At 36.2% G+C, this 114,783-nt stretch overlaps 2 protein-coding genes, 1 long non-coding RNA gene and 1 other non-coding gene across 5 annotated transcripts; 3 read left to right on the forward strand and 1 right to left on the reverse strand.

Annotated features, from left to right (window-relative positions):
* Window positions 1–37,699: 37,699 nt before the first annotated feature.
* Window positions 37,700–60,926, reverse strand: LOC123533914 (spermidine synthase-like). The gene is made up of 8 exons (XM_045315894.2): window positions 60,716–60,926; window positions 51,762–51,882; window positions 50,898–50,990; window positions 49,513–49,666; window positions 47,968–48,051; window positions 42,690–42,835; window positions 42,187–42,309; window positions 37,700–40,726 (listed from the first exon to the last, which is right to left on the reverse strand). Exons 1-8 carry the CDS (start codon window positions 60,844–60,846, stop codon window positions 40,667–40,669), a joined length of 912 nt encoding a protein of 303 aa, XP_045171829.2. The 5' UTR covers window positions 60,847–60,926; the 3' UTR covers window positions 37,700–40,666.
* A 215-nt stretch (window positions 60,927–61,141) lies between these two features.
* On the forward strand, window positions 61,142–61,213 carry Trnat-agu (transfer RNA threonine (anticodon AGU)). Its single transcript has one exon. It is a non-coding gene; the product is annotated as a tRNA-Thr (tRNA).
* An 11,809-nt stretch (window positions 61,214–73,022) lies between these two features.
* Window positions 73,023–90,094, forward strand: LOC123533850 (uncharacterized). The gene is made up of 5 exons (XM_053519387.1): window positions 73,023–73,184; window positions 73,395–74,046; window positions 78,998–79,156; window positions 79,846–80,158; window positions 89,907–90,094. Exons 2-5 carry the CDS (start codon window positions 73,498–73,500, stop codon window positions 90,092–90,094), a joined length of 1,209 nt encoding a protein of 402 aa, XP_053375362.1. The 5' UTR covers window positions 73,023–73,184; window positions 73,395–73,497.
* Window positions 80,610–86,254, forward strand: LOC128547263 (uncharacterized). Of its 2 annotated transcripts, none has more exons than XR_008366410.1 (3): window positions 80,610–80,660; window positions 83,222–83,412; window positions 84,024–86,254. It is a non-coding gene; the product is annotated as an uncharacterized LOC128547263 (long non-coding RNA). The 2 variants fall into 2 exon arrangements; XR_008366409.1 differs by lacking the exon at window positions 80,610–80,660 and adding an exon at window positions 80,746–80,865.
* Window positions 90,095–114,783: the final 24,689 nt, after the last annotated feature.

A 114,783-nucleotide genomic window follows, 5' to 3' on the forward strand; every position in this document is an offset into this window, starting at 1 on the left:
TAGAGGTTTCTTATTCAGATAAATATTTATTTTACTGTCAAATCACCGAATAGTGGAGCGCGCTGTCTTACGGACGGCTCTTGTTAGCTCCACTGTTCGGAGAATAGGAGTGCTAGTCTACTCGCCCTGGCGTCGGCGTGAGCTTTCATGGTTAAAGTTTTTCGGCAACCTTTGTTTTTCTTTGTTACTATTGCTTATATCTTACTGTAACATTGTGCAGCATGTACACTAAGCATTGCAGGGCCTGGGCCCATTATGCCCAAGGTCAAGGTCACCAAACTGTTATACTTAGGTTATTTTTAAGTTTAAATTTTTTCTACAACCTTTGTTTTTCTGTCATATCTTTGTCACAATTGCTTATATTTTACTGTATCTTCATATAAACATTGTCCCGCATAAAGACAAAGTATGTGCAAGGGCTGGGCCCATTATACCCAAGGTCAAAGTCACCAAGGTGTTATACTTATGTTATTCTTAATGTAAAAGTTTTTCGGCAACTTTTATTTTCTGTCATATCTTTGTTACTATTGCTTATATCTTACTGTATCTTCACATAAACATTGTCCAGCATACAAACAAAGTATGTACAGGGACTGTGCCCATTATACTTAAGGTCAAGGTCCCAAAGGTGTTATACAGATCTTGTTTAATGCTACAGTGACACGTGTGCCAAAGACTCGATGTGAACACATGTTTGTAAAGACCATCTGCCAATAAAAACAATTTTATCCACTTGTCTTCATAGAAGCAGTGAGCGGGGTGGGGTCAGGGGTTATAGATTACAGGTTGTCTGTATTTGCATAGGGAGGTAAAGTATTTTTAAGAAGACCTGTATAAGGCGTGTATATTTTGTAACGGATTAAACATTTTAGACTTCACTGAATAATTTAGTCATTGGCTCTTATTAACCTTTCTAAATTTCTAAAATGGACTGGTCTGTCATTCCATTTGGGCAATACTGTTTATTATTCAAAGGGGTATTCACTGAAAATTTACTGACTGAATAGCGAACAGTGCAGCCCATGATCAGGCTGATATTGGTCTTCATTGGTTGCAGATGCAGAATCACATCACGTGCCGCCAACAGGCTAAAGGTTAAGGTAGTAGACAATCGGCACTTTCCGTTTGTTCACGTATTATCCGTATGTGATTTGGAATTCTCAGGATGTTATGACAAATAATTTTTTGTTTTGACCGAAAGATGCCGAAATCGCACACGGAAGATTACGAAATTGAACGGAAATTTTCGATCGTCATTACAGATTTATTGTCGTTATGATCAGATCTGTTTTGTTTTTCTTAAATTAACAGCAACATCTACGAACAATGACCATCAAAATTAAGAGTGAGGAAGCCATTCAACTGGCTAACGGAAGGTCAGTGGTTCTATCCAGGTGCCCACGTGTGCCCGAAATAGTACCCGGAGGAGGGGTGTCCTCGGGTCCTCGGGTCTTCCTCCACCAGCAAAAACTGTCATATTTTTATAATTGTGTCGGTGTGACGTTAACTCCCTTCCTTCGAAAAGTATGAATATTGATCAAACTAAATTACTGGTTACAAAAATTAGATTCATGGTATATTTTGATAGTTTTTGGCATGCAACTTTTCATGAATTGCATCTTAATTAAAGTGATAGAATTACATTAAAATTGATTTAATTCTTTAATTTTATTCTTAGGGACCTCTGTACCCGGATGGTGAAAGTCGATGCTCTCGAATCACTTGTCCTTTACCTCGCTGCGCTCGATAAAGAGGCTAGACACGTGATGTGGATATCCTACTAGAAGCGCACCCGTGCATTTGCCTACTAAGAAGACATTGCATTACGATCTTAAGGTAACATTCTTTGTTGAAGATGTACATACATATAGTTCATATAACATATAACATTGATCTTCGTCTGTTCTGTGGATCATGGGTCCTTCGCTTAATGGGACAATCCACCCTCAGACCGCTCTGATCGCTCTGAACATTTTAGCCAATGACACTTACATTAAGTGCAATGATATACTATATTTGTATTACATGAATATATTGCATGTTTTTATTCGTTTGTTAATCTTGTTTGTAGTTATCATGAGTAATCCGTATGGGCGCCCCCTTCAGAAGTTAGTAATTCTCCAGGTTTCGTAGTCAAACAGCGTTACCACTCCTCCCATATTTTGTTACAGCATCATGAACAGAGAGGCTTTTTAACTCACCTGAGCACAAAGTGTTCATTGTGAACTATTGTGATCACTCACCGTGCGTTCTCCGTCTATCCTTTTCTACAAACGACGTCTCCAACGAATGTGGTGGAAGTTGATGAAATTTGACCATTGTGTTCCTTTAGTGGTATTCTTCCAAATTGTACAAATGGTTTCGCTTGGTTGCACACAGGGCCACAAGAGTTAAACATAAAATAATCTGCAAACGACATCTCCTCCTAAACAAATGCTTAACCGCCTGAAAGATTTCGAATTGGTTTCGAACAAATTACCTTTTTTGACCCTTACTAAGATTGTTCAAATTATTACATAGTCACTTTTACCTACATGTATATAGTAGAAATTTCAAAAATTTTCTTGTGTGAAACTGCTGGCCTAATTTTGAAATAATTTCACACAGATTGTTCTTTTGTGACCTTCTACCAAGACTTCAAATTATTCTGATTCGTGAAAAATACGGCCACCAAAGGGCGTGGTTGCCTTAACCTTGATGTATATAGTGTAAACTTAACAAAAAAAAAATATATATATAACTTAATGTCAGTATCAGCAGGCCCAATTTTGAAATATTTTTACACAGATGTTTCTTTGTAGACCCTTATTGAAGATTGTTCAGAATTTTCTGATTCGACAAAAATATGGCCACCTGGGGGCGCTGTCACTTTTTAATCCCCCGCCACAAATGGTGGTGGGTTAAAGGAATGGTCTCCGTCCGTCCGTCCGTCCTTCTGTCCTTCCGTCCTTCCGTAACATTTTGTGTCCGCTCTGTATCTCCTAAACCCCTTGTAGGATTTTCATGAAACTTGGGTCAAATGATCACCACATCAAGACAATGTGCAGAACCCATGAGTCAGCCATGTCGGTTCAAGGTCAAGGTCACAACTCAAGGTCAAACGTTTGAGCCTTCCATTTCGTGTCCGTTCTGTATCTCCTAAACCCCTTCAAGGATAATCATGAAACTTGAATCAAATGATCACCTCATCAAGAAGATGTGCAGAACTCATGAGTCAGCCATGTCGGCTCAAGGTCAAGGTCACAACTCAAGGTCAAAGGTTTGAGGCTAACATTTTATTTCCGCTCAGTATCTCTTTAACCTCTTAAAGGATAATTATGAAAATTAGCTTAAATGATCAGCTTATCAAGGCGATGTGCAGAACTTAAAAGTCAGGCAGGTCGGCTCAAGGTCAAGGTCACAACTCAAGGTCAAAGGTTTGGGCCTTCCATTCCGTGTCCGCTCTGTATCTCCTAAACCCATTTAACGATTTTCATCAAACTTGAGTCAAATGATCACCTCATCAAGATGATGTGCAAAATTGATGAGTCAGCCATGCCGGCACAAGGTCAAGGTCACAGCTTAGAGTCAAATGTTTGAGCCTTCCATTTTGTGTTCATTCTGTATCGCCTAGACCCCTTGAAGACTTTACATTAAACTTGGGTCAAATGATCACCTCATCAAGAACTCATGAGTCAGCTGTGTCAAGTCAAGGTCAAGGTCACAACTCAAGGTCAAAGGTTGGAGCTCTGTATCTCCTAAACCCCTTTTAGGATTTTTATGAAATTTGGGTCAAATGATCACCTCATCTAGACGATGTGCAGAATTCATGGGTCAGCCATGTAAGTTCAAGGTCAAGGTCACAGCTCAAGGTCAAAGGTTTACCCTTTCACTATCCATACCAGTGGCGGGGGGTTTAGCTGTCTTTCAGACTGTCTTGTTCCGATATGTATATAGTGGAAACTTGTCAAAAACTGCTGACCTGATTTTAAAGTAATTTTACACAAACGTTTCTTGGGTTACCCTTACCCAATTTCGTGTCCGGTCCATAACTCTGCCATCCATGAAGGGATTTTAATATTACTTGGCACAAATGTTCCCCATGATGACACGACGTGTCATGCGCAAAACCCGGACCTCTAGCTCAAAGGTCAAGGTCACAATTGGAGGTCAAAGGTCAACAGGGCTTTTTTCCTGTCCGGTCCACAACTCTCCCATCCTTGAAGGGATTTTAGTATTACTTGGCACAAATGTTCCCCATGATGAGATGATGTGTCATGCGCAAATCCCGGACCCCTAGCTCAAAGGTCAAGGTCACAATTGGAGGTCAAAGGTCAACAGGGCTTTTTTCCTGTCCGGTCCATAACTCTCCCATCCATGAAGAGATTTTAATATTACTTGGCACAAATGTTCCCCATGAGGAGACGACGTGTCGTGCGCAAAACCTGGACCCCTAGCTTAAAGGTCAAGGTCACAATTGGAGGTCAAAGGTCAACAAGGCTTTTTTCCTGTCCGGTCCATAACTTTCCCATCTATGAAGGGATTTTAATATTACTTGGCACAAATGTACCTCATAATAAGACGATGTGTCATGCACAACTTTCAGACCCCTAGCTCAAAGGTCAAGGTCACACTTAGCAGTCAAATGTTAACATAGCATGAACAGAGTCTGTTTCGTGTCCGGTCCATAACTCTGACATTCATTAAGGAATTTTAATATCACTTAGCACAAGTGTTCCCCATGATAAGACGACGTGTCATGCGCAAATCCCAGACCCCTAGCTCAAAGGTCAAGGTCACAATTGGGGGTCAAAGGTCAACAGAGTTTTTTTCCTGCCCCGTCCATAACTCTGCCATCCATGAAGGGATTTTAATATTACTTGGCACAAATGTTCACCATGATCAGACAACATGTCAAGCGCAAAGCCCAGACCCTTAGCTCAAAGGTCAAGGTCACAATTGGAGGTCAAAGGTCAATAAGGTTTTTGCCCTGTCCGATCCAGAACTCTGTCATCCATCAAGGGATTACAATATTACTTGGCATAAATGTTTCCCATGATGAGACGACGTGTCATGCGCAACACCCAATACCCTAGCTTAAATGTCAAGGTCACACTTTGAGATCAAAGGTCAAGAGGATTTTTTTCCTGTCCGGTCTATAACTTTGTCATGCAAAGCAGGATTTAGATATCAGTTGGCACAAATATTCCCCTGGATGAGACAACATGTCATGCGCAAGAACCAGGTCCCTAGGTCTAAGGTCAAGGTCATATTTAGAGGTCAAAGGTCAAATTCAAGAATGACTTTGTACGGGACATTTCTTCTTCATGCATGGAGGGATTTTGATGTAACTTGGACCAAATGTTCACCACCATGAGGCACCCTTGTTTTTAGAATTACGTCCCTTTGTTGTTACTATAAATAGATTTTATTGTAACTTTTTTATTACTGGCGGTAGAGAAAAATCGAGACCACTTTTCTGTGGTACAGCATGCATGTTACATCCAATTTTTAGGTGTATTTTGACCTATCTCTACCTGGTAAAGAGTTTCTTGTGGACTTGTATTATATAGATTTTTTTTTTTTTTTTTTTTTTTAAAGATTAATTTCCCTTTGTTGTTACTATAAATAACTTACATGATAACATTTTTATAATCAGCCCAAAAAATTCAATATGAAAACAACTGTAGGTTTATATATATATAAATTTTAATCCAAGTGTTTTGTTATAACATATTGTATATACAGTACAATATTGTTTATACATCATTGACAGATATCAGTTCATTATGTTATACTGCAGTAGAGAAAATTAGGTGCCTTCCAGTAGGGGACTTTGTATTGCATGGCAATACTTCATTCACTTGTTTAGATAATTTCACAGACATTTTCCTTGTATAGCCATCTACCAAAACTCGGTGTTACTCAGTTGAGTGATCTAAGTCCATCATGATCCTCTTGTCCGATTAATTTTAGCGGTTACGTTTAGCTTGGATAAATATCATCTTACTGTCGGAAATTCATTGATTCGTTACTTTTCCTAGAACCTCTTTGTAGTAAATAAAGAAGGAAACCAAAGTGGTGCGGATTGGTCAGTAAAAACTCTCACAGAACTCTTTCTGTGCAGCCAGAAGACATTAAGGTAAGATTTTCAAGCTTTGAATCATTTTGCTCCTTGGGGTCTCCGTGGCTGAGTGGTTAAGGTCGCTGATTTTCATTCGTTTGTCCGTCACCGATAAAGGTGCGCCTCATTCGGGGCGTTGAATTCGTCATGTGAGGTTGCCATACAGCTGGCTTACGGAAGGTCGGTGCACGCTCATGATGTAATGATGCACGGTCTTTCTCCACCATTAAAGCTGGAAGGTTGCCGGAAACACAACAAAAACAAAACAATTTGCTCTAGGTGGTAATGGTAAAACTGTATGCATATTCCGTGTACTTATTAACTGTCGTCTGCGTTACGGTTACCATTTCAGTCAGAAGTTGTAAAATATTTTAAAGCATGCGGAATCGTTCTTTTAAATAAAACAAATAAATCACAAATGCCTAAATTTTCAGACGGGTTTCTAAACTGTTTCGTAACTATGGTATAAAATAAGTTTCTAAACCAGAGTTCGAAGACCAGATTCATTCAGAGATGACGATTACAAGGTTGTACTCCGAAACTGATAATAGTTTTATAAAGTTCGAACAAGAGCTATTTTACAGGACTCTTTATTAGCTCGACTTTTCAAAGAAAATGTAGAGCTTTTGCACTCGCCCCAGCGTCGGTGTCGGCGTCGGCTCGCCGTTGAATAAAGTTTTTGATAAAGTCATATATCTCTGTTACTATCAGAGATATTGACTTGAAACTTAAAATAGTGATTTGCCATCACAATCTACAGCAGGAAAAAGAATCCCCATAACTTTGGTTTGAATTTTGAAAGATTTATGGCCCTTTTTAACTTAGAATTTTTTTATTAAAGTTTTTGATAAAGTCAGATATCTCTGGTACTATCAAAGCTTTTGACTTGAAACTTAAAATAGTTATTTACTATCACAGTTTTTACCAGAAAAAACAATCCCCATAACTCTGATTTTAATTATGACAGAGTTATGCCCCTTCTTAACGTAGAATTTTTTGGTTAACGTTTTATATAACGTCCAATATCTCTGTTACTATTAAAGCTATTGACTTGAAACTTACAATAATATTTATTTACTCTCACAGTCTTTACCAGAAGAAACAATCCCCATAACTCTGATTTGAATTTTGACAGAGTGATGCCCCTTTTTAACATAGAATTTTTTGGTTAAAGTTTTATATAACGTCCAATATCTGTTACTATCAAAGCTATTGACTTGAAACTTAAAATAGTTATTTACTATCAAAGGCTACACCATAAGAAACAATTCTCATAACCTGATTAAAATTTTGACAGATTTATGCCCCTTTTACTGGCAAAGCTCTAATTCAGAGTCAAGCACTGAAAAAAGTCGAGCGTGCAGTCTTACGGACAGCTCTTGTATAAATCGCTGGTCAACTGTGTATGTTGTATGACCGACTTATATTCGACACATATTAACTGGGCTAATTAGTCAAACATTTAAGTATAAAACTGAGAATTTTTTTTTGATGTCATGTAATAAAAATTTAAATGACATGCCGGTGAACAGTCAAAACTGTTTTCCCTCGGTCCTTCGAACTTGGGGCAATAGATTTTATTCTTGACCGGGAAGACATTCAGTATCTGTACCCCCCCCCCCGAACAATGAAGTTGTAAGGGGGGCAGGTATACTGGTTTCAGGTTGTCTGCCTGTCCGTCTGTCCGTAGACACAATCTTGTGCGCACCAACTCTCCTCATTCACTTGACACAATTTAAAGTAATCAGTACTAACCCTAGTTGTACATGGTGCATGTTGGGTTCTTCCAGAAAGAAGCAGAGTTATGGGACTTTGTTTTTTGTCAATATACTGTTTACATAGAGTCTGCATACGCAATCTTGTGTGCGCCTAACAATGCACACAATTTAGTGAAACTTAATACAAGTGATTAGTAGTAACCCTAGTTGTGCATGGTGCATGTTAGGTTCTTTCAGAAAAAAATCTGCACAGTTATGGGACTTTGTTTTTAGTTGATATACTTTATACATACAGTCTGCATATGCAATCTTGTGCGCGCCTAATCTCCCGAACGCTTGCACACAATTGAAACTTCACATAACCCTAGTTGCGTATGGTGCATGTTTCGTTCTTTTAAATAAATATTCTGTAGAGATATGGGACTTTGTTTTTTGTTTCCGCGTATCCGTTTATTTTTAGCTCGACTATTCAAAGAATAGATAGAGCTATTGACTCGCCCTTGCGTCGGCGTCCACATCGGCGTCCGCGTCGGTGTCCTGATTTGGTTAATTTTTAGATGTAAGCTGGTATCTCAGTAACCACTTGTGGGAATGGGTTGAAACTAAACACACTTATTTACTGTGATAAACTGACTTACAATGCACAGGTTCCGTAACACTATTTGACTTTTTTAGCTCGACTATTCGAAGAGTAAGTAGAGCTATCCTACTCACCACGGCGTCGGCGTCGGCGTCACACCTTGGTTAAGTTTTTCGTACCAGTCCACATTTTGACAAAGTCTTTTGAGATAAAGCTTTGAAACTTTCAACACTTGATTACCATCATCATGGCCAGTTATAGGCAAGAGCACATAACTCCGTTGAGGATTTTGGCTGAATTATGGCCCCTTTAGACTTAGAAATCATGGTTAAGTTTTTCGTACCAGTTCATATTTTGACAAAGTCTTTTAAGATAAAGCTTTGAAACTTTCAACACTTGTGGCCAGTTATAGGCAAGAGTACATAACTCCATCAGGGATTTTGGCTGAATTATGGCCCCTTTCGACTTAGAAATCTTGGTTAAGTTTTTCGTACCAGTTCATATTTAGACAAAGTCTTTTGAGATAAAGCTTTGAAACTTTCAACACTTGTTTACCATCACCATGTCCAGTTAAAGGCAAGAGCACATAACTCATCAAGGATTTTGGCTGAATTATGGCCCTTTTTGACTTAGAAATCTGGGTTAATATTTCGTACCAGTTCATATTTTGACAAAGTCTTTTGAGATAAAGCTTTGAAACTTTCAACACCTGCTTACCATCACCATGTCCAGTTATAGGCAAGAGTACATAACCCCATCAAGGGTTTTGGCTGAATTATGGCCCCTTTTGACTTAGAAATCTTGGTTAAGTTTTTCGTACCAGTTCATATTTTTTGTAAAGTGTTTGACATATGGCTTTGAAACTTTTATCACTTGTTTAGTATAATAGTCTCTATCTGTAGGAAAGAGAACATATTAACTCTGTCATCTATTTTGGCTGAATTATGGCCCTTTTTGGACTTTGAAATTGGTTCTGTTTTCATACAAGTCCATGTTTTGTCAAAACTATTTGACATATGGCTTTTAAACTTTGAACACTTGCTTATCATTATGATTTACATCTGTAGGCAAGAGTACATAACTATTTGACTGAATTATGGCCCTTTTTGGACTTTGAAATTGGCTCATATATTGCCATTTAGTGCAAGACTTATCGAAATCAAAGTAATACAGGAACATTGTTTGTCTAATCTATTTATTTCTTGTGTCTGAATATCCGTGGAAATATTTTGACCCCATTCTTCAATCAATTCTTCGAATAGTCGAGCGCGCTGTCATCAGACAGCTCTTGTTAAAAATTATGCCCCCTTTACGACTTAGAAATTTTTGGTTAAGGTTTTGTACGCAAGCTGGTATCTCAGTATCCACTAATTGGAATGGGTCAAAACTTCACACACTCGATCATTGTCATGATATGACATGCAGTGTATAGGTTCAATAACTCTACTTAGCATTGTTATTAAATAATGCCCCTTTTTCAACTTAGCAGTTTTTAGTTAAGTTTTCTTATGTAAGCTGGTATCTCAGTATCCACGAAAGGGAATAGATTGAAACTTCACACACTTGTCCACTGTCATGAGCTGATAAGCACTGTGTAAGATCTATAACCCTGTTTTGCATTTTTACGAAATCATACCCCTTTTTCGACTATTGTATTCATTCAATTTACAAGGCTGTTGAATAGTCGAGCGTTGATGTCCTCCTACAGCTTCCGGACAAGCTATAGTGATGGCTCTTTGTCAGCAAACAAATGTTATAAATGACATCTGCTCTTAAACCGCAAAGCCAAGACTCCTTCACAAAAATGATTATCATGTACATGTAGTTATATCCTCTAATTATTCTGTCGAAAAACACGACAGCTATTTATTATACCGATCCAATGCGAGGCTATGAAGTCAACTTATATAAGAATAGTTTCCTCCAGTTGTCAGTCTGTCTGTTCGTCTGTCTGCCACCCGGACTGTTGGTCAGTCGTAAAGGCTATATACCAATAAAAGAAATTGTTCTTTGTTTCATATAAAATTCAGCTACTTCAGAACATCTTTTTACAGTTTCTAGATTTTCACTTCGTCGTAGACCTATTTTCCACAAGTTATCCATACATTTGCTTCAAGAAAACGAAAAGAAAAAAGGGTGTTGAACAGTATGCAGTGAAATGCAAGTCAACTGAAGTCAGGTGCCCTCATATTTGCCGCATTTCAGACAGCGGTCCGCAGAATAAACACCCTACTTTCGTTTTCAAGTAAACAACTCGAAAACTTGCAAATATTAGCATGAAAAATATCCTATTTTATGTAAAATTCATTCCACGAGTGAAATAATGCCCATCCGGCCCCCGATTTACGCGCAAATGCGCGAAGAATGGAAAAATTAGGATCTATTTATAAGAGACTTCTTTCGATTACACCACGGAAGCACATTTTTGACCGAATTACTGTATTATAACCTATAAGGGGAACTGCTTCATTTAATTTTCAGCACTTTTTGCATTTATTTGTCAGAGAAACTTCATTAAAGCGACCTACGCAGTTCCACTTACACCCCATGTGCGAAATATTGGTCAAAAATAGAAAAAAATCCAAAAATAAGTCTCTGTTTTGTGCCCAAATGTCGTTATACGTGATTAGAAATAGAATTATGAAATTCCGCTCTGTCTACTGGCACTTTGAGAAAAATACCTGATTTGCCACTTATAAGGGGAAAAGTGTTATTTAATTTTCAGCAATTTTTGCATTTATTTGTCAGAGAAACTTCATTAAAGACAGCCTGCGCAGTTCCACTTACAAGTCATAAGTTAATGTCGAGAAATTCGCGTTTTTCTATGGCCACCCCATGTCCGATTTTTGGCCAAAAATATCACCTCATGTGCGAGTTTTCGCATTTTTCGAGTGTTTAACATTAGTTCAGCAAATGTTTTGATGCACAGAAGGTAAATGAGCACTATTTCATCTAAAATGCCAAGGATTTAACAAATCCATCGTGATTTCATGTCTAAATCATACAAATACGGGATTTGATCTGCACCAGATTTCGTGAATTTATCACCCCACGTGCGAAAATTTGGTCAAAAATAGAAAAAAATCCAAAAATAAGTCTCTGTTTTGTGCCCAAATGTCGTTATACGTGATTAGAAATAGAATTATGAAATTCCGCTCTGTCTACTGGCACTTTGAGAAAAATACCTGATTTCCCACTAATAAGGGGAACAGTGTTATTTAATTTTCAGCAATTTTTGCATTTATTTGTCAGAGAAACTTCATTAAAGACAGCATGCGCAGTTCCACTTACAAGTCATATGTTAAAGTCGAGAAATTCGCGTTTTCTATGGCCATCCCATGTCCGATGTTTGGCCAAAAATATCACCTCTTGTGTGAGTTTTCGCATTTTTCGAGTGTATAACAATAGTTCGGCAAATGTTTTAGCCAAAAATATCAACTCATGTGCGAGTTTTCGCATTTTTCGAGTGTTTAAAATTGGATCATCAAATGTTTTGATGCACAGAAGGTAAATGAGCACTATTTCATCTAAAATGCCAAGAATTTAACAAATCCATCGTGATTTCATGTCTAAATCATACAAATACGGGATTTGATCTGCACCTGATTTCGCGAATTGCTCACCCCACGTGCGAAAATTTGGTCAAAAATTGAGAAAAAAAAATCCAACAATAAGTCTCTGTTTTGTGCCCAAATGTCGTTATACGTGATTAGAAATAGAGTTATGAAATTCCGCTCTGTCTACTGGCACTTTGAGAAAAATACCTGATTTGCCACTTGTACGCTATATATCAATAAAAGAAATTCTTCTTTGTTTCATATAAAATTCAGCTACTTCAAAACATTTTTTACAGCTTCTAGATTTTCACTCCGTCGTAGACCTATTTTCCACAAGATATCCGTACATTTGCTTCAAGAAAACGAAAAGAAAAAGGGGTGTTGAACAGTATGCAGTGAAATGCAAGTCAACTGAAGTCAGGTACCCTCATATTTGGCGCATTTTAGAAAGCGGTCCGCAGAATAAACACCCTACTTTCGTTTTCAAGTAAACAACTCGAAAACTTGCGAATATTAGCATGAAAAGTGTCCTATTCTATGTAAAATTCATTCCACGAGTGAAATAATGCCCATCCGGCCCCCGATTTACGCGCAAATGCGCGAAGAATGGAAAAATTAGGATCTATTTATAAGAGACTTCTTCGATTACACCACGGAAGCACATTTTTGACCGAATTACTGTATAATAACCTATAAGGGTAACTGTTTTATTTAGTTTTCCGCATTTTTTGCATTTATTTGTCAGAGAAACTTCATTAAAGACAGCCTGCGCAGTTCCAATTACACCCTACGTGCGAAAATTTGGTCAAAAATAGAAAAAGAAATTCAAAAATAAGTCTCTGTTTTGTGCCCAAATGTCGTTATACGTGATTAGAAATAGAATTATGAAATTCCGCTCTGTCTACTGGCACTTTGAGAAAAATACTTGATTTGCTACTTATAAGGGGAACAGTGTTATTCAATTTTCAGCAATTTTTGCATTTATTTGTCAGAGAAACTTCTTTAAAGACAGCCTGCGCAGTTTCACTTACAAGTCATCAATTAAAGTCGCCAAAAATATCACCTCATGTGCGAGTTTTCGCATTTTTCGAATATTTAACATTAGTTCAGCAAATGTTTTGATGCACAGAAGGTAAATGAGCTCTATTTCATCTAAAATGCCAAGGTTTTAACAAATCCATCGTGATTTCATGTCTAAATCATACAAATACGGGATTTGATCTGCACCTGATTTCGCGAATTTATCACACAACGTGCGAAACTTTTGTCAAAAATGGAAAAAAATCCAGAAATAAGTCTCTGTTTTGTGCCCAAATGTCGTTATACGTGATTAGAAATAGAGTTATGAAATTCCGCTCTGTCTACTGGCACTTTGAGGAAAATACCTGATTTGCCACTTATATGCTATATACCAATAAAAGAAATTCTTCTTTGTTTCATATAAAATTCAACTACTTCAGAACATTTTTTTACAGTTTCTACATTTTCACTCCGTCGTAGACCTATTTTCCACAAGATATCCATACATTTGCTTAAAAAAACGAAAAGAAAAAGGCGTGTTGAATAGTATGCAGTGAAATGCAAGTCAACTGAAGTCAGGTACCCTCATATTTGCCGCATTTCAGAAAGCGGTCCGCAGAATAAACACCCTACTTTCGTTTTCGAGGAAAACATGCGAATATCAGCATGAAAAGTGTCCTATTTTATGTAAAATTCATTCCACGAGTGAAATAATGCCCATCCGGCCCCCGATTTACGCGCAAATGCGCGAAAAATGGAAAAATTAGGATCTATTTATAAGAGACTTCTTTCAACTACACCGCGGAAGCACTTTTTTGACCAAATTACTGCATTATAACCTAAAATAATTATTCCAGTATCTAGTAATTCAAGCGATTTGATTGGTTTAGCAGAAACGTTCACACATTGATGAATCTTCTGTTTATCTTTTTAAGTCGACTATTCGAAGAATATGGAGAGCTAATGCACTCGCCCTCGCGCCGGCGTCGGCGTTAGTTATTTTGTTTTATGAATCTTTCTATTGAATTTATGTGTATTTGTATAACGCTACCTGCAGACTTCCATAATTATGTCCCTTTTTAACTTCAATTTTAATGGGGTCCAATATCTTCCTTATTACTGAAGATTCAATTTAAACTTGCTTAAAAGTCAAATATCTTCTTCATTTCTAGAGCTATTTAATTCAGTCTTACTGTGCTTGCTCATAGTGACAGTGTCCGTTAACGTGGTAATAATTTCAATAACACAAGATTACCGCATCAAGTCCCATTACTCATGAATTGTAATAACCCCCTCCCCGCCCTCCCATCCTTCTTTTGACTTCGAAAATTTAGTTCAAAATTTTGCGTACAAATAGTTCTCTCCAAAGTCAAGAAGATGTTGAATTGAAAGTTAATACAAGTTAATGAGGAGGACAAAACATGATGAAACGTGCAATTTCATAACATTTGATTGTATTTTGACAAAGTGTTGACTCTTTTTTCATGGTGACTTATTTCTGCAATATCGTGTTGGCGAGGCGAAAACACAACAACACGAAAAAACGCAAACATCTTATTTGTTGAGTTTTCATGTCTTTGTGTTTTCTCTCCGAAAACAGAGAAAACTCGACGTTTAGACAGCACCGACATAACATATCTGTACGTCGAGTTTCCATGTTGACCGGTATGAATATGTCGTGTCGGCGCTCGTTGTCTGTCATGCTGTCGTGACATCGCCCCGCCGACACAAAAACACGATTATACGACACATAAGGTGGGCTTTTGTGTTATCGCCTCGCCGACAATTACTTCTTTTGTCGTGTTTTCGCAATTTCGTGTTTTCGCCTAGCCGAAATGAAAACACGGCAAATACTTTTCTTTGTCTCATTTTCATGTTTTCATTTTGGCGTCTTCCGTTAGACATGCGCATAACACAAATATATCTAAGATATTTATCACTGATACATTTCGAAGACCAACTTCTAACCTTAAAAAGAAATATGACATAAAATCTATAACGCGCTTGAAAGTTGAAATAAACTGTCTTTTAAATGCTTAAAATTATTTCCTGAATTCGAGGTAATTCGATATAAATCTATATGTTTCATACTGTACGAATAATTTAACGGATGTCTTACACAGTATTTGTAACATTTCATAAACCATTTCCATAGGAAAGTGACACCAGAATCGAAACATGGTTGCAAGGGTTATGGATAAACTTAATAATCAATTTTATGTCAGTGCCACCATAATCAAATAGCGAGCTTCAAACAAAATTCAATGCCAAACAAATTAGTAAAAACAGTTTTAGCTTTACCACATTTACGTATCATACAATCTTTTTACATTATCACATAGTCATCCTTAACAATCTTTACAAAGGGTAACTACGACATGCGAATCCACGCGAATCATAACTCATCTAACTTTCTTGAGTACTTTTGAGTACCTCAACAGTTTCATGTAGACATATGTCTGTCGTGATTTTTTGAATTTCATGTATAAAAGGAGGAAGCTAATTTCAAGATTATTAGCTATTCCTTCGTAAAAATGGAAGATATACAACGCCTGATGCTGCAGTAGGTGGCTGCTATGGCCCAACAAGAAGTATTCCAGCAACAACTTAACATTCACCAGTTTATCAGAGGCCGATTTGGGTGGAGAGGAGGAGCCAGAGCACGTCGCATCTGGAGAAGACCATGGCTGCATCCCGAGAGACGGCACCAATTTGGCATCTATGATCAGCTCATGGTTGAGCTCAGAAGAGAAGATTATAGAACCTTAAAGAAATTCCTCTGCATGCCAATTGAAATGTATGATGAAATATTCGAGAGGGTCCGTCATTGCCTCTGGAAAGAACACACCTAATAGAGGTAGCCCTTGTATCCAGGCCTCAAGTTAGCCGCCATTCTACTGGTGCTAAGTACTCAGACATGCAGTACTCCTGGAGGGTCGCTGAGAATACCCTCTTTGTAGTGGTTAGAGAAGTCTGTCATGCTATGTGTGTGTGACTAATATGTTGATGAGGGTATGACAGCTCTCTCCATATCTGAAAAATGGAAGCAACTGGCTGATGGTTTCCTAAAGAAGTGGAACTTTCCTAATTGTGTTGCTGCTATTGATGGCAAACACATAGCCATCAGAAAATATGCCAGCTCTGGTTCCTTATATTATAATTATAAGGTTTTTCTTCAGCATCATCTTACTCGCCATTGTTTAGCGTCTGGTAACGGTCGGATGCGGAAATACTCTTTCGGATAGCTTATGGCGGCTTCAGATGCATGCGCAAACATGCGCAAAGTTGCGCTTAGGTTCGCATGTTTGCGCTCCTAATCGCTTACGGAAAGAACAAAGATTGGTTGTGCGACCCAACGCATTCTAGCGAATAACAGTAGCCAAACGTCACACTTCGTAAATCATTCGCAACAAAGAGTTCCCCTACGTTTATCTTTTGTTATATTTCAATGTAACACATTTTCAAACAGTTTCGGTCGAAATTCGTTAGAATTTACAAATTTACCCAATTCGCCAGGCTGCGTTTTATGGATGTGTGATGAGGCTTTTAGGGGCGATGAATTCAACGAATTTTAGGTTGTTACGACCTCCTCGTCGCAATGGGAATATTATATCTGAAGACTAGCTGAAGAATTATGTTGAATGTCCTTTTCGGGCTACCTCGATTATCTATCATTATACGGTTGATTTATATAAAAGCTTTGACAATTGTAGGAATTAGACAAATAACACAATGTTTCAAACAAAGCGGATAAAACAAAGATACTCAGTTGAACCTACTGCAGGCTAGAGCCGCTCAACTTGAATTGCCTTTTGATTAGGGTTCCTTTAGAAAACATTTTGAACTCCAGGGCGTGAGGGAAGTTTGTTACTATTTATGTGGAAAGTATGTTAGCATCCCAAATAAAGAAAAATAAGGCATGTGTGAAGAATATGAGTCAGACAGCGCAGGTTAACTTGGTCGGTAGAGCACTCTACCTGTAAGCGAGAGCTCGCTGTTTTGAGCCATGAATGACTGCACATATCATTATTGTGCGTTTTAATTAACCTTGCGCGGCGGAGTTAATCTCTGACTTATGCAAATAATGGTAATGTCAAAAAACGAACAAAATAGGTAGAGCAATATAACTGTTTAATTCCGTCATCTTTCGGTAACCAACGACTAAAATTCAACGCTACATTGGTTACAATGTAAGAAATTAGGTTACCGAATATATCTACATAACCTGCACAATAATGCAATGGACCGCCGCGAAACCCCGCCTGGCCAGTTCGATTAAAACGCACAATAACACAGTGGCATTTTGCGCCCAACGAGTGACCGTGGCATACTTGCATGATCAGTCTTACCACATTTGCAAATTGTGTACCTCTTGAATTCGGAGAAGAATTTCCAATCTGTAGGGGTGTATGTCGCGGTACGAACTTAGTCACATTAAGGAAGAATTTATGCAAAGCATCTGGTTAGCTCAATTATTCAATTATCAAGTTGCATTTATTAATACCGTAAAAGTGCGTATAGAAAGTGAACATTTCTAACAAATTGACTTCTTGACCTTTAAATACACCGTGACATTGCAGTGAATGTAGGATGCGACAGCCCAAATTGATTATTCTAGAGTTGATCAATATTATAATAATTAAAAAATTATAATAGTACGAGGGCCAATAAGATCTGCCATGCACCCCCACCCCCCTACCACACTAGACTTTTTTCATAGGTACCAAATTGTTCGTTAGGACCAACTCTTTCAAAACAAAAAATGTTCCCATGAAAAAACTCTTTTGAACTGTATACGATTTTACTGTTTCCATGGCAACCGTTCATTTTTGAAAAGGACAACCATATGGATGTGGATGATAATGGTGTCAAAATGGAGCTAAGACATTAGCCTTTAAATAGCAGTAATTTTATGTTAATAAGCTAATTTGTATATTCAAGAATATTAATGTGAATGTTACAAAATGACAAAATTTTGTTAAAAAGATAACATTTTCTAAGTTTCAAATCAATTTAAATGTACCAAACAGCTTTGATCTGGTCTTAAAGTCTCTCGGTGTCTTTTAATATATTATTTTGTTACTCTTATGGTATTTCTTTTTACTCAAAACTGGATGTGCTCAGCTAATTTGTATAAAATGAACCAGTGTCACAAACAACGAATAAAATTCTGAGACCACTAAAACTGAATAAAATGATATAATTAATTGTTATCAATGAAATAACAATTTTTATGTGGTCAGACATCGTGTTAATACTTTATTGAAGGAAGAATAAAACTGTAACATACATAACACATGTTACATTACCATTTCAGCAACCTTGTTGATTTGCATCAATTATTTAAAAAATATTCCAGAAATAAAATTAATATTACTTATTTTGTACACTGTACTATAATAATACAATATGCTTCTTTATTTATCAGACAGTGTGCTTTTTTTTTCTATATCACACTTTAAAATACATTACCACTACCATTGCTTTTTAAAATGATATTTAAGAAGAAATTGAAGCCAAAATTGTCATATACTGATTTATTTAAACTGTTAGCAGTAAGTTTTGAGAAATTTTTCTTCTGTTATTTCAGAAATTGCCTAAAATATATATTGCAACATTCATGAAACTATAATTTTAGATGGAATTTCAATAAAACACAATAATTTCCATCTGTACGTTCATAATATTATGATCATACAGCTGATAAGTGCAGTTGTCCTGTGAGTAAAAATCAAGTTTTATAAAACGTATTTTTTTAATTTTAGAAATAGTAGCATTTTAAGAACATATACAAATCAATCCTAGCTCGATAGGACGAATCATAGGGTCTTGAGTCAGATATCTGGATGCGGCCTTTGCTCTCCATAACGATTCAATAAAGATATTGTGTTTGAAGTCAATAGACTTACACCTGTATAATACGGAGAACTTAGCACTTGCCTGTAGAGAACTGAGTAGTTCCGGTACAGAATCCAGGGACACTTGTTAGGTTAACTGCTCAACATTACATGACTGGATTTCTGTTGCAAAGCGATGCTAAACAAAAACTAACAAACAAAAGAAAATAGGCAGGTATTTAAAGTAAAAACTTTAGATTTAAAACTTTTACCAGGTTGACAGGTTTTATCATATCAAGATATAAGAAATATATAAAACTTTATAGATATCAAATAAAGAAAACTGTTGTAGTCATTGAAACATTTACAAGAATGACAGAATGTACAAAATATTTTTTTAATATTTTAAACTGAACAGACAAGGACTAAATTGTACTATGTGGTGGAATATTCCTGAAAATACCGGAATATTAAGAGAAACACCAGTAAGAGAAGATATGCATCAATCAAAACAAATAAAGTTTGATTATCAATTAAGTTAGGTACCAAAGGTTATGATAAAGGCATGACCTGTCTTTGTCAAAAGTTCAAACTTTGGCAAGAAACTCGAGAGCATGTTACAAATTGCTTCAGAATCAAAGTGTAATCAAATGTCATTCATAAAAATAAAGTGATTTTTGAGAGCCTATGACCTTTTTGTCAGTTGCTTTCAGTTGTATAAATAATATGTTATAAAGCAACATATTATTCGTAACAGCTAACCGACATGAGAGCAAATATGCTATATAAGGTAACATTGAAGTGAAAATAGGTAAGCAAATCATTCTACAGTATAAGCTCTGTAGAATTTTCTGCGGTACAAACCAAACTCTTCAGAGTAGATCTGTGTAGCTAATACAGTCATAATGCAGTACATAATGGAACGAGACAGAATTTTGAGTTGCAAACAATCAACTTCTGTTTTAAATCTTTTGACCATTGGGCTTCTACACAACCCTGTGAATATTTGTTTTTGTTTAAAATCACACACTTCATCAGGTCCTGCATGCTACTGCAAGTTCCACTGGCTCGAAGCTGATATCTACTCGTATTTATATAATCAGTGGAAGTAACTGACTTATGTTCCCTGTTTGAAGAGCCCTGTAAAATACCGTTTGTTTCCCATATTTCAGAAAATTGATTTTATTCAGTTTCGAGAATTTCTTCTATAGCATGCATATACCAGATCAGTCTTTTACAGTTGTTTGTCAAACAGTTTGACTGAATGTTCACAAGAAATACAGCAAAAGTTATGTTAACAAATTTGTGAAACATGTTATAAGGCCATTGATTTTTATATGTTTTTCATATTGAAAATTGAATATATAATTTTATAATTTGTAGTACATTTTCACTCCTGTTTTCATATTGAAAACAAGACATTTATGTTTTATTTCAATTGATTATTTTGTTATTTTATCATGTCCCAAAAGCCCGCCTTCTTAGCTGTTTCCTTGTATTTTATCCCAAATGTGCAGATGCATAATACTGAATGTGCGGATGCATAATATCAGATGTGTGGATACATAATATCAGATATGTAGATGCTTTATATTGAATGTTCAGCATAATGTCAAATGTTTAGATGAATACTATCAAATGTTTGGATGCATTTTTAGGTAGACAAACTTTGGGACAGATATATGTTAACAAGGTTGTGGGTTAGGTGTAAGTATCTGTTTAATTGATTTCTTGTTTTTGCCTATATATTTGATTTAGAAATCCCGGTATTCATGATTATTAGTGATTATGTAAACAAATAGAATAGTAATTATTATCCTTTTCAAATAACCATAACAATAAATGGTCCATTTGATTAATACGAGTCTGTTGTGATTTCATTATAAATAAGATGAACACTTACAAGTTATAATGTAAGTACTCCTAGATCCAGTTAGATCCAGTGTTTTATGAATTTCCACGTAATATTTTGCAGTTCTATTTCAACTATATGGTCTAAAATACAATTTTCCTTTGGTGACTCTCTCAGATTCTGGCCCTTGTAAAAAAATTTCAAAAATGTTTTTAAAAGTTTTTTTTTAATCCAAAGAAATATTGCTGTTGTGCTATCTTAGAAGTACTGAAATAATAATCCATAAACAAATGACGTAAAAATACTGAAATTTATCTACTGTTTGCTTACAAGTTACCCAGATTTTATACAGCTTTAGCATGTGGTAAGCAGCTTTATGTTCCCAGAAGTGGAAGCAAATAGTCGGTTCGTTCTTGTGTCAGTCCAACAAGTATTTTCTGGAGTAATTCTCAACAAGCACTTGTTCAAATCTAACATTTGATTATTCGACAGAGAATACTATAGTTCCATTTTTTACTGAGTAAACCTCAGCAACCGCTGTTTAGAATTCGATAAAGCTTCCTAGGAAACTTCACTCTCAGAAGGAGATGCGGTATTGTTGTTATATTCTTGCCGTAGATAGTTATTTTTTCAAGTAGGTCACTAATTGGGCTTCTAGGACTGCCCTGTCACGAACTGAAGGCAAAGTAACCGACTTATGCAGAAATGATGATTTTTAAGGGTACCGTTTCCAGGCCTTTTAAGCTCGACTATTCGAAGACTATTCTAGCTATTCTAATCATCCTGGCGTCTGCATCTGCGTAAGCGTCACCTGGTTAATGTTTTGCAAGTACATACTTATGGCTATCATTTAAAGGCATACAGCTTTGAAACTTATTATTTCTTTTTCTAGGTCAATTACCAACCTCACTAGGTCAAGTGCCATAACCCTTACATGTATTTTAGCAAATTATGCCCCCTTTTGGACTTAGAAAACCCTGGTTAAAGTTTTACATGCAAGTTACTATCTCCAAAACTAATGCAGATGTTGAATTGAAACTTCAGATGTGTCTCTGGGGTTATAAAACTAGTTGATAGCATCAAGCCCCATAACTCTGACCTGCATTTTGGCCAAATTATGCTCCCTTTTGGGCTTAGAAAAATAATTTCTGCGTGCAAGTACACATAGCTATCAATAAAAGGCATGTAGATTTGAAACTTTTTCTTCTAAATCAGTTACCAACCTCACTGACATGCATTTCGGGCAAATTATGCCTCTTTTCGGACTTAGAAAATCCTGGTTAAGGTTTAAACTTTAGGGTTCCAAAACTAATGGAGGATTGAATTAAAACTTCACATGCGTCTTCGGGGTTATAAAAATAGTTGATAGCATCACATCCCATAACTCTTGCCTCCATTTTGGCCAAGGTATGCCTCCTTTTGTTAAAGTTTTGCGTGAGAGTACATAGTGCTATTACTTAATGGCATATATATTTGAAACTTAATTTTTATTATTATTTTTACTCAATTACCAACCTCTGAGCCCGCTCGCTTAGCTCAGTAGGTAAGAGCGTTGGTCTACGGATCTCGGGGTAGTGAGTTCGATCCTCGGGCGGGGCGTATGTTCTCCGTGACTTTTTGATAAACGACATTGTGTCTGAAATCATTAGTCCTCCACCTCTGATTCATGTGGGGAAGTTGGCAGTTACTTGCGGAGAACAGGTTTGTACTGGTACAGAATCCAGGAATACTGGTTAGGTTAACTGCCCGCCGTTACATGACTGAAATACTGTTGAAAAACGGCGTTAAACCAAAAACAAACAAACAATTACCAACCTCACTGAGTCAAGTACCACAGCTCTGACATGTATTTTGGGCAAATTATGCCCGCTTTTGGACTTAGAAAATTCTGCTTAAACTTTTGCGTGCAAATTACTATCAGCAGAAGAAATGCAGTTATTAAATTTAAACTTAACATGTGATTTTGGGGTTATAAAACTAGTTGATTGCATCAAGTCCCATAACTCTGACGTGCATTTTGGTCAAATTATGTCCCTTTTCGAACTTACAACTTCTAGTTTATGTTTTGCATGCAAGTTACTATTTCCAAAACTAATTCAGATTCTGGATTGAAAGTCTATCGCTCCGGGAGAACTACGTTCCAACGCGTCATGTCTCAACGATATCATGTGACATATCTCAACGATTTTGTTGCGGTGTCGCTCCGTATGACCTTGTTGATTCATTTAATATTATGTGCAATAAAGCATTGATTGTACGTTTTCGTAACTGAAAAGATGAATTTGATGTGTGGAAGCTATATTATCTTTTTTTTTTTTTTTTTTTTGAGCATTTTGGAAAATACAACGAACTAGTTACAAATAAACTTATGTAAGCTACATAAATGTTGCAAGGCCGCAACGATAACAGACAGTGTGTGACAACGTCTCACATACAGTGTTGCGAAGTTTAAACAATATACTTACCGGTTTAACTTTTAGAAAATTCTTATGTACATTTTATCTTTACGTTGAGAACATTTCTTGACACTTCCATAAATGACTGGATGACGTCTGAGCAAGGTACAACAATTTAATCAGTATGACAAATGTATTTGTCGTTATCATTTTACACATTAATTATAGTCATATGCAGGCTGGAGTAAATTTCTTTAAAATGGATGCATAAATTCCTATAAAGTTTCAGCATGAAAGTTAAAACGTAAAGTTATTGTTGTACAATAGAAACAATTATGTTCAGGTGTCCGCTATAGAAATACTCAAAGTCCATGGAATGTTGTAAGCATTGTCGGTGGCTCCTTCACAATAGTGGTGTTCTGCTGAACCATTACTCATACATTCAGTTTTGAAAAAAAGTGCATACATGTTATGCATTTCAATGTTTACATTCTACGTTAAAAGCGGATAGAGAACCTGTCAGGTTTTAATACTTGGGAAAACGTTACAATTTAATTATTTATACTTTACTGCATGTCTTTCTTCCTCGTCCTTTTTAAACAAGCATATTTCCAGAAAATTTCATTATTTCGATTTGTTTTCATCTCCCATTTTCCTTTTTAGATTCACAAAACTTGTGCATTTACTAAGATATGCAGCTTATTGCATCACCTTTTAACTCTATCAAACTCAATTCAAGTCGTTCGGTAACTCGAATATCTTTTACTTTGTCGTTTTAGTGAATCGCCCTTTTCCTTTCTTAAATTAAAAGTCATGCATAAATAAGCATTTATTTTAATCTCAGATAGATTTGAAAAAAAAAAAACAGTTAAAATGGCATTATATATTCTGTGCACCCATAATAAGTTAAAACGTGAAAGGCCTCCGCGGCCAGTGGTCGCTGACTTCAAACCACTTGCCATCGCAGCTGTGTGCTTGAACTTAAGCTTTAAGTGTGGGATTTTCATGTAAGATGCTCAATGCTCTACAAAGATGCCCGTCCGTGTATGAAATAATGATCAGAAGGGCCCTAGGGCTTTCCATCACCATGAACCTAAATATATTTAATTGACTCAGAGAGACGTAGAACGCTTCGTTTATGTTACTAAATGGGCTCAGAATAGCTTATACATTCGAACTTATTAAATAGTACGTACATGCGTACACCGGTAATCAAAAGTGTATAGATAATCAGGATCGTGAAGCATTACTTCCAGAACTTTGCACATAAATTAGCTATTTCACAACAAATGTTTTGTCACTTTGCGCAGGCGTATTGCTCATTTTGTCCGCAAATACTATTTAATATTACGTGCGAATGTATTAGGAAGCTGAGATGTCATAACTCGTAACCGCCTACGGCGCAGGTGCCCTCAGGACAGATATTTCTATCCAATTCGTAAACACATGAATGAAGTTTTCCTGGCATATCGTATACAAATAAGCGCTTCATTCTGACAGATAATTTTGTTGCATACCGCATTTTACAAATAATAATAGAAATTCAAAGCAAATAGAAATATTTTTTTTTGTAGCACACCTTCTTATGGTAGAGTACAAGTATTAACGCACAGCACATGAAATTAACGTCCGAAAGCTGAAGTGATCCCATGACGTTTCAGTGAAACTTTAGTTTGATTGTTTGTAGCGTAACGCTGTGTTCTTTCCGTAAAATAACGTATTTATGACCGAAAAAATATACTATATGTAAAAAGGACGGAGAGAAGGTCTCAAGGTACCTGATATTGTCTTAGTTTGCATATACAATACCATATATAATCAATGCATGAAGCGCTAGTTGTCATTACCAGCACGAGAGCCATCTGGCATGGGGGTGCCAGATGGGTTTTACATGCATGGGTAAAATCAGCGGAAACGCCAGTCCTGTGTGCAAGAAATTTTTCCCCTTATTACATACCACACATTATTTTCTATTGAGTTTCAATGGACCGGGATCGTGCAATATTTTCCTTATTATATACGTTACTATAAATAGTAGCAAAAAAGCCACTTAAAATGGTCATTAGGGCTTCTGTTTATGCAACAATAATGGCGCAGTGCGCCTCACGCGCCATAATCAGAATGGCTCCGGGTAACCGGATGTCAGTACATTCTAATGTTGATGTCATGTAGCAACATTATTATGGCGATTGAAAGGACGCTGAATCATTTTCAGATCGATTATCAAATATTTATGGCACTATTGATAAAAAGCAATACAAATAATGCTTTTAAGTTTTTGAAAGTATGTGAAATGAAAATACCAAGATATATATGAAGCGAAGGTATATAATAAACAGGTCAATAAACGGCTGATTGTGCCTTAGGCCTATAGCGATACTGGCACACATAGTTTCATAATCGCGCTCGGGCTAAAGCCATATTGGTGTGCCATTATGGCAAGAAAGCACAGCCCAGTCATATATTATCGTGAAATGTTTTTTTCCAACCCTAAACTATGCTTTATGTAGGAAAGGAAAACTATCAAGGCATTTGATTTTATACAATGTATAGCCTCTTATACAAACTATGTAGTAACTGAAAAGCTGCAGTAAATGCTAGTACCAATAAAAATTGCACTTAAAACTTTTCTTACAATATTATAGATACACATGACGTTATATACAGGTAATTACATTGACTAACCGATACATATTGACATGGAACGCTTTCATATCGGACGTGGATGTTTTCTAAACGTTTCAATGGAAAGAATCGCGTGACGTCCATGGTGTCCACGCGCACGTTGCGACAACAAGTTGACGTCAATTTCGCGGAAAATATTAATGCACGTCAGTTTGAATTATTTGTTACATTTTCGAAGAAATTCTGGTATTTTCCCTGTTTTTCGTAACAAAACGATAATTTAGACATAAAGTAATCATTTGGAAGTGGGTATATAATAAAAAGGTTATCAACTTTATATGTAAGTATATGCACTTGTTCTTTCGGGGATAATTTTGCCTTCCTAAAGTTCCGCTGCAGAACAAGGCAAAAATATTCACATACAAAGTTAATAACCTATACATATTGATGTTCCAGTTTCATATCGGGTGTGTGTCGTCAATTGTGACGTCAGTTTCATGGATTTCGTCACGTTTTTAAGTTCTTTAACTAGGACATTTTCAGTTCCACTCGGGCTAAAGAACAAAATTTATATCATTGATATAATGAACGGTACACGTGTAGTAATTATAAAAGTTTTTTAGATTTGCATAGAGATGTATGCATTCATTCATCATTAAGTCGCGCAATACTTTTATATTTCTGCTGCAGAACACGTTCATATTTCAATATACAAATCTAATAACCTACAATTACTTACTCACGTCGTGTTGCTTAGTTACCTCCTGTGCTTCAAAAGAATCGTTTTACAGACTTTATAATTACTAAGGTGTGCGCATTCGATAGTATAAGTCAGCTCCGCGCCACCTCGTACATATTGCTTTCAACTGGACAAATATATCTTGGTTTCTGGTATATTTTACTCGAAAAGCAGTTTTTAAGCCGCAAGACTTCGATGAGTGTCACTAACGCTTACTTGTGTCACGTTTAGAGTTAGTAACATCATCGGTTAGAGTGAGGAACATGATATTAAATAAATATTGTGTGTTTATGATTAAGTAGTTGCAGTAATACATTTCTAAGATTAAAACTGGCATTGCCTTTAATCGATTCATTGACTGTCTGTAATTATTGCTTTTGTAAGAAGTGTAATATATATTTTTATTCTGTAAAATAGCAAAATGCTTCTTTTTTCTCAATAACAGACGATTGTTTTTAAAATCTAAATGTTTTATTCAATTTATGCCATTACTTTTAGAATCTGAAAACATGTTCATGTCAAGACACAGGTAAATATAATCAAAGTAACTTATTATATATGAAAATTATGTAAGCCGTGTCATAATGAGCGATACCGTAACCAAACGTCGTTGAGATATGTCACGTGATATCGTTGAGACATGACTTACGTTGGAACGTAGTTCTCCCGGAGTGGTCTATAGATATTTTAACATTTAGGGCGATATTTTCCTGTTTTTGGGACAATAATTCGAATAGTCGAGCATTGGCTGTCATACGGACATCTCTTGTTGGTAGTTATTTTTCAAAGTAGGTTATTGATTGGGCCTCTAGGACTACCGTGGCATGAATTGAAGTCAAAATATCCGGGTCTCTAAAATCATCCCAAAACTCGTATTCCACACAGGTACCGACCTATGCAGAAATGACGTGCAGTCTGGTCAGGATCCATGCTGTTCGTTAACGGTTTCTCTAATTGCAACAGAGTTTGAAAGCGAACAGCATGGATCCTGACCAGACTGCGTGAATGCGCAGGCTGGTCTGGATCCATGCTGGTCGCAAAGCCACTATGTTGGTTTTCTCATGGTACGGCTCATATTCCTCAATAACTACTTGGCCAAACATTTTCACCCTACACGCCTATATTCATACACTCGGGTAAAACTAACTTGATTCTGGCAACATTTTTGGTTTTTGATTTTACTACTTGTCAGATTTTAATCAGGAAAAAAAGCGTTGAAGGCATGAAAACGAGCGATGTCCAGAATCTGAATTAGTTTTGGAAATAGTAACTTGCATGCAAAACGTAAACCAGAACTTGTAAGTTCAAAAAGGGACATAATTTGACCAAAATGCATGTCAGAGTTATGGGACTTGATGCAATCAACTAGATTTATAACCCCAAATTCGCATGTGAAGTTTAAATTTAATATCTGCATTTCTTCTGCTGATAGTAATTTGCACGCAAAAGTTTCTGCAGAATTTTCTAAGTCCAAAAGCGGGCATAATTTGCCCAAAATACATGTCTGGGCTATGATACTTTACTCAGTGAGGTTGGTAATTGAGCAAAAATATAATAAAAATTAAGTTTCAAATATATATGCCACTAAGTAATGTTTGTTTGTTTTGGGTTTAACGCCGTTTTACAACAGTATTTCAGTCATGTAACGGCGGGCAGTTAACCTAACCAGTGTTCCTGGATTCTGCACCAGTACAAACCTGTTCTCCGCAAGTAACTGCCAACTTCCCAACATGAATTAGAGGTGGAGGACTAATTATTTCAGACACAATGTCGTTTATCAAATAGTCACGGAGAACATACGCCCAGCCCGAGGATCGAACTCACGACCCTGCAGTCCGTGAACCGACGCTCTACGTACTGAGCTAAGCGGGCGGGTCTACCATTAAATAATAGCAGCATGTACTCTCACGCCATTAAGTAATAGCAGCATGTACTCTCACGCCATTAAGTAATAGCAGCATGTACTCTCACGTAAAACTTTAACAAAAGGGGCCATACTTTGGCCAAAATGGAGGCCAGAGTGATGGGATTTTATGCTATCAGCTATTTTTATAACCCCGAAGAAGCATGTGAAGTTTCAATCCAACCCTCCATTAGTTTTGGAACCCTAAAGTTTAAACCTTAACCATGGTTTTCTAAGTCCGAAAAGAGGCATAATTTGCTCAAAGTACATGTCAGAGTTATGGGACTTGACTCAGTAAGGTTGGTAACTGATTTAGAACAAAAATAAGTTTCAAATCTATATGCCTTTTATTGATAGCTTGCACGCAGAAAGTCCAAAAGGGAGCATAATTTGGCCAAAATGCAGGTCAGAGTTATGGGGCTTGATGCTATCAACTAGTTTTATAACCCCAAAGACACATCTGAAGTTTCAATTCAATATCTGCATTAGTTTTGGAGATAGTAATTTGCATGTAAAACTTTGACCAGGATTTTCTAAGTCCAGAAGGGGGCATAATTTGCTCAAAATACATGTAAGGGTTATGGCACTTGACCTAGTGAGGTTGGTAATTGACCTAGAAAAAGAATAAGTTTCAAAGCTATATGCCTTAAAATGATAGCGATATGTACTTGCAAAACATTAACCAGGTGACGCTGACGCAGACGCAGACGCCAGAATGATTAGAACAGCTAGACTATTCTTCGAATAGTCGAGCTTAAAAGGCCTGGAAACGGTACCCGTAAAAAATTCATCATTTCTGCATAAGTAGGATACTTATCCTTCAATTCGTGACAGGGCAGTCCTAGAAGCTCAATCAGTGATCTGATCTGAAAAATAACTACCAAAACGACCTGAAATCGCACCCTAAAAAATCGTCATTTCTGCATAGGTCTTACCTATACGAAATTCGAGTTAAGGGATGATTTTGGTGACCCGGGTAATTTGCCTTCCAATTCACAACAGGGCAGTCCTAGAAGCCCAATCAGTGACCTACTTGGAAAAATAACTATCTACGGCAAGAATATAACAACAATATCGCATCTCCTTCTGGGAGTGAAGTTTCCTAGGAAGCTTTATCGAATTCTAAATAGCGGTTGCTGAGGTATACTCAGTAAAAAATGGAACTATAGTATACTCTGTCAAATAATCAAATGTTAGATTTGAACAAGTGCTTGTTGAGAATTACTCCAGAAAATACTTGTTGGACTGACACAAGAACGAACCGACAATTTGCTTCCACTTCTGAGCTTACAACACGCTGAAGCTGTATAAAATCTGGGTAACTTGTAAAGCATACAGCAGGTGCTCCTGACGTAAGTATCTACCCTCATGTTCGCTGCCTACATACCACCTAGCTTCAGAAGCTCATCTCTGACTTTACTTGTAAAGTGGATTTCGTTTTACTGGTTTTTGGTAATATCTTACATTATGCGGTTGCATTTATCTATTTTTCGGCGTGCCGTATTAAGCACGATTTTATGACCTCGTATGACCTTATGCCGCCTTAATAATGTACCAATCGGATTGCTTGGTAAGGTATTCTCGGTATTTTCAGCCATAATGATAGATTTTGTAAGAGTGGCGCTGATTGGGAGAAAGGCTGAAAATGCTTCACGCTGGGTCATGTGTGTCACTGAGTGAAATGACAACGCGTTCGTCATCTATAACCTCTGTAAGTACAGCACCATCGGGTTGTCTGCGTACCACTTGAACAGGTGTGTGTAACCAAATATTCATCATATATCTATTTTGTTAAGTTTTCTTGTAAAGCTGTTTCTGTTTTGTTCTTTCCTTAAGTTTTGTTTTTACAAAAAGGTTATTTGTTTTATACATTCATTAACTCTAACCCTGCATAATTCACAGCAAAAATTTCTAACCAGTGCAAATCATTACTAACTTGCAACAACATGTCCGATAAATTTTAGACACTAAATTTTAAATTAATCTTTCCGGTGAAAACAGTACTTGTACATATTCTGAATGATAGACAAATTTGATAATAAGCTGAAGTAGGGTAAGGGTTCATGTTGCTTCCAACAATTCCAGAAATAAAGTATAGAACGTATTTCAATATTGTTTGCTTACTGTTACCATCTTTTATGCTGTGAGGTTTTGTGATTGTTCGGTGTCCGTCGTGTGTGCCTCCACAATTTCTAAACACAGTCTTCTTCAGAACTACTGTCGTCATTTATACAAAACTTCACAGAGGCCCATATATAACTTGTGCTTCAGTTACATCACACCGACCATCTTTTTTAAACATAGTACTTGTTTGTAACAGTGACCTTGACCTAGACCCTAGGAACCGTAATGGAACCATTCCCCAAGTAAGGTCTCTATGGATGCTTAAATGCTATACAAAGCAGATAATTACAAACCAAGTTTTTTTTGCATGAACTTTCTCTTCAGATATTAGACAAAGTCACCAAAACTGAATATATACTCCAAGAATGCTTAGAGGAACTTTTTGAATTTTCAAAATTTACCATTTTGTTTCGAATTTATTGTCTAAAAGTCCATTCTGAATGGAAGATTCATCTGTCATGCTTGTGAAGTTTAGCAAATTGTTACTTCGTTTGAGCTGCACCATGAGAAAACCAACATAGTGAGTTTGCAACCAGCATGAATCCAGACCAGCCAGCACATCTGCGCAGTCTGGTCAGGATCCATGCTGTTCGTTAACAGTTTCTGCAATTCCAATAGGCTTTAAAAGCGAACAGCATGGATTCTGACCAGCTGGTCGCAAACCCATAATGTTGGTTTTCTCATGGCACGGCTCATTTGTTAATGGATTATTATTTCAGGACTTCTTAGATAGCACATCAGCTATATTTCTTGGATATTTTTTTTAAACTTAAAAAAATATTTTTGAATTTTTTTACAAGGGCCAGAATGTAACAGACTCACCGAAGGAAAATTGTACTTTAGACCATATAGTTGAAACAGAACTGCAAAATATTACGTGGAAATTCATAAAACACTGGATCTAACTGGATCTAGGAGTACTTACATTATAACTTGTAAGTGTTCATCTTATTTATAATGAAATTACAACAAACTCGTATTAATCTTATGGACCATTTATTGTTATGGTTATTTGAAAGAATAATAATTACTATTCTATTTGTTTACATAATCACTAACAATCATGAATACCGGGAATTCTGGGTCAAAATATATATATAGGCAAAAACAAGAAATCAATTTAACAGATACTTACACCTAACCTACAACTATGTTAACATATATTTGTCAAACAGTCTGTCTACCTAAACAATGCCTAAAACAATCAGAATTATTCGTCTGGTTTTTGGACATTATGCTAAACATTCAGTATAAAGCATCCACATGTCTTATATTATGTATCCACACATCCGATATTATGCATCCACATAATTATTTAGTATTATGCATCCGCACATTTGAGATAAAATACAAGGAAAACAACACCTAAATAATCCAAGATCTAATATCTGATTCTGGACATCTGTCTCAACAAAGATTAGTCATTCTTATTTACATTTATTCCAATTTTAGACTTGACACGCCGAACCGTGTTTTGAAATCTTGACGCATGGATTATAGATGTAAAGTTTGATCACTGATAAATGCTTTGAACATCAGAACAAAAGATTGTAACAAACAGATATACATTTAAAAAGATCTCCCATGACGTCTCTAGGAAACAATAGAATAAAATATGCTTTCAAGCAATTGACCACAATTTTTCACTTCTTTCAATCATGCTGATTTATCTATCTGTTTTAACATGAAATATTTTAATCCTGACCCCATAGCTGCCATGTGTATACCAGGTTCTTCATTGTTTAATAAACTGGAGTAAAATCCAACATTCAAGAAAAACACAAACAACCATAATATTCATCCCTCACAAATATAACAAGAGGACCATGATGGTCCTGAATCGCTCACCTATCCCCACATGACCCAGTGTTGAACTGAGTATGACGTCGTTATTTCTATTATTTGACATAGTGACCTAGTTTCTGAGCACATGTGACCTAGATATCATCAAGATAAAACATTCTGACCAATTTTCATGAAGATCCATTGAAAAATATGGCCTCTAGAGAGGTCACAAGGTTTTTCTATTTTTTGACCTAATGACCTAGTTTTTGAAGGCACGTGACCCACTTTTAAACTTGACCTAGATATCATCAAGGTGAACATTCTCACCAATTTTCATGAAGATCTCGTGAAAAATATGGCCTCTAGAGAGGTCACAAGGTTTTTCTATTTTTAGACCTACTGACCTAGTTTCGACCCCACATGACCCAGTTTCGAACTTGACCTAGATATCATCAAGGTGAACATTCTGACCAATATTCATGAAGATCCATTGAGAAATACGGCCTCTAGAGAGGTCACAAGGTTTTTCTATTTTTAGACCTAATGACCTAGTTTTTGACCCCACATGACCCAGTTTCAAACTTGACCTAGATATCATCAAGGTGAACATTCTGACCAATATTCATGAAGGTCCATTGAGAAATATGGCCTCTAGAGAGGTCACAAGGTTTTTCTATTTTTAGACCTAATGACCTAGTTTTTGACCCCACGTGACCCAGTTTCGAACTTGACCTAGATATCATCAAGGTGAACATTCTGACCAATATTCATGAAGATCATGAAAAATATGGCCTCTAGAGAAGTCACAAGGTTTTTCTATTTTTAGATCTACTGACCTAGTTTTTAACCCCACGTGACCCAGTTTCGAACTTGACCTAGATATCATCAAGGTGAACATTCTGACCAATTTTCATGAAGATTTTATGAAATGTATCGCCTCTAGAGAGGTCACAAGGTTTTTCTATTTTTAGACCTACTGACCTAATTTTTGATGGCACGTGACCCAGTTTCGAACTTGACCTAGATATCATCAAGATGAACATTCTGACCAACTTTCATAAAGATCCCATGAAAAATGTGACCTCTAGAGATGTCACAAGGAAAAGTTTACGCACGGACGGACGGACGCACGCACGGACGACGGACGCTGCATGATCACAAAAGCTCACCTTGTCACTATGTGACAGGTGAGCTAAAAATTGTTATGTTATCATAGATACCAATTTGTAGTCATAAAATATCTTTTTTTAACCAATAAAGGGGCAATATCTTAAACGTACGATGAGAAAATATTTGCTGTTGACAAAAAAAGAAATACTTACACAAAACTTCAACTAAATTTGTTACTGAAAGGACACTAACTGTAGTTTCTAATTAATCAAAGGGCAATAACTCTGGTGTGTGTGTACATTCTGACTAGAACTGCTGATAAAACATCCTCCAGTCTATACAAACATCAACATAAATCAATCAAAACCAAAAATGATCACAACTCTAAACAAAAAATGTTTATTTTCTCATTTGTTGAAAAACAACCGTGAGTGAATACAAACACACACCAAATATCAACTTGTATGACCAAAAATTGTAAAGATATGGCTGCACAAAATGGATGGACAGACGGATGGACAAACATGGACAGAAACATAAATGAACAACACTAAAACTGTATCCCTCTGCTTTTGGCAGATGATTTTCTCTTGTTTTTTTGTTTGTTTTGTGTTTAATGCCTTTTTTCAACAATATTTCAATAATTTAACGGTGGGCAATGAACCTAACTGCAGTGTTCCTAGATTCTGTACCAGTATTAACCTGTTCTCTGCAAGTAACTGCCAACTTCCCCACATGAATCAGAGGTGGAGGACGATTGATATAAGACACAATGTCGTTTATCAAACTGTCACGGAGAACAAACACCCCGCCCAGGGATCGAAGTCATAACCCCATGTTCTGTACCTCTGCGCTCTCCCTACTGAGCTAAGAAAGCGGGCTTCTGGGAAATGATAAAAACAAAATAATGAACTGAAATAAAACATAAATGCCTTGTTTTCAATATGAAAACAGGAGTAAAAAACAAAGACAAATATCAAACAGAAACTTACTACAAATTATAAAATTTTAAATTCAATTTTCAATATGTAATATCTAGACAGAGCTCAAACAATAATTGGAGAATGTAACCAGGCAGAGCATGATATTTCTTCACAAATACAAGCATGTAAAACCAATGTGTACAATTAAAATGGATTTAATGCTGACGGCAATAAAAAGAAACTAGATTATTTACTGGGAAATTAACCTTTAGCCCGCTGTCGGCATGTGATTCTGCCTTTGTGACCAATGCAGACCAAGATCAGCCTGATCTTGGTCTGCACTGTCTGCTATTCAGTCAGCATATTTTCAGCGAACACACCTTTGAACAATAAATGGTACTGCCCAAACTGAATGATAGACCAGTCCATTTTAGAAATTTAGAAGGGTAAAGGTTAAAATACCTTAAAGCACTTAGAATATATTATAAAGCACCTACATAAACGTTTACCACAAGGTATGTTATTTAACTCAGAAAACACAAAACTTAAACTATAAATTTCTTAACCCTTATCAGGCTGGACACATTGGTTCTGCCTTTGCAACCTGTGTAGATCATGATATGCCTGCACATCCATGCAGTCTGATCAAGATCTGCACTGTTCGCCATTCAGTCTGTATCTTTTTGGTTAGCACCCCTTTTAACTGTTAATTGTAGTGTCCAAACTGAAAGACGGACAATTTCATTATAGAAATTTAGCAGGGCAAGGGCTAACAAGTCTAACTGATCACTAAAAATAATATATAAATGATCCTGAAATAATGCCTCTTTTCCGTAATTAAACAGTTAATACATCTGACTAAATAAACCTTCTTTAAGAACACATTATTTCGTTTAATGCCATTTTAAGTCTTTACAATAAACAAAAAATGTTAAATCATTAACATTTGTGGGCAAGAAATTTTCGTGGCAGTAAAAATTTGCAAATTCAAGCTTTGCAGATAAAATAAATGAAAACTGTATTTGTTCATTGGGATTCAATTTTGTGGATCTATGCAATCATGACATCCAGCAAAATCAGTCCCCAACTTTTGTTAATAAATTCAAAGTACTATTTTGTACATACAAATTCAATAATTACTTATGACAGTGGTGCTGCAAACAAGGAAGTGTATTGTTCTAGTGAAAACATCATTTTGCATCTCTTTAACAATATAGTCATTAATTTTATTTTAAAAAGAACACAGTTTTTAACGCCAATTTCATCACAAATATAATAATTTATGGTTACTGTAATAAAACTTGAGACAAACAAAACCTGTGAACAGGTATTCTGTTAAAATAGAATTGTGAACAGGTATTTTGTATAAACTAACATTGTGAACAGGTGTTTTAAAATATTGTGAACAAGTTATATGTATATCAAAAATTGTGAACACAGCAGTTGTGAAAATGCAATATGTATTACAAATCTATATTGTGATCAACAGTAGAGAAAAACAAAAAAAGTATTGTGAACACTGACAAATTGTGAACAGGAGTTCTGTATTAAACGGAAATAAGAAAACTATTTTGTAAAAATTGAGAACAAAACTGTGAACCGGTATTCTGTAAAACAAAAATTGAGAATTTAACAAAAACAAGTGAACAGGCTGTATGAAAATTGAGACAACTGTTGATATTTTCTTGACTGTTTAAGTTCCTATCAAACATTTAAAACCAATAATTTCACAACAATCAGAAACGGAACATTTCATAAAGCAAGTTATTTTTAAAACTGATATATTCTTAACTGCGTATATCTGCTCAACTGTCAGCTTAAAATAAAACAACTAAAATCACTTTTTGAAATGGTACCAGTCCTTGCTAAAAACAAGATGGCCATGATGGCCTTAGATCGCTCACCTGAGTTTCACAAATTGCATGACGAACTTGGTAGAGAGTTTTGCAAGGCAAATACTTTGAAACTGAGTGAATGTTTCCTGATAAAAAGGTCTTATCCATGGTACACATATAGGAAACACTATATACATATAGATCAGTGATTTTTTTGCCCTTTTGGGAAAAGGTCCGGTTCCGGATAAATTGGGGAAAATACTGGGTTTTTTACTCAGATTGGGAATTTTTATAGTTAATTAATAACATCATTTAGAATGATTCTTCCTTAAATTCCATGTAAATATCATCAAACAAACTGCTTAAATGGTTAAATCATCGTGAATGTCAATGTAATTAAGTTTTCCTTCTGCAATCATCAAAATGCAAACTTAATTTGGTCATTTGGGGGAATTTTTGGATGATAATTGGGAAAAAAGACTGCATTTTTCAATTGGGAAAAGGTCCTTTTAGAGGTACTTTAAAAAGAAGGAAAAAAATACCTGTAGATAGGAAAGTGATTAACTACGCACTCTGGTGGGGAAAATGAAATAATTTGTATAAACATGGTAAAGGGTCGCCCAAGGGTCTGTGAAATTTAATTATATCAAAACTGAACCAGCAGTGTTTGAAGAGCTTCTTCTATATGAGCCATGCCATGAGAAAACCAACATAGTGGGTTTGCGACCAGCATGGATCCAGACCAGCCTGCGCATCCGCGCAGTCTGGTCAGGATCCATGCTGTTCGCAAACAGTTTCTCCTATTCCAATAGGCTTTAAAAGCGAACAGCATGGATCCTGACCAGACTGCGCGGATGCGCAGGCTGGTCTGGATCCATGCTGGTCGCAAACCCACTATGTTGGTTTTCCCGTGGCACGGCTCATTATTATACATATAGGTAGCAGACATTTTTTTACGATTCAGATTCATCTGAACACTCCTGGTACAGGGTGACCATTAAGAATATTCCAGTAAAATTGTACTGAAATCATGTCAGCAATTCCAGAAAAGAAGTCTAAACGGTCACACTATACATATACAGAGAAATCCTAACCCATCTGTTGTGGCAATTTCTGTGATATTATTTAAATAGGCCAGCAGTTTCAGAGAAAAAAAAATTGTCCCATTTAGAAAACTAGCGCTATCACTAAAGGTGATGAATGTACCCCCCGCATGCACTGACACAGTACATAGCAATTTGACGCACACAAGATTGCATAATTATGTTGACTGTATACTATATAGACTGTATGTATACAGTTTAGTAACAAAAAACAAAGTCCCATAACTATGCAGAATATTTATCTAAAAGAACCTAACATTCATCATGCACAACTTAGGTAGTTGGTAACTCGTAGATCGCTTGTGTGAAGTCTCATGTGAAATTGTGTGCATTGGTTTGAAATATTAGCCTCACAAGACATGGAGTTGCAGTACTGAAGAACATGTAGGTTAACCAGAACATAAAAGGCCCTATAATCTGAATTTTGAATCGTTAAAAAACAAACAATCATGCACAACTAGGTTGTACGATCACTTGTGTGAAGTTTCATTAAATTGTGTCAAGGGATGAGGAGAGATGGTGCGCACAAGATTGTGTCTACGTATATAGTTTAGTAACAAAAAACAAAGTCCCATTACTCTGCAATTTTTTTTCTGAAAGAACCTAACATGCCCCATGCACAACTACTGTTGTTACTGATCACTTGTGTGAAGTTTCATAAAATTGTGTCAAGTGGATGAGGAGAGATGGTGTGCACAAGATTGTGTCTATGTATATAGTATAGTAACAAAAAACAAACTCCCATAACTCTGCAAGTTTTTTTTTCTGAAAGAACCTAACATGCCCCATGCACAACTACTGTTGTTACTGATCACTTGTGGGAAGTTTCATTAAATTGTGTCAAGGGGATGAGGAGAGATGGTGCGCACATGATTGTGTCTACGTATATAGTATAGTAACAAAAAACAAAGTCCAATAACTCTGCAAGTATTTTTTCTGAAAGAACCTAACATGCCCCACGCACAACTACTGTTGTTACTGATCACTTGTGAAGTTTCATTAAATTGTGTCAAGGGGATGCGGAGAGATGGTGCGCACACGATTGTGTCTACGGACAGACAGACGGACAGACAGACAACCTGTAACCAGTATACCCCCCCCCTTACAACTTTGTTGTCGGGGGGGGGGGGGGTACAAAAATGAGAAAACTAACCCTAGCCCCTGGCAGTCATGTTCTTTTTAAACAAATCAATATGGTTTGAAAGAGGGTCACCAAAGGAATATTTCTGAGTAATTAGTTTGAGACCATGCCAGTGGTTACCAAGAAGAAAATTTTAGAACGTTTTTTGTTTTGGCTGCCATGGCAACCAGGATTATACATGGATGACCTAGATTTCAACAAATCTGAAAGGGGCCAACAAAAGAAACATTCCTACGATGGTTTGTTTAAATATGTGATTTGGTTGGAGACATTCTTTCAAGAAAATCACTGGATGACAGACATCCAATGATCCTTACGGCTCACCAGGATCACTTCATGCTCAGGTGAGCTAAAAAATCTAGAGCTGCTTTTGACTAAAGTACATGTCTCCCACAACTGCCTAACCATCTAGATTGGCATTTCTTCTCCATTATATATCTGAGTCAACCATGCACCAAGACTTGTATATGGTAATTCAAGGGCCATAATTCCGAAGTGCCTGGGCCGATTTGGCTAGTTATCGAACTTGGCCGAAGACTTATTGGCAAACACATTTGTTTCAAGTTTGGTGAAAATCGGATGAGAAATATTCGACTTAGAGTGTGGGCAAGATTTGGGACAGACGGACACACATACAGACACGAGTAAATCAATATGTCTCCCACCAAAGTGGTGTGGGAGACATAATTATACAAACAGTGAAACATATTTACAAGGAGAAATTAAAGAAATTTAAAGAAGAAAACATGTAAAATCTTATAAAATACATGTAAAAAATGGCAAGACAAAACAATTACTCTACAACATCTCTAGCATGCCTTTATCTTTAAACAATATCTGCAACAAGTTTTAGTTTAATTGGGCAAATCAGCATAACAATAATTGTCAAACCATCGGTTCAACAGAGTATTCTACTGTTTAGAATTAAACAAATAAAACATGTCTCTGAGTTTTTTTTCTAAAACAATTAGCACAGAAAGATGATAAATGTTTAAAGGGCCACAATGTCCTTGTTTATAATGTAAAAATTCAACTTGTCTGACACTAGAAGAAGTTCTTTATGCTTTGACGTAGTTCAAACACTATGAAACTGCACTCTGCATGTAAAATGTATGAATTTGGGACTGTTTGGAAATACTGCTATTTCTAAAATCTCCAGGACAGTTGTCAAAAAATTAAATCCTTTCAAAATCTAAATAAAGATAATTTCTAAAGTTAACAGAAGAAGTTATGTCAGTAACATTTAGTCAGAAACAGTACTCATTATAAAATCAAATTTACCAATCTAGTGAAAACTTAACTCTATTATTCCAAATTTCATCTAAAATTTTAAAACAAAATCGTGAATGTACTCCATACAGAGTGAGGTAAGGTTACTTAAGATGACGATCATGATGCGAGAAGGCAGTGGATACTGTAAAAGCAGAAATTTTCGCGAGGGTTTAATTTTCACTATATTAGCAAGGCCCTACATCTCGTGAAAATTTATCCTCGCATAAACATTGACCATCAGTATAATTCAAATTCAAGTAGGATACCATTTTTACAATTTTGCGAATATTAATTAAACCTTGCGAACTTACTCAAAATTTCAAATTCGCAAAGTTTTGACCCAGCGAAAATATGTGCTTTTACAGTAGTCCGGAAACAACATAGCAGGACTGGATTTCAAGCATATTCAGAAAACAAGTACATCAGAAGTCAACAAATAAATGAGCTGCGCCATGAGAAAACCAACATAGTGGCTTTGCGACCAGCATGGATCCAGACCAGCCTGCACATCCGCTTTCAAAGCCTATTGCTATTAGAGAAACTGTTAGCGAACAGCATGGATCCTGACCAGACTGTGCGGATATGCAGGCTCATATCGTACAGTCGTAAGGTGATGGAATGACGAAAATGTTAAGAACTGGCCTTTGTCTGATGAGCTTCTTGATGGGTGATAGATGTAAATGACAAATGGCAATTGATGGCATCGTAAATACAGCTTGTGGTATATTATGCTAGTAGATGTCACTGAATTAAGTTAGTAGCCATAAAAATGCATAATAAAAACAGAAAACTTTCTAATAAGGTAACAAACACTAACAGGCTGAGGGGCAAAGATCATTTGTCAGACATTAAGGTAAGGTAAAATTATGCACAATTCTAAAGCACTTATATGATACTAAGCACTTGTTACATAACCGGTAAATACAAGAAATGAAGTGAAATGATCTGGAATGTTAAGACAGGTGTATCAATATTGAAGTTGATATGGGGTAGAAGTGTAGACCTCCACTGTACCAGCTCTATCAAGGGGAGGTTACTCTAACCTATGTGCCTCTATCATGAACAACTCCATTCTTCTGAGTACCAGACTTCGGAAACAAAACCTGCACAGTAAGAAAGAGTATAGGTTATAAATTTAGAAATACTTTAAAAAAATTGCTAGTGTGAAGAAAAAATAATGTGGTGCTTTCAATAATACCTTTTTATTGATGCAAAACCAAGAATCATTTCTATGGCCTAAAGAATGATTTCACCAACATGTATAGTAAATTGTTACCACCTTAATATGTTCTGATTGTTCGTTTTGCAATTTTTTTCCTGTTAAAACAGTAAGGTAAAATGTGACAAGATTAAATAAAGCTGAAAATTAAACTAAATCTAACAACAAGAGGGTCACTGGCCCTAAAGCGCTCACCTGTGTACAAGGCTTTAAGTATGTTTTTTATAAGGACAGAGTAAGGTTTCTTCTATGTTAGCCTATATTATATACATGTCACATACACTTTTGAACCTAAGGCAATAATTTGAACAATTCTGGTAGACATTACAAATCTGATATCACACACCAAATATAAAGGCACTCGCTATTATTGATTCAGAGAAGAAAAGTGACCATGCCTCCTGGCAGCCATGTTTTTTTATGAATAATTTGAACAATCTCGGTACAGGGTCACACAAGAACCATTTGTGTAAAATTATTTTAAGATCGGTCTTGCAGTTTTAAACAAGAAGATTTTTTTAAAGTTTCCACTAAATACATATAGGGAAAAGTGACCACACCCTCTGGAGGCCATGTTTTTTAACGAATCAAAATAATTTGAGCAATCTTGGTAGAGGGTCACGCAAGGACAATTTCTGTAAAATAATTCTCAAATCAGGCTAGCAGTTTCACACAAGAAGATTTTTAAAGTTTCCACTATATACTAATAGGGAAAAGTGACCACGCCCTCTAACGGCCATGTTTTTTGATGAATCAAAATAATTTGAACAATCTTGGTAGAGGGTCACACAAGGACCATTTGTGTAAAATTATTTTAAAATCATGCCAGCAGTTCCACACAAGATTTTTAAAGTTTCCACTACATACATATAGGGAAAAGTGACCATGCTCTCTAACTGCCATGTTTTTTGACCAATCGGTTTAATTTGAAAAATCTTGATAGAGAATGACAAAAGGACCATTTATGTGAAATTATTTCAAAATTGGACCATCGGTTTAGGAGATGTTGTTTGAAGTTTTTTTTCTATTTTTAGCTCTGGCAGCCCCATGTGCAACCAAGCAGAACCATTTGAAAAACTTTGGTAGAGGACCATCCAAGGAACATCATGGCTAAGTTTCATCAAAATCCATTCATTGGTTTTGGAGGAGATGTCATTTAAACACAAATGCTGACGATGGACGGACAACTTGATGGACGCACGCATGACGGATGCCGGACACAGTGTGATCACAATAGCTCACCTTGGGCACTTTGTGCTCAGGTGAGCTAAAAAATCTTCAGATTGCAAGATAAAATTTTACATACACGATCATCTTTATTTAAATGGTATTTTAGAACCTTACCTTCTTAGCAAATGTTGGCAATACAAAGGCTGCCTTATGTATTTCAGAACTGTAAAATTTCAAATCCAGTTTGTTTACCATCTCATCCGTGAATGTCCTTGCTGGATTATTAAAACTTAAATCCTGTAAAAATATAAAGATATACATTGCCAGTGTTCAAACCATTCACATTAGACAACAGACAGACCCATGGCTCTGAGGTCAGAAAAATCGAAGCAGGACACACAGGCAGAAAAGAGAATATAACCGTGGTTCGTCCAATATACCAGTTTAGTGACAGCACTCATTTCAATCCTTGTAAGTACTAAACTATGCAACCTTCCATTGTTTTTAACAGTTTCAAAATGGTATATAAGATATAAAAAGTGAATTTTGAAGACTGTTTACTATTCAACCATTATATATGTTTAATATCTTTAAAAAAATTCAAACTAGCCTTATGGTAAAAAATCAAAACCAATTTATAAAGATTATGTGACCCTGAAAACTTAGAATGGACTTACTGAGTTTGTACTGGCCATAACAAATCCAATCTGCCCGCTAGCATATGTTGGCATGCCCGCAAATGCATATCCTGTGCTAGGAAATAAACTGCGGCACCCTGTCAGCAACTTCTCAACAATTGGAAGATCAAGCCAGAGGTTTTCACCTATAAATACAAACAGGTTATTTGTTTGTTTCTGTGTAAGATTCAGAATGTCTTTCACTAAATCAACATCTGGCTCAATATTTTGCATGTATTATGAGTTACCTCAATAGACATACAAAAATTACAAGGTGAGGATAGATTTCTTGGAAGCACAGAGCACAGCAAACACAGAGCCATATACTGTAAGAAATATATGGAAATTATAGTTGACAGGTTCCTTAAACAGGTTCCAGCAACAGGTGTAGTTTAGTTATATGTAAAATATAACAAGAGCTGTCTGTTGACAACGTCCTCGACTATTCGAAGAATTGATGGAAGTATGGGTTCAAAATATTTCCAGAGATTTTCAGACAAAAGAAGAAAAATAGATAAGACAAACAATGTACTTGGATAATTATTGTGCTATATGGCAATGTGTGACCATGATTGCAAGCAAGTGTTCAAAGTTTCAAAGCCATATATCAAACAGTTTAGACAAAATATGGAATGGTATGCCAAACTCAACTAATTTCTATGTCAAAAAAGGGCCATAACTGAGTTGAAGTCCTTGTCCTAGTTACGTAGTCACGCCTACATAATATTATGTAAACTATGATGGTAAACAAGTGGTCAAAGTTTCAAAGCCATATGACAAACAGGTTAAGCAAAGTATAGACTGGTATGAAAAATTTAACTGATTTCAAAGTCCAAAAAGGGCCATAATACAGCCAAAATAGTTGACAGATTTATGTATTCTTGCCCACAGATGGAGATCATGATGATAAACAAATGTTCAAAGTTTCAAAGCCACATGTCAAATAGCTTTTACAGAACATGGACTTGAATAAAATCTGAAACATTTTCCAAGTCCAAAAAGGGTCATAATTCAGCCAAATTACTTGACAGAGTTATGTACTCTTGCCTACAGGTAGACACTATTACAATAAGTAAGTGTTACAAGTTTGAAGTTAATATCTTTGCTGGTATACAAGACTAACAATTTCATAAAAACTTAAACCAATGCCGACACCGGGGCGAGTAATATAGCTCTCCATATTCTTTGAATAATCAAGCTAAAAATGGGGGCGTGTAGAACCTAAATGGAAGTATTTCTGTTTAAACTGATTTCTTTTTTCAGCTTTGCTCATATCCTTATAAAACATTCATTATCAAAACTAACATCAAAAGACAAAAGGACCTTGGACATTTTCCTATTCAGATTGCCTAACCAATTAAGTAAACACTGACCGAGGGGTAGACTTCTGAAATTGCATAGTAAAGATAGATAAAGACTGTTTCTTGATATACCGCGAACTTTTGAGTACATATATTCAGTAACGAGTTAAAAACCGGCGTATTTTTGAGTACCGAAATACTGAAGATACGGATGTCATATTTTTGTTTTTTTTAGTTAAAATATCGAGGCCGGTAAATACTTATACTTCTGACATATCTGTTTTATAACAATTTGTTACAATTTCTAACTGAAAATAATCTGATACTAACAGATAATTACCCATTAAAAGTTTTGTCTAGCCTAACAAACAAAATACACCTATTATTTAATCGCAAAACAAATATGAATAACAAAATGTGATAAACAATGTATTGTGTTACAAAGACCGGTTATTTTAATTAATAGAACTGAAGTGACAAGAAGTGTTTGAGACATTTATTTTATTGCTTTTAAAGTTTCAATTTGTCCAGGGTTTTAAAAATCAGCACAACTTGCATTGTTTTAAGTGTTTTTATTCCAAAGTATGTTTTATTGCTATTACATTTGGAAATAAATCTGCTATGTATACGTTAGTAACTTTTGCCATCTTATATGGTGTCCTAACAAAGTCATTGATACTATTACTGAAATATTGGACGTCTTATTTTTGAGTGCGGCTAATTTATGAGCCCTTTTTGACTGTAGTGAAATGGTGGCTTATTTTCGAGACCGGCTTATTTTCAAAACAAGCTTATTTTCGAGATTTCAGGGTATTCAACTAAAGTTTACAAGTTTGTGAACAAAAAGAAGACTTTGTAGACATTTCTCATTCTCATTTCAATTAAAATATGAACATCAATTATTTTTACGTTTTAAATATCTTTCCCCCAGGTGACGAAACAAAATATTTCACATGCCTTTGTAAGAAATTATTTTATACGTATGCTTCAAATACGGTACTTGGTCTCAGGCGGGAAAGAGTCAAAAATTGAAAGTATGTACATGGTGTCAGCAAATAAATTTTACATTAAATATTTTGACACTTATTGCATGCGTTTCTTAAACTACAAATGTATACATATCTACAAAAGCTATATTCCGTTTTGAAAACATTTCAACCATAGAAAACACTATAATAAATGAATAGCAGACATAGAATGTCAAGCTTGAAACTACCAAAAACTCAGCCTCCCTAAAACGAAACCCACAGCACGCAGATGTGCACACCACAAACACAAACACACACGCGCGCGCAATTATCTACACAAGTCTTGATACTAGCTAATGAAGTTTCGTTTGATTGATATACTGGACCAGTCGGTATAATGTTACTACATGTATTGATATGTTGTTTTATTCTTTTTTGTATTGGAGTAACAAAAAGCACATTTAAATGTTTGCTAGGTATTAAAGAGATATAGGTTAAATGTGCATGATTCTGTGGCGTAGATGCTATTACATAAGCACCGCAGGACTGTGCCTACAGATAATTTAGGAAACTGAAAAACTAAACACATCAAAAAAGCAATATTTAGGGGCCTTGAAAAGAGCAAACGATGTATCTAGAATGTGCCCAAATGTGTCATAAAATGCTAAAATCAAGGCATCCCTGAACCATATGCAGTCTCCTACACCCCTATGGTACAACTGATAAAAGGCCAGCTACACCACTACATGTGTTCAATATATATATAGTAGTCGCAACTTGACCGCGATGGTGACCTTAAGCCGATTATTCATATCGATTATTTCATTGTAGATATAAGGGGTACTTAGGATACCCGTCAATTTTAAATTCATGAAAGCAAAGAGATGAAGCGTTTTACGTACACTGCTTTTCAATATTAGGTTGTATCTAATTGTCTTAAAATACAAAGGTCAACCATTGGGGTCATCCGGTCAGTATTGTACATGGGTATTAATGGATCGCAATAACTTGATTTCAACGGTACTTGGTAAAATCCAGAAAGAGGTAAAGCAAGTGTATTATCCGTAAAGTGGTGTTAAATATGTACATTGTAATATTACCAACTCTAAATATGTCTCACTACTTCATAAAAGATTTGTAGTCTAGTGGACAGTGCGTTGGATCTCTATTCTTTTTATGTTTGTATGGTGTAGGTTACAGGCCATCTTTTTTATTATTTTTACTTCTTCATAATGTTCTAACGATCGCAACATTGGTTTCATTTTCCTTACAAGAGCTTTTTTTATTCATTTTACAATCTTAATAGATTCAATGTCAATTCTAATATGAGATCCTGTGAAAAATGACAATCAGTTCTTAGAATAAGTGCAAGAGAAAATCATGATACAAATAGTTTTACCTCATAATATTCCTTCTCAAGGTAAACATGCTGGAAAAATAAAAAAATGTAACTCATCCTGTATTCGAAACAGCACCGTTAGCTTATAAATCATACGTGTTAACCACTGGACCACGCAGCTACTATATATGATATTTGTCATATAATGTGTATACTTGATCCCCTATTTCATTGTAATGGGTTGATCGAGTATTAGTAAATAAAGGCCACAGTTATCGCGTTTATACAGTATATCAATAGATGTATAGAAAACAAACAATAGACTATGATAAATGCATCTGGTATATTGTGGCTGAGTGTGAGCCATGGAGGACATGCTCTCTTGTTGGTTAGATATCTTCCCTGACTGGTTTCGTTCAGCAGTTGTGAACCTCTTCAGAGGACTTGACCGTAATGACTAGGCAAGTTTGGTTTGCATTATGTGCAGTGTGACGCTGCATTCTGCTTATATACTCTCTGGTGCCGGTTGGTGCCGGTGCCAGAGCCGGTATGAGGCCGGTCTGGCTTGTACATGGGATACTCCTGGTGCCGGCTTGGTGCCGGTTTCTATTTTTAGTGATGCTGTGGTGCCGGTAGTGATCTATTTTTAGGTGGTGCCGGTATGGTGCCGGTTTTAATCTATTTTTAAATTTTCAGATCGGTGCCGCTGGTGCAGTGATCTATTTTTAGTGGTGCCGGCATGGTGCCGGTTTTAATTTATTTTTAGATCGGTGCCGGTGGTGCCAGTAATGATCTGTTATTGGTGGAGCCGGTATGGCGCAGTTTATATAAGATCGGGGGCAAATTTGATCAAGAGTATTGGGAAAACGTAGAGTATTTTATGCAAACAGGACACTTATCTTGGATTTAGCTTAATTTTTATTCGGGCATTCAAGTGGAAAAAACTGAAGTACAGTTGTGTATCAAAAGTTTTGTTCCACTTTTATTTTTTGTTTTTCTTTTACTTTCAAAAATGTTAATAAAACTGATAATTTGCATGGAAGAAGTTTATTTATTCTTTTAAAACATTTATGAAAGACATACCTTAAATGCTAATGCTTATTTCACTAAAAACAGACCTTTGAAATTTTTCAAAAAATATGACCCTTAGTCACAAACTGTTCAAAATTCAAAAATAAACAAATATGAAATAAAATTATTTTTGTGACAGTGTGATAGGAATATAACTTATTTATGAGCATTTAAAGCCATTATGTAAAAATATCAGCTATAGAAGTCAAGAAAAATGGCATTGAAATTTAGGCAAAATCCCTAGCATAATGTCCGATGTCCTTTCTTTCAATGCATAACAAACAACAAATAATGGCATTAACATTACTCTAAACACACAACTATTCTTAAATATATGTCATATCAGGTAGAAAAGACATCATTTCCGGTATTATACAACATTTTGAAATTATTATGTTTACATTCTTAAAAAGTTTTGATCAACTCAATTCAAAGAAATACATACTTACATATTGTCTTTACTTCCTTTTTAACTATCTGTTGTGTGGTGTTAAATCTAATGTAAGATTGCCTAAAGAAATATTGACACACATCAAAGAACAGTATTTTCACTAATTCAGATAATAAAAAGTTACCAACAGATAATAAAGGGAACCAACCTTGGCTGCATATGATACCATTAGGTTTAAGTGCTGCCTTTAAACACCTGTAGTAGTCCAACTCATATAGTCCTTTAGCTGCCCCTGAAATGTAGTCTTACATGGTTATTATCTTATTAAAATTATCTCATCAAAATGAACACTTGGGCAGTCATTGGCACAGTGGTTTGCAGGTTGGACTACAATGCCAATGATCTGGGTTCGATTCACGGCTGATATTCCCTTGAGTGCTTTGTGATTTACTTAAATTGGTACTTTTTTGGGCAGTATTGGCCTAGAATAGATGCTGGGGAGTTCAAAATCACTCCTCAGTGACCTGCTGTAGGCTCAGCTGGATATATGTTGTTACATTCATTCCAGATGAGGACTTTCATGGACCTCCGATGCTAAACAAGAAACCTTTACCTTCTAACATATTCTTTTGGTTTTATGTATCATGTAAAACATTTTAAAACAGTTGAAGGCTCATAAATGAAGAGAAATTATCATTTTCCATCAAATATGAATCTCTATGTACCTTACATCTTACAACCGTACATCACAGTCACAAGCCGACTGTATTGTAAGTAATTCACAAAATAATGAGTTTTATTTTTTTATGGTGTATGTTTGTGTTAACTGCATGCATATCTACATATATAATAAATAAAACAGGACTTGCAAAAAATCACATAACTAGGAGTTTAAGTCTCTGAATATCCATCCAAACAAAAACAAGAGCTGGTAGAACACGAAATGCCCCCCTTGGTGCATTGAGTAATTGCACAAGAAACATAGATTATTTGGTTACTGTATACAAACTACTGTTCTGGGTCAATGTGACCTTGACCTTTGACCTACTGACCTCAAAATCAATAGAGGTCCTCTGCTGGTCATGATCAACCTCCCTATAAAATTTCATGATCCTAGGCCAAAAACGTTCTTGAGTTATCATCCGGAAACAGTTTAACTGTTCTGGGTCACTGTGACATTAACCTTTGACCTACTGACCTCAAAATCAATAGGGGTCATCTGCTGGTTATGATTAACTACTTATCAACTTTCATGACCTTAGACCAAAGCAATCTTCAGTTATCATCCGGAAACTGTTCAACTGTTCTGGGGCACTGTGACCTTGACCTTTGACCTACTGACCTCAAAAAGGGTCATCTGCTGGTCTTAACCAACCTCCCTATCAACTCTCATGATCCTAGGCCAAAGCCTCCTTGAGTTATCATCCAGAAACTCTTTAACTGTTCTGGGTCATTGTGGCCTTGACCTTTGACCTACTGGTCTCCATATCTATAGGGGTCATCTACAAGTCATACCCAACCTCCCTATCAATTTTCATGATCCTAGGCCCAAGCTTTCTTGAGTAACCATCTGGAAACGGATTGGTCTACATACCGACCAACAGACGGAAGGACGGACCGACATCTGCAAAACAATATACCCCTCCTTCTTCGAAGCGGGGCATGATAAAAATCAGCTAAAATCTTTTGACATGATGAAACTGATAAATTTCAGTATTTCACTCAAGAGCATAAAATAAAAGTGTTTACCTACCAATGGGATCTGGAGCATCAGTGATAATTACATCAAAACAGTTCTTGTTTTCCTTCATATACTGTACTCCGTCACCAATATGTACATGGCATCGTGAATCTGACAGAGAATTTGCCATATCTGGTAAAAACTCCTTACATACCTCTATCACTTTCTGTCAAAAGCAAATCATTATTATATCATTTACTCCTCATTGTGTCTACTAATCTGGTATAATGTAAACATAAATAGAGACAAACTGCATTTGCTCCAAATCGACAAGACCAGCAGAATTTGTTCAATTTTGATCAGTTGTTTCAGCCATCAAACAATATACCGTAAAAGCAGAAATTTTTAGTGAGGGTTTAATTTTAGCTATATTTGCGAGGCCCTACATCTTGCGAAAATAAATCCTCCCATAAATACTCACCTTTAGTTTAATTCAAATTCAGCTAGTGACCATTTTTACAATTTCCGGAATACTAAACCTCGCGAACATACGCAAAAATTCAGCAGAAATATGTGCTTTTACAGTATATTTTATACAGAAATTTTGCCTAGAACTGACGATCAGTTCAAGCCAAGATGCTCCAATTATCTGAGTTTGAGGGAACAAAGACTAACAGAAAACATATCATTATTTCAAAGGAACAAGACAGGATAAACTACAACAACCTCATTTTAGAACCGAAAATAAATCTCTCAAATATAACAAATGAGACTAGGCTATGTGGCAACAGTTACAATCATGATAGTTTCACAGAGACAATTTTGTTTCGTCTCGTCACGTAAAAGCACATAAATGACATAATATATTATTATGCAAATAATGGGTACACTGTTATGGAGTACTGAACACACACAGGCGTACATACATACGAATGCTTGTGTAGCACTCTTCTGCAGCATACACATTTTATGAATGTATAAATCACCCTTACTTTAAATATTCAGCCATGTTAAAAACACTCAAATGTATATCTAATTTACATATATAAGTGTTACAGAGTATCAACAAATACAGAAGACAACCAGTATGATAAGTAAACTCATTAATTCCATTTTAGTGCCTCAAATTCATGTATTATTACTTATTTGTTTCGTGGGTTTAAGGTCGCATCAACACATTAATTATAGGTCATATGAAGACTTTCCAGCTTGGATGGTGGAGGAAGAGGTACCCTTCTGTGCATTATTTCAACACAAGCAGGCACATGGGCAGAACCACCAATCTTCCGTAAGCCAGCTGGATGGCTTTCTCACATGAAGAATTCAATGCCCCAAGTGAGGCTTAAATTCACATTGATGAGGAGCAAGTGATTTGAAGTCAGCGACCTTTAAACCACTTGGCCACAGAGCCTCCTCTAATTGTATTATGCCTAAGGTTGACTTATATGTAATTTTACCTCATCAATTTCACAGAGTGTAACTTTCTCTACAGAGTCATGTTTGAGAACCTCCCTGACCACACCTCCATCTCCTCCTCCAACAACAAGCACCTGCAAAAAAACAAGAACACAATGTACGTAACAAATTGTATGCTTGAATGAAAGTGGGTAAAACAATTTTTCCAGAGTATAAGTTATACTCACAAGAATGCTCAGTAAATAGATCTGTGTTGCTGATAACTTCATAATCAATTAACAGAATCCTCCTCAAATAAAACAAAGATGGAGGATAAATTGTTTGGCTGTCTCAGGACCAAACTGCCATATTGCATACAGTTGTTACAGAGATACATTTGATAGCTAGTTACATGCAGAACTTTAACGGAATTTTCTAAGTTGGAAAAGGGCCATAACTTGAATTAAATTGAACCAAGAGTTATCTTACTTGGTTACTTCAGTAAGTTTGATACCTAAGAAGCCTTGTGTAGTTTCACTCCAAAACATGCAGTGATAAATGAGGTATGAGCTTGTATGCAAAACTTTAACCAATTTGTGATACCTCTAGGTCAACACCAATGCCCGTGTGTGTGGAATGGCTCTCATTATTCTTCGAACAGTCAAGCTAAAAACACAGTGTTAGACATTACCACAATACTGTGAAATCAGTAAATTTCGTGGGCATGAAATTTCATGGTTTTGGTCAAAACGGCAATTTAGTGGGGATATGAATTCGTGGATTTCAACTTTTGATCATAAAATGAAAGGGAATTTTACTTCACTTTTACTTGAGGTTGGGAATAAATTTCGTGGACTGACTCAACCACGAAATCCACAAAAATTAGTCTACCACGAATATAAATGATTTCACAGTATGTTACTAACATTTTTGGGGTTGGCATGGCAACAGAGTGGTAGATGAGCAATCATTTCCTGGTAGCAGCATTCATCTCTCTCAGTACACTGAATACATCCATCTAACACTAGCACATTGCCAAATGAGGAACTGAAAAGAAAAAATATAGCCATAAAAATCAACACACTACCAAACAATGATATCAACTGAAAAAAAGAGAAACTAGAAAATGCTTTTGTAAAAAAGCGCATGTCTCCCCCAATGCAAAGTCCTATAGGCACGAAGTCAATAGGGGTCAGGAGCGAAAGTCAAAGAGACACTGATGGTTGGCTGCAATAGGGATCATCTACTTAATTGGCATGTCCAGTCATCCCACTAAATTTCAACACTAGTGGCCTAGAGGTTCTCAAGTCACTGTTCAGGCTCCTGTGACCTTGACCTTTGATCAAGTGACCTCAAAATAAATAGGGGTCATCTACTCTGCATGTCCAATCATCCTATTAAGTTTCAACATTGTAGGTCAAGTGGTTCTCAAGTTATTTCCAAAAAATGATTTTACATGAACAGGCCACTGTGTCCTTGACCTTTATTAGACTGACCCCAAAATCAATAGGGGTCATCTACTCTGCATGTTCAATCATCCTATGAAGTTTCAACATTCTGGGTCAAGTGGTTCTCAAGTTATTGATCGGAACTGGTTATCAATGTTCAGGCCCCTGTGACCTTGACCTTTAACGGAGTGACCCCAAAAACAATAATGGTCATTTACTCTGCATGAACAATCATCCTATGAAGTTTCAACATTCTGGGTCGAGAGGTTCTCAAGTTATTGATTGGAAATGGTTTTCCATGTTCAGGCCCCTGTGGCCTTGACCTTTAACAGAGTGACCCTAAAATCGTTAGGGTTCATCTACTCTGCATGACCAATCATCCTATGAAGTTTCATCATTCTGGGTCAAGTGGTTCTCAAGTTACTGACCGGAAATGGTTTTCAATGTTCTGGCCCATGACCTTGACCTTTTACAGAGTGACCCCGAAATCGTTAGGGGTCATTTACTCTTTATGACCAATTATCCTATTAAGTTTCAACATTCTGGGTCAAGTGGTTCTCAAGTTACTGACCGGAAATGTTCAGGCCCCTGTGACCTTGACCTTTAATGGAGTGACCCCAAAATTGATAGGGGTCATCTACTTTGCATGTACAATCATCCTATGAAGTTTCAACATTCTGGGTCAAGTGGTTCTCTAGTTGTTGATCAGAAATGGTTTTCAATGGTCAGGCCCCTGTGACCTTGACCTTTGACGGAGTGACCCCAAAAACAATAGAGGTCGTCTACTCTTTCTGACCAATCATCCTATGAAGTTTCAACATTCTGGGTCAAGTGGTTCTCTAGTTATTGATCGGAAATGGTTTTCAATGTTCAGGCCCCTGTGACCTTGACCTTTGACGGAGTGACCCCAAAAACAATAGGGGTCATCTACTCTTCATGACCAATCATCCTATGAAATTTCAACATTCTGGGTCAACATTCTGGGTCAAGTGGTTCTCTAGTTATTGATCAGAAATGGTTTTCAATGTTCAGGCCCCTGTGACCTTGACCTTTGACGGAGTGACCCCAAAAACAATAGGGGTCGTCTACTCTTTCTGACCAATCATCCTATGAAGTTTCAACATTCTGGGTCAAGTGGTTCTCTAGTTATTGATCAGAAATGGTTTTCAATGTTCAGGCCCCTGTGACCTTGACCTTTGACGAGTGACCCCAAAAACAATAAGGGTTATCTACTCTTCATGACCAATCATCCTATGAAGTTTCAACATTCTGGGTCAAGTGGTTCTCTTGTTATTGATCGGAAATGGTTTTCAATGTTCAGGCCCCTGTGACCTTGACCTTTGCTGGAGTGACCCCAAAAACAATAGGGGTCGTCTACTCCAGCAGCCCTACAACCCTATGAAGTTTGAAGGTTCTAGGTCAAATGGTTCTCCAGTTATTGCTCGGAAATGAAGTGTGACGTACGGACGGACGGAAGGATGGACGGACAGGGCAAAAACAATATGTCTCCTGGGGGAGACATAATAAACTAACTAACACCAGCACACTGCCAAACCAGAAACCAGGAAAATTTGTATCAAGCAAGTTCGTATTAAGTGGACTCGACTGTAGATGGCTTAAAAGAATGCATAATAGATCACTTAATGGATTGCCTAATAAATTAACTAATGAACCACATAATAGATCATTTAATGGAACACATAATAGACTGCTTAAGGTAGTTCTGCATGCTCGGATCGAAATTTTTTCTACAGTGTGCGACATTAACTTTTTAACACCGTAGCCAATGGGGCTACACACTTCAAATTTTTTGTAGCCTGAAAGAATTTTTTGTAGCCCCACCAATTTTCGGTCAAGAATGAACAAGACTTTCATTCTAGTAATTTTTTATTTAATTTCTTTCAATATACTGCTGTAGGTTGGTGAATATTGATATATTTCAGAAATTTGTATGAGTTTTTCAGAATTGATTTCCAAATCTGAAACAGAGTTCACAAAATTGTGCAGAAAGTCAAAGACACATGGTCATGAAACGAGATCTAAACAGCTTTGTAGACAAGAAATAGCTTGGCAGTAGAGTGACAAGGGGTCTCGCTAGGCCCATTATTTTTTTTGGGAGAAGTCAATTCTCCCTCAAACTGATTTAGGGAGATGTGGGGAGACTTTAGGGAGAAGTTGGAAGACTCCAATAATTTTTATATTTCTACCTCGACGCTGTGAATTGATTCGATGAACATTCATTTTCTTAGTTACATCATTTTTCCTAACACAGTGATTTTTGTTTCAATACAAAATTCTGAAAAAAAAAAGTTTTCTGTTCAAGACGGTGCTGAATTTAACACTCCGATTTTTTTGGTGCTATATCGTGTAATATATGAATGCAGGTTGAAAAGGGGTTTATTATTAATACCGAGTCACCACTCTCATTCGAATAAAACTGAAAGTTAACTGTGTCAAACCTAGAAATATATATTCAAATCAATTCATCCATCAAAGACAGCTTTACGAAGTTAGTCCTTTACATGTTGTTCTTTTACCATGGATACCAAATAATTGTGTCTATCATTTCAATTAATCCATATGTAATCGACAATTTCTTTAGAAAACGACTCGCACATGTTGACAATTAAATTCTAAGTGTCAAAAACGTAACAACGGCGCTGATTGCCCTATTACAATTGCCTTTGGTGAAACCGATAATTTGATTCGCTTTCAAACTTCTCGCGAAAATCTCACAAGTACCTGAAGTAGGCGGAGCTTAAATTATGCTATCGGCGTGTGTGTATGTGTATTCAACGCACATTATGACGGTGCAAATTGTCAAAAGATAAGCAAGTGCGCATTCAAAACAAACAAGAGCTCGTCGAACACGAAATGCCCCCCTTGATGCATTTAGTAATTGCACAAGGAACAGAAATTATATGCTCACTGTAAACAAAAGTTCTACCATTCTGGTTTAATCTGACCTTGACATTTAACCTATTGACACTAGGCCAAAGCGTTCTTGAGTTATCATCCGGAAACCATTTTTCTGTTCCTGGTCACTGTGACCTTGACCTTTGACATACTGACCTCAAAATCAATAGGGGTCATCTGCTGGTCATTACCAACCTGCATATCAACTTTCATGATCCTAGGCCCAAGTGTTCTTGAGTTATCATCCGGAAACCATTTTACTATTCAGGGTCACTGTGACCTTGACCTTTGACATACAGACCTCAAAATCAATAGGGGTCATCTGCTGGTCATTACCAACCTGCCTATCAATTTTCATGATCCTAGGCCCAAGTGTTCTTGAGTTATCATCCGGAAACCGTTTTACTGTTCAGGGTCACTGTGACCTTGAACTTTCACATACTGACCTCAAAATCAATAGGGGTCATCTGCTGGTCATGGTCAACCTAACTATCAATTTTCCTGACACTAGGCCAAAGCGTTCTCGAGTTATTGCCTGGAAACCATTTTACTGTTCCTGGTCACTGTGACCTTGACCTTTGACATACTGACCTCAAAATCAATAGGGGTCACCTGCTGGTCATGACCAACCTCCCTATCAACTTTCGTGACCCTAGGCCTAAGAGTTCTTGAGTTATCATCCGGAAACTGTTTTACTGTTCAGGGTCACTGTGACTTTGACCTTTAACATACTGATCTCAAAATCAATAGGGGTCATCTGCTGGTCATTACCAACCTCCCTATCAATTTTCATGATCCTAGGCCCAAGTGTTCTTGAGTTATCATCCGGAAACCGTTTTACTGTTCAGGGTCACTGTGACCTTGACCTTTAACATACTGACCTCAAAATCAATAGGGGTCATCTGGTGGTCATTACCAACCTGCCTATCAACTTTCATGATCCTAGGCCCAAGTGTTCTTGAGTTATCATCCAGAAACTGTTTTACTGTTCAGGGTCACTGTGACCTTGACCTTTGACATACAGACCTCAAAATTAATAGGGGTCATCTGCTGGTAATTACCAACCTCCCTATCAACTTTCATGATCCTAGGCCCAAGTGTTCTTGAGTTATCATCCGGAAACCGTTTTACTGTTCAGGGGCACTGTGACCTTGACCTTTCACATACTGACCTCAAAATCAATAGGGGTCATCTACTGGTGGTGACCAACCTCCCTATCAACTTTCATGATCCTAGGCCCAAGCGTTCTTGAGTTATCATCCGGAAACGGATAGGTCTACATTCCGACCGACCGACAGACCGACCGACCGACCGAACGACCCACCGACCGACATCTTTAAAACAATATACCCCTCCTTTTTCAAAGGGGGGCATAAAAATCGGTAGACTTGAATTCGTTTTGAGATTAGATTTGAGCGAAGTTTGAAGCTTCAAAGCAACTATTTTGCTCCCACGTTTGCAATGATCTTTTTTTTGTAAATTTATTCCTCAGAATTTTTCGTAGCGGTCTTCCGATTTTCTGTCACCCGAGCCTATTTTTCGTAACCATTGGCGATCGGGCTACCGTTAATGTCGCACACTGTTTCTACAATGTAGAATTTGATTAAAGCCTGATTTTTCAAAACTTCAGATTCTTAAGTTCAGAATATACTTAGATAAATAAAAATAAAAAAAGATAGGGCCGTGTGCTTGATTTTTTGCTAGACTGATTTTAAAAATTTCAACCTCACGCAATTTTTCATAATGGGAGTCTATTGGAAAATCATAACTTTCATAACATTTTTGCGAATAGAAATTTTTCTACAATGTAGATTTTAATCTATCTTTGTATACTGCTTAATTATAACTCCCCTTTCAGGTACTAGTAGCAGATGAAACTACTCAAAGTTGTAAATAAACATATGGCCAATAATGTGGTGTAATAAAATGTAAAAGTCTGTGTACTTTTTTTTTGAGATATTTGACCATGATTAAAGTGAACTGCACATTCCATGCTAATTTAACACATTATTTTGAGTTATTTAACATGTCAGATGTTTTTACTATCATATTTAAACTTTAGAAAGTTAGTAACAGTGCATTGTAATGAATTTACTCACTAGTTGACATTAATTCATAAAATGATTTTTATTTCCAAACGCCGAATCCAGGCTTTATTCTATGTTTTCCAGATAAATGATGTTACGCCATCACTTCTAGTTTATCAAACATGCAGAACTACCTTAATAGATCACTCAATGGAATGCTTTTCACCAAACATATACATTCCTAACAACAGGCTACATATTCAACTAAAACCATTCAGTTTTGGCAAACTGTTTATGTGACTCAGGCGTAGCCTGGATTTGCAGCGATGTACAGTAGCTCTTGAAAAGGTCTCTATATGTTAAAAGAATTCAAGCATTGCTATATAATCATAATAATGATACAAATTTAGTGATCATTCCTTATTTTCATGATCATTGAGAATAAGTTTAACACAAAGCCCGGCCTCTGATAAATTAGTTAACAGAAATTCAATCTTTGTAAAACACGGATAGGTTTATAAAGAGGAACAAATATTAATTACTTTAAATTCCAAAAACTATAATGTTATGTTAAATACAATCTTGGAATTCTATCATACACTTTGCTAGCTCAGCGCAAAATAGGTCAACTCACGCATTGTTTCACACAAAAAGATTTTCTGCATATTTTGCTACAGCGAGATCACTGATGAAATACAGATTCTGTTAAAATCGGGATCCAGACATTTGCCCCCCAGGACATTTGCCCCCCAATAAAAAAGTGGACTGCTGGACATTTGCCCCCCAGTTGACATGGTAGATAGGACATTTGCCCAGGGCTTATTTCTGAAATGGACATTTGCCCACAATATTTTTGTCCCCCAGTGATATTTTAAGAACTTGGTACAAAAAAGATATTCATAATATTTTAGGGGACAATAGCTTTGTTTTATACAATTTTGTAGTAGATAATTGACAATTAATAAGTTTATGTGTTAAAAACATTGCACTAATTAAGAAATTATAACGCTGTTATGAGCACTTTTATTACTCAATATAAATATGCTATTATTTACCTTAACACCTGAAAGTAAGTAACATATTTATCAAATTATTATCAATAAAACAGTTTTTTTTCTTGAAAATTGCCTTTTAGAGTAATTTTGATAATAAAACAACAACAAGAGCTGTCACTAATGGTGACAATGCCCCCCAGCACCTTGACCTTTGACCTGGTGACCTTGACCTTTGACCTGGTAACCCCAAAGTCAGTAGGGGTGGTGTACTTAATAAGTACTATCAGCATGTGAAGTTTGAAGGTCCTGGGTGAAGTGGTTCGCGAGTAAAGTACCTTCATGCAAAAAGTTAACCAGGGGTGTAAAATTTCATTCGCCAGCTCGCATTGGCGAGTTAAAGTCTGGCCAGGACGAGTGGACTTCGCTGTTTTCTCGACCTATAGGGTGAGTGGTTTTTACGTGGCACCTTTACCAAATTCAGAAATAACATCACGAATAAATACCTGGATTGACAGGAATTGACCCGCGAATCGTAAAGATATCAAAACGTCATGCCGGTAATTTTCCATTCCACAAGCACGTGCGGCTTACATCGCCGTTACTTTTGTTTATCGACATGTACACAGAAAACACGCGTAGCGCATTCATTTTTCAATATAATCGCTTCAAACTTTCAACATCGCTTAAGAAGCAATATGTACTCAATGCAGTTATTGTAGGGAGCAACTGGGTGGTGGAGACAACAAAAACAGAATGAAAGAAAAATAAGAATGTCTGCTGTAAAAAGGAAATTTAAGAAGAACAAATATGCTTCTTTAAAAAGGAAATGTAGTGTACAAGAGAATATTATTTTCTACATTTGAAATTTACATATTGAACATGTATAATACTCCTTTCATAAAAATGACAATATTTTATGTCAATTGTTAGGGCGAGTGGCTGTTCACTAAGGGCGTGTAGATTTTACTGGCTACTAGTCATGCAGGGCGAGTGGTGCGAAAATTTTTTTTACACCCCTGTTAACGTTGGCCCCTGTGACCTTGACCTTTGACCTGGTGACCCCAAAGTCAGTAGGGTTGGTGTACTCATAAAGTACTATCAGCATGTAAAGTTTAAAGGTCCTGGGTGAAGTGGTTCGCGAGTAAAGTGCCTTCATGGAAAAAGTTAACGTTGGCCCCTGTGACCTTGACCTTCGACCTGGTGACCCCAAAGTCAGTAGGGTTGGTGTCCTCATAAAGTACTATCAGCATGTGAAGTTTGAAGGTCCTGGGTGAAGTGGTTCGCGAGTAAAGTGCCTTCATGCAAAAAGTTATCGTTGGCCCCTGTGACCTTGACCTTTGACCTGGTGACCCCAAAGTCAGTAGGGGTGGTGTACTTAATAAGTACTATCAGCATGTGAAGTTTGAAGGTCCTGGGTGCAGTGGTTCGCGAGTAAAGTGCCTTCATGCAAAAAGTTAACGTTTTGACGAACTAACTAACGAACGGGCGGACAGTTGAAAACTGGGGGCATAAAAAGTACAGTTATATATACTGCCAGATAGGACAAAAATATTGGGGGGGGAAATGTCCATTCCAATCCAAAAATAAGCTATGGGGGGCAAATGTCCTATCTGCCATTTCAACTGGGGGGCAAATGTCCAGCAGTTCATTTTTTCATTGGTGGGCAAGTGTCCTGGGGGGCAAATGTCCTACAACCGTTAAAATCATGAAATTCAGATGTTGATTATTACTTAATTACTAATTAACAAAAAGGGCTATCTTGTACTGGCTTATTCATTTATTGCAAAACAAGTCCATCTTGAAGTGTTTTTCTTTTGCAGAGGATTTAGGTCTGCCTTGATCAATTCATTGTCCAGTTACTTTACAATGTCATATTACTGATAAAACTTTACGGAAGTGACTATCGGCACAACCCTCGTGCAGATTATTTTTCTTATAAATAGAGTAGTAAAATCTAAAGGACATGTTCATGGTCTGTATTCTACCTAGCAGTTTTGTAACACAGAGTGCGTTCGATTCGGTCAAGCGAGAGTACACTAGTGTTACACTTGCGCATGCGCAGTTTACTGTCGAATCGAACAGGCTCGAGTCAGGTCGAGTTGAGCATAAATATAACCAGTCAAAAGGATTTTAATCAAAAGGACGCATCTACATTAATTCGATAAATTTGCATTGTTTATCAACATTAGCTTTGATGCAAAGGTTAAACGTTATTTACAATCGGTACAACTTGTGCTCAGTGCTAACTTTTCCCTTTCCGTTGCTATGCCGCCATTTTGTAGTAAGGCAATATGCACATTTGCACGACTTCATTCCCCATTGCGGGAGGAGCTTGTTCTTGACCTGTGACCTCGACACTAGCGTTGCACTACTCGCGTTCGATTGGTGGTAGTGTGAAAAATCCACTCGACTCTACACGAATCGAAAACACTCACGGTGTCTTATAGGACGAATATTTAACACTTGACTGAATGGCTTATGTGTGCACCGGTACCTTTTGAAAACGAGAATGTCTTGATAGTCGGACCTTCCTTCATATAACACTTTGTCTATCTTCAGTCCTACACTGTACCCTTCCCATTGATCATTCATCTCACGAAACCACCCACTCTCAATCAGTGACATTTTCTTGATAACTTAAAAACCCCGAATTTGCCTAGAAAATATTTTCTTATCGATAATCGTAAACTCTGTCCTGTTGACGCTTGTAAATAGACTTTAAAGCGCTCCATGATGTGGACTGTACTTATTAGTATTTTTAGAACTAATTTAGCCGAGTATTGGCTTTTGAGAATATGGCATAATTACTTTATTAATATATACGTATGATATATAAAAAGCTTTAACTTTTGCTTTTGTTGGAATAAAATGAAGAAATTAATAATAACTTATAAAATATTTTGCATCGCTGTTATCATATGGCTCCATAGCTCAGTGGCAGAGCGCCTGTCTAGTAAACAGGAGGTCGTGGGTTCGATCCCCACTGGAGCCTTTTTGTTTTTTTTCTTCATTTTGTATAGTTGTAAGTTTGATTACTTAAAGTAGCCAACTATATATATATATATATATATATATATATATTTTAAACAGCTGCACATGTCCTGGTCAATATTAGGTACATTGTGTATCCATCGGGTAGCCCTATGTAGGGCCTACCAGGGTCATATGATTAAGATGACCGGACATCGTTTGCAAATGCTCATAAAAATATTACTATTTAAACCATTTGTAAGTCTGGAAGGTTTTCGACCTAGTTTGAGCCCATATGTCAAGGAAATATAGCTCAAAGTAATCATCTGATATATTTTCTTCGTATGCAACGTATAGAAAACATTTGCTCTGTAAATATATGATTTTACTCCGGATTGATACCGTCACCCTGCCCTAACCAATGCACCGAATCGGCAATGTAAACCCCCAAATTGTAGATCACAGTATTAACTTCAAGGATATACCTTCAATGACAGGGAGGAACAAACACATATTAAAGTCACTGTAGCCCGGCATTAAAACAGGCTTGTAATGCGATTTTCGTTCCTGCGTTGAATCGTATACGGATGCGTTTTGTTAAAGCTGAAAAATATTAACTAGTGATATATATCTTAGATCACAGTAGCATGCCTTTCTAAGGCTTTTAATATCGTGTGAGGTCCTCATTTATGTTGAGTCCTATATTGATAAGTTTTGTGAAAGCTCAAAGTAATCACCCGGTACCATATATTGTTATCATATGCAACGTATAGAAAACATTTGCTCTGTAAATATATGATTTTACTCCGAATTGATACGGTCACCCTGCCCTAACCAATGCACTGAATCGGCAATGTAACCCCTCAAATTGTAGATCTCAGTATTAACTTCAAGGATATACCTTCAATGACAGGGAGGGATAAACACATAAGTCACTGTAGCTCGGCATTTAAACAGGCTTGTAATGCGATTTTCGTTCCTGCGTTGAGTCGTATACGGATGCGTTTTGTGAAAGCTGAAAAAAATTAACTAGTGACATATATCTTAGTTCACAGTAGCATGACTTACTAAGGATTTTAATATCGTATGTGTTCTCATTTACGTTCAGCCTTATACTGATATGTTTTGTGAAAGCTGAAAGTAATCACCCGGTACCATATATTGTGTTCATATGCAACGTAAAGAAAACATTTGCTCTGTAAATATATGACTTACTCCGAATTGATACCGTCACCCTGCCCTAACCAATGCACCGAATCGGCAATGTAACCCCTCAAATTGTTGATCACAGTATTAACTTCAAGGATATACCTTCAATGACAGGGAGGGACAAACCGTCACATTAGTCACTGTAGCCCGGCATTAAAACAGGAACGAAAATCGCGTTGCAAGCCTGTTTTAATCCCGGGCTACAGTGACTTATGTGTTTGTCCCTCCCTGTCATTGAAGGTATATCCTTGAAGTTAATATTGTGATCTGAATCTACCCTAGCTGGTGAACAACTTCCTCCGAGTGTCGATATTTACTACGATTACCTCCCATGAGTGCTTGTTACGAAAATGAAAGTAGGAACTCTCGTGCTTTACAAAATGGTAAGAGATGGTTTCGTATTGTGACCCGGGCACATTTTCTAAATAAAATGAGTACATGTCATTTATATGCATTTATATTGAATGAGATATTTGTAATGGTTATCGAAGTAAGGATACACGACGTTGCTGTTTGCTTGATTCGAATTTCCTAGCTCCCTAGAGACGATTGGGACTAAAACTAAACTGCGATGAGATGCGGAAAATCAGACAAAACAAGAACTCTCTCCCATCCATACATTTCTCCCTCCCTCTATCCATCCATAAATGTAGACCTAGGGCACGATTGCAAAATAAGTGAGAAGTTTGTGGTCCCCGCCCCAGACCGTAATTTCGGATTGGACCAGGTGACCGTTGTACAGAGGGTTGTCCCTCATCCGGCAGGGGTTGATGTCATTTTGGGAAGACTCTTGTTTGGGAGGAGCGGTGCTGGTGTAGAGCGGCCTAAAATTCTTACAGCAGTAGATAGGAAGACCCCTACGGTACCGTGACTTTGGGATGGGACCTAGTGGTCGTTGTAGAGGATGACCGTCTATATTAGGGGCGGGGCGGGGAAGGGGTTTTCGTGGTGGCTACCCCGGGAAAACTCTTGTTTAATCGTTAGCAGATGTCAAAACTGGTCTCGGGCTGTTTTTATATGTTTTAATTGCTCAAACATCTTGCCAAATGTATTCCATTGATACAGAACATAAAACATTTATGTTTTAGCAAAACCATCAGTCTTTCTGTAAGTGCAGACCTGTTTAATGTTTAAGAATTAAGGCTTATTTCTCGGATACATCTGTTATTACCAAAAGATAGAAAGAACAAACAAGAGGGCCATGATGGCCCTGTGTCGCTCACCTGAGTACCATTGCTCAAAATGATATGATCGTTTCAAACCAAATAAAGGAGGTAATTTGTCATAAATTCAGTCAATATGTATCTTCACTGATTGTTTAAGTCCATCTGTTGACATAAATGAAATTTCACATCAGTATCTTCATTAGTTACGGAGATATACCCATTTTAATTTGAAATAAAGGGATGTAATTTGACATAAAATCAGTCCATAGTTATCTACCCTGATTGTCTCAGTCCAACTAATGACAATAATGAAATTTCAAATAAGTCCTATAAGTACTTACTGATATAAATCCATTTTGATTACAATCAGGGGAGGTAATCAGATATAAAATAACTCTGGAACCTACGATTGGATCTGACAGGTTCATCATGGAATCCAAGATTTATTGTTATTGAAGATATTTTGGAAGTTTGTATCAAATCAAACCATAAATGAAGTCTCTATATGGCTGCAAAAGCCAAAATAGCCAATTTTGGACCTTTAAGGGGCTATAACTCTGGAACCCATGATGGAATCTGGCCAGTTCAAGAAAGGAACAAAGATCTTGTGGTGATACAAGTTTTAATGCAAGTCTTGTTAAAATAAAATCATAAATGAAGCTGCTATTGTGCAGACAAGGTCAAAATAGCTAATTTTGGTCCTTTCAAGGGCCATAACTCTGGAACCCATTATGGGATCTGGCCAGTCCAAGAAAGGAACCGAGATCTTATGGTGAGACAAGTTTTGTGCAAGTTTGATTAAATTTAAATCATAAACGAAGCTGCTATTATTCAGACAAGGTCAAAATAGCTAATTTTGGCCCTTTCAGGGGCCATAACTCTAGAACCCATAATGGAATCTGACCAGTTCAAGAAAGGAACCAAGATCTTATGATGATACAAGTTGTGTGCAAGTTTGGTTAAAATAAAATCATAAATGAAGCTGCTATTGTGCAGACAAGGTCAAAATAGCTAATTCTGGCCCTTTCAGGGGCCATAACTCTGGAACACATAACGGGTTCTAGCCAGTTCAAGAAATGAACCGAGATCTTATGGTGATACAAGTTGTGTGCAAGTTTGGTTAAAATAAAATCATAAATGAAACCACTATCGTGCAGACAAGAAATTGTTGACGCACGCACGCACAGACGACGGACGACAGACGAAGGGTGATCACAAAAGCTCACCTTGTCACTATGTTTGCAACGACCTGAGATATAATGAGGCATTGCTTTCAATGAATTTCATGACGATTATATATCAATATATTCGTAAGATTTTTGAATGAGTTAAAATTAGAAAAATATGTATACTATTTTTAGACACAGTATGAAAATGGGAGCTAATTCAGTATGCAAAAAATACCGGTCACCACGGGAAAGTCTTTAATCGTAGGTCTATAAGTAAATGGTACAATTGGGCGTAGGGGATGTGTACGCAGGAACTTGCAAATAAGGACACAGTGTTGGAACCTCTACCATGGCTATCGTCCAGAGACGAGCTTTGTCATTACAGTTTTATGACACAAGTATTGTTGATCGAACCATAAAGTTATCGTTCAAAGGAGCATCTCAGTTCAACCTTCTTAGAAAGTACGAGGCCCTACCAGAGATGATTGAAGCGGTGACGTATTCACACCCTGGAGACGAATCTTACTCAGTGTTGCTAAAGAAGAAGGCAATTATTGAAGATTTTCGGGTTAAGGGTCCCCTAACTTATCGTGATAAACAATTCCACTGTATTTCCTTGGGAAACAGTCTGTTATTCTTAGATTGCACTGGCTTCCGCCGATATCACGGACACTGCAGTTAAAAGCTTATTTAAAAGTGACTTTGGAACTGTTTCATAACATTAAGGAAGTTACTTTTATGCAAAATGACAAATTAGTCCAGAATGGACTAAGCGAGGTAGTTCACGGTGTTTCCGAGATAGAGAAGAGGACCATTCCACACCTGATTAAGTTCGAAGATGGCATGGCCGTCCTGATTACTATTGCTGGCAGGCCACAATTGTGTCCGCGTTGTTTGCAATGAGGTCATGTGAGAAAAGAATGCATGTATGGTCCCGGTCCATCTTACATACATGCTCTTAGAAGTTCTTTGCAGAAAAGACGTATGGAAGAACCTCCTAGGCAAGAAACGCCGAGAGAGAAAACCGAGGAAAAATACGAAAAACAAGAGGAGGAACAAGACAAAACGAACGAAGAACATAACATCAGCGCAGAGTTTCAGATGGACTCAGATGACGAAGAGTCAGAAAAGTCAGACATGGATGAGGATGAGACTCAGGAGAGAGGGGACAAGAGAGCAGCGGATGAGAGGTCAGACTCCTTAGAATTTGAAGACTACTTTAGCGAGCACTTCCCAGGTCAGAAATAAAGGAAATGGACTCTACCTAATCACCAGGTAGTGACGGTTTGTCTTCCTTGTTTTATATTCGATTTTTTTCATTTGTTTGATAATCTTTTAGTTACATTGTTTCAGTTATGATATGATAGTGGTGAAATGTCCGAATCTTAAAACTTTCATACATTATAGATCTATTGTTATGTGAGGATAAAAGTAAATCGTCAGTAATGAAAAATTATAGACAATTTCATTATTAAACGTAAACAGAAAAATTGTGTCAAAAGTTATTTCGAATAGTTTATCAAAAGTTTTACTAGATATTGTTGGTATCTCTTAAACTTGTTCTATTCGTGGAAGGTCAATTTTTGATAATGTACATTTACTACGTAACATAGTTGATTATGTTGAACAAAACCAATTATCAGCTTGCTTTATTAATTTAGATCAGGAAAAGGCTTTTGACAGTTTCCTGGTCATATATGTTCGGCACTTGAAACGCTTTTGGTTTTAGTTCTAATTTTATCAAATGGATAAAAGTTCTATACAATGATATTTAGCCTTCTGTCATTGTTAATAACTTTATTTTAGAACCCTTTATTCTGTCAAGGTCAGTACGTAAAGGTTGTTCTCTTTCTCCTTTACTCTATATTCTATGTTTACAACCGTTTGCGAAGAAAATTCAAGACAATCCGAACATAAAAGGTATTGTTGTACCAAGTGGTCAATCGAATGCAAAATGTCAATATATGCTGATGATAACACTTCTGTTTTAACGTATGATGATTCTAATAAAGTTTTCTTTACAGAAGTTGATCTTTTTCAGAAAATGCTGGTTCTAAAATTAATTACAGTAAATCCAACGGTATATATTTAGGTACCCAGATAGCAGACATGCGTTGGCCCAACGTTGGGCCAACGGCAGACTCCTCGTTGGCCCAACGAAGATTTCCGACGTTGGCCCAACGCCATTTTGCTAATTGGCGCAACGTTGGCCCAACGGTTGGTACACCGTTGGCCCAACGACTGGTATCCTACACTCATCGTTGGCCCTCCATTGGGCCAACAACTGATATCCTACACTTATCGTTGGCCCTCCGTTGGGCCAACAACTGATATCCTACACTCATCGTTGGCCCTCCATTGGGCCAACAACTGATATCCAACACTCATCGTTGGCCCTCCATTGGGCTAACAGCATTTTTTCGTCTATCACGGTTGGTCCAACGTTGGGCCAACTCTGTTTCTTTGTTTGCCAAAGATGGATGCCAACGCTGTCCCAACGATTACGAAATTGAAAAAAGACTAAAACTAGCATTGTTTTATACATGTTTTATTTTCAAATAGTTGTGATTTTGTTAACATTTAACAAAAAGAAATCTAACATTTATTTAAAGTTTGTTTGCAATTTTCCTGAAGAAATATAACAGAATATTTCATCACTACAACATGTAAAATATTGATTCCAGTCTTTTATAAATCTAAATATTTTTTCTTATTTCAGTCACTAATTAAATCCTACTAAAATGAATTACTGTCTGTATATTAATTCATTATATATCCAAGTTCTGTTTGTTTGTTTTCTTTTCTCGCTGAAGTTGCAGCTTTTTATATTTTTATTTTTTCCTGTGCACCACAGTGCTAGGCACTCCATTATTACTCCCTTGAACAGCACCCTGTAAAAAAAACCATAATGTTGATTAAACCATCTACGTCAAATTGATAACAATAACTAATATATGAAATTTATTTTTGTCTGTATTTAACCGAGAAAAATATGTTAGAATTAACAAGAAAATGTGTTATTTTATTTACAGAATTTAATACTTAACACAAGTGCCATCCGCCAGCTTTAGATATTAGTATTTAACATATGTTCAAGTAATATGGATATAACATACATACAGGACATAAAAAGAAATTCTGTATAAGATTCCATAACTTTATCAAAAAATATTTTAAAAAAACCTTCTACTTACAGTTTATAGTTGGAAGACCGGGTTTTTGTTAAATCTAGGCCTATCACATGTATAATAGTTTCCTTTACTTCACATGTCTATAAAGCTAGAAATCTGGCCTAGAGAGTAAAATTAACCACATTTTCTGGGATTTCTTACATAACTCGGGTTAACGAGAGTTCATGTTCTGGAATATTCAACAGATTTATTGTAAACATTTTATGATTGTATAAAATTAGATATTTGTTATAGAGTTAGTAAGGTTTTTTTTTTCAATATTTTTCACAATTTTTTCAAGGTATTAGATTTGAAATAGTTCAAAATATCATTACGGCTGTAGATAAGTTTTTAGTTTAATTAGCCCAAATTTAACTGATTACGAATTGGTGCAGAAAAGTGTTTAATAATTAATTAAATATTGCATGTTACAGCTACACAACCTGCTTGTGATAAAACAGTGAACTGTAAAATATACAATTATTATATTATTACTTCTAATGGACCAATGTTGGCCCAACGTTGGACCAACGATGTTTTCTCTGTATAAGTCTTTCCCTGAAAATCAATATCGGGCCAATGCAGAGATATCTGTGACTGAAATTTAAAGTTGGTTCAACGTTGGCCCAACAGCTGTATTTACAATAGTTATTAATCATTGTTGGGCCAACAGTGGCCCAACAACGATTATCCTTTGACGGTTTTCCGTCGTTGGCCCAATGACTTCATGTTTACAGGGTAATTGGAAAAATAGGTCAGATCACCAATTTGGAAATTCTTGGGTTAGAAACTGCAAATTATTAGGTTATCATTTCGGTTATGGTCTAAATCTTGCTGATATTTGGTCAAAATTATATCTGAAATTCACCAGAACGTAAAATCTCAATTCCTCGAGAATTATTTTATTTAATTTGAAAGGTTAAAGTGCTGTTTTGAATTCCCTAGTTTTTTCAAAATTTCTATACCATATAACGGCTAACATTGTACCTTTTCATTACATTAATATGTTTCAGAAAGCTGCTTTTAGATTTATTTGTGGCTCAACTTTTGAACCGATTTCACGGAAAACATCTTTACATTTTAAAACGGGGGTCTTAATGTCCCTAACATTGAATTAAAATGGCAAGCATTATTGTTGTATCATTTGCAAAAATTAATTACATGCAGCCAAACAACATGGACTTATTTTGCCGAATTTTGGATTGGAATAAATTTGATGAAATATTCTCGCTTATAATATTTTCCCACGTAGTATAGAATTCATCTCCCGTTCTACAGGTTATGTTTAAATGTGTTTCAGAAATTAACATCCTCATATCCTGATATTTCTTTTGTTGGAACTCCTTCCCATATATTTTATAATGCAATTCTAAATGAAATGTAGAAGGCTTTTTCCTCATGTATGTAAATTATTATTTATATTTAAAGAAAATAAGTATATTTACTAAATGTTACTTTTGTAATAAGATTGAAACGGTGTCTCATCTATTTTTAGAATGTTCACAGTTTTTGCCTCTAAACAAAATTGTCCTTAACCCACTACAAATAATAAGCGAAAAAAAGGTGACATTTTCGGAAAAGGATTTTCGTTTTTTCGATCTACCTAAATTAGACAAATGTTTGACATACTCATGTTTAGTCATTCTCTTTCAAGATTTATAATTTGGCACTACAGAAACTAAACACAATAATAAATTAAGCTCAAAATTTGAATTATTCAAATTTTCTACCGAATATTCTGTTACAATAGCAATAGATTACAAAATGTTTCATTTCTAGATTCTTGGGCACAGGTTTTGCACTTTAACGGAAAAAAACTGTGAATTTAATAAAAAGATGTTCCCAGAATATTATAAGTCTAAGTTCAAACTATGATTTTTTAATATACTTGTACATAATTCCAATTTGTCGCATGATTTCTGTCTGTTGCTTTGTTTTCTATTTTCAGGATAATGACCTGTGGTTTCCATAGGACTGTTTTTTTTCTGGAAATAGAAAGGCTATCGACACGTATAAAAACTGTCTATACATGTATATGCTTTTCCTTTCTGATCTTACCTATTTTCGCACATACCAAATCTTCTTGATATTTTGTAATGTACAACTTTCCAAGTTATACAGAATAATATTAGTTTGCAACGAATTTCATGACGATTGTATGCCAATATTCGTAAGGTATTTGAATGAGTTAAAATTAGAAGAATGTATGCTATTTTTAGACACAGAATGAAAAAAGAGAGCTAATTCAATATGCAAAAATACCGGTCACCACGGGAAAGATTTTAATCGTAGGTATATATAAGTACATGCGGCGTAGGGGGTATGTTCACAGGAACTTGCAAACAAAGTCACAATGCTGGAACCTCTACCATATGCTATTGTAGTGAAAACGCACTTTCCGGTAATAAGGTATACTTGCGCTAGATAATCATCTTTGGGTTAAATACTGTAGTTGTCTGCAGAAATTCTGAAACGGCAATTATCTAAAAGGAAAGTAAAAGCAAGTTATAATTTTGTTCTGTAAACTTCATAAACTATTTCTAGTTAAGAAATCAATTGCATTTTTAGGTCTAAAAGAGTCTAGTATAGGAAAACGAGTGTTTAAAATATGTACGACATTAGGACCAACGGAAAAGTCCGTGGGATCCGCATGAGATCTGGCACATAAATAGAAGCCAGCAGATGCGCTTTGGCAGAACGTCGTTGGCTTTTGAAGAGAGCAGATCGAAGAGAAAAATAATAATTAAATAAATTATTTACGATATTTGGAAATTTCTAGGACTTTGGACCAACTACTAGTAGCTTATAAGGATACCTCAGAGTAGCGGCGTATGCCCTGAGTTGCAGGTTCCTTTAATACCCCAGAGTAGCAGCGTATGCTCTGAGTTGCGGGTTAAGACAAATTGAGTCCGGGTCGTAGGTTCCATACATGCGTATATTCGAGTTAGAGACAAGTTTGAGACTTAAAGGTACATATAGTACAGAAGTGAAGGTCTGAGGCAGGGTTGAGACCTATGTCGTAGCATATACTGCATACTGGATAGACAGAAGCTAAATAGTCTCAGAACAAGTTGAAACCTTATTAACAAAGTTCCGAACATAAATATTTGAGTGATTAATAAGGGACAAGAAAGTTTGTTTGAAACCAGTTGAAACATTGAAATCAGTTACAAGCTCGATTAACAACATAATTGTATTTTTAATTTGTTCCAACATTTTCCAGTCATTTTTACAATCATTTGTGAAGAATCATTAAGCAAGGTAGCTTGAGAAAAATTATAGATATACACATTTTTATACCCTAAATAAGCTAGATAGCTGGAAAATTTATATTGATACTTTGTTATTATATCTAGTCTGTTTGAGACGATAATTCAGTACCAGGCTCGGATGAAAACGTTACACTATCGTTCAGAGACGTGCGCTTTCGTCGCAGTTTTACGACATCGTAAGAGGAGCATCTCAACTGGATATCTTCAATCTTCTAAGGACGTACGAGATCCCACCTGACATGATTGAAATAGTTATGTCTTCCCAACCAGGTGACGTATCTTACTTAGTAGACATTTAGGTAAGGGACATCTTACTTATCGTGATAAGCAGTTCCATAGTATTTCTTTAGGGAAACAGTCAGTTATCCTTAGACTGCACTGGCTTCCCCTAAACATAAAGACACTACAATCAAAAGTTTTAAGTGACTTTGGAAGTATTATTAATAACAAAAAAGTAACTTTTATGCAGAATGGCAAGTCAGTTCAAAATGGACTTCGGGAGGTGGTTCTTGAAGTCTCTGAGATACAGAGGAAGGCTATCCCTCACTTGATTAAGTTTGAGGATGGATGGCAAGGCTGTCCTAATCAGTATTGCTGGCAGGCCACCATTGTGTCTGCGTTGTTCACAAGTAGACCATGGTAGAAAAGTATGTATGTATGGTCCTGCACCATCATATTCACAAGCTGTTAGGAGTTCATTGCAGCAAGGACGGGAAAGAACCCCAGGAGAGGAAACTCAAGTGGAGAAGGTCGAAGAACAAGAGGAGAAGGAAGACAAAACACAGGGAGATCTCAACATCAGTGCAAATTTTAACTTAAACTCAGATGATGAAGAGGAGCAAGAGTCAGATATAGATGAGGATGAGACTCAGGCGAGAGGGGACAAGATAGCAGCGGATGAGAGGTCAGATTTTTTAGAGTGGGAGGACTCCTTTAGGGAAAACTTTCCGGGTCAGAAACGAAACTGAGCTTGGGGGCCGGACGGGACGAAACTAGATCAGGTCCCTTCCTAGCTCGTACCCACCAAGAACCCTTCTGATGTACTGTCCACTGTTTCACATGTCGAAACCTCTAACGATAGCTCGGAAAGGTTCATTACTACATACTAAACACTGCCTTTAAACCGAGTCTGCTATTATTCTTGGTTGCATTCTTTGCTTCCAAGGGATCTTTTTAACAGATTTTATTTATGTCCATATACAATCATCCTTAAAAATAGAATATACAATTATATAGGTTGTGATGGTGGTGAAAAACTCTCCCGTCGCTCCCAAATGCGCTCCCGGCTCTCCCTGTGCGCGTATCTAACACCACCATCACCTTACAGTGAAGCGTATCCATCACCAATAAAATGTCAAAATCTCTAACGTGAACGTTCATATCTTTTCCTTTTTCAAATACATTTTAATTAGTAAGTTTGAACTTTTTTCAACGACAAATATTACAAAGTAATTCATTTAAATAGTTATGCGCCATTTATTTTACAAAATTAAACGCGATACAAACACAACAACAAACAAAGTTTCAAAAAATCGACAAAAAGTTTAACCTAAAGCAAGGTAGATTGTTTCGTCTGCTTTAATAAAATCATACCTTGGCGAGTCCATCATCTATGCCATTGACTAGGGTGCGTTGACCTACCCTCTGTTGTTCTCACTGCCGTCCAGGGTGCGCAGACCTTGACCTACCCTCTATTTGTTCTCATTGAAATATCATCTTCGTGTCGTCTGCTAATAGAATGTTTTTAAATCATACTGTATAAATGCGTCGTCTTCACGCGGGTTTATAGAAAAAATATATAAACAAATATAAACACTTTAGATAACATCAGACATCAGATTAACGTGCGATTTCTCATGAACGCTAGTATCAGTGTGTTTCAGTTTAAACGGCTGCAGGATGGATTGGCTGTGTTTTCGTAAGTTTTCAGTACAATATCCCGGGAAGTACTGAATAACAAGTGAAATCTACAGAAAAGTTTGATTCAGAGGAAGAACTAAACAAAAGGTAAACTACCAATTTTATTCGTCTCGAAACTATATGTGGCAATGACTCTTTAATCGATAATGCAATGGTAACAATTGATCGTGATGATCTGTCGTAAAATTTGCCATGACACAGTTTCATTTTCTGCTAAGACGCAGATACAATTTAAAGATATGCTACCATTTCACCATGCTTATCTTTATGTGATAACTTTTTGTTTTCGCTATTTAGGGGCGTCAAGAAAAAAGTATTGTTAACAGTAAAGATATGACTGAAACTGTTGGGTAAATGACAACCCGTTAAAACTAGACGAACTTCTACAATTCTCTACACTATGGCGACAGCAAGTACAACTCAGTTATGTGATTCAAAATTTCATTACTGGATTAAAACTGGGATGGCAATAGTATACACTAAAGAAGGATTACAAGATATTGTTACTAATGAAATGTCACAGTTTCAACAAAAAGTGTACAACGACGTTTTCAAAAACAAAGGAATAGCACATAACACGTCGTGTAATTCTTGCAATACTGGAAGTATAATGAAATGCACGCCCAAAAACAATATATGCGTTTGGCAGAAACGAAAGTGCAATGTCACCCATAGACCATGTCCATTAGGTATATGCGAAGGCGTCAGAGATGAAATCTTCAATGCCCACAGGTTTTTGGGTCCCTCTTGGAAGAATACGGACGCCAAACAGTGGGCAAACTCATCCTGGGAGATTGCCAAATGCTTCATGCCACCTGAAGGTTATAGCTCTGTGCCCACTGCAGCTGAAACAGATTTCAATGGCATCATTAGTGTATTTCTAAATTACGAACATTTTCAGAACAAAGTCAACGAAAACCTTTATAATCCTGCCAACATTTTCTGCAAGGTAAGTTAGAGATATCCATTAAACCTTGTATAAATACATCAAATATTAATCTATAAAAAGTTGAATGTGAGTGATCAACTTTGTGTCTGCCTGTATAATTGCTGAGCTTGTGACTTCAGTTGGAAAGCTTATTGCTAAACAATTTTGTTTTTGCTTTTTGCTTTAAGGTCATTATGACATATTAAAGACTGATAACAAAATCCAAGGCCACGTATTAGATTATTTCAAAATTTTACAAGTCTTAGTAAACAAAGTGATGCGGAGCTCCACTTGAGATCTAACTTTTTAGAAATTTTAGAGGTTATTTTAATATTGCAGAAGTCCGGTTTATAATGTCCGTTAAATCTTTACTCATTTTTAATCTCAACTTATGTGTTTGAGTAGATTGATTATATTGTTTAAAATATAGCTTGAAGATGATGCACATCTACATTTTAAGCTCGCTGCATCGCTAATTCAAATTCCTGTCCGATTACAAATTTATCTAGCTTACCTGCCTTCCTCAGTAGGAAGAGTGCAGATCTATGGATCGCCGGAACGTAAGTTCGATCCGCGGTCATGACATAGGTTTTCTGTGGCGATTAGGTAAGAGACATAATGTCTGAAATCATTGACCCACATTTATTATCTAGAGGCTGCGTTCTTTAGACGTGACTATTCCTCGATATTTGTCATTGGTGTGTGTATTGTTTTGTTGTGTTTTTTTCAGGCCCCATTTAGGGTTAAACCCCGTTTATTTCAAATTGTATACATATACAGATACATGCAAACACATGATGGATACGTACAATCACATGAATAAATAATGGAAATATCAAGACATATTATTTAACATTTAAATTAAGTGACCTATGATGTACTTCACATACTGGGTAAAGTCATATATTGTCATTGACATTTGTTATCTGACAATTTTCAAATTGGGGTAATATTTACAAAAATGTTTAAGAAGTGTGTATGAAAAAAAGTAAAAAAAATATAGACAGGAGAAAAAAAGAGCACATATGTATGAGACATATGTGCAAATTATTTATTTTTTTTAAAAAAGAAGAAGTATGTGGAAAATGGGGGAAACTGATTAAAACAACAACAAATAAAGTTTCCTTTTAAAAAGGAAAGGCTTGGCTGGTTTCGGCATAGTCTACATAACTGAACAAGTGGGTGTAGGGGTCATTACATAAGATTCTATGCAAAACCTGATTGCGATTTTCTACTTCTGTTCCCATGGGAACGCCAGTCTTAACTTTAGAGGCAAGGGTATTGAACAATTCTTGGCGTTTTTGATTTTGAACTACTGGTGTCCAGCCTCAATATAAAATTTTAAGACCATGCCATGAATTCCCAGTCCAATATTACCACTTTATATTTTCGCAGTAGCGAACAGTGGCAAGTCTTTATCTGCATGTAGTTCTCGTGTGGCTATCGGTGTGTAATATTATCGCATTCGCATTAACCGTTACTTATAGGCTATAGCATTCATTTTTATCCATCATTATTAGAAGTGTTAAAGACCCACCACGACCTAGTTGTATACTTTTTCCTCCAACTTTTACTTGGTGGAAATAATTCTTGTAATACTGGTATGATACAGCTATTCTACAAGATGACAGGTGGGCAATCTTCAGCCTGCAAACTTATTCAGTCATTCTCTTCTCAGTATAGTTTTATAAACATAGAACAATAACTATCTTACACTGTAGAAACAAAGTGTGGTCTAAACTCACCTTAATATATGAAGTACCGTGAATACTACTACAATAATTGAATAATATATTTAGACATTGAATACATTGTCTTAGCCTTATATGTGTTACTGTCAAAGTGTAACTAGATACTTGTTATTTCACATTCCTCTATATAAAAAATGTATAATTACCATCATGAAAATCCAAAAAAATATAGTTATTTTGTGGTGTGTCTTTAAGGTAACTTGACAAAAGCCACTACTGACCTTGACATTTTATAGGGAAAAATACAAGTATATATAACTTTCAAAATGTACTTAGTATTTAGAATTGAAGCTCAAACAAGAGCTGGCACTATTAGTGACAAACGCCCCCGAAGCGTGCACAAGAATGCTACAGCTGTCTGCGCAAAATATGCCAGAAATGTTTAGGTATGAATCATTTTGCGACCAGATAAAAAAAAGTTTTCCGAAGGTAACCTTGACCTTGAAGCTATGGTCTGGGTCTTTAGCGTAACACACCAACTCATCATAGAGAAGAATTGTGACAAGTAATTTTTGATGAATGGCAGAGTTATTGAACGGACAAGAAACATACAATGTTAACTTCTAAGTGTGACATTGACCTTGAAGCTAGGGGGTCTTGGGCTTGTGTCTGACACGTCATCTCAATATTAGGAACGTTTATGCCATGTTAGTTTAAAATCTCTTAATCGATGGAACTTCCCGAAGAGTTATGGAACGGACAAGAAACAGACCATGTAAACCGTTAACCTCTAAATGTGACCTTGACCATAGAGCTAGTGGTCAGGTTATGCATGACACGTTTTCTCGTTATGGGGAATATTTATGCCAAGTATTTTCGAAATTCCTTGATGAATGACAGAGTTACGAACCGGACATAAAACAGACCCTATAAACCTTTGACTTGACTTCTAAATGTAAACTTGATCTTGGAGCTAGGGGTCTGATTCTTGCGCGTAACATATTGCCTCATTATGGTAAACATTTATACCAAGTTGTTTCAAAATCCCTTCATGGATAACAGAGTTATTTACAAAACACGAAAAAGATCCTATTAGCCTTTGACTTCTAATTATGACCTTGACCTTGGAGCAAGGAATCTGGGTCTTGAGCATGACACACTGTCTGATTATGGTTTCCATATATGCCAAGATATTTCAAACTCCCTTCATGGATAGCAGAAATATGGATCGGACACAAAAACAGGCCCTGTTAACATTTGAACTCTAAGTTTGACCTTGACCTTGAAGCTAGAGTTATGGGCCTTGCCCGTGACACGTCATCTCTTTGTGATAAACATGTATGCTGAGTAATTTCAAAACCTCTTGATGAATGGCAAAGTTACGAACCGGACACGAAACAGACCCTATTAACGTTTGACTTCCAAGTGTGACCTTGACCTTGTAGCTAGGGGTCTGAGTATTACACATGAGACGTCCTCGCATTAAGGTTAATATGTATGCTAAACTATTTCAAAATTCCTTCATGGATGGCAGTTACAGCCCGGACAAGAATTTACAAAGTAACGGTCGGACGGGCGGACAATGCGATTTTAATATGCCCACCTTCGGGGCATAAAAATCAAAGAACATACTGCACTGCTGAAACATCATTAAAAGATGTAGGGAAGTTATTAATAAATACATAAAAACTTAAAATTATCAAATGCTTTTGTAAAATTCTTGAAATAGATTTATTAACAGAGCCTGAAAAGTAGATCCCTCGGAAGCACCGAGGACAAGGCAAAAAGTAAATATTGCAGACTCGATTTGATTGAGTCAGCATCAGCTCTAGTTGGTTTAAAGACCCACCACGACCTAGTGACCTACTTTTTTCACTCACAAAAACTTCATGAAAATCATTCTTGAAATACAGGTAATATACAGTTATACTACAAGTTTTCAGGTGGACAATTTAGGCCATTCCTGAATAAATGTGTTTTACAACTTCATCTGCAAACTTATTCAGTCAATCTCTTTTCAGCATAGTTTCAAAAACATAGATGAATAACTATCTTACACTGTAGAAACAAAATGTACTTCAAAATTCACTAAAAACACTGATTTCTGTACATATTGCTACAGTTATTCAATAAAATGTTAAGACATTACACATATTGTCTTGGCCTAATATATGTCACTGTCAATTTGTAACTATATACTTGTTATTTCTCATTTTCTTCATGCAAAGCATGTATAATTACCATCATGGAAACACAAAAGAATACAGTTATTTTGTGGTGCCTCTTTATTTGTACACCAGTCAGCAGTGTACGTGTATTTACAACTATGCTTTCCATGAAATTCACGGATCAGAGGGATAGACTGGCTATATTCATCACTACAACCCGGCAAACTGTAGGCAATCTAAAGTGGTAGTATATTCATGGCATGCTCTAGCGCAAAGCGTTCTAGTTATTAGGAGGAAGCCAATTTCCTTTACTAGGTCCCGAACACAGAAATATAAACACTGATATACAGAATACGGTGGTAATGTGAAAAAAAATGGTTTAATATACCTTGCAGAGCTACTTCCTTAGCTTGTTTTAATAACACCCCTACAACAATAATCGAACCAACCATAATAGTCCTGTCAAAAATTGGCGGCAAAATGTCTTTTGAGACACCTTTTGGCAGGTTACATCCTTTCAGGGTGTGTTCTCTAACAAATTTCACAACTGCCCGTTAAATCATTTTAACAATTACTACAATGGATAAATGTGAACTCAATCATGAATAATGTAAACGTCAAAATTGAGAAGTTGTCAGTTTATCGTACAGACACGTTTTATAGTTATATTCATATTGCTGTACACCCCCATTTTAATAATAGACAAACAAAAGCGCAACTGCAATCGGAAAACTTCCAATATTTCCGCATTGCGCAGCTTACATCACAGGTCACTTGTTCCTGCAACCAATCACTGAATTCGTAACGTATTGATCTCGGTCTGAGGCAGCTTCCCGGCTTTTCGTATCATACTAACACACATTTGGGTACCAAAAAAAAAAAACAATACATAGGCTTGGAGCCGTAGCTGCAAACCAAAAATAATGAAAAATTCCTTTGATTCAATAACTCTTAGTAATCAGTTATGGTTAGCTCTATTAATAAAAGATCGGAAATAACCTGTGTTTTATATCTGATATTAGCGTTGCTGAGAAACACTATTTTCTATATCTGTTTGCGATTTAAGATACAACAATATATAGTATGTTATTATCATGAATTTATTTTACATAGGCACGAGACGTTGGCAAGAATTACAGACACTGTCCTGGTTTTGAAATATCAAAGAAAAAGTTCGAGGATAGTATCACTATATTGACTGCTGTACTCAGTGATCCTAAGCATATTGCTGGTGATAGGAATGCACAAATTGCTTTGCAGAGACTAACACAGGTGCGTAAATGTTACATATCCGGTAAAGTCTAAGAAAATATTAACTATTGAGTTTGTTAGTGACCCTCCACAGAAACATGTGGGGTTAGTACGATTAATAGGAGTAGGGACGCGAATTGTTTTATCGGCCCAATATTTTAGCCTAGAACGACATGAAAATCTACTGACCCCTCCACAGAAATATAGGGGCTCACCACGTGACCACCTTTTATTCAGTAAAAATGCTAGAATCTTATGGAAGGTTTTGAGGCATAGAAAATAACCAAGCGAAAGGTTTGATCGAGTTTGTTCGTGATAAATAATGGAATGTGCAGTACCCCTTTCGACCCCTAGCACCAGCTAAAACTTAATTGTTTTACACTGGAATATTGAATGAACTTCATGTTCCCAAAAGCATAGAAATAAAAGCAACACTTAACTAAATACTGTTGTTCCAAGTTTGCAGTGAACTTGCACATCTAATTCTTAAATTATCAACTGAAGGACTGAACTGTTTCCATGTGCTTTCTACTAATTTCTCTTCAACAGAGATCTGAAAAGGCTGTTTGAATTAAGCTTCCCATAAATATGATAAATATTTCATACATTTGCTCTTTTGTCGACGTAGTTAATTATTCCTTCGACATTCCTTTGTACACCTCAGTAAAACGAACATACAATTTGTTCTTTTATATTTTGTTTGTGTGTAGCTTGGTTCCGGAAAATGGACAATAACAGACAAAGATATATCCAAGCATTTGCAAGATGCTATCAACGAGGCTAAAGGGGATATAGACAAAACAAAATCTGAGCTGCTGAAAGAGGCTCAACATTTTATCAGTACTAGCAAGAAGGAAAATGTGGCTAACACTTTAAGCAGTATCCAAAATATTTTCTCAAGATACAAGGAGAAGATAAAGAAAACAGTTCAACATGGAATAAAGCGGATACGACGGGAATCAGACACTGCCAGCAAAAAACTAAAAGCAGAAATGTCAGAGGACTATGATTTTCAAACAAAAGGTAAACAGGCATTGAAATGTACCACCATTAGTAAAAAAGAATATAGTCACATTATATCAAGATATGCAAGTGACAAATACGTTTAATTTTTTTTTTAAATCATGTCATTGTTCATATTAGGGTTGATACGTGATACATTAATAGCGAGCTCGAAGAGCAGGCCCCGCTTTCACTAACGTTCTCAAAGTGAGAAAATTCTCAGCTCAAGATTGTCTCAGAATTGTCTGAGAATTGTCTCAGCTGAGAAATTTCTCAAGTTGGCTTTCTCTAAACTTTTTCTCAAGTCTTGAGATTTTTCTCAGCTGAGCCGTAATTTTTTAAGACATAAGCGGCCAAACATCCAAGGAGCCGCGTGAACTTTCCCACGAACACGAGTGCATAGTTGGGGGCAGTGGATTTATTCATTTATTGAGACGAAATGGAGCGTTGAGAAATGTTCATAAACAACATGTACAGTTTCGGGATATATCCAGATTGTATGTTTGTACACTGTTGTACAAAGGTATGGCAGTGTATTTTCAATATTATAATTAATCAGCTTCAAACCTGTCACTTTTGAACCAATCAAACACACAGTCGAGGGTACTACGTCATATTGCATGTGTTTACCAAATATGGGATTACGTAAACACAAACATATGTTGTTACACTACGTGTGACAATTTTATGTTATCTGGCATATATTTATTGGAATCAGATATGCAGCCGTAAGTATATATTGTTTTTTGATTCACATATTAATTACTGCAATTAGTGTATTCATATCAATGATTGCAAGGACATAAATAGCTACTGGTTGGGAACCATTTTCCGGACACATTTTCTTATTTCGGCTCCATTAATTCTTAAAAAAAATATTTGACATAAATGAAGTCCACACTGCACAAACTTCAGCCCCTTCTGCATCCGATGTTGTAATCAGCATCGCGTTGTGACGTAAAATATGGGTTCCGTGGGGCCTCAAATGGGGTCACTAAAATGAGGTATTTTTCCCGTCAGGTAAACCAGTTTCCGGACAAATATTTTGACGGTGTTTTGTTGTTAATTTCATATCAAAATAAGTAATTAAACTATTTCTACACATTTTTTAATCATTCATCTCTTCAAAATTGCACTTGAAACATAACCCGACGTTCAATAGCAGCTACGAAAGCAAACCGAGGTTGACTATAAAAAACTCGAATTTCGTCTAATACGAATCCTTGATAATTCCAATAGAAATAGAATAAAATTAGTGCAAAAATCGACAGCCCTGCATTTTACGTAACATTTAGCGTGAAATTAAAAGTAGAACAAGTTATCAGCAGACAGTCATTATGTAGTTTGATTATTTCTTCCACACTTGATATCTCAGCATGTGTGAACTACCGCGCATGCGCATTGCTATCTTCATGCCCCGTTAAGACAGAAAGTTGTTTCGTAAACGCAGGTGAGTTATCATCAAAAACCCAAACATTATACAGCCTTATAAAATAATGGTTTTTTGTAGACATGAAGAACAAACATCTAAATGTTCTAGATAAAACAATAACATGAATAACAACGAAATAAAGCGGATATTGCATGTGTCCGGAAACTGGTCCTGTCCGGAAAATGGTTCCTAACCAGTATGCATTCTCTACTGCAGGCATTTCAAACTTTGAACAACACAGTTTGTTCAAAATACTCACATTCTATTTTGTATAAGATATCAAGCTTCTTTTTCCATAGTATTTTGTCATTGCTGTCATGATTATAAATTAATTCTGTGTCTAACGTATTTCGCAAGGTACCCTGTGAGTTGAAAGTGCTGCAAACCATGTATATTTTTTTGAAAATGCAAAATAAAGTGAAAGTAGGTAGAGCTGTCAAAATGAAAAAAAAATGCAATATTTCAAAAAATATAAAAGTTAATTATTTTTCATTAACCAGAGTACCTAGATAAGTATGTTAGACACAAAACAAAAACAAATTTAGAGAAAAAAATGTGTTGAAAAAAAAAGATTGACATTTCTACAAGATAAAATGTGGACAGTTAGAGGTACATGTGTTTAAGACAAAATACAAAGTATAACCAAACAAGGTGACCTTTATAGAAAGTATCTGCTACTTGTGTATATGTACTATGAATATTATTGGTCTGGCAGGTATAATTTCCATTTATGAAAAATTACATGAGGGGGTCTCAAAGGCTTTACATGATCCTAGTTCTACTTTTCATTTCTACTTTCACTTTCAGTTTGAAATGTGTTCCATTTTTTTAATTACATTTTTGCAGCACTTTCACCCCCAGACATCCTAAATAACCGATATGTTATGTTAGACAATAGTGTAAACATTAGTCTCACTTGAGATGCAAACTACAGGTGTCATATATAGGCCTAGCTTATTCTTGTTTTTAAATGTAGCAGGTTTGTAATATATCATAACTTGAGACAGGACTATATAAAAACAATTTTTGACACAAGCATGGTAACAAAATATATTTTTGAAACAGAAGTTTGAAAATCTGTATGACAGTTTAATAGCATTTTATGATGGGAAATTTCCAATCAGTAGAATATATATTTGTATATTAAAGGTTTTCCTTCTTTTTCTGTACACTTCTGTACATTGTAGATCTAAATAGAGACAGAATATGAAATTCCTCAATAAAATGCTAAAACATGTTGGTTTTTTTTTTTAATCATTATGAAAGAAAAAGCTATTTCAATTGTAAGGCATCACTGAAATGTCACAGATTTTGATAATGGTTTTAAATGTTCATTGTCAATGCATATGTTTCAAAGTATGCTATTTAATATTATATGTTTATATATTTTATATGTGGTTTATATAATACACACCCACACACAGTTTTATTAAGATTCTTGTAGATATCAAAATTATGTAGCTAATAATTATAAGCTTATGTACATGCACCCAATAAACATTGATCTTGTATACCTAAGTCTCAGACTTAGTGCTTAAGATTTTCTATATTATCAAAATCTTTGTGTAATTTAAAGATTGATATTCCTTCTTATAAATGGAATAAGGTATATTTAAACCTGGTTACAGAGCAATTTTATTAATTTATATCAGGTCACAGCCAGCTGATGAAGATCCTCAGCTTATACAGAGGTCAGGCTTGAGCTATGTGCTGATTCAAAAGATGCTAATGACAGTGGATAATCCATTCTGAGCTGTTCTAGGACCATTCACCAAGGTTCCAAAACACTGATGGATCTGAAGGCAGTACCTGTATTGGTGTCTGGTCTGTGATTTCAAGTATAGTATGTATTGACTGAGTTAGTCTCAATGTTTCCTAAATTTGCAAACTCTATTATAATTCAAACCATGCTAGATTTTAATTTTAGTCAAAAGGAAATAAAGGAGAACAATAAGTAAAAGCATGCTTGCAAAATATACAGAAACCAAATTGATACCCTGAATGGAGGCACTTCATTTACAAACATCTGAAATGGATCAGGCTGATTTTGACCAGTATTGGTTTTGGTTTGAAACTTTCACTTATGATAATTTGCATGCCTAGCTCAGAATATAAAGCACTAGACTATAAATCAAGAAAAGTTGTAAGTTTGATCCTTTGGTTATGCATGTAATATCTTTAACAGTTTGAGAGAAGAACATGTCTGAAGTCATTTGTCCAACATTTCTTACTCATTTACAATGGGAAGTTGTCTGTGAGCACAAGTCATTTCTAGTAAAGAATGCAGGAACACTTGATAGGTTAACTGAACACCATTACATGACTGAAATACTATGGCAAAATTGAATCATACTGAAACAAAAAAAAAGGAAATTTCGCTCCATAAATGCATAACAAAAATAAAATTTGTGATAGTGTACTGTATATAACATAGAAAAAACAATTCCTTTTCAGATTGATGTACCTCCTCCTGATGTATCTCCTCGAATACAATATATCTGCCATGTGAAAGGAACAAGCTGCAAGATATACTGTGGAAGTGGGGGCCTATGTAAAAAACATTTTATTTAAAGAATATAAAAAATCTGACACTAAACTACTGAAAAGGTGCACAGGGGACATTTTTGTGTGTATAGACTTTCATCAAGATTCTGAGAAAGTTGATTTATCAAACAAAAATAGTCAGATTGTGTCTTCAAGCTGAAAAGATTAAGATCTTAGGGAAACATTAGGACTCAAGAAAAGTAATGGGGTTATGAAACTGTAGTGTTCAACATTTAAATTGTTTTTTGGTTTTTTTTCACTACATTTTGTGAAGAGGGTTCCATCACAAGATGCGACATATTGCCTGATATTGGTAAGAATGAGATGTAGTTTATGAAAAAAAAGTATTTTGCTTTAAATGTACAGACTTTAAGTTACATAAAAAATCAAAGCTCTAACAATAAAGCTTGATTAAAAAGACACACTGTTGAAAACTAGCCTTCATGTAAATGTCACACTTTTTTGGGTGCACAGGGGACACAATTAGCTATATAGTTTAATATAACTTTAACCCTTAGGCCCTTGCTAAATTTCTATAATGAACTTGTACGTTTTACAATTTGGACAGTATTATTAAGTGTTAAAAGGGGTGCTAACCAAAAGATACTGACTGAATGGCGAACAGTGCAGATAAAGATCAGACTGCACAGATGTGCAGGCTTATGATGATCTACACTTGTTGCAAAGGTAGGACCAACCATGTACAGCATGATAAGGGTTAAAATTGCTTGAGCCATTCAGCTGAAATTGCAAACATTTGTTGACTACATTGATTGGATACATTTGTGCTGTGTATATGTAATTTGCCCCAAAACACTTTATAAAACTGAACTGAATTAAAATAAGGTGAGAGAGAAGAAAAAGCTTAATTATTTAAAAAAAAACTATAGCCGATAGATATATATTGTTGAAGGCATTATCTTTGTTTACATTAAATTTAAATGTGGCTGCCACGTTGTTTGTTAGGAACATGAGACACATTAATTTCTTGTTTTCGAATTTTAATTATCGCATTTATGTGTCAAAGATTGGCATGGGTGAAAATGTTACTGAAAATATTAAATCAGTTTTTATTGATTAACTCCCGTTTTGGCTTGTGCAGTATAAAGTCATGTGCAACATTGAAAGTATATGTAGTACTTTTCTAACCAACTGATAAACATTCTATTTTTGGAAAGTTTGCTGCATAAAGTTAAAGGAGTTTTTTTTTGTATGAAATTTACATGGTGTAGGCCTTAAAGCTGTTTACTTTAAAAACCTCCTTGTATCATTTCTAATGTTTTCTCTTTTAATTGACACTGAGTGGCAGTTCTTGTTAACTACAAAACCATCTACTATTATTGGTTAACTAATTATTGGAATAGTGATCATTTTAACATTGTTTCATCACATTGCACTCCTTTATGGGAATAGGTAGGCAATAGCACATTTAACTATTAAACTAATTATTAAACTATGTCATTTGAATGAAAAAAGCCTTAGACACTCCTGAAAATCAGATAAATTTGAAAATACATGCAAATTTTTAAAAATGTTTTTGGATTTAAGTTATAACATTTTCTTATTTTTATCTTCAGTTGGTTATTAATGCAAATGATTGTTTTTATCAACATCTGTTGTCAGGTGTGTGTTTCGTCCCAATTTAATTTTGTGACCCATACAGTGTTTCCAGGACTCATCAGTAAGAGAAACACCATCAACTTGAGTCAACAACATAACTTTTAACATGTGAACAGAAGTTAATTATAAACATTTTCATAGGAAGAATAGTGAACTGGAACAGTAAGTGAAAATTTAAAAGAAATGAAAATGATAACCTGTACACTTTGGCATTTCATAGTTCTTTTTAAAAAATCAAATTTATCTGAGAAGACAATGACAGTGAAATATAAAATTTTACTTAAAATTATTGTTGTAAATCATACTGAAATCTAACAACTTACTGGTAATATAAATTTTATCAATAGCATAGAGTAAAGATTTTCTGATATTTTTGGAAAGATTTGAAAAACATTGTACTTTAAATGTTCAACCAATATTTTAGATCAAATTATGAAATGCCATATTTATTTATAAATGAATAAAACTGTTGTCAACTTATAAAAATTTCTGTTAACTTTAATAAATTATTAGAACTTAAATATTTTTCATTGTCTTTATGTCCATCAGTTTTTCTGCTTATTCAATTACATCATGCTATTTGCCACTTGCTAAATGTGAACTATCTAAAGTATAGATGTTAATAGTTAACAGCACTGCAAAATGCAGAACAAAATATTTCCAAATGCTTATTAATGAGTGATTACCTATAAACAAGCTGGTGTATAGAGCCGTATGTAATATCATGCCATTATGTAATAACTTTTATCACATGACATGGCTAGAGACTGAACCTACAATATCCCACTGAAGTGGTGGGCCATCTACCACTTTACTACCGAGGCCTATAAGGCAACAGGACTTGACTACTACAAAGTGGAGGTTTTGTTTAAGCAGTAGGTTAGCTTAGTTGGTAGAGTACTAGTCCTGTATGAGAGGGTCCCCAAGATTGAGCCCTACAGTAGACTGACTGCACATTTTACCCAATCTGTTCAATTAACTAGATGCACACATTGGACTGCGACTGTTTTATAAACTAGAGGCATTATCCAGGAATAGTCCCCTCTATGTACACGATTTCTATATAGCAGGGGAGTTTCTTATGGTATAGGACTTGATTACCACAAAGGGGAAATTGTTTCAGCAGCTGGTTAGTTCAGTTGATAGTGCGCACACCCTGTAAACAAGGGGTCCCGGCTTTGAGCCAACCACTAACTGCTCATTTTTATCACCCCTTGATAATAACCCCCAAGTTGTAAAACGAAATTTCACAAGAACAAGGACTTCTAGGGACGTTACTGCACAAGTCAATATATCTCGGTACGAGCGTTTTTGGTACGAAACATAGGCACAGTAAAACGTCTACTGTACTTAATAAATATTGTCTTCAAAGTTGTGTAGCATTCAAGACGATAAAGAAACATTTTAGAAACAGTAAAATTGTTTGAAAATGTTGTCCTTGTGGTAAATTAATTGCTGCATGTGTTTTAAAAGCGTAAACAGTGTCCCTAGCAACAATCGGCCATTTAAGTTTTACTTGGATTACTTCCCTTGAAATTAAGAAATTACCGTCTCTGACGAAGTTTGTTGTCATCCATGTCATGCTGGTGAACTCAACGTGAAACTGGCACCGACTACGGCGGCGGCGTATATTGTATCGTCGAAAAGTCGCCATCTTGTTTCTTTGAGAAAAGCACTGAGACAGCCAAACCCTTGACTCAAGAAATCTGAGAAAAATCTCAGCGCGGAAGTTGAGATTTTACTGAGAGATTTTTAGTGAAAGCCAATCTGAGAAAAATCTCAAGCTGAGAATCAAAGTTGAGATTTTTCTCAGACTTGAGCTGAGATTTTGACTTGAGAACGTTAGTGAAAGCGGGGCCAGGCCCGAAGGGCCTGCTCGAGAATCGAGCTTTACGGTAACGCAAGTATACTTTCACACTTGGTGATGGATTTGAAAAGTTTCGTCGGAAGTTTTTAAAAAGCGCACCCTAGCGGATAGGTGCTCACAGGAAGTACTTCTTTCCGGAGTGAATACAGAACTTCATTCAATTGCTAAAAATTATTCATCACTCAACAATATTGCAAGCAAGATTTCCAGTTGTTTGAAAAAAAAAATTATTTTCATTTAAAAGATCAAGCATCGGCCAGAAAATGGAAAAAATGTCATTAATAAGCAGAAAGAAACGGGAACGCTGTAAATGACGTCACCGTGACACCGGCTTCCAATAAATTTTGCAACGTATGATATTCACTGTTACAGGTATGGTGACACTAAATGTAGACTTTTTCAAGTGAATAGGTTCTCCTGAATTCTTGTGATTAGTGAAAAGTTTCTTTGTGACAAATAAATGATGCATAATATTTTCATTCTCATTCATCAGATGTTCGACATGGTACCCGAGACGAACCGGGGTACCATGGTAGACATCTGGTTTGCGAGAATGAATATTTATAGCTAAATCCGATTTCTTTGAGCTCGCTTTGAGGCTTTGCCTTATTTCATATTACAATATTGTTTTGAAGACTTAACATTTATTCAAATAATTCATGCCTAATTGAAAACGAAAAGTAGACTGGAATTCGTTGGAATATATAAACAGGACGCTGTAACTACATTTAAGCCACACTTACAGCTCTTGAAATAATTGGTACACTCAATTAAATAATAACTTTTCTTCGGTGCTAGGCGGCGTGGGCAGTGTTGCATTTTCCATTACTGCTCATGAACAGGCTAAATCAAACCGAGGGGACCTCCGTGGCCGAATGGTTAAGGTCGCTTACTTCAAATCACTTGCCCCTCATCGATGTGGGTTCGAGCCTCACTCGGGGCGTTAAATTCGCCATGTGAGGAAGCCATCCAGCTGGCTTACGGAAGGTCGGTGGTTCTACCCAGGTGCCCACTCATGATGAAATAATGTACGAAGGGGCACCTGGTGTCTTTCTCCACCACCAAAGCTGGAAAGTCGCCATATGACCTTTAATTGTGTCGGTGCGACGTTAAGCCCCCTACCCCCGCCAAAAAAAACCCAATCCAACCGAGTCTGTAATTTTCACTATTTGCATTGTTCTCGGTGCTTCCGTGGAATCTACATTCCATGGCCAGATTTTATGCAAGATATATTCGTGTATGGTTATTCCTGAGGAAATGACAATGTAAGAACTTATACATGTATTACTCATTGGCCACACTTTCTTAATTAATGTGATCATCAAGTTTGTGATCTGAATGAATGCCTTTGACTGCTTATAAAAAGTAATTCGCGTGCTTCTAAAATTAACATTAGAATTTAGTGTAAATAAGACATTTCACCATTTCACCTTTAGAAAAGAGGAATAGAAAGAACAACCGCTTAGTTCTATACAGTTTTCTAGCCTAGTTTCTGAAGATTAAAGCTCTAGTAAACCACAGTTGTTTTTGCGTTTAACTTGCTCCCCCCCCCCCCCCCCCCCCCCCCCCCCCCCCCCCCCCCCCCCCCCCAACACACACACACACACACACACACACAACTACATTTAAAAAAATCTCATATTTCCGATGTGGTGTATCTTAAAGACCATGGGAAAATGACAAGCAGTATCAGTATTTAAAATATTACTGGTAAAAGCGGAAGTAGTACATATTCGTTGAAGTTCAATTAACACGGGTTGAATATGTAGTGCACACTTGTATGTCTAAGAATACGCATCTGAACCATCAACAGTTATTTAATTCGAAGAAAAATCACCGTTTGAAATATATTATTTCGAATATAACACTAGGGCCCTACGTCGGTGGTTCTACCTGGGTCTTCCTCCACCATCAAAGCTGGAGAGTCGCTATACGACCTAAAATTATGTCTGTGCAACGTTACTCTCGACAAAACAAAAAATACAACACGAAATCAATGCTTATTATGTACATCTTGACGTTGTCCTTTAACCAAGTAATTGCCTGTTTTGTGTGTGTTTCTTTTCAAGCGACCCGCTGTTACTTTCGACGCTATGACATAATATATGTAATTGTGACGTATAGTGATTTGCTGCAAAATGATAGTTTGCAGTCTTTTTGTTTAAAAGAAAAATGGGTTATGTTAGATTTTTCAATAAATTTTGTATCTCTACTGTAACACTATGATATAAATAATTGTACGTATTTACTTGAATTGATAGTTACAGACATAATTAACAAAAGCATTTTTATCATCTACTATACAGAGCTTCGACGGCGGCTAGTTCAGACGTATAAAAGAAACTGTGCCACTCTTCCTATTTCTCCGCTACTTGAAGAGGAAGAACTTCCTTTATTGACGTTCTATGTGAAGCCTTACATGCGACGACTAGAACATCATAAGATACAGAAAGACGAAATTTCCATTGATTTGTATAGGCACATTTTTTTATAAAGGGGGACAACAATGCAGGAATATTTATATAACTGGAGATGCTGGCATAGGGAAAACGGCGTTGTGTCAAAGAATGGCTTTGCTATGGTGCCTCGCAAAAGCTCAGTCTGCGTTAGACACAGATGACGAATCCGTTCAAGAAGACGCTTCTGTGATGGATCAGTTTGATTTTCTGTTTTACATATCTCTGCGCGACACAACATTTTGTCGTATAGACGATATCATTATGCATCAACTGTTGGGCATGCCAGATAACAAGGAAGTTCTGTTGAAGATTTTAAACAAAGAGAAATGCTTGATTATTTTAGATGGTCTCGATGAGTGGACACATCCGACAGAAACTAAGCAGTGTCCGAGTAATCTAAAGATACCACACAGGCAAGATTTAGAAAACTGTGTGTATTTGACAACGAGCAGACCATACAAACTTGAGTATTTGAGGTTAGGGACACATGAAATTGACCAGCAAATCGAAATTTTAGGGATGGAAGAAGGAGTTGGTTTTACATTTGTTGAACTGTTAATAGAGCGTTTGAATAATAAATGTAATGGCTCAAAACATCCAGTCACATTCCTGGAAAGTGTTGCTGAAAACAAGTTGGACGATCTTTTGAATATACCTCTTATTACTACACATCTGATTTGCCTTTGGTTTGATGGTAAATTACGAATGATGTCTCTTTCAGAGGTATATGGAAACACTTTGGAAATGATGTTTCAGCGTGCATTTGAGAGAAAATCCAGAAGCAAAACAATGGAAGCTCCAGTTAGGATAGAACAATATGAAATTAAAACGCCAAAATGTTTATCAAATCTAAAACATGTCCAAAGTCACATTTCAGTATTGTACAAATTGTGTTACCTAGCTTTTGAAGCACTTTTCACAGACCAAGAATCGAGTTTAGTTTTTTCAAACTCGGATTTAGACGAATATGGCTTACCAGAAGATGCAATAATCTATTTGTGTTCAGTTGGAATACTATCAAAAAACAAAGCTATTGGATACCTGACCGAGCGAAAACACACATTGTCATTTCCTCATAAACTCTACCAAGAGTTTATGGCCGCGTTATATATTGCAATGACCGACAAGAAAGACGACATACGCAGTACAATAGCAAAAGCATGCAAAACGTTAGCCGAAGTTAAGAAGTTCTCTGACGTTTTCATCTTTTTGGCGAGTCTGGCTTCGTACGCTGTAGAGGCGTTATTTCAAGAAGTGAATGCTGCTTTATCAACAGATAAGGCTGTATCTGATTTCAGAGAGTTTTCCTGTTCAGCAATGTTCAATTTTATTTCTCAGCGCCGTAAACAAGTTGAGAATAAGGTAAAATCCGTGCAAGATCTCGCCGTCAAATGTTTTGACGAATGTAAGCGATCAGGTGGAGAAGATATTGCCGTAAAATTAGAGGATGTTTTCATATACAAAAACAATGCATCGCAAATACAAAATATGCTTAGATCAAGTAAAAACGCTATAAAATCAATTTTTACAACAGGTAGTTATTTAGAAGAAGAAATGTGTTCTATTGCCGGGTTGGTAAGACTGGAAATAAGATACATTAAGTCAGATGAAGATTTCCAAAAGTACAGTAAATTGATGAGTGCATCATCATTAACATTGAAAAATTTGTCAGTAAGTTACTGTAGTGAGATTTCAGAGTTGCCCTTGGAGAGGCTCAATCACTTGACGTCAATTTACTTTCACAACGTGGAAATTAAACATGATCACCTTAAAGAGCTGATAGAATTTATCTCTAAAAAGCATGGCCTGTCGCAAATTGGAATGGATGCAGTAAAATGCGAAGACCATGGTTATCACTGTACACATGGCAGATTTGATATTCAGCATCACGATAAATTATACTTGCTTGGAATTGGTGGTATAAACTTCGAAGCCGTTTCTGTGAATAGATCCGAGTTATTCAGACTAAAACTAGACTACAAGAAAACAGTTGAGGCAGCGTGTTGGGCAAAACCGCTTTTGAAAGACTTGATGTTTGCGCCAGTCTTAAAAAAGTTAGTGGTTAGCAATATCAAAGACAATGACGTTGTTGAAGCCTTAGTCAAACTGATTCCTTCCCTTCAAAATCTGAAGTACCTGTATCTATTGAATGTAGATTTTTTTGAGAATTTACTCTGGTTGGATCCAGAGGGTAAGGAAATAGATATTGAAATGTCCCATGTGACTTTAACCGATGAGTCCTTCCGTTGCTTTATTGATAGTGTAAAAAAAACCAAGAACATTGTTTATGTCAATTTGCTGTTTTACTCAATAATCAACAGCCAAAGAGATGCACTCAGCTATATCAAATCATCTCCCAGTCTTCAGGTTTTACGGTACACAGATTTCAGTTTGAAATTTAAGACAAGTTCAAATGAAACTACCATGCATCAGTGAGGTATACCTTCTCGGCAGGACCGACTGCTACTGAAAAATCAAAGTTCAACAGTACCATTTAAATCCTACGGAAATAGCTGGCAAGAACATATTGTAAAAAGTGCGCTGATTGAATTCCACGTCCTTCATATTGTTACAAAATATCTTATTAACTTGTAACTTGTGAAATGTTTGGGGCATCAGTGCCCGAGTGTTTAATACTTCATGCTCGAAATCTCACTTGGGGTGTGAGAAATTAAAAATAATAGAAATACTAGAACAATTTTCTTACTTCAAAAGAACAAGAATCTTCTAGAACATTTTGGAATCCGACACTGTGGTTCTAGTCCGAGTTGCTCATTTTATAGCCTGCACTATGGCCATTGGGCAGTTTTCTACACAGAAATTGTTGACTGTTTAGAAATAGAGCTTGGGAACTGGTATAAGTTTCAGATTTCGGCTCGTCCATCGTTATTTGGATGTGACCCTTGGTTCATTTTTAGTATGGGAATATTTTGCACTATGTTTGCTCTTACGCTGCTTAGTTATGAATAACGATTCTGTATAAGTTAATTGTACTTATTAAAGCATGTTAACGCTATTGTATATTATCAGTAATTCTTTCTGATAAAAAGAGGTGTAAAAATAGATAAATACATATTTTCTAAGAGTTATGAACATAATGTTATTCTAGAAGCTCAACGAGATGCCGACACGGTCAAACGGTTTGTGGCAACAAGTGGGATAAAAGATTTTGTATCAGCAGAGCGGTTGTCTAGTGGTTAACATGCCGGTCACTCTTTCCGGGGGTCGAGGGTTCAAGTCATGCTAGGGTTACAACCAAGTCTTATCATATTACACCAGTAGTGGATTTCAAGGAAGCAGACTCGTGATTGATTCAGTTTCAAGTTTTCTTCACATCTGAGTGTAAAGTAAAAGGCTTTGGTTATTTACAGGCGGCATATATATATAAAAAATAATCAAAGCCTTCGAGTGGTTTGTCGTCTGATTAATCACGGTTCAGAGTTCAGATACGCAGAAATTGAACAAGAGAGCGTTATGCCGTTAAATATTTAAGCATCTAAAAGATGAACCATGGTAAATTAGACATATTTCCACAAGAAGACCTTGATTATTTTCATTCTTACATGTTCATTGAAATATTTTAATAAAAATTATGCTGGGTTTCATTTATAAGAAAGTAATGAACTGGACGTCAAGTGGCAATTTGACGTAATAATTGACGTCATGATGCTCTCTTACCGGTCCGTGCGTCAACCGTTGTTTGTTGCAGCATAACCAGAGCTTGACTGTCTTCTTTTTTAACTGGCAATCAAACAAAGACACGTAAAAATGTAGTGTAACGTTAATTTCACTGTTGTAATAGTAAATCTGCCGAACGAAATCATTTAAGGACTACTGTGGACTACTCAACGTGACTGGACCCCTGTAGATTGTACACCAATATTGTGTTTCTCTTCAACGTGACTGGACATCTATAGACTGCCCAGCGTGACTGGAGTTCTGTAGACTGCACAACGTGACTGGTTCTCTGTAAACTACTCAACGCGACCGGACCTATTTAGACTGCTCAACGTGACTTTATCTCTGTAGACTGCTCAATGTAACTGGATCTGTTTTGACTGCTCAGCGTGACTTAACCTCTGAATACTGGACTGGATCTCTGAAGACTGCTGGACGTGCCTGTACAGCTTACATTGCAAGCTTTTACATGTGTTTCCTGGTTTCCTGGGCAACTCTGAAGTTTTGGGAAAATTAACTAAATCTTAATATATTAGAAATACCACAGACAACTGCATTTATTTAATAAACGCTTACTTGCTTCTTATAAAGTAATCATAAAACGCCGCTTAAAATCTAAACAAGGAAATGAAATGCTTTTAAAATTTGTCACTGCTTTCAGAAAGCTTTAAACTGATAAAAATTGTGCACACCTTTATAATTTTGATTTCAAGCCAACCGCAAATTTCACAGAATGACCAAATACGGTGTGCTAAGATAATTTTGTAGTTGGAGACCTCCACTGCCTTGAAGGTGACCTGGCTATTTATACTAAACAGAAGTCCACAAAGAATTGTAGTAAACTCCACATAAAAACTGCGGAACTCCACATAAAAAGCTAAAACAGCAGTCAGCTTAGTCATTCACGGGAGACAACTCCTGAGGCTATTCCTTGAAACTTTGTATCATTATAATTATGTCTCTTTTCTTTTCAGTAAGTGAACCGTGTAGAACCGGCGTAAATTTTCGAGAGCAAATAGCAAACATTAACATATTGCTCCGTGTACTCCGAGTGTTGGAATTGTTACAAAACATGAAATCTTTGACAGATGTACTCTTCAATTTTACAATTTTTGTAATTTTTTAAAATGTGCGTAAAATTGAAGAGTACATCTGTCAAAATGACAAAATACTGCTATGTTTCAAAAATATATGTTAACCGCTTTTGGTTACTGGGAGTACCTCATGTCGCACATACAATTAAAACATGTAAAAGGAAGGAAGATTGATATATTCTACAAAATAGAACGTGGTCAGTCGAAGGACATGTGATATAAATTCAAAACAAGCTTGCTGTTGCATAAAGTACTTCATACGTCTTCTAAAAATTCAGTATACATGTTATAAATAGTAATGGCCTATTATACAATTTAAAACAAATGGAACTGATTTATAAAAGACAATAATCTCGGTCTTCCTACATGAATATAGCCTACCATTGTCGTCACTTACAGCCATGTAATGCACGGGAAAGTGTTTGTACAGTGGCATTGCTTTAAAATGGAGCAAATATAATCAATATATCGGCTTAAACTATTTGAGAATATTTACATTCGCATTGAAAATTATGACGTTCATTTTGTATGAACAGCAAAAGGTAGTCGGATGGAGAACGTTCTTTAGATGACGTCGCAGTTGTTCCGTCTGGTGAACAGAATGGCCGGAAAGCTGATTTTAATGTTAAATACAACAAAATGTGTGCAATTTATAATCTTGTTTACAAATGGAAAGGAAATATAATGTGAATATAAAACAAATGAAACTTTTTTTTTTCGGTGTTCATGCGAAATGAACGACAGAATAGACCGGCAAATTAAACATGATAGAGCGATTCATGGATTTGCCGATCCTATTCTGTTGTTCATTTCGCATGAACAGCGATTCATGGAATTGCCGATCCTATTCTGTCGTTCATTTCGCATGAACACCGAAAAAAATATTTCATTTCTTAATTGAATCTCACATAATTTCCCATATAAAACTCAAATGCCAATCATTTGTTTGCGCAATTAGATCTACTTTATTGTGTGTTTTTTTTTTTCGTCATCTTACATTCATACAGAAATATCATTTGCACAGATATTTGTTCTATGTATTTGTCTCATTGTTGTGCGGCATATTTTACATAGATCTACATCATGAAATATCATAAACTGCATAATAAGAAACTCAAAAATATTACTGTTACACATACATTGTCACGTTTCTAAGCACTACTATAATGAAACAACGTCGCAGCTACTAGCCTGACGAGGACATGAAACAGTGAATGAGAAAATCAGCTATTTATGGTTGTACAAGACGTAGATTATCTTTTCGGTCAGATGGTAATGTACTAAATAGAAACTGCTCCTTAGAAAATATACACAAAAAAATCATTTACATGAAAGAACCTTAATTAGCTTAAAAATACTTAAAATATTGCGCAGCTCTTGACTAATGTTGAATAAGTGTGCGTCTAAACTACAATAATATTACCAATACAAAAATTTTGGAAAGAATTTTCGATATCCTTTCGGGTTCAAATGTACGTCTGAACCAGTGAAAATCATAAGAAAATAAATACCACCTTTGGTGGAGAGAGAACTTGGCAGCCGGTATTATTCGGACGTCCTAAACTGAAGTATACGCTGGCTATGTAACTTACGAAGCGGGCAGACCTCATAAACAAAAAAAAAAAACAGTTATCGAAAATGTCTGTTTCTACAGTAACCGAGCGAAATGTGATATTGTTCATATCAAAGCTATTAGCGATCACAACGATGTCAGTGAATAATCATTAACTAGCAAACTTATGAACTCCGAAAAGAGCAAATATGTTTTATTTGAATTCAATACATGTATTAGAACATGGCAGGAACTTCACCTCTAGTTAACCCCTTTGTTTGCGACAGGCGAATAACAAATAAACTATTACAAAGAATTGGAAAATGTCTAATTTATCATTGGGAACAAAGCCCATCTTCATTTACCGTACATTGCCCTGTAACACTTGATTTGATGGTATTTGGTTGTGCCGAAAGTTCTAACAAATTTCGAGTAAATCAGTTTTATTCGTTGTAATCGTCAAATTTATGTTAAACCCACAGCAGAGTTAAATAACAGACTGCATTTTAGTCTAATATTAGGATAGTTAAGATAAAAACCAATTGAGCCGCGCCATGAGAAAACCAACATAGTGCGTTCGACCAGCATGGATCCAGACCAGCCTGCGCATCCGCGCAGTCTGGTCAGGATCCATGCAACATTCGCTAACGGTTTCTCTAATTGCAATAGACTTTGAAAGCGAACAGCATGGATCCTGACGATGGATCCATGCTGGTCGCAAACGCACTTTATTGGTTTTCTCATGGCGTGGCTCAATTATTTTACTTTTATTGTTTTATTTATTTTCTGATCTTTCGCCTCTTTGATGTGAAAATAAAACCGTACGCACATCATTATTTCTTTTGTAACACTAAATACCACTGGTCAATAGGCCAACTCTCAAGGCTTCCTTAGTATAGTGTTAAAATCTGTTTTAAAAAGATTAAATTTTTCTTTCATTTAAAAGTACAATCCACTTTAAGATACAACAAAAAGTCCACCGTGATAGACAGATATAGACATGCAGACAGATACTAGTATACATGGAGCGTGACCAATAAAAATAACTAACCAAGCAAGATTTAAAAAATGAAATAAATAAATAAATAAGATAAGGACAAGTGGATCCAAATGGATGCACTGACTTTTATCAGCGGTAAGATTTCGCAATCTGAATTGTCTGTCCTACCTCAAATATATAACTCATGGCTGTTTAACCGGTTGTTGAACTAACGGGTTCACAGTATACAATAGGTCTAGTGTATGGATAAGTTTGTTAGTTGATGTTGTTTTGTCTGATTATAGAAAGTACGTTATGTGAAAAAAATCATCTGAGTTAAAAGTGTAAGGTTCAAACATCATTTCACCTTCATCTTCTCTTTCACGTCATCTTATTGCCATGTGCGAAAACTATTTCCATAAAGAGTTTCATTTTTTTTTGTAAACGTTACTGCTAACTAACATTGATAAATCGAAAGCGTCCTGGTGCCAAATCATAATGTTTTATATTTATAAAGATTCTGAGTCTTTATTACGAGTCCAAAAAGTCTAATTAATTAATTAGGACATTCTATCTCCTAATTAGGACTCAGTAACTCCTAATTAAGAGTTTTGTATCTCCTAAATAGGTCTTACTTTCTCATATTTAGGACTACGAAATCACATTAGTTTTAAATGTTCCAATAAGAAGTCATTTAATCCTAAACGGAAGAAAATAAGTCCAAATTAGGAGATACTAACTTCTAATTAGGAGATACTAATTTCTAATTAAGCCACTGCTGAATGACATCTGACTAAAGTAGAATGAAAAGGTACCCTATCGTAAAGTAAAGTGACCAGAATGAAAAGTTTCCACTAACAAATGCAAAGTAACAACTTCCGAATTACAAGGCACCACTGCCGAATGACAAGTTACCATGTCGCATGCCAATTCAGCACTATCGAATGACAAGGCACCACAGCCGAATGACAACGCACCACTGCCGAATGACAAGTTACCATGTCGCATGCCAATTCAGCACTATCGAATGACAAGGCACCACTGCCGAATGACAAGTTACATTGTCACATGACAATTCAGCACTACCGGATGACAAGGCACCACTGCCGAATGACAAGATACCCTGTCGCATGACAATTCAGCACTACCGAATGACAAGGCACCACTGCCGAATGACAAGTTACCCTGTCGCATGACAATTCAGCACTACCACATGACAACGCACCACTGCCGAATGACAAGTTACCCTGCCGCATGCCAATTCAGCACTGCAGAATGACAAGTTACCATGTCGCATGACAATGCAGCACTACCGAATGACAAGGCACTACTGCCAAATAACAAGTTTCCCTGTCGCATGACAATTCAGCAGTACCAAATGACAACGCACCACTTCCGAATGACAAGTTACCCTGTCGCATGACAATTCAGCACTACCGAATGTCACCGCACCACTACCACTGCCAAATAACAAGTTTCCCTGTCGGATGACAATTCAGCACTACTGAATGACAACGCACACTGGCCGAATGACAAGTTACCCTGTCACATGACAATTCAGCACTACCGAATGACAAAGCACCACTACCGAATGACAAGTTACCCTGTCGCATGACAATTCAGCACTACCGAATGACAAGGCACCACTACCGAATGACAAGTTACCCTACCGCATGCCAATTCAGCACTGCCGAATGACAAGTTACCATGTCGCATGACAATGCAGCACTACCGAATGACCACTGCCAAATAACAAGTTACCCTGTCGCATGACAATTCAGCACTACCGGATGACTAGGCACCACTGCCGAATGACAAGTTACATTGTCGCATGATAATTCAGCACTGCCAAATGACAAGTTACCCTGTCGCATGACAATGCAGCACTAGTGAATGACAACGCACCACTGCCAAATGACAAGTTACCTCGTCGCATGACAATTCAGCAAGGCACCACTGCTGAATGAAAATAAACCGTCAAAATCACGTTTAGCGTTCTCTGCGTCCATGATTTGCAGATCTATTTTTTTTATTAAAACAACATAGTAAATGTTCATTTTACACAAAAAAAAAATCTTAGGTATTTTATTATCATAGGTATGAGGGCAGTGAAAACTTGCGGTTCAGTTTCTCGGGTTGACGTGTAAATCTTATTGCTTTCCTTGCATAAAAACAACCTCAAATGCATAATTTTATTTCATTTTTATGTAATTAAATTTAACATTTGTAGATATGAATACAATTCAAGATGAGATAAAACTCACCTCAAAACCGCTGCCATTAGTCAAAGGTGAGAAATATAATTAAAGACACAAAGAGTACTAACGTCACACGAATTAGCGATGAATTTTCACCTTATAATTGCCTCCTTTATAGATACCTGTATAATTTTATACAAACCTACAGGGAAAACACAGAGTACGGACATAGACCTTTACGTGAACTTTGTTCATTTGATATTTCGTTTATGAACTCATTTAAAGACAATTCCTTAAATTAGGAAGCATAAATAGATGTGAATGGGGATGAAGTTGTTGATTATGCGTAGTGTTAGTTTTAGCTCGCTCATCCCAGAAGCCTATGGTTCAGTCCATAAAGTCATGCTGGTTGTTCCTGCTTGTCTACAGAACAAAGGTTATTCTGTAAATCATCGACCAAAAGATATAACGACCCTGCTCCCTCTGCAAGACACCAACACAGTTGGTTTGCACTATTGTCGACGCATGCTTCCTTTGTGTGTCAAAGTAGGGGCTTTGAGACTTTGCGTGGCGATATTTCCCATATAAATAAAAACAAAATGCACTGCCTATTTTCAACGTATAGATACAGTACGACGACGTTGTGACAATCTGAATGTTTTATAGATTTAACCCTTACTCACTAAATTTCTATTATGAACTTGTCCATCTTTCAATTTGGACAGTACAATTAATTGTTAAAACGGGTGCTTACCTAAAAGATACTGACTGAATGACAAACAGTGCAGATCATGATCTACACCGGTCGAAGAGGCAGAATCAGTCGTGTCCAGCATGATCAGCGTTAAAATATTATGCGTTGATGAAACTGTAGCCGGCGACCGGCATTCTACAAATCAATTGTGTTGGGCAGCTGATGTTACTAGGAAGGTAACCTTACTAGCGCATTTTTTATTGGTATGTTTGTGCAGATGGAGTTTAAAATTTCAGTCATTTGGTTTAATGAGAAATATACTGCGTGAAATTCGATAGATAACCTTTCGATTTAATGACCCATTAAAAACTAATATTAGTTTTAATAGCTATTTAGATATCATGTGTGCTATTAGAAGGTTACAATAATGCTTAAAGCGAATATTAATTGAAAATGTATATGACACTGTAAAAAGTTGGACTTTCTGCGAAAACCACAGATACACATTCAGACGTCGACGGCATGCATAACCCTTACCATGCTGGACACGATTGGTTCTGCCTTTGCGACCAGTGTAGATCATGATCAGACTACACATCCGTGCAGTCTGATCATGATCTGCACTGTTTGCTATCCAGTCAGTATCTTTTTGGTAAGCATCCCTTTAAACAGTTAATGGTACTGTCCAAATTGAAAGACTGATAAGTTCATTATAGAAATTTATCAGGGTAAGGGATAAAGCATCATTATTTATCTATATGAATTGTAGACAGATGTTATGTAAACAATTACCACAAAGTACTGAATTATTTTTCCTTCTTGTTGTTGTATTCTGTTGTTGTTGGCCTTGATACTATCTTTTTTAAATACATATTCAATGAGTTGGAAATTATTCATGAGTCTCCAAAACTCTTTGGATACCATTTAAATATTTTTACGCATCTTTAAACATACTGAATTCGTCGTTTTATATTTTCATATTGTCATATGATGCAAAATACATCTTTCAGTTATGTCTGTATAAGGCCAAGGTCGTACATTAAAATAAAAGGTAAAGTAGGCTTCACCCATGCGGATTCAAGGGCAAGGCTAGTCAAACAGGCGGTGTATATTAGTTTTTAGTTTGTTCATAGGAGATAAGTCATAAAACTTTTAAATTTTATATACAAACTATTTTCTGAGCCCGTCACTTACTTGCGATGAACAGGTTAAATGAAATGCTGTTGAAAACGGCGCTAACTACCAAAAAAACAGTTAAAGAAATTATGTCGAGGAAGTAAAAGTGAAAAAAAGCTAGATGTGTGCCCATAGGACACTGGTTCCATTATTTCCTGTCACTGTACATGGTATCATGAATTTAGGGGAAATGTTTTAAGATATATGCAACACAAACGTTAAAACACTTTATGTGTATTTTTCACTAAGTCATGGACCATAAACAGAACACCAGGTGCACAATGTTTTGTGGCTCTAGGTAAAATTCATTTTGAGATATGTGGGACACTAACTTTTATACATATATTTGACTAAGGGCCATACCTCTTGTCCTGCTGAGTGAACAAAACTCAGGTGCACAAATGCACATTCTAAATAACATTCTTACATGATTTCATGAGCATAGGTCAACTTTTTTATGATATGTGAAAAACAAACGTTTCAGCACTTTATGTGTACTTTTCATTAAGTCAAGGACCATTACTCTGGCCTGTTTTATTACTCTAAGTCAAACACTTTTTGAGATACATGCAATACAAATTTGTATGCCCTTTATGCCAATGTTTGACTATGTCAAGTGCCATAACTCTGACCAACCGAAATCCCAAAAAAGTGTGCACAATTTCATATGCTGAATGATATTCTGATTATTTTTCATGACCCTAGGACTAATACGTCATAAGATTCGCGCGACACAAACTTTTATGCCCTTTAATGCATACTTTTTACTAAGTCAAGGGCCATAGCTTTGGCCTGGCTGAGTGAAATTTCGAACAAAACCCCAGGTAGTGCACAACTTTATATGTTTAATGATATTCCTATAACGTTTCATAATCTTAGGTCAAATACTTTCTAAGATACATGCGGCACAACCTTTTAGGCTTTTTTTTTTCCAAATAAAAGGCCACAACTGCGTGAAATCCCAGTCATTTCATCTTCACATGTTAAATTACAATTCTGTTAGGTTCGATGACTCTGGGTCAAATACTTTTTGAGAACTGCACGGCACAGTTTGGACGGAAGTACGGACGGACATATATTGGCTAAATAAAGAGCAATAACTCGGATGGGGCTGTGTTAAATCCAAATAAAAACACCAAGACGCAGTTATTTGAAACTTTAACCAGCTGTTAAACTAATCGCCCGTTAAAGTTTAATTCAAAATATTAGTCTTGGTTGTGTGGTTTCGATTTTACTGTAAAGACTTTTTAGTGTTCATACATTTGTTTTTCAGAGTATTCTAAAATGTCGAAATATAACCCTAAAAGTTAACCGACCGTTAGCTTAACCGGCTGTTAAAGTTTCTCATACTGAATAACAATCCTGTCAAGCTGAATGACATTGGGTCAAATACTTCTTAAAATATGCACGAAACGAATCGGCAAAAGGACGGACAAGGGCAACTCTACCCTGATTATCTAGACGGCAGCCATTCTAAATATATATATGTTAGATATTGAAATGGCACGAGCAATCAGGGCTGGTTGTTTGTGTGGTTTTCTTTTTCTCTTTTGTTAGTAATGAAACGCCCACTTCTATAGTGTATGTACATTAATATTTCGAACGAAAGTGTTGCGGTGTTTCCTCTTGAACCTGAAATTAACCTTTAGCATTTACTTTATGAGAAACTTAAATATGCTAATCATCAAGCAAATATACATACGTAGGTAACAGAGAGAAAAATGTAAGGTATGAGTAGCTATTGACCGATTATATTTTGTCAATAGTGAGTCTATATTTACACACTGCTCATCCCGGGTTAACTGTCGGCCAGGACCGTTCGTTAACCTCGATCTCAAGGATTATTTAAGGCAACACGAAAGATGCGCGTTGTTCCTCGGCACAGTTTATGAGTGAAGGGAAAATATAAACTTTCAATAAATATGTGTATTAAATAAACATGAAGTATTAGCACATGTTATTATCATAAAAAATGTTGATTATTAAAAAAAAAAAAAATTCAAAAATTTAAAGACATTATTAGTATTATTTTTATTATTACCATTTTTATTATTTTCATTACTATTACTATTATTATTATGATTATTGTTGTTGTTGTTATTATTATTTTTATTATTATTATTGTTATTATGGTGATGTTGTTGTTGCCTTGTGGTAGCAGCAGCAGCAGCAGCAGCAGCAGCAGTAGTAGTATCAACAGTAGTAGTTTTTGCTTTTTTTAAGGATGGTCATTTGTCACCAGAGTCGAAGTAAAATATTACACTCGTGTTTATTGAATGGAAGTCTCGATGAGACAAACATGATGTACGTTTTTAAGGAAAGCTTTTAAGATAGTATCGACTGTTGACTAGATGTACTGTATGCTATCACAAATTCTCCCTTCTCTCATGAATCGTATTTCGCTTCTTACAGAACAAAGCATTTTTTTTTTTTGCTTTGCCTTGTTCATGTCCATATTGATCCGCGAGTATCAAAAGGTCACGCGGGGGTCACCAGTGTGTATAAGCAGAGGGAATATATGGACACTTATCCTATATTATTTGCATTTTTAAATTTATAGACATTCTTTTAATCGTTATCGCAATTTTGTCAAAAAGTGTTTTTGAAGGGGGACTAGACGTTGCACCGAAATAGGTAAGTTCATAAACTGACTTTGTTAGTTTTTTTTACATAATTTGTATACACTATCATTGTTACTGTTCAGGTGCATAATATTGAACATTTCTTGATAAAACTGTACGCCTAACGCTTAATAAAAATACACTATTAGCATTATATTAGCATCCTTGCTATGTTATTTTTTATCACAATGTATTATTACTACAAAAATTAGATCCTTAATATAAAAATGCTATGTTTCTCTCTCGCCCGCTCCTCCCCCTTCGAATCCCCCCCCCCCACCCCAACCCAACACACATACTTTTTTCTTGAAGCCAAACTATGTTTAAAAAGATTATCTTGTTTTAGACTAGCCACTAGACTGATAATAACTGTATTTCTATATGTTTTCCTTTTTTGACAAATTCAATTTCATAGAGACAAACGCCAGTCTATTTTAGAGATTTTCACACAGGACTGATGTTGAAATTATCATGATATTGGACATAGGATATAGACTGGCTCAGTTCATTACATTCAATCATAAAAATGTAAAAAGATATATCATAGTCTAGGAGCTAGTCTAATCTTGTTTGTATGCAGACATTGTAGAATCGCTGAAGTAGGGAATGCTTACAAAATTCCACCTAAGGATATCGGACATGTGCATCATGAAGATGAACAATAATCATCCGGATTTTAAGCCTATTTAGTGAATTAGTTCAACTAGTAAATAACTAACTTTTAGCTGAAGAAGCTGATCTGTAGTGACACTTGCTGATCTGTAGTTACACAAGCTGATATGTAGTTACACTTGCTGATCTGTAGTTACACAAGCTGATATGTAGTTACACAAGCTGATCTGTAGTTACACAAGCTGATATGTAGTTACACTTGCTGATCTGTAGTTACACAAGCTGATATGTAGTTACACAAGCTGATCTGTAGTAACACTTGCTGATATGTAGTTAGACAAGCTGATACGTAGTAGATCTGAAGTAATTCTAGCTGACCTTAGTTACACTAGCTGATCTTCGGTTACTCTTTTAGTTACACTATCAGATTTGTAAGGGTGATAAATCGATAGTACTTTGAGAAGACGCGAAGAGACAATGCGATTTCGCGATGATAGGTGAAAATGCAATAAACTGTGTGATATTAAACCGCACTTTTGAAATTGCGTCCTCGCATCATACATTTGCGTCATCATAATTGTATGTTCGTGCCATTGCTGTATGGCCATTACCAGTCTCCAGGGCGAAGGGGCGAAACAACGATGGTCATAAAGGAACACCATAGCTTTTCTCGAAAGCAAGGGCAATTCACATGAGATGAATGTTATATGACATGTATCTTAAAATATACATTTCTAATCCAACTAAGTTTATTTTGTCCCATATGTTCTAGTGTTTCTGTTTTGCACATTCTGGAGGTACTTTTTTCTAATGTTACAAAATAACTTGGGTTCATTCATTGTAACATTTTTATACCCATAAGTACGGAATCATGGAGTTGCTTAAACACATCTTCCAAATGCATCACCCTGCGAATTCCTGTGATTTTAATCAAATTGACGAACAGATACAACAACAAACAAAAATGTACGTCATAGCATGGTCGTCTGTATCAGTAACACATTAAAATAGCTTTATCAGTTATAAACCTATCCCCCGTGGCGCAGTGGTCAAGGTAGGTGTCACTAGCTGTCGCCGCTGTGGATAGAAACCCCGCTAAGGCTCCAGAGTGGGGGCAAGTTATGCGGCTGACCTGCGGAAAGTCAGTGGTTCTATACCCAGGTGTCTAGCATGATGTAATATCCGGATGTGCATCTAGGGTCCACAGTCATCTTAAAAGCTCGAAATGCATCATTTGACCTAAATTTTACTAGTGCGACATGAAACCAAATAAAAATATATTTCTGAAATGGTTTATACACGTAATTATTTCTTCCTAATATAGTTTAGACCATATAAAGGTATGTGCTTTGATGCGGTAACCGAAATTTGACCTTTGAGAAATGTTAAATTAAACCATGTGACCAAAATATTTTTATTTCAATGTCATTACTGTCATAATGAAAAATATAAACTATTTAAAATATAGCACAGTAATTTCCTTATATAATTATATTTACCGACATACCTGATAATTTTGTTTAAAAAAGTAAAGTTAGGCGTAAAAATTGTTTGTTTCCGGTAACATGCTAAAAAAAATAGGGTAGGTACTTTTAAACTTTGATAATGTGGCAGTTGAGTCCAATAAGTCTAGGGGTGTTCAACGATAATCCGTCATAGATCTATTGTAAAGCTAATATCGGATTTACCTGTATTGGAAAATAAACAGTGTCGATTGTATTGAGGTCAGCTGTCACATTATCAAAGTTTATTAGTAGGTCGGGTTTTTTTTTTTGGGGGGGGGGGGGGTATTTTTATTATTAAGTGGGACTTTTCGGAAATTATTTTTGTGTCAAAAAATGAATGCAAATAAGGGAGTTATGCCTTTAGAGCATCAGAAAGTTGATTTCTAACATCTCTGACCATGTTTAAAGCATAAAAAGTGCAGTTTTGCAACTTTTTGTTAAAAAGTTGAAAACAATTTCTCCAAGGCCATAAAAACATTTAGGGTTGGGCCAAAAATTTAGGGTAGGTCGGGATACTAAAAACAATTTTTTTTACGCCTTAGGTGCAGTTAGGACAAAATACGCTGGCTCATTGTGCATGGATGGTGGGGTTGGCTTAGAACAGCTAGACATTTTGAAATGTTGGCGTTTTCTTTTTTATTTATACTTATAAATATTGTACTGAGTATAATATTTTGCAGGAGAGTGTGTTGTCCTTGTGCATGTATTTTGTTCATAAATTACAGGAGATAACGCTCGAAGCTGTTTATATCAAAACCAGAGCCGAGATGATTCTTTTGAGATAGTAAAACTGAACAAAATAGAAATAAGGAAAATATTCAATATAAAAGATTATCTAATCGGTAGCCAGACTATAGTACGCAGGGGACTTATGCTAAATGCAGGTTCACACATGCGAGAAAAAAAGATAGTCATTCAATATAATTCCAAGTAAACATGTTTAAGCGACGTGTTTTTTTTTGTTTTTTTTTGTTTTTTTTTTTCATTGTTAAGTGATTTTGATCTCCGCACCAAAAAATTTGAAAACAGTTTTTTATCAAATTTTAAATCGAAGCTATAAAATGATCTTACTAAGAAAATTCAATGCCCACACTCAAAATAATTTTTCGAATACTACTAATCATTCAGGACAATGTGACAGTTGAGCAGACAGTTCTTAACACGTTTATTATATCTATACCTACGATGATCCGTCATCAGGTGAAATGTTAATATTTCCTGGATTCAAAGTATTTGAGTATTCCGAACCAATTTTCAGAAAATACAAATGGGACTATTACTCCAACATGTACAGTTTTTTACCTATATATTCATAAGTATACCATTAAATTACCAATAAAAGACTTTTTTTGTGAAATATCACTTTGTCAAATGTGTTTTCTGGTTCTAGAAAAATGAGTAGATATACACACATACTTTTTTCGAGAATATGTCGAAATTGATTTGACCTCCGTTTTATATGAGTTTGATATGTCCTCCGCTTTATATGAGTTTGATATGTCCTCCGTGCTATATGAGTTTGAAATAACCTCCGTGTTATATGAGTTTGAAATTACCTCCGTGTTATTTGAGTTTGAAATTACCTCCGTGTTATTTGAGTTTGATCAGATGACTGAATGGGTGTAATTATTTTCAATTTTGAAAATAAAGAAATTATCAGAGCATTTACACAACATGGTGAACAACTTTCGGCTTGAAAATAATATTTAACCTTTACCCTGCTAAATTTCTAAAATGAACTGATCCATCATTCAGTTGGGCAGTACCACTTACATTGTATTATTCAAAGGAGTGTTCACTGAAAATTTATTGACTGAATAGCGAACAGTGCAGTCCATGATGTGTAGGTGCCGATTATAAAAAGAGCTTTTATACAAACAAACTATCTTTACTGATTTTTAAAACTTATTTTATCATTTATTTACTTGTATTTAGATTATTCATTTATCTATAGGTTACTTTACATGATGCAAAGATTATGTAATATGCGAAAATTAGAATTACGACAACTTTGTGTGCGACGCCTATATTCTCCGCAGTAGCGAGTAGACTATACAATATTCTTATCGGTCGGTGAACTACGATAACTAGGTCTAATCGACCTGACAGCGCGAGTCAACGACCGAACAGTATTGCAGCTATACGTGCTATTATTTAATGCATTTCAAAGTGATGCAGTATATCATGTGGTTGGGGTTTTATCTGCCTAGGATAGCATGAATTTGATTATAGAATAAATGCGGGGGAAAACTGTGAGTATTTTAAAACTGTTACACTTTTTCTTGAGTTTTCTCCTCTTCTTGCTAAAGGTTAATGCTTTTTGAAATGTTTAAGATTAGGCGGTACATCAAGAGGTCGTTCTTCGCATGTTTTTCATGTTTGGAAGTTGTCGCTGCATGTAGAGAACAGGAGAACTAGCAAAATATCAAGGAGGCTATAATTTATCTTAAATCGTGGGCGGTTATAATAGGCCTAGTAATAATAATAATAATAATAATAATGATAATAATAATAATAATAATAATAATAATAATAATTAAAAGAGGATAACATATTTGGCCATAAATGTGTCTAACATTAGCATATGGTCTTCAAAACATACAATAAAGAGATAATGAAATTAATAAAATCAGTCATATGTCAAATGAGCTATTCCAGAAAATATATCCCCCCACTCCACCCGCCCCCCCCCCCCCCCCCCCACCCCCCATGTGGAAGCATTTTTAAGACAGGAGTGTGCTGGGGTGGGGGGCGTTTTTTTGTGTGTGTGTGTGTTTTTTTTTAGCTCACCTGTCACAAAGTGACAAGGTGAGCTTTTGTGATCGCGCGGTGTCCGTCGTCCGTCCGTGCGTCCGTGCGTGCGTGCGTCCGTAAACTTTTGCTTGTGACCACTCTAGAGGTCACATTTTTCATGGGATCTTTATGAAAGTTGGTCAGAATGTTCATCTTGATGATATCTAGGTCAAGTTCGAAACTGGGTCACGTGCCTTCAAAAACTAGGTCAGTAGGTCTAAAAATAGAAAAACCTTGTGACCTCTCTAGAGGCCATATATTTCACAAGATCTTCATGAAAATTGGTCAGAATGTTCACCTTGATGATATCTAGGTCAAGTTCGAAACTGGGTCACATGTCGTCAAAAACTAGGTCAGTAGGTCTAAAAATAGAAAAACCTTGTGACCTCTCTAGAGGCCATATATTTCACAAGATCTTCATGAAAATTGGTCAGAACATTCATCTTGATGATATCTAGGTCAAGTTCGAAACTGGGTCACGTGCCATCAAAAACTAGGTCAGTAGGTCAAATAATAGAAAAACCTTGTGACCTCTCTAAAGGTCACATTTTTCATGGGATCTGTATGAAAGTTGGTCTGAATATTCATCTTGATGATATCTAGGTCAAGTTCGAAACTGGGTCAAGTGCGTTGAAAAACTAGGTCAGTAGGTCTAAAAATAGAAAAACCTTGTGACCTCTCTAGATGCCATATATTTCATAAGATCTTCATGAAAATTGGTCAGAATGTTTACCTTGATGATATCTAGGTCAAGTTCGAAACTGGGTCACGTGCCATCAAAAACTAGGTCAGTAGGTCAAATAATAGAAAAGCCTTGTGACCTCGCTAGAGGTCATATTTTTCATGGGATCTGTATGAAAGTTGGTCTGAATGTTCATCTTGATGATATCTAGGTCAATTTCGAAATGGGACACGTGCCGTCAAAAACTAGGTCAGTAGGTCAAATAATAGAAAAACCTTGTGATCTCTCTAAAGGCCATATTTTTCATGGGATTTGTATGAAAGTTGGTCTGAATATTCATCTTGATGATATCTAGGCCAAGTTCGAAACTGGGTCAAGTGCGTTGAAAAACTAGGTCAGTAGGTCTAAAAATAGAAAAACCTTTTGACCTCTCTAGAGGCCATATATTTCATAAGATCTTCATGAAAATTGATCAGAATGTTAACCTTGATGATATCTAGGTCAAGTTCGAAAGTGGGTCACGTGCCATCAAAAACTAGGTCAGTAGGTCAAATAATAGAAAAACCTTGTGACCTCTCTAGAGGCCATATTTTTCATGGGATCTGTATGAAAGTTAGTCTGAATGTTCATCTTGATGATATCTAGGCCAGTTTCAAAAGTGGGTCACGTGCCGTCAAAAACTAGGTCAGTAGGTCAAATAATAGAAAAACCTTGTGATCTCTCTAAAGGCCATATTTTTCATGGGATCTGTATGAAAGTTGGTCTGAATGTTCATCTTGATGATATCTAGGTCAAGTTCGAAACAGGGTCATGTGCGGTCAAAAACTAGGTCAGTAGGTCTAAAAATAGAGAAACCTTGTGACCTCTCTAGAGGCCATACTTGTGAATGGATCTCCATAAAAATTGGTCAGAATGTTCATCTTGATGATATCTAGGTCAAGTTTGAAACTGGGTCACGTGCCTTAAAAAACTAGGTCAGTAGGTCAAATAATAAAATAAACCTTGTGACCTCTCTAGAGGCCATACTTTTCATGGGATCTGTATGAAAGTTGGTCTGAATGCTCATCTTGATGATATCTAGGTCAAGTTCGAAACTGGGTCAACTGCGGTCAAAAACTAGGTCAGTAGGTCTAAAATTATTAAAATCTTTTGACCTCTCTAGAGGCCGTATTTTTCAATGGATCTTCATGAAAATTGATCTGAATGTTCACCTTAATGATATCTAGGTCAGTTTCGAAACTGGGTCACGTGCGGTCAAAAACTAGGCCAGTAGGTATAAAAATAGAAAAACCTTGTGACCTCTCTAGAGGCCATATTTTTCATGAGATCTTCATGAAAATTAGTGAGAATGTTCACCTTGATGATATCTAGGTAAAATTCAAAACAGGGTCACGTACCTTCAAAAACTAGGCCAATAGGTCAAATAGTAGAAAAACCTTGTGACCTCTCTAGAGACCATATTTTTCAATGGATCTTCTTGAAAATTGGTCAGAATTTTTATCTTGTTAATATCTAGGTCAAATTCAAAACTGGGTCACATGAGCTCAAAAATTAGGTCACTATGTCAAATAGTAGAAAAAACGACGTCATACTCAAAACTGGGTCATGTGGGAAGAGGTGAGCGATTCAGGACCATCATGGTCCTCTTGTTGTTTTTTTTAGGGGGGGGGGGAGGGGGCGGGGTGGTAATTGACAGATAATGGGAACAGTGGGCGGTCTCTGGAGGGAAAGAGGGGGTATTTATGTCTCCCCCCCCCCATACATACACACATACTGGGGGAGACATATTGTTTTTGACCTGTCCGTCCGTCCGTCACAATTCATTTTCGATCAATAACTGGAGAACCATTTGACATAGAACCTTCAAACTTTATAGGGTGGCAGAGCTTATGGAGCCGACGACTCCTGTATTTTGGGGGCCGTTACATCAAAGGTCCAGGTCACAGTTGCCTGATCATTAAAAACCATTCCCGATCAATAACTTGAGAACCACTTGACCCAAAATGTTGAAACTTCATAGGATGATTGGTCATGCAGAGCAGATGAACTCGATTTTGGGGTCACACTATTTAAGGTCAAGGTCCCAGAGGCCAGAACATGTGAATTCCATTTCCGATCAGTAACTTAAGAACCATTTGAACTAGAACCTTCAAACTTCATAGGGTGATAGGACATACAAAGTAGATGACCCCTATTTTTTTTTTTTTTGGGGGGGGGGGGGGGGGGGGGGATGGGGTCACAGGGTCCATCAGTCCGCCGCACTTCATTTTCGATCAATAACTGCAAAACCATTTGACCTAGAACCTTCAAACGTCATAGGGTGATGGGGCTTACAGAGTAGATAACCCTTATTATTTTAGCGTTTCTAGATCAAAGGTCAATGTCACTGGGGCCTGAACATAGAAATCCGTTTCTGATCACTAACTTGAGAACACTTGACCCAGAATGTTGAAACTTCATAGGATGATTGGACATGTAGAGTAGATAACCCTATAGATTTTTTGGTCATTTGACCAACGGTCAAGGTCACAGGGACCAGAACATGGGAAACGGTTTTCGATCAATACCTTGAGAAGCATTTGACCCAGAACCTTCAAACTTCATTGGATTTTAGGACTTACAGATTAGATGACTCTTATCGTTTTTGGGGTCACTTGAGCAAAGGTCAAGGTCACAGGGGCCTGGACATGTAAAACTCTTTCCCACCAATGCCTTGAGAACCACTAGACCCAGAATATTGAAACTTCATAGGTTGATTGAACATGCAGAGTAAATGACCCATATTGATTTTGGGGTCACTCGATAAAAGGTCAAGGACACAGGGGCCAGAACATGGAAAACCGATTCCAATCCATAACTGGAGAACCACTAGAATGTTGAAACTTCGTGTGATGATTGGACACGCCGAGTATATGATCCCTATTGCAGTTGGGGAAGACATGCGCTTTTCTACAAAAGCATCTTCTAGTTATATACATTGTTTGTCAAGGGTCTACTCAGTGTGGTAGCAGAGTGAATGGGGGGGGGGACTATTTCGCGGGACCAGATAGGGAGAGGAGGGCATTTTTGAATATGGGGAGACAGAGTAGGGTATTTTGAGGTAAGCAGAAATCACACGGTGTGTGCCTAGGGTGGGGGCGCAAATGCGGGCATGTAGCGTGACGTCTATGAATTGAAAATTGTTCCGGGGTGTGGAAGTGGGAGTAGAGCTAAATGTCTTGGAGAGAGGGGGCAATTTTCTTCAAAAAAGATTTACATACAGAGGTGGATATTTTCTGGAATAGCACAGTGGATCATAAAATGAAAATCATGAATAAAATAACCTGATCAAGAAAAATGTTTGCGTTGTAAGCAGGTCATTGTATGTACGAAACGGCACATTAATGATGAAATATAGGAACTTCAAAAAAGAAATTAAACAAGTTTTTAAGTAACTATATTTAGTAACAAGTTTCCCGTTCGTAGAGTAGGGAATACCGCAAATGATTTCCTGAACGGGAAGTTTCCCCTACTGCCAATACAGATATAGGGCAAAAGTAAGGGATTGCATATGATATTGAGTTACGTTTTAGCTTAATTATTTAAGTTTACATTGGTATATTAAAAATGTAACTTTGGTTGTAGGTAGCTTATAGAAAGTCAAGGGCCGGACTTGCATATCGGCGCAATAGGTTCAAACCTGATGTCACTAGTACGTAGTTTTGTGTAAGTTTCGTCGTAGCCGAGTAATCTAAGGCGTTGGTTTCTGGTATTTGTTATATTATAGGAGTTTTTAAGGCTTGCTTTTTCCGAAAAGAAAACAGGCATTTAGAAAACACTTTATATTTGTAAAACTGTTTGCGATAAAAAAGTTTTCGTGAAAATTTCCACATCTCTTTGTAGGAAATATACATATTCATTTAATTCAGTTTTGAGCTTCCCTGAGCACAAAGTGCTTAATGTGAGCTATTTTGATCACCCTGTGTCCGTCGTCCGTCGTGATGCGACGTCCGTCGTCCGTCGTCAACAATAAAATCTCGGACGAGTTCGTTACTGGCTCATCTTAGGTCAAAAACTTAAGTCACTAGGTCAAGACTTTTAATTTCATGTTAAAACACATGAAGCAGCTGTCCATTTATATATTATACATAATTATATGGTTGAAAAAGCACTACTTTCACTTAAACGGTTTGAGCAATAAAGGGAGGTAATCAAGAACAATGGATTCATAAATATTTTCTGCTATGTTAATTAGTATTCAAACCATTGGCAAATATTTAACAAAACAATTATCGAAAATAGGATTTAACAAGAAATAGACATATTCTGTGTTCATAACAAAAAAAGCGACAGCCCTGATTATAAGCAAAGGCATTTTGAGCCTTTTAAAGTGTTATTAACCTGGTCACCTCTGGTCAGTATCTCGGATATGCAGACTATTAAATATGCGGAAACACCTGTTTTATAATCGCTTATGCCACGACTTTTTTTCAAAATGTACATTGATTTTTTTTTTTTTTTTTTTTTTTTGAAGGAAAGTGATGTAACTTCAGGATGTCAGTTTACAGTTTATTTTCTGAATGTTACATTCATATTGTAGTCCAAGACACGATTGTAAATTGTACAAGCTTAGCGAACTTTTTTCACTTTCTCTCTTATTTTCTCTCTATTATTGATAGGGGGACTTCTGAAGCATATAGAAGTCTAAACATATATATGTTAGTTCTATTTTATTTTCGGTTACATGTTTTTAATCACAATCTCAACATCTATTATATCAAAGCTGCTTTTTAACTCGGAATCGCTACCCAAAGCTTATTTCTCATGGACGAATCAATGGACGTTCAGCGACAATAAATCATAAATTTTATATGAACTTGTTTATGATAATATCTCGGTCATACACCACAATAAAGAGAGAAAACACGAACACCATGAGGACACGGGGTTAAACACCGGTCAGCATAATATTTACTTTCTTTCACATAATATCTGTTCAAGGTTGTATGGAGGTTTTTATATAACATAGGTAATATTAATTTTTCATTATTTCCCGTAAAACTATTTCGTGCATTTGAAAATCGAGGCCTTCGTTAATCGAGTATGAAATATTTAATGGTACGAAACGATTCAGACGGATCGTGGGCTATACCCTGCCATG

This window comes from Mercenaria mercenaria, chromosome 12, assembly GCF_021730395.1.
Source record: "Mercenaria mercenaria strain notata chromosome 12, MADL_Memer_1, whole genome shotgun sequence".
In the NCBI taxonomy this organism is placed as follows: Eukaryota; Metazoa; Mollusca; class Bivalvia; order Venerida; family Veneridae; genus Mercenaria; species Mercenaria mercenaria.

Coding starts and splice junctions, on each gene's coding strand:
- LOC123533850 (XM_053519387.1), top strand. CDS start 73,498: ATGGCGACAGCAAGTACAACTCAGTTATGTGATTCAAAATTTCATTAC. Junction 74,047..78,997: donor CTGCCAACATTTTCTGCAAG/GTAAGTTAGAGA, acceptor TATTTTACATAG/GCACGAGACGTTGGCAAGAA. Junction 80,159..89,906: donor CTATGATTTTCAAACAAAAG/GTAAACAGGCAT, acceptor TCTACTATACAG/AGCTTCGACGGCGGCTAGTT.
- LOC123533914 (XM_045315894.2), bottom strand. CDS start 60,846: ATGTCACTGATTGAGAGTGGGTGGTTTCGTGAGATGAATGATCAATGG. Junction 42,310..42,689: donor TTATGGCCAGTACAAACTCA/GTAAGTCCATTC, acceptor ATATTTTTACAG/GATTTAAGTTTTAATAATCC. Junction 40,727..42,186: donor TGCCAACATTTGCTAAGAAG/GTAAGGTTCTAA, acceptor CTTACTGTGCAG/GTTTTGTTTCCGAAGTCTGG.